The sequence below is a fragment of the Anolis sagrei genome, chromosome 2 (assembly GCF_037176765.1).
Source record: "Anolis sagrei isolate rAnoSag1 chromosome 2, rAnoSag1.mat, whole genome shotgun sequence".
Lineage (NCBI taxonomy): Eukaryota > Metazoa > Chordata > Lepidosauria > Squamata > Dactyloidae > Anolis > Anolis sagrei.
Genome location: NC_090022.1, coordinates 98,437,083 through 98,552,852, shown reverse-complemented (window position 1 = coordinate 98,552,852; position 115,770 = coordinate 98,437,083). Strand labels below are relative to the sequence as shown.

The 115,770-nt window shown below is 39.9% G+C and overlaps 1 protein-coding gene across 3 annotated transcripts; it reads right to left on the bottom strand.

Moving 5' to 3' along the window:
- Positions 1 to 6,386: 6,386 nt before the first annotated feature.
- STK32A (serine/threonine kinase 32A) lies at positions 6,387 to 114,233 on the bottom strand. Of its 3 annotated transcripts, none has more exons than XM_060765136.2 (13): positions 113,931 to 114,231; positions 97,499 to 97,664; positions 68,723 to 68,778; positions 65,903 to 66,054; positions 54,293 to 54,466; positions 37,003 to 37,040; positions 29,509 to 29,598; positions 26,670 to 26,767; positions 22,561 to 22,677; positions 13,864 to 13,989; positions 13,331 to 13,459; positions 11,548 to 11,612; positions 6,387 to 10,740 (listed from the first exon to the last, which is right to left on the bottom strand). In XM_060765136.2, the coding sequence occupies exons 2-13, from the start codon at positions 97,548 to 97,550 to the stop codon at positions 10,647 to 10,649; spliced, it is 1,191 nt and encodes a 396-aa protein (XP_060621119.2). In that variant the 5' UTR covers positions 97,551 to 97,664; positions 113,931 to 114,231; the 3' UTR covers positions 6,387 to 10,646. The 3 variants fall into 3 exon arrangements, with proteins under 3 accessions (XP_060621119.2, XP_060621120.2, XP_067319812.1); XM_060765137.2 differs by lacking the exon at positions 113,931 to 114,231 and adding an exon at positions 105,900 to 105,937; XM_067463711.1 differs by lacking the exon at positions 6,387 to 10,740 and having other exon boundaries at positions 11,544 to 11,612; positions 113,931 to 114,233.
- Between the last annotated feature and the right edge of the window lie 1,537 nt (positions 114,234 to 115,770).

Genomic DNA, 115,770 nt, shown 5'->3' with positions numbered 1-115,770 from the left:
GGCTGTCATAATTGTAAATATTAACTATTTGGATCAGACCAAATGAATGTGAGACCATGTCTTTTCACAGGAGCTCATGATAAAGTTATTCCAGGTGAGAAACAGCTGTAGATGACTATTTGATTTCAACAGACTGAATGTATGTCTCTAGGAGCCAATGGGTGCAAATATCCATCCTTAGCACATTGGCAACAGGGAAATCTGGTCCACCACATAACTTAAGTTGCACTGCCGTAGAGAAATTCCTGAAGCAATTATTTCTTCAAACAGATAATATTGCATCACACTATCTGATAGTAAAGACAAGCAGTTTTAGAAGGGCCCCATTGATACTGATTATCCCTACTGATGAACCATTTGGCATTGGGAATGTGTTCCAGTTCCCAGCCAGGTTCAGTAAGTCTGGCTCTGAACTAAATGTCAGGAAGGGAGCTGCAACCAACCAGAGCCATAACCTGAAATGTCATGTGTTGTAGTGCGTGTTGCTGCAGTCATACAGGGGACTTAATGCATCCCAGACTAATAACGGCCCCCTGTGATCAGTTTTATTTTCATAAGTGTGCTTGTTTTTTAAAACAAGCATACGGTCTTGAATAAGGACATATGAGTAGGGTGGCTTGTGTAGGGTCTGGGGCTCTCCCAGTATGGACTCTTATCAACCTATATACCTATTTTGCAACCTTCCTCCGTCAGTGGGACTCAAGATGGCTCACAAAAAATATCAGCTAAAAACAGATAAATTATGAACACAAAAATACCAAATTAAATCAGTAAGTTGTATATGGGAAGATTCTTAATAAGCTATCCCAACAGTTCTCTACAGCTCATTCCTCAAATGCCTTAGAGTACCATCAAGGCTTTCTTCCACATGATTTTAAATAAATAATTTTGTCCTTTGGAATTTGGCATGCAGTAGGTTGCTGTGGTGGAAATAAAAAAGACCTTTCATTTAAATTGGTCAGTATTTGGCACACGAATAAAAACCTTCCAGGAAAATCTCAAAAAATGTAACTCATGCTTTGTAATTAGTACAGTCACGTTAGAAGAGTGTTATTGAATTTGCTCAGTGATGTATCTAGCTCACTTGGCATGCTAGGTTTCTGGAGGAAAAAGGCATGATGGTATTTCTTTTCATTTCCTGTGGGCTGCTCCGTTTTTTCCAGCCTAACTCAGAATAGCCTCCATTACAGATTGTGCTACTCTAACATCCTGTTGAATAATTAGTTTAAGTAGCTTAATAGGTCTGTGTCGTAAAGGAGAGACTTTTTTTTAAAAAAAGTTAGTTTTTCATATCTCAGAAAGGTAAATGTGCTGATTTGCTTTTTTAACCTTCCTCAGCTTTTATACATTTTCATGTTCCTGCTTCAAAATCTCTTCAGTAGCCTGGAACAGCCTTTCCTTTGAATCAATCACGGGGCCTTTTCATTTCCTCCTGCCTCTCCATTACTTCTCAACAAGCTGGTTTCCCAAGTGACATCTGTGTTGCTTCTTTCAGAGCAAGAGAATGGAGATCTCATTTTGTATTATGGATGTTAATTATATGGTCTCCCAAGATTTAGATTAGTCCTATGAGTTGTGTAGAGAGTAAGTAAAAATACAAAGAGAGACATTGAAATGTTTTCGCCTCTCATTGTGATTTATTTGAATATTAAAGCTTACCTCCTAGAAAAAAAATGTTCTCTTTGAGGGACCTAATTTCTTCTTTCTTTTGTATCTATAGATTTTGTGCCATTCATAGAGCAATCATTTTCCTTTATATTCTATTTATTCCTTTTCTCTTTTGCCACATGGTTTTGCCAATTAATAGATTAAAAACAACCTAATCTGCAATAAATGATGTGTTCAAAATTGAAGAAAAAGGGCCAGTTTGCTTTTTGCTTCTGACTTTAGAAACTAGACAGGTTGGGCTTATCTTAAATTGTTGCATTTTAAAATGAAATCTTTCACTTCTTTGACAAGAGGCAGGATCCAGCTGTTTCTGCCACCTTTTTTCCCCCCTATCACTCACTTTCAAGAGACCCAGAAATAACACCTGGGACCCTAATATCCATTGTGTGCATAAATTGTAGCCTACACACATAAAAAGTGATGCTCACTTTTTTTACAGGTGGATTTCTCATTGCTTCTTGTGTGGTAATATAACTAAAAATAATGAACAATAGGTACCATTTTCATTTCAATAGAAGTAAACTCGCACTAATTGAAAAATAGTACTGTAGAATTATTTAACTGTGCCTGGATTAATGGGACAAATATTGGAACGATTTGTGAAATACTGGGAGAGTGATTCAGTTAGTGCCAGCTGCAGATCTATGAATGGAGTTCTGTTTCACAATTGGCTATAGGCCTTATTTCAAAGGGAATGATGTGGCTCTTTGCTGCCCCCTTCTGTGCCAGGCCAATCAAAGCCGCCTCTACCAGTACAGATTGGTTGTAGCAGGGAAGGGAAGGCTTCATTCACCAGCATAAATTCACCTAGTGAAATGGAATATTATTTTTGGATTGGGTTTTTTTTTGCCATTGTTTTTACATGGAACACTTTTATGGTTGTTCTTGGTAGAAATGTGCCCTGTCCTCTGACCTGCCTATGTAGTGCCATAAGCTAGCAGAATGGATTATGCCACTTGAAATTCCAGATAGAAGGCAAAACTACTATGTGATTCTTGAAAAAAAAATGTGGAAATAAGTTCTAGCCAAGATTTTCCTGCTCCTGTGCCTAGCTATCATCTTATAGGAAGTGCTTGTTCACAATTTGGATTGATTCTTGCATTCTGTTGCATGTGTCAACCCAGCCTTATGTCTCTTTTAGTACTTCAATGCCATTGTCACTGTTGTGTCCCCATTGTGGGGTGATTTGAGGAGGTTTTTAGAATTACCTAGCAGAGAAGTAGATGTATCTCATCAAACTACAAATCCAAGAATGCCATAAGATACAGCCATGGCAGTGAAAGTGGAGCCCCCGGTGGCGCAGTGGGTTAAAGCATTGAGCTGCTGAGCTTGTTGATCGAAAGGTCGCAGGTTCGATTCCGGGGAGCGGCATGAGCTACCGCTGTCAGCCCTAGCTTCTGCCAACCTAGCAGTTCGAAAACATGCAAATGTGAGTAGATCAATAGGTACCGCTCCGGCGGGAAGGTAACGGCGCTCCATGCAGTCATGCCAGCCACATGACCTTGGAGGTGTCTACGGACAACGCTGGCTCTTCGGCCTTAGAAATGAAGATGAGCACCACACCCCAGAGTCAGACATGACTGGACTTAATGTCAGGGGACTACCTTTACCTAGTGAAAGTGGTCTCTAATGTGCTACAATTGTATAGCATGAAAGAAACCTTAGAGAAAGTGGACTAATGTATTTACCTCAATATATAATTAAGACTATGGTAGTTGCAATAGGGATTTCTTATAGCTCTCTAAAGTAAATAAATACTAAATGTAATATACATGCAGTCCCCAGTTATAAACAAGAAATAGCTCTCTAAATAAATACTAAATGAAATATACATGCAGTCCCTAGTTATGAACATGATAGTTTTTGCAGGTTTGTTCTAAAGGTGAGTTTGTATAAGTCAGAACAGATACATTTTTAAGTGTAACTCCAGCCATTATATGTGTGTGTGTGTGTGTAAATTTGTCTTGTTGCAGAAACAAGGAATGATGAAAAGTTTCAATGGAGACACCTTTTCCCCATGATCATTTTTTCAGGAGAGAATTTCACTTCCTATGGGTAGATTTCTCTCACTTCCTGTTGTGTCATCCCCAGTCTTAACTGTGAGTTGTTTGTAAATCAGATGTTTGCAACTCTGCCCCCGCCTTGTACAAGTAGAAGGGTGTTTTGCTTGCGCAAAGGCATGCTTGGATACAAGCTATGTATCTATGTTTCATAGTAGATTATTTGTATCTGCAGCTTTAGTTGCAGCAAAGAGGGAACGGTTTGTCCTTCTATATGAGAGAACCTGAGGTAACACATTCTCTCACCTACTTGAAGGTTAAGTGTTGAGTATTGTTTTCAAGTACATCTCTTTAGGCTAGAATTGAATTGTATTGCCAAAGCTCTCTGCGGCCACAATCTGCATTGTCTTTTCTTTGCCCTGGCAAAATGCATGACGTATATTATGAGTTTCCCCACCGCAGTAAACCGTTGCCAACTAAATGGTTAGTGAACTTGATCATGCATCACGCTTTGAATTAGTCCTGCTGTTTTGGAGGAGGTGCAGTGCTGCACAGTTTCATAGGATGATGAACTTCCTTCTCTGTTCTTTCACAATTAGATTTAGGTGAAATAAAGGGACTGGTGAACAGCAGCTTCTGTTAAGAAGCAGGGTGGGTTATTTTACTGACTGCAAGAGATTAAAAGATAGAAAGAACAGAGGTTAGCGAATGGAATGCAGTGACTAGGAGCAGTTGCAGGTGTCCTCCAAACGTACGCTGATATCACCCAGGACAAATTTCTCCAAGAGACTGATAATTTTTGGACAATTTCAAAGCTACCTTTGTTTAAAGTTGAGGTCAGGATACACAAGCATCAAGTTTCTCTTCATAGAAACGTCCATTTACAAAGACACATCGCAGGAGAATTTTGGCTTAAACCGTTCCTCATTAGCTGGCATGCTTAAATTCACATCCCTCAGGTTGCGCCGTGACTGCAGGAACCTATGCACATACAATAGGCATTCGAAACTGTAGCATTAAAATCAATGCATAGTTGACCATCACCATCATCAACTATATGTCATCTTGGGACCAGGTCATGTATGGATGTGGCTGAATTGATCCACATAAACATCCAGAAAAAAAGCCACATTTTGTTCCAGTTTAACATGCAGCAGTTATCTATTGTTCACATGACAAAGATGGTGACTTCCACAACTTGGAACAGATTGGCTAAAACCGATGCTACATTGACTGATACGAGGTAGTCTTGCTGGGATATAAAAAAAATGGCATCCAGGTTCAAACCAGAAATAAAACTGTTCTTATATGAAGCTAGTTGGAATGTTTGCTAGCAGTGAGATCAAAAATGTGTTTGTGTGTGAAAGAAAATATATGGAACAAGCTTTTTTTTTTCTGGGGGGGGGGGGAGCTAAAAGATGTGCACAAAATTTAGTTGATTTGAGTTTGTAATAAAACAGCTGGACATAAAGACATCAGAATCCACTTTGGCAGCCCAAATGTGGCCTTCAATTTACACCCACGTGCCTGTGCAGAAGACTATTGGGCATAAAATCATAGCTGGAATACTGTTAGCATCCATATGAAGGGTGGGTATTTGTCTGAAGCAAGACTTATGGATAGAGCACCATTAACGGTCCAGTAGCTCATTGGTTTTGTTTTGATTGTGCCTCACTGCAATTCATTACAAAGGTTGTATGGCACTTTTTAATTCCAAAGTAGAATCTCAGCCCTTGGGTGTCTTTTCGGCAAAAGGTGAGGTATTAATGGCAGAAACTTCTATGCCAAGGATGGGCAATTGCATATGAGCTAAGGCCAATTCCAAGTCACAATCCCACCCCACCCCCTATGCTAATCTAACTTTTCCTTCACAGCAAGCCCAAATACCTCCTTTCTTATGTTGCATCACTTCCTGTCACCATTGAGAGGAACGACAGAGGAAAATGGAAACATTTCAGGGTAGAACAAGATTCTGGGATGCTTGCGAGATTTTTTGCCTGATGAAACTATAGTCTGATTAGCAAACTATCTTGTGGGGATGTATTGTTGAAGGCTTTCATGGCCAGAATCACTGGGTTGTTATAGGTCTTTCAGGCTGTATGGCCATGTTCTAGCATATTCTCCTGACGTTTCGCCTGCATCTGTGGCAAGCATTCTCAGTTTGTGAGGTTTGGTGCACTGGTGCAAACCAAGTTCTGCAGCTCAGGAAATGTAACAAAAATCAACCATTTTGTCAAAATATCTGAGACTATAACAGATTTTAGTTCCACCACATTTCAAAGTGCTGCAGTACAAATCACCAAAAGTTCATGGCCCCAATTACAGTGAAGGTAAGAGCTGGTAGATGTCAGCAACTGACCTAAGACAGCAAAAACGCAGGAAGTGCTAAAATGGCCCAGCACAAATGAGGATTACAATTCTCAATGCAACTGGACAGGGCTGCTGCTACCCATACTCTGGTTTCCTTTTCAAGACTGTGGCATGATATTCCTCTGTTGACCCATTTGGTCACACTGCGCCCAGAACAGACTGGCCAAGTGGTAACCGTGGTATTTCAAAAGGCTGGGACATTGGGTTTCTGCATTTCTTCACAGTTCTGCCTTGCCCACAAACCCACCTTTTTGAAATATTGGCATAACAAATCTGTATGCATTAATACAACTAACGTGTGTTTTACAAAACTCAGGAGACGGGGAAAAAAGATTCAATACACATAAGCATCATATAGAAAGTTTAATAGACCAGGTTTATAAAATGGAAGAGAAAAATGCCAATTATTTATTTTTATGACACAATTATCCAGTTTAATATTTGCGATGAATAAACTGCCTTCACCACCTCTCTGTGAAAGAAAATGGTGAAAACAAACCTTGTATGTTTCGTGAGACATGGAAATAGATAGATTTAAATATCTACTATTTGCCATTGTACAGAAAACTACCCTGTGTACATATGTTGTGATTTTATTATAATGTGTTGAACCCACATTCCTCAATCAGAAATTTCTTGGAAAGGCTTTTGTTTGAAAATGATGATCAATCAAAACTGTACAAGAATCCTGAAGTCCCTGTCGTAAGTAGAATTTTAAATAATTATTTTTATAAATACAGCTTACGATTTCTTAAATCCCTCATGTACCAAAATAGTCAGCCATTCCTGCCTACTAGTCTGAACAGTTAAATCCATTGTGACCAGAAGAACTGGTATGCCATGTCTGCACTTTCCCCCTCAATGGCTGCCACACAACTTCTCCACGTTTCCTAGCACTCCAGACTAGATTTTGAGGACTCTGGATCGAAGATCATCCCTTCTTGGTTCCACTGATGGAAACCATCCTCTCAGCAGAATTACACAATTGGGCCTAATTCATAAGCTATCTGTTGGTTCTCACAGGTCTAGGCTCAGTGCTGACAGCACCATTAAGGTTGTGAAGATCTGACTGCTCTAGGCTCCTAGAAGGAGAAGACAGGTACACACTATTGAAGAACACACTTCATTTTTCTCTCCATTCTCAGCTTCTCTATAGTCACCTTTCCAGCCTTCTCTTCTTTACTGGTGAGTGAGCACAGCAGACAACCCCCCAGGATTCAGCAGCTGGCCAAAGGAGGATGAGTAACTGGGCATGAGGAACTACATATTGGTTGCAAATTTGATACCTGTGTCAGCATCATGGGCAAACCTTGACAACTTTCTGGTGTTAAGTTACAGTGCTGTGCTCACACTGACCCCATTGATAAGCAACCCATGCTTTTTAATTAAAATTTCTAGACTTATACTTGAATATATAGGATAGGATAATTATGTGAATAGTTCCAAGACGCACACACACCCTTACAGTGTAATTGCTAATAACATAAACTTTTTTTTCTTTAACATGACTAAAACAAATTGAATGCTACAAACCACTGGCTTGTAGAACAAAACACACTTCTTTACCTTCGTCTCACTGTTGCTTCAGCACCCACAACTGAGGAGGCAGCGCTTGAACCATGACATCTGCATTCCTATAGTAACAGAAGTAACTAAAGAGGCACTTTCACTGCAAAAGGAGATAAGATAATCTCTCTCACATACAATTCGGTTATAGTCGTAATGTGATGAATGCAGTTAAGATGTTTGCAGTTAGTTACAGACAATGTTTATTTATCACTAGATACTTCTAGACTGAACACTGCAGGGATTATCACAATCTTCTATGAGTACTGACATGACAGCATCCATTCAATCACTGATATTGAGATCAATGTGAAGTTGTCAATCACACGGTGTTATTGGTTAGTCAGAGATAGAAGCCATGTATTCTTTGGGATTCAGTAGAAGGTGTCTAAACTATTGGGCAAAAGCTGCATTGAGGGGCCAGATGGATTTTTCTTGATGCTGTACCACAATGAGAAGGACTGATTTCTTCGGATGGGGATGGGCAGGTGAGACGCAGTGCTGTCAACGTTCAGCCTGGTGCAGCAGGCCAGGCCAAAAGTGAGAGGCAGTCAAGCACAACAAGCAAGTTATAGGACTTAGACAGCGAGTGCCTTTTATATAACATGACTGAACATGACTTATTTTTCTCTCAAACTGGATGACTGACGGTTTTTCAAGTGATTCTACAATAAATACATCCTTGCTTAGGCAACAGCAGGTAAGCTTTTATAAACTAAACAGGAATTGGTCTGAGTTACTCCGTAGAAGGCAACGACTTTTTGAGCATAATGGTCACAGCAGGCACTGGAGCCACTTTCCTGATCACAGCTACTTTTCAGTTTCTGAAAATGACAGTTCTGGAACTCCTGCTCCAAAACAGCTTCAATTGCAACCAGTTAATCTCAGAATAAAGCAGCTAGAAGCGCTAGGTCTCAGCCAGCAACCTAGATTTGGTTTGTTTGGTAGAGAAGGCATTCCTGGCATTTTGTTGAAAAAAGCAGTACATATTAGTTTCTGTAGGGGGTATAGATAAAAGTGTGGTATGCAATGTTAGCTAGTAGGATGCCATGAACAACTCCTTGTTTATTTCAATTTTTCCAAGCAACAAGTTGATCTCTAATTTAAGGAACCTGTGTCCTGCTTTAGTGTGGTAATGAAAATGTCAAAGGGTGATGACCAGTTTTCTGTATCCGCAACCTGTCTTGACCCAGCTTCCCACCCCAAAACTGATGGGTTCACCTGTGCTTCATTTGTCAGCAAAGATCTTTGTATGTAGCTGATACCTGATAAAGCCAGGGAGGGTAAGAGTTATGATCATGGCAGTAGTGTCGCAGTTGTCAGCACTCATGAATATGGAACAGCTATGGATGGGTAAATCTAAGTAACTGTTCCTGATACACGATTGCTGATCACAATCCTAACACTATTTTCAGAATCTCAATTCCTACAACCTATTTTACCAGGCACCAACTGCGTGGGTAGTAGAAAGCCCATTCTGTTGGCCATCAAAACATGAATGACATGTCCATCAGGTTTGAATTAGGAAAAATTATTGAGTTAAATATATTTAACTAAGTAGCTTGTGTAGAATACTGGCCGATGGACACCAGCAGGGCAAGTTCAATGCTTCCTTTGAAATCAGTGAGAAGTACTGAACTTACGGTAGCATTGTACTTTCTGTTTGCTAAGAAACCTTTTGTTTTGAAATCAACAAAGAAGCACTTAAAAATGGAAGGCCACCAGAGGGCAGTGGGCCTCAAAGCGGTGAAGCAATCATCCAGCTCATTTTGGCTCCAATTGCAAAGAGCCTCATAAAAATGAAGAAAGTGGAGATTATGGGCTTGATTTTTACATCACTGCTATGGCTTAGTCTTCTAACCAACTCTATTATATCTGAAGAGAGATGAAATATAGGAAGGGATAAAAGGGAACTTGGGACATAAAGCAGGGCAGATAAATGAATTTCCAACACATAAAATACTCTTCCCTTAAAGAACTATTCTTAGTAATCCTCCAAAAGTGAAGCATTGTGTAATTTTAAGGTTTGGTATGCTCCCTTTATCCTAGTTTTCTGTCCTTCAGATGTGTGACAAGTCTTAGCAGATCTGACTGTGTCAAATTGCAGTCTCAGACTACAAAGGATAGAGTAATCACAGTTTATATCAAGCATATGATATTGATCATAGTAATTTCCCAAATATTTAGAATAAGTAGCACTATAACTATTCTTCTTAGATGCAAGCTTTTAAAATGTTTAGCATCATTTCATCCCACTGCCTTCTCCCTACAATAATGGATTGTCTATTGCACTTGCTGGTGAATTCTACTTCTAAGCAGGTCCTAGTAGAAGATCTCAGTATATTTTATTTCAGGTTTGTTCATGCTATCAGTAATTTCTGCTTCATGTAGGAGCTCTAGGGCTTTACATGTGGATTCTCCTGTTTATAAGTATGCTGGGTTAATTTTTTAAAGTTAAAATATACATGCTGCCAACAGTGGAAAAATCTCAAAGCAAAGAACTACAGGTAATTTCCCTTTTCTATAGTGAGCTCATAAATGGAATATAATTTTAGATTGGAAGAGTACTGGTATTGAATATGCTGGTTTTGACATTAGACTATTGCACTGCATTTGCAGTTTTCCCATCTTTTTCCAATGTCCATTAAAATAAGGAACCATCCAACTAGCAAACATATAATAAAAACTTTGTAAGTTTTCCTATTGGCAGTTGACTGACACCAATCCTCAGCAGCCACATAAATAAAACAAGGAATGTCTTTAATCTTCTACTATTGAGGAAAAAATACCAGATTTTTTCCATATGGTCAAACTTTTTCTTAAACATCGGCGAAGGCATAAAAATGAGAGCCGATGCCTTATATACTATTGCAAGAAACTAGGCCCTAACTTCTTATGTTAGGAGGAGACACCCAGGTTTTAGCTCCAAGTGTCTGCCGTTCTTACTAGCAGTGTGAAGTTTTATTTGTCAACCTTCGGGATGTAGCTAAAGTCGAAGCCTAGACCTTCAACAGCAGCACCTGAGCAGAAGCCAAATGGATTTCAGATATTATTATTCTGGTCATCTTCTTCCTGGTTGTCTTTGGTTTGTGTCAACATCAAGTTCTCTTGCATTTCATTATGCTGTTGCCTCATCCTATAGCATGCAGAAGAAAAGATCAAAGTCCATAATCATTCAGCAATGAAGCCCCATTTACTGTTTACATCACATCACATTACAATACAATACTTGCCTCACTTCTAAAATCAGCTCTTCCCTCTATTACAAGCAGTATCTGCTCCCCTATTTGAAACTGACTATTAGAGTTACCTAATTTCCACTGTTAGCAGATCATACTTATGGGCAACTCTATGAGTACCTGAGTTCTTAATCATGGACTAAGAGGCTGCTCATAGCACCTAGGATCTGAAGCTAGAATGCCATTGGATTGGACAATGGAGAGTTGGATTTCCAGTTACTTTCAGATTGCTGAAACATGTTTGGAGCACTCTCGCCTTTACTAGAATAGTAGATATCCCAGTAGATAGAAAAGGATGTTTCACTTTTTCTATGATGGCCTATTAGAAGAAATTATCTACTGTTCCAACATTATCTCTTTTATTGGCCATACCAAGAATTTTTTTTTCCTAACTGTATCACCACATTTTCCCAAAAGAGGAATGGAGTAGTGCAGAAGAGAGACACAAACCCTCTGAAATAATTGTATAAATCGTCCCATGAACAAACCTTCACAACTGGATTTCAGTAGCATTGCTGCAACAGCAGCCCAACACAAAGACCGATGAATAAAGTCTAATTCCCTAGGGCTATCCTATGGATTTTGTGTCAAATTGCCTTCTTAATTATTTGAAGAGCTCTAATCAGACTTCTTTATATATAAAACAGACTGAGTTCATTAGTCGACTTGCCAAGATAAAGTCTCCTTTCCAGGTCAATACTTACTTTTCCCTGTTGAAAATGATGAAGTCTTTTTGGATTGATTCCAGGTGTTTCTGGAGGTTACAAGCCTTCCATTATAAAACAAACAGAAAAGACTGGTCAGGAGAACCCTTTCGTATAACATAAAGCAGCAAAGCTAGAAGTATAAACATTTAATGGGGACACTTAAGGAAAGCGGTCCAGTGGGTTTGGCAGCTGGCCTTCCTCCATGACAGAGTCAATGACTGAATGCGGCAAAAGACAGATGAAGGGAGAACTGCAAATCCCAGGATTCCATAGGGTCTTGTCATGGCAGTTAAAGGGGAATCATAGCACTATAATTTGTACCATGTGAAAGGGCTCACATTAAGAGTCGTCACTGAGCAAACATTAATATTTTCCACCTCATTATTTGCAAACAGTATAGACACTGTGTGAGTGTTTACATTCCCCTTTTCCCTTCTTTCCTATCCCACCTTCCCCCAAAGGACTACTCAAAAACAGAAAGCACAATATATCTGTAGAGAATAGTTTATTATAGAGTGTTTATTATACTGTATTTAAACTGTATTTATGTATTACATTTATTGCCATGGCCTAGCTGTGAGGGATAGGTTGCCATGGTGACAAGACAAAGCCTCAGAGGAGGTGGGCGGAGCTTAAGGAGGAAAAGGTTTGAAAGTGGCAGTTAAGCTCCAGTCCGGTGGAAGAGACCCGGGGAAGAGGATAGCCAGTTAGGGCTCTGTTGTGAAGCTGTGAGAATTCAGTAGTTCCTAGAATTCGTGAATATTTCTTCAGCAAGAGAGCTGAAGGTGTTACCTTGTTAGATTGCTTAGGTTAAAAGAATCTAACAGAGGGGGTCTTCAGGATTGCCAGTAAGGAAAGACTGGTGATCAGTGGTTTGTTCCGAGTATAGGGCAAACAGTGTGGACATTCACAATAGGGAACTCTGAAGTAGTATAAGCACTTCACTAAAGAAGAAGTTTGTAGAATTGTATCATCAGAAACATGTATCTGTTAACAATAAAACTTGTTCTCTTTATATTTCAAACCTGCCTCCTCGATTGCTGTCATGCTTGGTGCATTCCACACTACCAAAGTCACCTCACAACACAACTAAAGATAAACAGAGACCTAAACCAGCGTCTCTAAACATATTGGTGGCAGCTTAATTGATATCTAAAAGAAGGTTCCTCACAGAATATTAGTGGCTATAAAGAAGATTAATACTTCCTCACATAATTTTGTTGACAAGCGGTGGGATTAGTGCTTCTTTACATAATTTATCTATGATCAAAGGTGGTTTGCAATATGGGTTTTGATGTGAGCTTTTGCTAATGGCCTAAAAAAATAATGATATTCAGAAAGGCCTATGAGGTACTGATAATCCCACAAAAAGCCTTCTACATCTTTTGTGCCAAAAATGTGGTATAAACATGGAATCTATCAGCAACACACAGTAGAAATACAGAGAATTAGAAAGTAAAACAATGTCATTATTATCCAAGTGGGCAGAGATAAGCAGCTATAGCTCAAGACTTGCTAGCTTGGGCTCCAGCCTTCTTTCCAAACCACACATCTTGAGCACTGCCAGAAATGTCAATGCAATCAGACTTGAGTAAGCAGTTTGAGAAGCATAATCTTTTGTCTCTTGAGACCAATATTTTACAAAAACATCAAATGAAGATGAAAACTATTAAAATCTTGGCATCGTCAAATAAGAAATATGTCCACTGGCATCTGCAAAGTTGCACTTCCCAAAGTGTAAGATGGGATAAACATGGTGATCAACCTCTCCGTGCCTCACCTGGATGGAATCGTTTTTGCCGCTCTCCTTCTCCTTCTTAGCCAAGCGCTTCTTCTTTTTATGAAGTGGTTTGGATTCCAGGATCATTTCTTCAAGTTCAAAGGTTGGGTCACAATTTAACTTCCCTTTCTAGAAATGGGCAGACAAACAGACAGACAGACAGAAAGAGAGAGAGAGAGAGAGAGAGAGAGAGAGAGAGATCATTCCAGTCATAATGCAATTTGCATGGAATATGTTTTTCTATTGCCACCTACACCTGGGAAATGAGCTCTCCCCTATAATTAGTGATTTAATGCTAGAGATATATTAGAACAGTTAATTTTTTTAAAATCATAATACTCTATACCAGTGGTTCTCAACCTGGGGATCCCCAAATGTTTTGGCGTTCAACTCCCAAAAATCCTAACAGTTGGTAAACTGGGTGTGATTTCTAGGAGTTATAGGCCAAAACACATGGGGACCCACAGGTTGAGAACCACTGATCTATACTATAGTCATGGAGAAGGGGTGCAAAAAACAAACAGCATGCTTACAGTAGGAAGAAATCCAGGTATTATTCTCTTTTGTAGAACAGCATCCCAGTTGATATCAGCCAAATAAGCAAAGTCTTGGATATCACTCAGCTGAGAAAATCGTTCCTCTGCGGTTATCTCCAATAACTAGGAACACAAATTAACCAGCTTGTAAACATAGGGATCACAGTAGAGAGAAAACAAAAGATATTTATTGCAAATTGGATGGATGAAATAAAAATCTACCAGATGTTAATCATGATTAATTTTAATTCAAAGTGATGAAATATACATCTATTTTTGTGTGTGTCAATAGGTATTATTATTATTAATATTCTATTATTTTCTTTTCTCATAACAACCAAGGACATGTGTGAGTGTTTCTCATAACATAAACGTCAAGTTATTAATTTTGCCCCCAGCATGGATTCTTTGGTAACCAGTATATTGTTAAAAGAAATGAAGCACGACATGCAAGGAAGTTTATAATCTTATATCCTATATTAAAAATATGATTGAGTTTTCTGGGAAATAGCAGAAAGAGGGGGGGGGGGGGAGGAGGAGAAAGATCTAGGCCATATAATCATTTTTAAAAAATGATCATTCACTTTTGCAGGCACCAGTGGATATAAATCAAACTCAGATTGTTTGAAGGGTTACACTGAGCATAAACACCCCATCTGCCACTCAGCAACCAAAATGCATGAGTCTAGTTTGATCTGATCAAGGACTATGGATCAATGTCCAAGAAACTTTTTCCCAACCATGTAGGACCTTTCTTTGCAGCTCAGGATCATCAGTTCTCCCTAGGCTCCTCACGTAGTATAAGAAGCCTTGGATCCATGCTGTAGCTTCTTTTCACTACATTCACATTCTAGTTTCTGAGCTGGGTGGTGTTTATGTGGGGGTCAGCAGAGAACTAGGGCTTCCAGCATCACCTTTGCACCACAGACAAGAACTGTCTTGCTCCAGCTCCCTCCCAATGAAAGGAAGATCAGCGGGGCCCTTGCCAAATGGTGAACATGGTTTTCAATTGTTTGAATCTATACAAAAGTAAACCCCTTGAAGTAGTAATGGATGAGTGTTAAAGCCACAATATTTCTCCAGGTAAGGCTTCATCTGATTGGGACTATGCAGAACCTCCATCATTGCTCATTATGCCAGTATTTTCAACCATCACCTCATGTTTTAACATTTTAGCTCCCATCATCCTTTGCAGTCACTATTTTGCCTTTGAACTTGGGAAAATGTGGACTCTTCATCCATGGATTCACTGTGTTGTAGTGTCTAATACCTCTTTTTTGTCTGAGGGGAAGGAAGGCAGGGAGTTAAGCAATATAGTAGCACCTTTAATATTAACTAGTTTTTGTTTTAGCATTATTTTTCATTGATATGAACCTAACACCTAAATACAGCACTGAGAGCTATCTCGGTGATAATTGAAGAAAACACCTAGGCTACAAGATCTTTTGCATTATAACGATTTCTATTAATATTATTAAATAGTTACAGATAGAACATTATCTTAGTGTATCATCCTTCCCTCATGTCTAATAAACTCTCAGAAAGCTGTTGCGTTTTGTGGCTCAATTTGCCCTGGTCAGATGTTTTAGGTATACAATAGTGCAAATTATTTTATTATTTTCAGTTTATTTATCATGTCAGAAGTGAGTTAAGGGTACAGTTAAAATGCATTTAAAATCACAAAGTTTAAAAACTTGGTATTATGGTATATGTCTTTTGACCAGAAGCTGGCCACTTGGAGTGCCTCTGGTGTCGCTGTGAGAAGGTCCTCCATTGTGCATGTGGCAGGGCTCAGGTGGCATTGTAGTAAGTGGTCTGTGTTTTGCTCTTCTCCACACTCGCATGTCATGGGCTCTGCTATGTTGCCCCATTTCTTAAGGTTAGCTCGGTATCTCATGGTGCCAGAGTGCAGCCTGTTCGGCAACTTCCAGTTCGCCTAATTTTCTGTGTGCCCAGGAGGGAATTTCTCATTTGATCTCAGCCACTGTTTTAACCTGCCACTTTTAGATTCTTGCTTGCTGAGGTGTTCCTGCAAGTATCTCTGTTTCTTGATTTAAGCCATTGGCATGCTAGGTGATATATGAACAAAAGACGGGAGACGGGAGGGAAGCCTCCCTGCTGGATCGTAACACATCCGGCCATCTCCTGGGCAACATCTTCGTAGACAATTGATTCTCTCACACCAGAAGCAACTTGCAGCATTATTTTCAGTGGGAGTAGTAAACAAAACAACGATTACAAGCTGTGATGACAATTATGTAGAGAAACGAAGCAGCACAAGGCCTATTTAGGCATTATAAAAGTCTACTCATTTTCTACCAAAGTATTTCTTGGATGGAATGTCTTGAGAAAACTGTAAGCATAATTACTAGAATAGGGTTAAAGTTTTGCTTCAAATCTTTGGTTACACCTCAAGGAGGTTAGAAGACAAGAGGCAAAATACAGCTCCCAGTCTCCTTTCCACATAGAAACTTTTGTATGACACCTGAAACATGGCTATTGTAAAACCAAAAAAAAAAAAATCTTGAAGGCACCTTTTGCCAATGAAAAATGCCTCTACTTTCTACCTTAGCATACGGCTTGGTTTGAGAAAGCAATGAAAGCACAGCTTAAAGTCATGTGTTTCCTTCCTTAAGAGTTTTAATTTGTCCTGGCTGGCAATGGAGAAGCATTCCAGTATTTCTCACACCCTCATCCATCACACTCCCCACAGTTGACTATAGGGTCAGGTTCTCCACACTGCTAACAACTTTTCTAACTAACTGCTTAGTTGGCTGAGCAGCAGCAAGTATTCTACTTCAGCAGTAATTTACTGAACGCTTTCTTACTACAACTGGAGCCAACAGTCCACAGGTGCTTGCTGTGCTAAACCAAGTTATTCGAAGAGCCCTGTTGTGACAGATTTTTCTCATCCTCACAAAGAGATTTTGCAGGAATAGTTTATCGTTATGTCTGCATTACTATACATATAATTCAAACAAACTCCAGCTTGAATCAGCCTCATTGGGCTTATTTTGAGGGTTTGTATGCCACGGGCACCTGCCACCCATATGGTTTCTGATGTATTTGTTCTTGCTCAGGTATTTCATATGAATCAGCAAAACATCTCAAAATGATTGGTGTGAGGCAGGAATACAAATACATTATTTGCTAAACTTGTAAAACGTTCATGGAAATCAAATGTAGACAAGTAAAAATAATGAAGCAAGTGGGGAAATCCTGCTGTCTGTCCAAAGGCAAAGTAGTCCCCAATACACAAGCACAGTCCTCATTATAAAGACCTTGTCACGTATCACTGTGGGATGGATGGCAAAGCTTCTGAAACGCTGCACTCCGATTTGCTTTTAATGAGCAAGAGAGACTGGTTTCAAAACTGGTGTTGGTTGCTGTTGTTTAACAATAAGCTGAATACCACACTAGCTCAACTATAAGGGGAACTAATGAAATGAATTCAGCTTGCTGGTCACAATTAAGTCCCACAGATACCACTGAGTGGGGTCTAAGTAGGACTAAATTTGGTTTTAACCCAGAGATGGGATTTATGATGAAGATGATGAATTCAAGCCATTAACATTACTTAAAATACCAATGTTGGTAAGGACGGATGGGACTTGCAACACAACAATATGTGGAAATGTATTGTCGAAGGCTTTCATGGCCGGAATCACTGGATTGTTGTTGGTTTTTTGGGCCATATGGCCATATTCTAGAAGCATCCTCTCCTGACGTTTCGCCTGCCTCTATGGCAGGCATCCTCAGAGATTGTGAGGTCACCTCACTACATCTAAGGATGCCTGCCATAGAGGCAGGCAAAATGTCAGGAGAGAATGCTTCTAGAACATGGCCATATAGCCTGAAAAACCTAAAATAACCCAATATCTGGAAAGCCCTATGATTTCCAATGTATTCCAACAGCATGGGCCTGCTCCCATATTCTCAGCCTGAACAGAATGTATTGAATACAATTTTGGGATTAAATGTTATAAATATAATGTAAGTGGCATCCATTTAAGAGCCCAAAGAGACACATGCAAGATATTTATGACATCTAGACACATTACTTACATCAAGCATAATACAGTGGTACTCACTACTAAACTCTTCTATGTTGTAACTGACCATTGCTACTCACACTCAATAAGTGGCTTCAAGCCTATTTGCATAAAATGATGCATTCCACCAGTTCAATGTCACTATTACAAGCACTCTGATGTGGGTCAAAATAGATACTCATATCTGCCATGGAGGTGGAAGCCTACTTACCATATATCCACCACATGTGCTGGATGGGATTGCCTGCACTGAACTGCAAGCCTAAGGCAGTGGGACCTTGGTATCCACTCAGATTTAGTTTCAAGACCCTCCAATGAGTACCAAAATCTGTGGATGCTCAATTCCAATTATATACAGTTACATAGAAAAATGATGTCCCTTACATAAAATGGCAAAAATCAAGGATTTTTTTTTGTTTTGTTAATATTTTTAAATCCATATTGTCCTTAAAGCCTACATTTATAACAATATACATTTAGGCTGAAATACCATGCACACCTTGTTGCTCTTGTGTGTTTTCAAGTCATTTCTGATTTATGTCAACCCTAAGGCGAACCTATCATAGGATTTTCTTGGCAAGATTTGTTCAGAAGGATTGCTTTTGCCTTCCTCTGAAGGATAAAGATTGTGATTTGCCCAAGGTCACTCAAAGGGTTTCCATAGCCTGGTGGAGACTTGAATTCTGGTCTCCAGAGTCATAGTCCAACACTCAGACCAAATACCACAATTGTACTGCTAGAAGCAACTGTATTTAACCTCAATAGAACTTAATCCTTAAAAGGCATGCATAGGACTACACTGCTAATTTCTAATTGTTTTCCCTATGTTGTCCTGCACAAACAACATGCACCCATTGCAAACTGGCAACAGAGAGGCTGAAAGGAGGATTTTTTACTTCACATATGGAAATGGTACCTGCATGACCTCCTGCAATTTCTGATGAAATTCAGTGGAGACCTAATAGGACATAATTTGACAACTCCAGTTGGTCTCATCTATAATACATAATGCTGCTAAAACAGATACAAAGAGGGCAAAGTTGGCATTTAAATTATGGTGACATCAGGTATCATCATTAATTCAAGAAGAAGGAAAAGGCTTGTAGGCTTTCCAGAATGCCACAATTTCTTTTTAAAAAAATGCAAAATGACATGTAGAAATACAAAAGAGATGAACATACGTGTTGCAGTATTATTATTTACTCCAGCCAGTTTGAAATTATTCAGTTTTAGAACAGATTAAACATGTTAAGTTTCTGAGTCACATAAAAATGCTGTGATGCGGTGGTTGCTTTAAACATGACCTGATGAGTCTTGGCTAAAACGTTGTAATGGTCACCATTCCACTACTAGTCCCTTTGTGAGAAGTTCTTTAGTGATAATGCCAAAATCATTGTTTATGTTTTAACACTCGAAAGGTGAAAGCTGTGGAAGTTTCCATGGGAGGAAGTACAAAGATATATCACGGGCACTGGAGGGGTAAATCAAATCCTTCTTATGGCTCCTCAGACACTTTAGGGACCATATAATTATGACTCCGGCCCAGCTTACTTATCCGAATGTATCTCTCTCTACGTTCCACCTTGTAATTTAAGATCTACTGGGGAGGCCCTGCTCTTGGTCCCACCAGCGTCTCAAACGCATCTGGTGGGGACAAGGGACAGAGCCTTCTCGGTAGTGACCCCTCGCTTATGGAATTTGTTCCCCAGCGAGATTAGATCGGCGTCCTCCCTCCTTACTTTTAGGAAAAAACTTAAAGACATGGTTTTGGAGCCAGGCCTTTGGCTAGAGGGCACAACAGCACTTTAGGCACTGCTGTTTTATATTGTTGTTTTGATACTGTTGGCATTGAATTGTTGCCTGTGTTAGCCGCCCTGAGTCCCCCCTCGGGGGTGAGAAGGGCAGGGTAGAAATGGTCTAAATAAATAATAAAGTAATACAAATAAAATATAATTCCACTGGCAGCCTGGGATTCCATTGGCATTAACTCCTCATTAATATCAGCATGTGCACCTTTCCGCTTGAAAGAAAGTGCCTCCTTTCTTAATGATCCCCTCTGCACACAGTCTCAGCTAAAGATATCAAACCTTATACTTGCTAGTGGCCTGGAAGAAAATTAGTCTCTGTTAGTCTCTGTATAACCTGTAGCTGGAGGTTAGTTAGGAGTCCCCCTACACAGTGATGTAGCTGGGAAAGGGCAACTCCATGGCTGGAGCTGAGGTTGCACACAGGGCAGGAGGGGAATCCCAGAAAGCTGGAGCTAGTAAGAAAGGCACCAGATCATGTCTGATCTTGGAAAGTAAGGCCTGCCTCATTTAGCAATTGGATGAGAACAGCCAACAAATAGCAGGTGCTGTAGGTTACATGTCATGGGATGGAATGAGATAAAGCACCCCCAAGGATTGCTTACCTTAAAAAAATCATAAAATTAGCGGAGTCACAATATGTCAAAAGACAGCTTGAAGACACATATCCACGCACACACAAACTGGGCAAGGAGCATGATAAGCTTCAGAGTTTACCTCTATGTTTTATCCCCATCAGTTTTTAAGTTATCAGACCAATGTTATTTATCCTTTTAAAAAAATATGAAAAAATTAATTAAACCTGAGGGCTTAATTAGAATTGATCTGGGAGACCTAGAAATGCCCAAAGATAACATATTTTTGGTTATATACAGGGCAGTAGTAGAGACAGCAACAGCAAATAAAGTAATATGTGATCAATCTAATGGTGGAGGCTCCTTCTTTGGAAGCTTTTAAACAGAGGCTGGATTGGCCATCTGTCAGGGGTGCTTTGAATGCAATTTTCCTGCATCTTGGCAGGGGTTTGGACTGGATGGCCCACGAGGTCTCTTCCAACTCTAGGATTCTATGATTCTAATTCAAATGTTTAGCCCATAAACAGGGAGGAGCAACTGTATTTCCTTATGGCAGCTATTATTTTATTTGACAAAGCATTTTCTCCAGTAAATTGCTTGCCAAAATTTTCAGTGTTTTTTTCCTTCCCTACCAGATGGAATAGATAAACTGGGAATAAAAAGTCATAGCTGAAAGCTCTTCCAGGGTCTTCTATGGCAGGAAATTATTAATGGGGGGAAGAGTGCTGTACCACTGCAAGGACTGTCCAGAGCACAACTGACAATCTGAGAGAAATTAATAAAGCCTCCAAGAAATTATCTCATTCCAGCAGGACTGAAGACCAACAGGTTGGAGGTTCGAATCTGGGGAGAGCACAATGAGCTCCCTCTGCCAGCCCCAGCTCCCCTGCAGGGACATGAAAGAAGCCTCCCACAAGGCTGGTAAAATATCAAAAACATTAGGGTGTCCCCTGGGCAATGTCCTTGCAGAGGGCCAATTCTCTCACACCAGAAGCGACTTGCAGTTTCTCAAGTCACTCCTGACACACACACAAAAATCCCATTCCACTAACCTCTATCCTCTCTCCAATGAAGACAGACCGTTGGCATATTACATGGACCAACACACATTGGTGCTTCAAATGTTAGCCCTGCTTCAGGGTATATTTTACCTGCTGATTCCAAAAATTATACCAGGTTTTTTTTCCTATCAGCTCTAGTTTTTGAGATAAAGAACATATGCCACCAACCAGTCATCATCTGCTTGCTCATAGAAAAACATGATAACCATACCAAAGAAATTAGAGCTTCTGTGATCAATCTGCTTTTAATCTCCTTGTGGAGAAAAATGTCAGGTATAAATAAACATAATAACAACAATAACATTAATAACATCTGATGCAATTTTGTGAATCAGCATCCCAAATAACCTCAGGAATAAGCCTAAAAACCATGAGTCCAAGAGAATAGATATTTTTTTATTGGACTGTGTGATCTGTGAATTCATATGTTGGTGAAAGAAGCCATGCTGGCAATGTACCAGAGTACCACCATGTGAAAATATGTGAACAGCTGTTATAAATAAATGATGTAAAAAGATCATCAGTAGAAGCATGACTGACAGTTTGCCACAGGGCAAACTTCCTCACATTGTAAGTTGGCTGACTGATTGGAAGACAAAAGTAGACATTACAGAAGACAAATAACCAAGTCTGAAATGAGTAGCCCTCCATCGCTCTTCCTCTCTAATGTGTAATTTTATTTTATTCAATGGCAGCAGCTAAACACTGATAAAGGCATCAAACTAAAAAGAGAATGTGTGCATGCCGCCAATACTGATCCACTGAATGCGATTTTTAGTTGACTAAAATCTCAACAGAATGCAGAATAATCTTTCCAATTCTTGAAAAGACTTGTGACTTAATCATTCAGTCAAACAACTTAAAAATCAACCAATCATCATCCAGTGCTATAAAATTCATGCTGTGATGCAACGACACTGTGAGTTTTCTCCTCTCCCAAAGAGTGGATGTCAATGACATGCAATGGGTGCAGAGTATGGAAACATAATTATGATGTGTAATCATGCCACACATGCACTTGTAGAGGAAATGTATTTGTGTTTCCAAGAATAAAAGACAATGAAACACAGAGTTTCTATTGTTAGCATCCACATATCTTCTCACTCCAAATATGGTGGATTTCTATCTAGTCTTTAAAGGTTTCTCTCTTTTTCCACATTTACCTCTTTAAACCACACCCACCTTTTAAAACCACACTCACCTTTTTAATTAATGACACCATATCCTTTGACCAAGCAGCAGGATACATTACTGTAGCCGTCTTGAACACATGGGCAACTTCATTTGCAGCTGTACTAGAGCGGATGTGGTATGGCCTCTAAGAAAGAGGAGCAAAGCAAATACTTCATTTTGAAATGAATCCTCAATCAGCAATTATACAGATGAAATAACTTAATCTAAATGTTTTCTTTCAAAGAAACTTTGCTGCCCACATTCCCATTACTAATTCCCTAGAACGGACATGGGCAAACTTTTTAACTTGGGGGCTCGCATGGTGGGCTGGAGTGAGGTGGGCAAGCCAGGAGGGAGGTATTCTCCATAAGTCTCCTCCCTGCCCTTTCCTCGTCTTCCTTTTCTCTTTCGGAGGCAGAAAGGGATGGAAAAGATGGGAAATGTTTGATCCCGAAAGGGTCCACTTTGGTCAGGATGAGATAGTGGACAGGAGAGAAAAAGTGTATTAATTAGACCCCATATTGCCTACTCCTGATATAGCTGGAAGAGACCCCCAAGGGCCACCCAGTCCAACCCCCTGCCATGAAGGAAGGCACAATCAAAGCACTCCCAACACACAACCTCTGTGAAAAAGCCTCCAGAAAAGGAGACTCCACCACACTCAAGAGACAGCTTATGTCACTCTCCAACAGCTCTTACTCTCAGGAAGTTCTTCCTAATCTTTTCAGTCAAATCTCTTTCCCTGGTTTTTGAACCCATTGCTCCCTTCTGCCCTGGTCTCTAGAGCAGCAGAAAGTCAGTTTTCTCCATCCTCCTCCTCCATGGGACACCCCTTTGACATCTTGAAACATAGTTCTCATGTTCCCTCTCTACCTTCTCTTCTCCCAGCTAAACATCCCCCAGGAGGAAAGGGGGGAGGGAAGGAAGGGTGGAAGGGAATGGCGGGAGGGGCAGAAAGAGAGAAGGAAGGAAAGATGAAAGGGAGGGAGGGGAAAGAGAGAAGGAAGGAGGAAGGAAAGAGAGAAGGAAGGAAGGATAGGATGGTGAGAGAGAGGAGGGTCTGAAAAAAGAGCCTAAGGGGCCGCATCCGGCCCCTGGGCCTGAATTTCCCCATACCTGCGCTAGAGCCACTACCTTCCCTATTTGCAGTCCTCATTGTTGTTAATGGAACCACTGAACAGGGAAGACTAGCTTAATTGAAATCAATATGACAATGACAACAGCAGCAGCAGCAGCACAATAACAATGCTAGCAAAATGAAAGGGATACAAGACTTTTCACTATAATCGAATTGTAATCCTGGATTTATTTTTAAAAACCAGTTTACTATTGTGCGTGCACATGCAGGTCTTATGCAAATTTTGTACTGAATAAGTCCTTGTGATGAATCTAACCTTTTGCCAGGAAGGCCAAAGCCTGGAAAGTCAGTAGCTGACATGTTGAGAGATAGGCAGGAGAGCTAAGAGGCAAGAGGGAGGAGTCAGCCGACTCCTGATTGGCTAGAGCAGTCAGGGGAGGAGCAAGCTTTTAGAGGGGAAAAAAGGCTGTGTCTTTTTGACAAGCTGGGGGAAGAGCTTTAAACATTGTAGAGTGAAGAAGTATTTTATGGAGAGGGAGCTGAGAGGAATTTAGACAGGGAGGAAGAACTTTTGAAGTGAGCCTTGTAGTTAGAGCATAGGGAAGGCAAAGGTTCCTGAAACACTGTACTTAGTAGGGTCAGTGTAGGAAAGCCTGGTTTGCTCTGTGAGGCAGTCAGTGGGCTGTTCTCAGGGACACACTGCGTCAGAGTTAGTGAACAGTGTGAAGCAAGAGTCTCACAAGAAACAAAAGTTAAAGTCTTGAGAGAAGACTGTTTGTCTAAACAGCTAAGCCTCAAGTAACCGCATTACGCTTTTGTACCACTCTTTTTAAGAATTGATTGTTCATCAAGTTTTAATAAACCTGTTACTTATTTCATCTTTAAACTGGTGTCTGCCTCGGTCTGTCACAATTATTAGACCTCAGCTAGCCTAGAGAAAACTAAGTTCAGTCCTGTCAGTGAAGAGAATCAGCCATTGAAGAAGAACCAAGGGCTTGAATAAACTTTACCTATTTCACATTCACACTTATGTTTTCCTCAGACATATAATTGAGGTGGTGGCGGCGAATCTACCTAATACATCGGTCATTGACATCGTTAACACAGTTGGTCACTTAACGATATTACTGAGGTGGGATAAGAGAGTCTTTCCCCCTGGTTATAGTCATTTATCTTTGTTATAGTAGTATCCAGCTGAACGTTAACCCTTCACACTGTTGGGCGGTGTTGGGGGTTTGTTTGTCTCCCCCTGCCCAAGGTTATGCTGATCTTTATTACACTGGTGGCAGCGGTGGGATTGCTTTCCCCCCCTGCCTAGGTTGACGTTTATCTTTGTTATAGTCCTCAACTGCAAATAGCCTCCAACACTGTCTGATTTTTCTCTCGCAGCAAAACAAAATTGCTAAAATTACCCATTCAGAAGCTTGGTGAGTTACTAAAACTTGCTGGCCCAGAATTCTAAATACTTCATGAAACTACAAATCCCACAGTTCCACAGAATGGAATTGCAGCAGTCAAAGTGACACCCAAGTACTATAATTCTGTATATTTCACCTCCCAATTTCTTCCCTTTTCAGTTGACAGAGTAAAATGCCTAAAATGTATTTAAGAGTCTATCAGCAAGACAACCTATGCAGGCAAACAGGAGAAGCATTACAGCAACACTGCTGCATTGTGTATGACAGAGCCGCTGCTGGAAGACACAAAGAAACTCAAGCACTTCCTTGAGGTCAAGGCAAATCAACATAAGCCACAGACGCCATGTACAACACAAACTGTGGAGATGTTTGTCACTCCTACATAGTAACAGGAAGGCTCATGGGTCTGGATGCCACACAGAGTCCAACCTGCCCTCCAGTCTGTCTCTTCAGCATTAGTTTGCTTCCTGTTTAGTAGACTGCCAGCAGAACCAGCCAAGCAGAGCATGAAGGGTGATGGAGCACCACAACTGAAGTGCATGGAACAGCTGCTGTATACTTCGGACGTGACTTTAAAGTGTATTTGACAAATGGCCATCATCACTATACCACATTCAGAGGTAATAAGATGAAAAGAAGAGTGTCAGGGAATTGAGATTTTGACATTAACATTTCTGAATGATAACCTCTTTCCCCAAGATTAATGTCTGCATGAAGATTCTTCAGGAAAGGAAGCTGAACAATCAAATCAAAGTGCAACGAGGAGCAATTGACTTTTAAATGTTCTTTTTACGCCCAAACTCTGGAACTTTATCAAGTAGCCCATACATATAAATGACTAGAGTACGGATTCCAGGCTCTTAACCTTTCAACCCTTTCATTTAGGTAACAAGCTTACACAGGGATATTTCATGATAGGAAACACAAGTAAGTGGCGGAACATAAAGTGTCCCTGTCATAATAATAGATCGCCATAGGAAAGTGCAGGGCTGAAGCTCATGTGAAGCCAGAAACATTAAAAATGTTCTCAGCAAAGCTGAACAAAGAAGCAAGCCAAAATCAGATTGTTGATAATTGCTGTGGATCATCTGCATCACAGCCTATGAACACTTCTGTGCACACAGATCATCAGGAAAGTGACAAAATATTCTAGGACTGGATATTAACAATGGTTTTTAAAAAATCACTTACACCCTTTGGGGTGTTTTCATTGCCATAAGGTTCTACTTTTGCCTTCTTATTTGATTGATCTTAAAAGTCCTTGAGACAAAGCACAGCAAACTTTGCAAACATGCTGCAATGCAATCCCCCCCAAAAGGCACGCTGGAACATGAAATGTGCTGGATTGGTAATTCACACAGAGCAGACCTTTTCTTCCTTGAACCACAGGATTGTTCTGCAGTTACAAAATATAAATGGATTTTCTACTGTGCACTAGTACATTTACAACAACTTCTATGATAGGAATTCACATTAATCAGTAAGACAATTTGCTTTTTAGATTGCAATGACCCTCTCGGGAATGTTAACGAGTCATCATAAATGGATGCAGATCTGGGAAGAGATGATTTCTAGATAACTGGAAATGATGGATTAATGGATAGAAAGATCAATACAATAGATAAGTTAACTGTACAGTACCCGGCCTCTAAGAAGTTCATAGGCTGTAATGCCTAATGACCACCAGTCAACAGCATAGGAATAGCCAATAGGTTTCATAGAACTAAACATCTCAGGGGCTGAAAAAGAGATTAATTAGAAGTTTGCATTAGTCTCAACTCTTGCAGCAGTATAGCTGGTTTTGCTTTTTGTGATGCAATATCAGTTTTAACTCTGCACATAAAGTACAATTGGTAGTGGCCTCTGGCCAAGAATCACTGGGACTAGACCTTGGTTTGCAGCGGTTCCTGGAGTTTGGAGCATCTTTCTGGAGTCGGATAGGAAACACATAGCCCTTAGATATTGTCAGCCTGCAACTCTCATCAATTCTAATCACCATAGCCCATGGCAAGATATACAGTAGGCCAGGCAATTACATGACCTTATTGAATGCCGTTTCATTTATATGTGGCCAGTTTTGAATATCACAGAATCACCCTGGAGGACCATATTATGTAATATATCACTTTTGTATCAACTCCTTTAGAGTCTACTCAGAAATATCTTGGATGAGAGAATCCAGGTAGCAAGCTATTTCTTGTTTCTAAATACCTTCAGACCAGGTTCATCACAGAGGCCAACAGAAGCCCTCTTTTCACTATTTCTTCCAATACTTTGGAAAATTATGCAGTTTTAAAGAGAAGGCAGTGGATCATGAGCTCCTTCTTTGGTTTTAATCCAAACATAGTTATTTTTTGTAGGTTGTAAGTAGAAAGTATCTGACTCATGCCATTTCCAGCCTTTTTATTTCACAAGATATTAGACAAACATGATATATGTAAGATTACACTGGCCAACACACATTTTAGTGTCGCAGATGTTAGCCAAGTTTCTGGGTATATTAGACCTGCTGATTCCAAAAATGGCACCAGTTTCCCCCTATCAGACCTAGTTTTTGAGATACAGAATATACAGTATGATATACTCCAGTCATCATCTGCTTGCCCATAGAAAACCATGTTAACCATATCTAAGAAACTGGAGCTGAGGTGGTCTATCCAAAGCAATTTTCTTCATTTCACTTTATTTCTTAATTTTCTGAATCAGCACACCAAACAACTTCAGAAACAGGCCTAAAAACCAAAACATCAAGCATTTTTTTGGTTGGGCTGTATTATCAATGACTACCAGTTACAAAGAATATTGACTACTTCCTGTACTAGGGCAGAATGGCCCTGAATATCCTGAACTGCTAAATAACATGAGGAGAAGGATGCTCCTATGCTCATGTCTCTCCTATGAACCTCCAAGAAACATGTGGCTGACTAACGCAAAAGTCTGGCCTCACCTCTCAAGGACTATTCATTGGTTTTTATGTTGTTCCTCAAATACTTGCAAAATTTGTACAAGAGCTCAGGCATTAATATGCCTCTGAAGACCAGTTGGTATATGTGTGTGGAGGTTCTATTGCACTTACTACTACTGCTTATGGGATTTCCAGGAGCATCTGTTTGACCACTGTGAGAACACAGCATTTTGGTTTCACCTAGCAGGCTATTGAATGTCCTTCCCCTTCCATAGGAGACAGGGAGCAAAATGTCACCTCTGGGTGAAGAGGGAAGGTGAAGACAAATTCAAACCTCCATAGACTACAATGCCCAAACAACTTAAATTAGATGTCATGCTGTTAATTTTGGTTAGAATTTATGGTTCAAGGGAAAACCAAGTCAAAATATATTTCTTCCCAAATAAAAGAGAAAGTGAATGTTAGAATTTGTCCTTCTACTTGGTGTCACAGCGGTAACCTGAACTACAGTCAAGAGAATGAGAACCAGAAGAACTTTTGCTTTGTTCTTGGAAGTTCAGAAGGTCATTGCACAATGTACTGAGCACTAGGGAACTGACTCATCAAATTTACTTTTTCTGGTTCCTTACAAGCTTTCATACTTATGCATCACAATTTCCAGGTCACATGTTGGCTGATTATTTCCATGTACTTCAGTCAGAAATTAATCAATATTAAAAGAAGAAGATGCAAACATGAAATAACTTCTAATTTTTTCTCAGAAACAGAGGCCATGCTAGTATTTGCTTAACAAGTACATACATATACGAAGTCATATAAAGAATCAGGCATCTCCAGATATAAATCAGTCAATAGTCATAGTATAATGGGATGGGAACCACTAGATAAAGACACAAGCTCATATTCTACATAACATAAAATAAATGGCACAATACATAGCAATGTATATTTACTGGAGGGAAACAGCTGATTTTTTTTTTCACCACTGACCTTTGGCAAGCATAGTAAAGAAAAAATCCATAGCCTAAATCCAACTGTTAGTCCCAAACAGAGCAGATCCATTGAAGTAATTACTGAATGGTAAGATAACATCTGTGGTTTGATTCATTTATTCTTCTACAGTAGGAAGCAGCAACTAGATTTAAGCCAATGACCACTTTTTGGAATGCAGAGGCAAGAGACAGGGTTCTAGAAGGATCTATTATATAGTCCAGTTGGATATCTGAAGTGAGGTCTGATCCAGCTCCTATCCAAGTATGTCACTGTATCTTGCTCCTCCTTTTCCCTCTAGGAGGTAGAGTAATTAACCACTTATTCTTCTCTCTGTTTGGAGAAAGTGTACCCTGGCCATAGGCTCTGAATGGAGAGCCACCTGGGTGCTGCAGAAAAATTCAAGAACTGACTGTGCAACCTTAGCTTTCAGGCAGAAACTGAGATGGCATCAATGGTCACCCCTGAACTACACGTATCAGGCCAGATTCACATGGAAATATCATCTGAATGGGCTGTATCTTAACTAAGTTTTTTTTCCAGAAAAAATGGCCATTCCAATAACCTTCATTTCTGATTACTCACCCATGTATGGTTTTGTCCCAGCAATGGTGGTAACCTGCATATCTTTCTTAAGCACGGTAGCAATATTGAAGTCTGTGATGTGCACATGTCCTAAGAGAGAGGCATAGAAACCATATGAAAATTAGCATTGCACTTCATTTCTTAAGAGGCATCTAAAGATCTATCTCTTCAGGCAGGTCCACCAAGTCAATTTTCAACTATGAATTTTAGATTTGTATTCACTTAGTATCATTCTTTAATCTTTATACTACGTATTTTAATGGTACTGTGTTTTATCTCAGTGTTTTAACTTTTCTACCATGACTCAAATCATAAGGAGAGGTAGGGAACAAATGCAATAATTGTCTTTTCACAACTGAACAGTGTTTATAAGGAACTCTCACCATGTTCAGTACTTTATTTAAAGTTGCCATTTGTTTCATCCAACTTTTCCCATAATATAATGGTCCCAATGTAGACAAGTGCTGAATGTGTGCACAAACAAATACCTAGCTTTACCAGCAGCTTTGCAAACTATCCCAGAGAAAATGTCAAAAGTGGACAGGCAGTTGATGGAATAAAACTGTCATTGTCAGTATTAGCTCCACAGTATTAATGATCACAAATCCAAGGTAACATTTTCAGCTTCCTGAAGCACTGTGGTTTCCCAACAGGGGAGAAAAAACTGAAATTAAAAATTAATTATGGTTGAAGACAACAACATCAGTAGGAAGAAATGATTTAAAATACACCGAAAATCCTGAGTGCTTTTGTATTCTGCTACGGCACACAGGAAAATCTACCAGCCATGCTTCACAGAAGTCTTGTGTGTTAAAAACACACATGTAAGCCACTCAAAGGTTTGTGCCAACTTGTTCTGCCAAAATAACATGCACATTGGCCATGTTTCTTCTTCATCCTATGCTGAAAAATCTTGTTAAATGCAGGATCATGCAGGCAACAACAAATGCCCATAGTATATAAAGAAAATGATGTCTCAAATTGCTAATTTGCTCCTTGTTCAATAAAAATTCAGATTTTTTTTCCTCACTGTGAAAAAGATTGTGTTCATGTAGGAAATGCTTATTTGGCAAGAAATATGGTGGAAACAAAAATGCATATAATTTTTGACAAAAATGTTTTTTGCAGAAAATCTACCAAGGAAGAGAGAGATAGAAAAAGTGCTGGCCTTTTTCACTCTTTTCCAAGAAGGAAAAACTCCAGCTGACCCTGAAGACTGCTCGGAAACTTCAATTAGTCCAGCGAGAGGCAGCCAGATTGCTCACCGGAGCGTCATACAGGGAGCATACCACCCCCCTGTTGTGTCAGCTCCACTGGCTGCCGATCCAGTTCCGAGTACAATTCAAGGTGCTGGTTTTGACCTATAAAACCCTACACGGTTCTGGCCCAGTGTATCTGTCCGAACGGATCTCCCTCTATGTCCCACCCCGGAGCCTAAGATCTTCTGGAGAGGTCCTGCTCTCGACCCCGCCTCTATCACAGGTGAGATTAGCGGGGACGAGAAGCAGGGCCTTTTCGGTGGTGGCCCCCCACTTGTGGAACTCACTCCCCGGGGAAATTAGATCTGCAACATCGCTCCTTTCTTTTAGAAAAAAGCTAAAAACATGGATCTGGGACCAGGCATTTGGTCAGGCGGGCAGATAAAGAGAGAACTTTATGGATGGCTAGGAAATGACTAACGGACTGGACACGAGGAACTCTGGAAACGAAACGCTGATTATAAGAATGTTTTTATATGATATTTTATATAATATGTTGGGCACCGGTTGCTGACGTTTTTAACTGTGACGATCGTTTTAATTATATTTCTGTATATTTGTTTTTGTATATTTTTGTATACTATGTGTAATGTATAAAGGCATCGAATTCTGCCTTCTTTGTAAGCCGCCCTGAGTCCCCCTTCGGGGGTTGAGAAGGGCGGGGTAAAAGTACCAGAAATAAATAAATAAATAAATAAATACAAGCCTTTCTGTGGGATTTCTTGATATGTCAAGATAACTTTCCTTATTGAGAAAATCCATCTGTGTACATGTTATAAGTATAGACTTAGTAGTGGGGAAAATTGAATTGTGGTTTTTAAAAGTAGACTTTCCAGCAGAAAGACTTAGGGTCCTTCCACATAGCCCTGTATCCCAGAATATCAAGGCAGAAAATCCCACAATATCTGCTTTGAACTGGGTTATCTGAGTCCACACTCAGAGAATGTGGGATTTTCTGCCTTGATATTCTGGGATATAGGGCTGTGTGGAAGGACTGTAATTTTCTGGTGGCCCTCACCTGCTTTCATCACTTGCCTTGCCTTAGCTATAAACTTGGCCCTACAACTGAAAATACCCACACAATTTAGTTAATAAAGGCCATAAACACTTACTTAAAATCCCACTGACTCTACTTCAGGATCAAAGATTGCACAGAGGCTTCATTACACAACCCACTAAGACCATTTCTTCTTCCCCTAATGCAATACATGTGATTTATTCAACCTGTCAAAGATGTTCTTTACCTCTCAGACCTTTTGGTATTTAAATCTTTAAACCCGCCTGAAGAATATAAAAGACAGCAGCATAGCAGGCAAGTTACTTAGGTGGTAAGATGAGGCAAATGGAAGGAGTCTTGAACTATAACTGCAACAGGCTAAATGATGCCTCAAGCAGAATGTATCAAGAAATGAATGAAGATAGGATGTGGGCTTTCTGCAAGTTGATCATTTTTTATCTCCCATCTGGCAGAGAAAAGCATACCAAGCCTAGCTGCCATGGGGTCCTTTCACACTACACAATTATAACTATGACTCCACATTAATTGCCAACTGCATCCTATGAAACACTGGGATTTGCAGTTTGGTGAAGGTCCAAATGCTCTCCGGCTAAGAATTGCAGATACCATTCACCAAACTTCAAATCTCCAAGATTCCATTTAACAGAACCATGTCAATTAATGTGGAAGCACAGCAACTGTGTAGTATGAAAGGATACCATGGACACAGTACTTACCAAGCAGTTTATTCACCTATTGATGGGCCACTTTCTCAGTCCTTTTTCTACCTCAGCCTTAAGTTCTACTCCAAACTCAGTGTAAGCCTTATGGTTGTAAATCAGATGGCTCTCTGCCAAGCATTCTGGATGAGGCAGATTCTTTGGGAGGTCATTTGCCCATTCTTGCCACTATGTGGTGCTCCCTGGGTATTTTGACTCAGAAGTGGTGAGTAATTTGGGCTGTGAGCATTGCTTAATTCCAGTAAAGGAGTAAAAGTGCTTGAATGATGGTTAATTTTCAAAGTCAGCCACACTTGGCACTGCAAGAACACAAATGATGCCAGGAAACAGGTAAAAATGGCAGGCAGAACATGTATGGATTTATCGGTTGGAAGTGAATAGCATACTTTGATGTTCCAGTCTCGACTCCATGGGTGAGGGAAAAGACGAAGCAAAGAACGAGCAAGGAATTATTCCTTGCTTAAAGGAGATACAGTGAAAGGCCAAGGCCTGCATCCGTTTTCATTTATTTCATACTGCTGTCATCTCCTTGCGGGAAATCGCACTCATAAGATGGTGAATCATAGATGTCATTATTTTATTCAGGCTTTAATAATATTAGCAAAGATTGTGTGTACTGCACTGGGTGTACTGTTTGTCAGAATTTAATTATTTAACTGTAATCCTGACTTTCCTGAAAAACAAATTAACTGGTATACTGAACTATTGAAAGTCCAAGGATGTTTCAGTGGGGTTGTCTATCACATGATGATTAGTTTTCAAGATCACACAGGATCTAATGCCTTCAGGGCATTTAAGCCTTGGTCAATATGATAAAGTCTAACATAAATAATGTATCTTTTTAAATCTTGTTCTGTACATTCAAGTCATTTCCGACTTATGGTAACCTTCAGGCAAACCTATCATTGGATCTTCTCGGCAATTTTTGTTCAGAGCGACTTTGCCTTTGCTCTTCTCTGCAGCTGAGAGAATGTGGTTTTCCCAAAGTTACCCAATGGTTTTCCATGGTCAAGAAAGGATGTGAAACCTGGTCTCCAAAGTCACAATCCAATGTTGAAGCCATAATGGTTCTCTGTGTCTTGTTATGGCAACCCATGATGCTGTTTAATGGCATATCAGATCCTGCCCCATTCCAACCAATGTAGTTCTCTTTCTTTTTTTTTCAGTCATTTTTTTCTACCCTTTTGGATCTCTGTCTCCTATTGAGTTGGTTTGTATATGAATTGAAAAACTTAATAAAGTCACTACAAAAATAAGTGCAGTATTGTTTCTCAGAGCCCCATTGTTTATGCTTATGCTAAATTCTACCAATTCACCTAGGTCTATATACTCTGAAGGCACGAGATCCTCTCTGATTTTGGATGCTAAACAGGATCCAGCATGACTGCTATGTGGGTGAGAGACTGTCAGGGAACACCAGATACTGTAGGCTGTGTTTCAGAGGCTGGCAATGGCACTAACTTCAGACTATTCCTTGTCTAAGATAAATCTATAACATTCATGGATCATCATGAATCAAAAAGCAACTTGACGTACACGTAACTTGGGTTCTCTTTTTTTTTTCCTCCAGGCTGTACCTTCAGAATGTCATAATGGGTTAAGCATGCCTACAAATGAAGCCTTGTTTGCCCCCAATCGCCAACTACAAACAAAAACAAAGGGTGTGTCTACACTGTAGACTTAATATAGTTTGATCACTTTTACTGCTATTGCTTAAACTCTGGAATCATGAGCCACCAGAACTATCTGGCAGAGAAAGCTAAAGACCCTTTAAAACTATGATTTTACACAACTTTCTTCCTGGTCACATGGGCATCTCAGCATGGGTGCCCACAGTGGCCAGGGCTCTCATAGAGTGCTGATGGGTACGGGGGGAAAGAAATACCAGTGGTAGCCTGTGTAGAGAGTGGGCCAGTCTCTATCTGATCTGGTCCTGCTGACCACACTGGGTTGAGGCCATGGGACACTCTGGATTTTCAGCCTCCCTTGACTTTCCTTAATGTGGGATCTAAGCACGCAACGCTGTGTGGATAGTCAGGAATAACTACACGGTGAGTGAAGGCTATCAAGCTCATATAGATAAGCCTTTAATGTCGGAAATCTGTGCACAGATAGATGCTGACAATCCTAACAAACTTTTGTTAATATGTAGAACTTAAATACTGGCCACCAAAATGTGATTATCATCACTTGACCCTACAGAAATTTTTTGTCATCAAACTATTTATGTTACTAGAACTTTGTATTATGAAAATGAATGAAACCATGATAAAGCAAAAGTAAAACTTTGCACCATGCCATTCTACAGAATTGTTAAGTTTAAGCTGTGTCTTGTCTACTGAATTAAGGTTTTAACATAACCTCTTGTGATCTTCTAGCAGTTCAGCATAAACTCAGCAAAAGGGCAACAGATTGAGCTAGTGTTTGAAATACTGTCCCCAAAGAGGGAAAGCCACTGGAAAACAAGTACAGTCTTTGCAGTCTAAATATAGATATTGATGCTACAAAAACAATGGCTCAAGGAAAAAACAAAAAACAAAACTGAACTGTAGGTAAAAGGCTCTTTGCACGCATGAATGGAACCACACACCTCTCCTGCCATGGTTGGACAAACACACACAGAAATTGCAAAAAGGAAAGAGGACATAGTTTCAAGGGCACATAACAAAAAGAGAATACCAAATAAATCTCATTGCCATCCCATACATTGAAGTCTGAATGTTAATCAGAAAAATGATTTCAAATTGAAAAGCCACTGAAGCAGATTTTAGTTTCAACAAAGTCTCCCACATCTCCATGTTTGTGACTAGGACATGGAGCCATATGGTTGTACATGCTCCAACAAGCAACACATTTGGACACTTACCATCAAAGGAAGATGTGGTTTCTCACACCTGCAACCTTTGTGAATGCTATCAGTTCTTCTTCAAATGCACCCAACACAGGGGTATTCTCCAAAGGGGAGAAGCATGCTTATTTGTTACAGACTAAACATTGTAAAAGTAACATTAAACCATTTTTATTTTGTTACATTTCTATCACACCCTTTTTTTCATCCTAAAATTCAAAGTGGTGTGTAAGGGATCGCAGGTAGTTTCCATCTAGCCAATGTCCATGCTCAAACGTGCTGTGCTTGAGCAAGGTACTGCTCAAATTCATTTGGTCCCCCTTTTGTTTTCTAGGAACTTCTATCAAGTCGTGCCACTTGGCCACCTGGACCAGTACAGCCCACTCTGAGTGACAACTGCTCTCCAGGAGTCTGGAGAGGCATCTCCCATTCATCTGCCATCTGCTTTTTTTAAAAAAAACTAAAAAGACCACTTACGAAATCTGGAACCTTCTGGGTACAAACCATGTGCCCAGACACTGACTTGTGCCCTGCTCTCTTTTCTCCTATTCACCCTTTTGTGATGGGAAAATGCATAGTAACAACTTGACTTTCAGTTTTGAATAAACCATAATTAGTTCCTCTTTCCAATAATAAAGCTATCATAGCATTATACCTAGAACTTAATAAGGAATAACATAATTTCCTCTGTAGTGTAACAGATAATAATAATAATAACAACAACAACAACAACAATTGCTACCCATCCTTCCTCATAGCTTAAGACTGGGTACAACATGCAATATGCAATGCCATATCTCTATCTCTGTCTGTCTGTCTGTCTGTCTGTCTGTCTCTCTCTCTCTCTCTCTATATATATAGGGATGTATCATATGTTGGTACCTGTTGCTGATTTGTGCTGTAAAGTGGACAGGCAGTTAATGTGCTTTGTAGCATAGGTTTTTATTGTTGAATACCATTTATTTGTTTTTGCAATGTAATTATTTAAGTTACTTTTGAGAAACAAGAATATAAATAAAGTTCTAAAGGACTTTTGTTGCACCTTTTAGACCTACTGAGAAAAAGACATTTCTGATAAAAGGCTTTCGTGGATTTCAATCCATTTTCACATGCTAGTAATTTCTTTTTCTGAGTTACAAACGTGCAATACAGGATACTTATATATTTTTTATGTTAAAACAGACTTTAAAAAGTTATCACTTGGAGTACAACTAAAAAGGAGAGTAAATAGTTACTTTCACTGAACAGCAGCTTGCTACTTTTTGTGCCTTGAATCTAGAATGGTAACAGCTTGTTTTTAACAACATACTTTCCAAGAGCTTGTTCGGCTAGATTGGGAAACAGGAGTTTAATCAAAACCCCAAATGGCAATTTTCCATCTCCTCGTACATGAAATACAGGACATGTGAGAAATGAACTATTATGTTGATAATTCAAGATGGGTAACAGTTTTAAATGAAAACCACTAATCTTACAACATAAAATTTGTCATTTTTTACGAATTCAGTGGAAACACAGAATTGAAGGTAGATATTTGCCTCAACTTGTTTTCCATCTAACAAGAGTATGGAAGTCTCCCAGCAATGGTGTGTTTTACTGCGTGGTTTCATATATTTCTCATTACTGTCTATGGAAACAATTGGCACTCACCATGCTCATCCAGCAAGATGTTATCAGGCTTTATGTCTCTAAAATTAAAGAAAGAGAAAGAGAAAGAAACCTATCAGTTGAGAACAACGTTAATATTATGACTGTAAAAGCTGTAACTCATGTCTCTCATATATTTTTAATTTGCTGATGTAGTTAAAATTCACTGGTGTAGTGTATCATGACCCCATCTATACTGCCCCATTAGGCTCAGTTTGAGACTGCATTATATGGTAAGTATAGATTCATATAATGCAGTTTAACTTCATTTAACTGCATTATGAGAGTCTACACCAGGGTCTCCAAAACTTTTAAGCAGAGGGCCGGTTCATGGTCCCCCAGAGTGTTGAGGACCCAGACTATAGTTTGAAAAAAAATATGAATGAATTCCTATGCACATGGCACATATTTTATTTGTAATGCACAAAAACATATACAAACAATACAATGTTTAAAATTAAGAACAATTTTAACAGAATTTAAATTTACCAGAATTTCAATGAGAAGTGTGGGCCTGCTTTTAGCTGATGAGATAGTCATGTTAATTACGATTGTTGTTGTGTGCCTTCAAGTCATTTCAGACTTAGGGTAATTCTAAGTCTATAGAATAGGATGGAGGGTGGGTAAATGACCTTGGAGGGCTGCATCCTGGGTCTACATTGACATACAATGCAGTCTCAAACTGCATTATAGTAGAGTCTCATTTATCCAACATAAATGGGCCGGCAGAACGTTGGATAAGCGAAAATGTTGGATAATAAGAAGGGATTAAGGAAAAGCCTCTTAAACATCAAATTACATTAGGATTTTACAAATTAAGCACCAAAACATCATGTTTTACAATACATTGACAGAAAAAGCAGTTCAATACATGGTAACGTTAAGTAGTGATTATTGTATTTATGAATTTCGCACCAAAACATTGCAATGTATTGGAATAGCTGTAGATCTAGGTGGGAGGCAGAATGCGTTGGATAATACAGAACGTTGGATGAGTGAAGGTTGGATAAGTGAGACTAACTGTATATAGCAATGTAGATGGGCCCATAATTTCAGATCCAAATAAATATTCTTAGAGACTATTATGGGACAATCATGTTCTATAAAAGTGAATGGGTTGAATTAAAACTGAGATGCTGGGAAAAATTATGTCACCAAAACGGGAACAACATGGGAGGTATGAGCATGCTTGGAGGTTTTCAAAATCTCCCCTTCACTTTTCAGGTAAGGGACAGTAATCTTTCCTCAATAACTGAGCGAGGTCAGAAAATTGGGAGATGGGTATGTTCAGATCCTTGTTCCAAGAGAAGATGCACCCTGTCCTTTTGTTGCAGGTTCTACTTCTGCAATATTATTGTTGAACGTGATAACATGTATAATAAGTCCCATCCAAAACAAGTTTGAATCTGGAATTGGGGAATATTATCTTTAAAAAAATGTGTACCATACATGAACCCCGATGTTAGAGTGAATTGGAACAACACCCATCAACTGAAAATCTTATGAAAGTTATGACATAATCCTCAGGATAATATAACCCTATACGGCTCCAGTGCAGCTTACTTATCCGAACGTATCTCTCTCTACATTCCACCTCGTAATTTAAGATCTACTGGGGAGGCCCTGCTCTCGGTCCCACCGGAGTCACAAACGTGTCTGGTGGGGACGAGGGATAGGGCCTTCTCAGTGGTGGCCCCCCGCTTGTGGAATTTGCTCCCCAGTGAGATTAGATCGGCGTCCTCTCTCCTCACTTTTAGGAAAAAACTAAAGTCGTGGTTTTGGAGCCAGGCTTTTGGCTAGTGGACATAGCACTTAGACACTGAACAGGACCACAGAATTATGACAACTAGAAATGGATATGTGATTCTGATTAGGTGATTATGTTAGTATATGAGTATGTGATTTTAATTAGTGTTATTGTTAATTTTCTATATATTTGATTTTATGTTGTTGTATTGACATTATGGCATTGAATTGTTGCCCATGTAAGCTGCCCTGAGTCCCCCCTCAGGGGTGAGAAGGGCGGGGTAGAAATGATGTAAATAAATCTTGAAGAAGACCATCAAGATACTACACTTGAGACTTTTCATTTTTAGGGAGCTTTGCTTATTTTTCTAAGTGGATCTAAAATATTAGTGGTGTTCTCACTAGGTTGTGGTTTTCTATTGTTTTAGAATTTTATATAAATAGAAATGGCACAGAGTTCTCTCTTGAAAGAAGCACAGCAGGAAACATAGCTTTCACTGCTTTTGCTGTTTCACCTTCTTTCCTTAATGCATCAAACTCCCCCCCCCCCCCCCCCCGCCCGCCCTCAACACATAGCACCCTTGGTGAGGCATTTAGGACATGCGTAATCCATTGCAAGTACTTTTACTACAATGGATAAAATGTGTTATTGCCGAAAGAATGTAATGCCAAAAAAAGCTCAGTTTATTTTTGAACTTATTGATTGACCTGAAGAAGACATCCTCCACAGCAACTTAACTAAGAAAAGAGGCATCCAGTCTTTCAGATTTACTTTTAGCAATGACGATTTTACACAAGTAACACACTGTTCTTTCTTTCAAAACCTCTCTGCTCTCCATGCTAAGTGCTGCTACTCTCATTGCAAAGATCCACTTCAGAGGCCACGATGATGATGATGATGATATTTATTGTATCAAGAGTGAACTAAGGGTACAGTTGTAATGTATTTAAAAAACACTTTTGCATTATATTAAATATCCTTTGACCAGTAGCTGGCCACTTGGAGTGCTTCTGGTGTTTCTATAAGAAAGTCTTCCAATATGCATGTGGCAGGGCTCAGACTGCATTGTAATAGGTGGTCTGTGGTTTGCTCTTCTCCACACTCGCAAGCCGAGGACCCAACTTTGTGTCTCCATTTCTTAAGGTTGGCTCTGCATCTCGTGATGCCCGAGCGCAGACTGTTCAGTGCCTTCCAAATCACCGAGTTTTTTGTGTGCCCAGGAGGAAGTCTCTCATTCAGCATCAGGCATGGGTTGAGGTTCCGGGTTTTAGGCTACCACTTTTGGACTCTCGCTTGCTTAGGTGTTCCTGCGAGTATCTCTCTAGATCTTAGAAAACTATTTCTTGATTTAAAGTGTTGCTGTGATGGCTGAAATCTGAACAGGGGATGGGCCGGATATTTCACTGCCTTGGTCTTTTCATTACTGACTGCTACTTCCCAGCGGGTGTCACGTGTTACAATAGTGGTGTATGGCACAGACATCCTGTGATAATGTGGCATGTCTCACTAAGAGCCACATCCACTAATCAAACCTAATAATACTATGTTTTTACTTAAATATTGCATTGGAATATGCTTTAGTTGATACAACTTGCTTTTTTCATAAGTTGTTCTTTTTCAAAGCCATAGCAATGCTTATTATCTGTATTTGTTTATTTAAAATGGATATTATCTTCACATCTCTCTGCGAAACCTGGGTTGTCCATTAGGGAGAAATTTTCTCAAACCATAGAAGAAAGCAAACTACTTCATCCTTTTTTGCTAGAGCAAAGCAGCAACTGATATGCCCGCTCTTTGCACCTGACTGACTTTACAAGAAATTACCTGAGCTTAATAGGCTAATTACATTGCTTCCGGGCACCTGCCATGGGAATTAACCAAGTAACTTGTAATTTAATATACTGTACAAAGAGCATGGAAAACACCATTCAAACATGCCGACAGCCATTAGAAAGAAGGGGTCTGGGGCTTTCTAGATCAAGGCTGTACCAGTGAATATACCAGGGAACTCAAAATATATTATTTAGATTTAGGATGCCCAATGATTTCCTCATTATTATGCGTGGTCACAAGTCGGTATCTTTTTAATATCCACAAATTGTTGCTTCTCCAGAGCTTTGCTTCTATAAAGTAAACAGTTGTATGCATATCTCTTGAGTATTTCAACTACAGGTGCTGTACTCTACAGCTAACATGGTACTTTATTGATTTAATGCCACTCCATTTGGGAATAGTGTTAATTATAAGAGTTAGGAAAACCTTCCAGGTGGCCAAAGCTATTTCATCATGTTATAGTTATCTCATTTATATAACCTGTTTTTTCCACCGTCAAAGCTTCCAGAAGGCTGATAGTTCCCATACCTCCCATGGTTTCCTAATAATGTCTACCTTTCATCATGTTAACTAGGCATCTAAGACCTCAATTTAACAAAATGTTGGTAGAATAGGCTCAAACCTTATTTGAGATAATGCCCTATAGGCATAATTCATGTTGTTAGCCAAGCAAAATGACTCCTTTATTAGCTGAAGTTCCTAACATGCCATCACACTATTTAAATAATTACTTTAAAGGATAAAAAGGCTGCAGATCAAGGGAAGAGACAGAAAAGTAATATACATGTCCTGGGAAGTTAATAACCATCAACCAATGAATGAATTTGTTAGTATAAGCTTTCATAGACTTCATCAGACTCATGGAGTGAAGTGCCTAGGAACAGGCCATTTTGAGTAGGCTGCATGTGTGACGAGAAACAGAAATACAAAAACATATGAGTAAGGCAAAAAGGTGGGACCACTTCAGTTTTAACAATAGAGTTTGTGGATATATTCCAATTCTGACATTTCTCTTTCCAATCTTAATCTTAAAGGTAAAAGTTTCCCCTGACATTGAGTCTAGTCGAGTCTGACTCTGTGGGTGGTGCTCATCTCCATTTCTAAGCTGAAGAGCCAGCGTTGTGCGTCGACACCTCCAAGGTCATGTAGCCAGCATGAGTGCATGGAGCACCGTTACCTTCCCACAGAAGCAGTGCCTATTGATCTACTCATATGTTTTGAACGGCTAAATTGGCAGAAGCTGTAGCTAACAGCAGGAGCTTACCCCACTTCTTGGATTCGAACCACCAACCTTTTGGTCAGCAAGTTCAGCAGCTCAGTGGTTTAACCCGCTGCACCACCAGGGGGCCCTTTATATAGGGAGGGCCAAAAGTCACAAAGGGGTTTCAATATTTAATAACTACTTTTTGTTGTTTTTAACTAACAATATCATAGCATCATATACAGTATATACAGGTAATAATTTTATGTTATGTATGAAAAATCAAATTTTGTAATTGGTGTCCAATAATATAGCATCATATATATTCATATGCTATATATATAGGACCCTTTTGTGACTTTTGGTCCATATTGTGGGTTTTGTTGTTCAAGGACATATCTACAAACTCCAGTCCATTGACAGGGGGTTGAGTGTGCTACATATATTATAATACTAGTTGATATCCCATCCTCATGAGCAGTTTGTCAAATCTCCTTTCTGGTTCCCAGAAAGCATCACACCACATTTCAGGAGGTGCCTCCACCATTTATATGATTATCTCCCAACCTCGACTTGGGAGGCACCATCTTTTTACTTGCATTTGTCCCCAAAGTTATTAAATTGACCTGGTCACCACATTACCATACCCACAAGTTTTGCATTGCTATTGTGATTCACACATATAGCCTACTGAAAAAGATTTGTTCTCTAGGTCTTCACTCCATACATCTGATGAAGTAGACTTAAATCTACAAAAGCTTATGTACCAACTTTTTCTATTAATCTGAAAAGTGCTTCAAGATCCCTTTGAGTACTGATTCAGACTGGCACAGGTATACCTTTGATATTTATAAACCAATATTTTATATTTCTGCCTTTCCCACTTAGATCCAAGGTGGCTTACATATAAAAACAAATACAAATAAAACCACATATTGCTAAAACATAAAAGGGATTTAAATTATGTTAAACTGTATGTGAAATTAAAAAATGAAAAGCACAGAATAATAGTATACATGCCTTCTGTTCCAGAACTGAATATAGTTCCAAACTTTCCCAAAAGATTCAGTGCTAAATACTGACACACATAATTACCATGAAATAAGTTTCATTGGTGGTTGGGTTGGTGATGCTTTTCTTGATAGTCTAGTATCCCATTACAGTCAATGGAAGAACTGAGTCCACAAACCAGACTATCTCCAACAGTCAAGCAAATTCTGCCTGGTGGAAGAAGTCCAACTCGCTACAACATCTAAACAATGAACTCTGAAACATCTACTAGAATATAAAGACTTGAACCTACTATGAAAGGCCAGCAAGGAAAGAACTACACAACTTTCTTTATTTTCTATCTTCCCGTTAATAAACACTTCTGCTCAGTACATCAAAGGGAAAACAAATGTGGCTAGGCTTCTGGGAGAGCTACAAAAATAGCCTTTACAAGTTTGAGGCTTGAGATAAGAAGCAATTTATTCATATACTGAAGTTTACAAATGGAATGAAGCCTCTTATTGCTTTGATAATGCTTCAAAACTGTATATCCTAACACTCCATAGACCGTCCTATGTTTACGACAAAAACTGCAGGATACGCAGTTTCCACAGCATTATCAAAGTACACTTTTAAAGGGTATCCCCTAGCCTAAATTTAATTTATTCCGCACTTTCCACTGGCTCCAATCTGGAAGTATTGCACTGAATTGAGCCTGATCCCAGCTTAGACTGTTATCTCAGCCTTATTGTTTTCTGATGCTTCTTTTGTTTGTGTTACGTTTTTAATTGATTGATTTTAATGCTGTTTTATCTGTAACGTGGGCTTGTCCCCTTGTAAGCCGCCCCATGTCCCTTCATGGGAGATGGTGGCAGGGTATAAAAATAAAGTTATTATTATATTATAATAAGAGACTTCATGTCATATGTAAACTACAGCATACTAATATTGTATACCTGACAATTGCACAAATTGTTTCAACTATTAATATAAAAGCTGTAAAACACAGAGGAAGCCAACTACCGGTTTTCTTTTTATGTACTTCTTTGAAATTATGCCCCACTGTTCCTTTTGAAAGCTATGCGGAAAGAGACATACTATCTATATTTACAGATTCTGAAAGTCGTCATCTGCAGACACAGAGGAAAACTGCCTTAAGGCATCATGCAATCATATGCAAATTGCAATTTAAAATGGAGCAGGTGTTTTCTGGATAGCGTATGTCCTGCGGTACCAATGCTAGAAAAACAACTAGAGGAACAAAGAGGCACAAAGCGGAGGGAAAAAGCCCAGGGAGCTTCACAATACCAAGAAGTAAAAATTGCGCGCTCACACAAAGAGCTTACAAAGAAATCACTCCACTGATGTGTGGTGTGGAAAAGATGGGGAGAATCCAAGATATGCACATTTCAGTCTACACTTTTATTTAAGCATATTGAGAAGAAACAGACTAAGTATTTAGATTCTCTCTCTCTCTCTCTCTCTCTCTCTCTCTCTTACACACACACACACATACCCAGGATGAATACTTCAGCCATTTGTCATTACCATCATCAACTGAACTAGGAAAATATTTTTTAAACAGGAATAATTTAGTATTTAATTGGTAAGATGGTCAGCAGTCAAACTGAAATTAATTTGCCTTTGTCTGTTGTTCAAAAGCGATGCAGCATCCAAACTCGCAGAAGAGGAAATATTTTTACATTGTTCAAAGTATCCTTAGTAATGAATCTGAAAGATGTGCCAGCTAAATTTACAAAAGTGCATCCACCAGCCATTTTCTTTGCATATGCATTTAAATAGGCTCACTTTATGACTATAAATGGAGAACAGCAGTTTCTAGTTGAGAACAAACCCTTTATTACTAATGGAAAATTGAAAGTCTTACGATCGGCAGCCGTTGCTTGAATGTGTTTGCCCTTCTGCTGTGACTGTCTAAAGTGAGGAATTATAGGAAATTTAGTCTTAAAACCTCTGAAGGGACACATAATATTTATCCCTAGTCAAAATCTCACACTTTTCTCAGAGTGTTACTGATGTGTGAGATGGATTTTGAAATCCTGGAGATGTCCATCTAGATGCTGTTTTTTAAAAATGATATTTTGTATCCCGTTTAGAACAAAAGGCTGATGCTTTTAACTATCAACTTTTGTATTCTGAAAGAATAGTTTTGGTACACTATCCTAATAAAATCTGCAGAACACTTCATATAAGCCCCTTCTATACTGCAATACAAAATCCAGATTATCTACTTTGAACTGGATTATATGGCAGTGTAGACTTATAATCCAATTGAAAGCAGACAGCAAGTGTTGTTTCTCTGATTCCATCGTATGTGAACTGCACAGCAACGAATTATATCTATAAAGAACAAAGTTCAGCATCTTTTCTCATTTATGATGGATGAAAGCATCTCTGTGCAATTTGTAAAAAAAGTTTATAGAACTAAATTGAACTGACATTTGTTGGAATGTAATTCTAACACAGCCCTATTTTACTTCAATTGTTTTTTTCTTACAACCCTATATTTTAGTCAGTAAATGGATTTGTTCCTAACCAGGATTTGCTGAAAATGCAGAATGGCATACCCCACTGTGCAGTGTGTTTGTAAATCAATATCTGATTTGGGGAACAATATTTATTTATTCATGGTTTGCTCACAGGCATTTAGATTTGGGGTGTCTAAAATGTAAAATCAGAACATAGAGTCGATCACATGAAAATAATGGAGCAAAGCAGTGTCTAATTAAATGTTGTGATAAGGTCAAGTTAGTGGAGATTTTTTTTAAAGAAATCAGTAATAAGCTGCACACGCCTAGCTTCTACTTCTTATACAGAAATACAAAAAATAATAATGATGTCCTTAAAGTATCTTAGTTTTTCAGAACAAATAATGTCACCAATGTTTTCATGGTATATACCATGCATGTATAAAGAACTTAGTAAAAAGCAGCTGCCCATATTGATTATTAAATGAGATTAAGGCCTTCAAAAACATTGAAACCAAAATATTCCAAACAATGTAATTTTTATACGACATCAGCAAAGATCACATTAGTTAACCCTTTTCAAAAGCAATTCCTTCTTCTAAAATATAGCCTACAGCATCTGTTAGTTGTTGGTGTCTCCCATCTAAGTACTAACTAGAGGTAACTCCCCTTAGCTTCCAAGACCAGACGGGGTCTGGTGTCTTTGGGATATTTAGGCCCAGTTATTTTATTTATTTATTTATTTGCTATATTTGTATACCGCTGTTTCTCAGACTAGACGGCGACTCAACGCGGTTTACAACAGAATATAACAATCGACAGTATACAGTTTAAAAGCATAAAAACTTAATACACAATACATATATCAACAACAATCCAATTCATCTCCTGACTAAAATCGTGATCCAGTTTCGTCGTCCATATTGCCAGTCCTTTAATCATTACATTCTTTGCACTAAGTTAACCGAATGCCTGCTCGAACATCCAGGTTTTTAATCTTCTTTGGAATACCATCAATGACGGTTATCTTCTGATATGTTATTTCAGATAATAATAATAATAATAATAATAATAATAATAATAATACTTAATTTGTACCCCACCCTATCTCCCCGGGGGGACTTATCACAGATAGTAAGTGGGATGTTTTGTTTTGTTTTATGCATTTACATAAGACAGAAGATAATGTGGCAATGCTGCATCAACATGGGAAGGTCAACATGCTCCTAAATATATATCAGAGATGTTGGTTCTCCACTTGACTTCGCTAAATTCACTAAATTCAGTTTCTTTGTGCAGTAGGGACATAATTCCATCTTGTTATATACCCTCACTTGTTTTCCCAACCAGATGATCCTAGAGCCTTTGCAAGAGATGGTCATAGAAGAAAGGTAATACGCTAGAAAAGTAAATGATAGGATTGGAATAGAATTATCTTGATGGACACTAGAGTTCTGTTGTCTTGTGTTCAAATGGTCCACTAACTCATTTGAAAAGGAGGCAGAATGCAAATGGCACCCACTTATATCTCCTTACATTTATCATCTCATCATTTGGTCACACTATCCAGCAAACATATCACTCATGATAACTCTGTCTGCAACAAGAGGATCCAACTTAGCGCTTAAAAGTATGAAATTCAAAACAGTGCAAAAATAAAAAAATAAGGATATTCTTCTCTTTCTCATAACCTCAGCCACAATCCTTATACACCACTTTGTCCTTTAAAACCAAGCAATTATATGAATTACATTACTAGCAATCCTCTCTGCCCAACACACTTTCCACACCTCCATAAACCCAAATGCAGAACAACCTTATTTCTTCTCTGTCTCACCAACTGTAATTCATCCTCATTCATTATTCAGTGGCAGCACAAACAGGCGAAGAGCAGAAAAAGTTAACCTGATACCTTCATTACCACACTGTTTTGTTTCAAAGGCTCCTCTGGTAACAAAAGCATGAAACAGGCAGTTGAAACTGACCAAATCGAAACAGGGTTTTTTTTTCAGTATCAGGAACAACTTGAGAAACTGCAAGTTGCTTCTGGTGTGAGAAAATTGGCCGCCTGCAAAGATGTTGCCCAGGGGACAACAGGATGTTTTGATGTTTTACCATCCTTGTGGGAGGCTTCTCTCATGTCCCCACATGGGGAGCTGGAGCTGACAGAGGGAGCTCAACCCACTCTCCCCGCATTCAAACCACCAACCTGTTGTCAGCAGTCCTGCTGGCCCAAGGGTTTAACCCATTGTGCCACTGGGGGTTCCTGTGGAAAGAGTTAAACAAATGACAAAGAAAGCAAAGGTTTACAGAGACACTGGAGAACATATCAAAGATACTGGAAAACAAAAGAGCTGTGGCAAGCTAACTCCAACCTTTTCTTGAAGAATATAGCTAAATGTTGTTATAATTGATGCTGTTATTCCCTTGGTTCTATGCTAAGAGGAACATGGAATATCAAACAAACAAAATACGGTAATTTACAAAATGTTGGCATTTCAAGTTATGTTTCCGTGCTATGTGTTATATATTTGGAAATGTAAGATATGTTAAACTGCAACTGTTCCCAAAGTTAAGCACCATAAAAATCCTACAAGCTTCAGTGTCTATACTATTTATCACATATTTCAAACTCAAGGCCCATAGGCTGACTCCGGACCATCATGTCATTTTATGTGGTCCTCCAGATGCTGTTTAACATTTACATGAAACCGCTGGGAGAGATCATCTGGAGTTTTGGAGTTAGGTGTCAAATTTGTGTGGACAACACCCAACTCTATTAATCCTTTCCACTAAATGCCAAGGATGCCATTCTGGTCCTGAACTGGTGCCTGTCATCAATAATGGACTTGATGAGGGCCAACAAACTGAAACTGGTGCCTTCCCCGATTAGGAAATTTCCAATACCAAGTCCCAGAAGCACTTTATTAGAATTTAAGACTGCCGCACTCTGCACACTGCACTTGCCCTATAATATCACCTGTCACATCAGCACTTTTTAATCCTGTACCCTTTACTCTGGCCTGGCCCAGTTTTATCTTGTTGATGTATTGTTTATTGCTTGTGGTTTTGTTGTTTTAATACTGCTTTAATTGTTTTTAATTTGCTTTGAGTGTATTGTTGTGTTGTGTATTGAGGCCTTGGCCTTTGTAAGCCGCATCGAGTCCTTCGGGAGATGCTAGCGGGGTACAAATAAAGTTTAATAAATAATAATAATAATAATAACTAAATCTAGACAAGACAGAGGTACTCCTGGTCAGTTGTAAGGTGTATCAGGGTGTGGGATTACAACCTGTGTTGGATGGGATCGAACTCCCTCTGAAGACACAAGTCTGCAGTCTGGGGGTGATTCTGGACTCATCGTTGACCCTGGAATCCCAGGTGTTGGTGGTGGCCAGGAATGCCTTCGCACAGCTAAAACTTGTGTTCTAGCTGTGCCTGTACCTTGGACGCCAGACTTGGCCATGGTAGTCCATGCCTTAGTCACATCCCGTTTAGACTACTGCAATGCTCTCTACGTGGGGCTGCCTTTGAAGATAGCTCAGAAGCTGCTATTAGTGCAGAGATCGGCAACTAGATTGCTAACTGGAGTACCATATTGTGAGAGGACGACTCCCATGCTGCAACAGCTCCACTGGTTGCCCGTCTGCTTCCAGGCTAAATACAGAGTGCTGGTCATTACTTATAAAGCCCCAAATGGTTTGGGTCCAGGCTATTTGTCTAATTGCATCTCCCTGTGTAGACCATCATGTACACTGTGGTCTACAGTGAAGGCCCTCTTCTGAGTCCCACTCCCGTCACGAGCTCGGTGGGTGGAAACAAGAGAGGGGGCCTTCTCTGTGATCGTTCTCCATCTCTGGAACTCCCTCCTTAAAGAAATAAAAACCCTCTTCTCCTTTAAGAAACTTATAAAAAGGCACCTATGCACTTTACCGTATAGAGGAGAGGAGTATTAGGAGTGCTGGCTAATCTATGTGTATTAGAAATTGTTATGATACATCTTAAAAGAAACACTGTTGTCAGCCATTTTTAATGTAATATCTCATAATTTGTTTTTAGGGTTTACATTGTAATGTTTATTTATGTTTTCGTTTTTATGTCTTTGTTTTTGATTAATTTTCACACTTAATTCCTTTGTTGTAAGTTTTCTGTTGTTACTCTCCATTATTTTGTATTATTTTGATGTGCCGGTACCTATTTTGAGGCATTGAATGCTTGCCTTTTTATGTGTAAACTGTTCTGAGTCCTTCTGGGGAGAGAGAGCAGTCTAGAAATAAAGTATTATGATGATTATGATTATTGTAAAGTGAACACATGGTACACAATACAGTATTTTTAATAACTGTGCGCATGAAACAAATTTTGTAGACATTGAACTCCAAGAAAGCAGAGACCACTATCTCAGACACTCATGTGGACAATTTTAGAGTTTGAAATATTTCAAAATTTTGGATGAGGGATACTCAATCTGTAATATAGGGCAGACCTAGGAAAATTTTGGTCCTCCATCCAGAATCTTTTAACTACAACTCAACAATTACTGACTACAGTGAATTATTATGCAAATTATAATGCAGCTATATAAGGAAGGGAGGTTTCGGTTGTAGAAAATGGCTGCTCAAGATGTTAATAAAAATTGGTATTTTTGGCCAGCATGACAAATTGGCAGAAGGCATAAAATCAAATTGCTCCTCATTATTCAACTTTCAAAAATATGTGATTTTTTTCAGATTGGATTCATTAAATAAAATTAAATGTTTTCGTGCTGTAATTCATATATTGCATATAACATTTCACTATATATAAATACAGAGAGAGAGAGAGAGATTTATACTAAAACTAGATTTTATTTCTATAGAGAATTAGTTTTTTAAATGAATACAATACAGTTTTAGAAAATGAAAAATTAAAACTTTGCTTATTGACCATCCTGCTTCATGAGGTTACTGGTTCACACACTCCTTTAATCACACCATGTGCATACCCCATGTGTTACATTTGTTTTTTGTCTTTAGTTCTTTACTTGAACAATGTTATAGTCACAACTGAATAATTGAATAATTTTAAATATGCTCAGTATACCAATATTTGTATTCTTCAAACATCATCACTTTTATAACGTCTAAATTTGCATTTCTCATGCAATGATATTTTTAATTCCCAGGACGCGCAAGTATTATGGTTCTTACACTGCATAAAAACAGATGAAGTGGAAAGTAATAAGGTTCTGATGGGATGCAATTATCCACTTACAGCTGAATCCTAGAGTATTTACTCAAGCCAGAATTCTATTAGATGCAGTTTTTACTGAACTTCAAACCTCTAAAATGGTGTCCTTGGAAAAACACAATGCAATCATATATATGGCTCTTAGAGGAAGAAACTATCAATACTGGTAACAAATAAGACAACTTTGCAACCAACTAAACCCAATGTATTTGGGGGGGGGGGGGGGAGCTTGATCTTGTCTTTCCCATTAACCAAGCAGCTGAAGGTCACAACTGAAAGTTAGGAAGGTGGTATTTCCAAGGTACCATCTGAATTGCTGTATAATGCAGTTTGAAGCTGCATTATATGGTCATTGCAGACCCACATGATGCACTTTAACTGCATTATTTGACAATGTAGATGGGGCCCAAGAGAAGGAAAAAAGTCAACTTCTTTTTTAAAAAAACATTTTTTATTAAAATTTCAAAAATGCAATGATAAAATCAGCAGTATTAAATTTGTGAGAATAGAGAAAGAAGAGAAAGAGATAAAAGATAGAAAGGAAAAAAAGGGGAGGAAGTCAAAGTCTTTTGGGGTTATAAAAGCAGTTTTTGGGGTAGTGATTGCTATTATCAGATGAAAAGAAATTATTATTGGAAAATAACATGACTCAGAATTCCTCAGACATTGTCTTCTGTAATAATAATCTGTGAATTAAAGCCATTTCTGCCCTAAGATCTAAACTCATCAAATGTTCTAAGAGAAAGATGCATAGATGACTCATCTATATAAAAGGGTTTTTTTTAATGTATCCTTCAAATCATTTATGACGCATGGCAACCCTATCATTGGGTTTTCTTGGAAACATTTATTCAAAAAGGATTCATCATTGCTCTTCTCTGGGAATGAGAAAATATAACTTCCTTAAGGTCAACGAATGGGATTCTTGGTCTTCTGGGAATTCAACCCCTGGTCTCCAGAAGTTATAGGGACCTTGCAGACTTGATTTAAACACGCTTTGAAGGAGGTTAAAGATACCCACTCCGAAATGGGTTTAATTCTCCATGAGCATCCAAAAGAAGTAGCTTTTCAGGAGATTGTCCCCCTGGGGCCACCTCAACCCCCCTCCATAAAGCCTTAACATGAAATAAAATTTTCCAGGTTGCCATGAGGCTGCTCCAGCAGCCCTCCTGCTGTGTAAAAATGATGTACCAGAAGGCGAGGGGAGGGGGGAGGAGCATTTCCCCCCCCCCCCGCCGCCTTCTGGCGCATTATTTTCAAGTACCAGGAGGGAGGTGCCCTCCTTGGTTCTCTGGGCTTTTGGAAGCCCGAAGAACCGAGGTGGGCTTTGTGGACTGATGCCAGGACTGCGGAAGCAGCCCTGTGGGACAGTTTCCACTGGCCCTATACTCCATCCCGGAACTTTCAGGGAGGCCCAGGTCTAATGGAGTATCAAAGTAATTAGGGACAAAGCGGGATTTAGCTGCTTTATCTTCAATTACTTTGCTTTTACTGGAGAGGTTGTTTGGTCATTTAGTAAACGCGCAACAGGTCCCGCATTTTTGTGCCTTTCTGGAAGGGCCCTTAGGCCCCTTCTACACTGTTCTTAAATCCCAGGATCTGATCCCAGGTTATCAACTTTGAACTGGATTATATGAGTCTCCACTGCCCCCGTTGGTGCAGTGGTTTAAACAGTTGTGCCGGCAGGACTGAAGATTGACAGGTCGGAGTTTCGAATCCAGGGAGAGCATGGATGAGCTCTCTCTGTCAGCTCCAGGTCTCCATGCGGGGATATGAGAGAAACCTCCCACAAGGATGGTAAAACATCAAAACATCTAGGTGTCCCCTTGCAGACGGCCTATTCTCTCACACCAGAAGCAACTTGCAGTTTCTCAAGTTGCTCCTGACACAGAAAAAAACGGCCATATAACCTGCAATGAACTGATAAAACTAGCATCAGATCCTGGGATATAAGGACAGTGTAGAAGGGCCTTAGTCCAATGCTCAAACTATTAAACCACACTTACTTTTTAAAACATGTATATATCAATGAGAATTGCTTCAAGAGAGAGAACCAAAACCCAGAAATATGTACAATACTACCAGGGTAGCTTATATTGTATTGGGTAGCAATACCAGGGAGGTATATTGTAGATTGTCTTATTTCTCTCTGACTTTGTCTTTCTTTCTCTCTCTCTTTCACATACACACACAACCAAATATAACCCACCCCAGTGTTGTTCCTAATTCATATCTATTCCACAAACATGTCTTAAAACACTGAGAAGAAGAAAAGCTGCAGCGGAAAAGAAGAGAAGATAGGATTTAGCACCTCTTTGAAGTCCCATCCCTGGCACAGCAATAACTTTAGCTACAAGAAGCACCTGTGTGAGTATGTGTGAGTATTTATGCACACATAACATGAAATCTAACCTTAATATACAGTATTAGGTTTATCTAAAAATCAAGCAAAATACTATGCATAATTGACAAAAGTACCTTGCAGCATCAGTAAAGAAAAACTCAAAGAAGGCTAATAGGCCAAGAATACACTACCCATTTATACCTAAAAATCCCAAATGCAAATTGAGCTAGTAGACTGCTACACACGTACACGTATATTTTCTTTAAAATCTGCATAAAATATTTTAACTGATATGAGAGGTATTTCCAGTAATCTGGAAATCTACTGGCATCACTAAGAATTCAGTTACATACCAAATTTCTATACAAGCCACCTTGAGTTCCTATACTGGGAGAAAGGCAGGATAAAAATAAAGGAAATAATAAATAAATAAATAATACTTCACCAAAACAAAATTTATATGTATGGCTACTTATATTTATTTATTTATTTTACATACTTATATTCCGCCCTTCTCACCCTGAAGGGGAATTCAGGGCAGGGCACAACATACAAACGGCAAATATTCAATGCTGGGGCATAAATAAATTATATGCATACATAAACATTTGTCTTAACATTAAAATGCACTGTTTAAAAACATCTCAATCATCCGCATCTAGTTGGCATAGTAAGGTTTTCTATCGCTGCTTTATTGTGCTGTTCCGAAAGCTTGGTCCCACAGCCAAGTTTTTACCATCCTTCTGAAGGACAGGAGGGAGGGGCCTGATGTTATCTCACCAGGAAGGGATTTCTATAGCTAAGGGGTAATTACTGAGAAGGCCCTCTCTCTTGGCCCCGCCAATGGCACCTGTGAGAGTGGCAGGACAGAGAGCAGGGCCTCCTCAGAGGATCTTAATCTCCACAATGCTTCATAAACCCCTGCTACAGGAATGGCAGTTTATATTATCGTATATACTCATGTATAAGTGTAAAGAAATATTCAAAAAATCAACCAAAAAAATCTCAGTTAATAAATCCTCAGATCAATCTGAGTATTGTGTCTTAACTCTTATAAAAAGGAACAATCTGCTTCTCTGAGGGCCCTTCTACACTGCCATATAATCCAGAATATCAAGGCAGATAATCCACATTATCTGCTTTGAACCGGATTATCTGAGTCTACCATATAATCCAGTTAAAACCAGATAATCGGGAGTTTATAGTGCTGTGTAGAAGGGCATGAGAAGAATGACAAAAGTTCATCCTAGAGGGACCTTAAAGAAATACCATTCTCCTGAGCTTTCTCCAGCATGGCATCGCTTATGGTCTTTCTGGATGCCTGGATGGGGAAATGGTGGTGGTTGAATATTCATTTGCCAAGGTCAATGACCCAGAAAGTGTTATTCCTAAGTTCCTAAAGAATAATTGAGCTATCAATACCAAATAAGTAAATTTCAAAAAAAGTGTGCTTGACTTACCTGTGAATAATGTTTTTGCTCTGAAGATAGTCCAATGCCAAGGCTAACTCACAGATGAATAGTTTTACAGTATCCTCTTGGAAACGGACATTTTGCTGTAGGTGAAAACGCAAGTCTCCTCCAAGAAGCAGGTCAACCACCATGAACATGTCTTCTTCATCCTGGAATGAATACCTAAAGTGGAATAGGCAGCACAAGAAAATGTCATGCCTTGATTTTTGCTACGGTCAAAGAACAATCGTGAAACTAATGAGACCTGGGCTTTCCAAACCCAAAATTGCACAGCATAGTAAGCCATATAAAGTAGGTCCACAGTATCCACTGGGGTTTGGTTCCAGGACCACTCCACCCATCCCAGATACCAATAATCAATTGATGCTCAAGTCCTATTATATACAATGTTGTAGTATATATGAAACAACAGAATCAAGGTTTGTTTTTTTGCCGATGTGTGTGTGTGGGAGGGGGGTCATATTTTCAAGTCATGTATGATACATGAGCTCATGGTGGTACTAGTAATATGCAAAGGCATTTTGTAGCCTCTTAGAAACTAATTCTAGACTAATACAACTATGGTTTTGAATTCCACTCCCATGATGATATTAATGTTAGGGTAACCCTACACTTAAGGATTTAGGACATTTGTGCATAGCAAACAGAAAATATACTGAGGAATGACCTATCCTATTTAAACTGGTCTACTACTAAAGACATGTGGTCAGAATTTAATAAAATTTAATCTTCTTAGATATATAGCCCCACCCCTTATAGTTTTATGGGCTAAAATTCCATTTTGTAAATTTGGGAGAAATGCATCCCAATTTTTTCTAAGAGTATCCTTGAATGATGTCCGTAACATTATGTGCAAGTTATACTGAATCAGCTTCCCCCCCCCCCCCCCCTAACTTGAAATAAGGAAGTACTGCAGAGAAAGAGAGTGTGACTCTAAAAGTTTACTGCAGGAAAAGAAAGTTAAACTGACAATATATAAGATACAATTCTCTATAAGCATGTGGTCTTAAAAACTGTAATCATTTGAGGCATAATAATTTTAAACGTTTTCCAGAAAATGTTCCATTTCTTTTTTCCCCCTCCTTGACAACAGCACTATTGTTTCATAAATGCTCAAGACCATTTTCATTCTGTATTGTTTTATTTATTTCAAAGTACAGCTCAAAAGGGGGAGGAGCATGTCTACACCTCAAATAAATCATCTCATTCTCGTTTCCACACTCCCTTCATAATTTCCCTCACAAGACCTTTTTGTCCCATTCGTTTTAAATAACAGCAAGTTAAACATGGCTCAAGAAATCAATACATTTTAGACTTGGCACAGTCAATGTTCTTGAATACAGAAAAGAAAATTAGCTGCTTTTCTGCCAAGACAGTCCCCGAGGAGCCAACATAATTAAATACAAGATAAAATCGCATCATCTCTCTGTCAATGGACAAAGCAGGATGCATGGACATAAGCTACAAACACAGAGGGAACAATCGTACAAACCTTTCTCACCCTAAAAGGTACAAGAACACTGAAGATGCCACTTCACCAACAGCAAGAAAGTGCCCAATATACTGTAATCTTATTTCTTTCTCTGGAGAAAGATATAGAAGCGCAATACAGGGTGATTTGTACAATGCTGAGTGTCCCTGGGTATTACTTCTTTAACAGCAAATTTGGTACCACAGACCAAAATAATATGGGAAGACTGGGGACAGGTTCCTATACTATGAAAAAGAACAGCAATTCAGCATGTTTCAGGGAATATTTATTAAAAACTAACAATATGCACATGTGAAATGATACAGCCAGGTTAAGGAAAGCTTGCATAAGTAAACAAAAACGTTTTGAAGCTAAGAGATGCCACTTGAAAGCTTCTTCCAAAATGTATCTAGGATTCGTTTTTTTCCTTTAATACCTCTTCTTAAGATTTCCATTTGGGTGACCAAACTTGCAGATCTTTGCTTTCGAACATGCTGGGAAGAGTTAGTGGTGCAGTCTTATCTTTCCAACTTGCACTTGGCTTTGTTGTTCCTACATCCATAGTAAGATATTCTGGAGTTACCTGTTGTTTAACTTGCCTGTTGTAGGCAAACACACTCAGGAGTGACTAGAAGAAAATCCCTCTTTCCCAGCTCAAGCTTTACTATATATAGCATTTGCTGCAACCCAACCCAACACTGAAAATTCATCTTTCTCCATCTCTTCCTGCATCACTTCATCATCTTTCCAACACCAATGCTGCTATAACAAAAAATCTTCCAGCTAGACATAGACATGGTGCAAGCTTAAATAAATAGACTTTGTGAAAATGAGTTTCTTTGCCAGAGCCTTTGTTATATTTATTTATTTATTTACTTACTTACTTATATACCGCTGTTCTCAGCCCGAAGGCAACTCACAGCAGTTCACAACAAATAAGAACAGCAAAAATCAATGCTACAGTGTAAAAAAGCAGTTAACAACCTAACACATTACACAATTAATAAACAATTACTACAATAACCATTCACTATCGTCAGATCATCAAAAACATAATCCAGATTCGTCATCCATTGTTCCATTCCTATGTTCATATGATATATGCTTGCATTTCCTTTGTACATACATATGGCTGTTGCACGAAAATGACAGACAGAAAGGGTCAGTAAAGGAATAGGTAACTGGATTTGTAACAGAGCAATGCCCTCTAACCATTAAGAATTACCTCACAAAACTAAGTAGACAAGTATTCAGAGTAATACTGTAATACAAGGAGAATTAAAATCTGTGTTAACTATTCAATACTAGATGGCAATTCTGAGACATCTCTATTTGTAGACCAAAACTGTAGCATTAGTACAGTCCATGGAGTCTGGATCAAATTAGATTTGTAGAGAGATTTTTTTAAGCTGCTCAACAGAGAGGGATGTAAAAAAATCAATACAGTGATCAATTGAGCTGTTCCTTGGACTTAATGTTCTCTACAGGGTTCTCCATCATCTTAGAGGACTAGGTGGTCTGTGTTTTAAAAAGGAAAGAAGCAGAGCAAACGGTTCCTCAAAATGTACTCTTTCAGCCCTAAAACAATTTTTTTGACATGAAGGACCAGAAGACTGCTGGGCATCAACAGTGTAAAGTCAGAAAATCAGATAATTCACCAGGGCGCAATCATAGCAGATGATTCTAAAGTAGCTTCTCCCCAGGTTCTCTTTGCCTTCATCAATTATACTCAAAGAGCTAAATTTTAGTCTTACTCTTTTAAATCCTTAAGATATATTTATAAGACTTTAATTTTAAACAAGGCATGGATTACTTTAGTTCTTCCTGTGACCACAAACCAAGCTAGACAGGCCTATAACTATAGGACGGTGTACTTGTGAATAGTTCCTTTCCATAGTCAGTCTAATTGTATTATAGGGGATAAAATGGCTTCCTTTCTCAGAAGCAGTATGTGAATATGTTCATGTAGAATTCACATAGTGGTGCTGGGAAATACAGTGTTTTTGTTTTCTTTTAGGAAATAATCAGAGCCTGAGGCTACTGGCAGAGTCTAAACTGTCCCATGCAGTTTCTATAGATCATGATGAGAATGCAGAGGCAATTCATCCTGTGGAACACTGTACATTAAAAGGTCAGTCGTAAAGGAACAAGAAACACTCTCATATACTTTAAAAATAAACACTGAGCTAATTAGACCAGATGCGCTGATTTATCACTGGCTGTAAATTAGCTCAGCTATTTCATTGTGGCAAACAACTACCACATTTTCAACATTCCCACTGTGAATTTATCTGATATGTTTGGCTTTGTGGATTTCTGAACATCAGGGTAAGTTGGGTTATTTTTTCTGGCGACTCCTTTTTCAGCTCTGGATCATGATCAGAACTGCTTTCCATATTTGAATCTTGAGCCTAAGACAATGCTTCTGCTTCTACTAAACCAGATGCATAGTCCTGTGTATAATCTGGGACTGACTTTGTCTTTCCACCATCTCTTCCAATGGATTTTAAGCATGCTATTTGGGTACTTTCCAGCATTAAACAGGACAAAAGGCGGGGTGGCAACAATGATATAATGCCAAGTTCAGAGAGCACAAAGCTGTCATTTTTAGCCTGCTCTTAATTTAAAGGGCTCCATCAGCCAGCTGGGCTATGGCTATTCCATTTCTGATACGGAAAATGGCCTAAAATGACATGTTTGGAAGGGTGTCCACACTGTAGGAAAAGAGGAAGATCGCACTCCAGATGCACAGACTAAGTCAAGGAAGACATGTGCAAAGCCATAACAGGTTGGTTAAAGAAAGGGTAACTTGAAGGCTTCTTTTCACAGGATTGCCATAAGTCAAAGCTGACTTGAAGGCACCTAACAACAACATCAAAGTAGTTCCGGAATGCAAAATTTTAAAATTATTCTAAAGAAATAGTTATCATTCCAAAGAAACCATACAGCCCACACCTATAGATCTGCAAATACAATTCAGATTCAACCTCAAAACCTTTTCTTGGTATGCTTATTATCTTACTCAAACTGTCTTTTCAATATTCTCAGGCACTAAAGTGACTACTACAGTTGATCATTCATCAACCTGTTTGCACTGAGACATTTGGAGAATGTGTGTGTGTGAAGAGAAGATGCAGATATGAATTGGATTATGAATGTTGTGTATAACAAGGCTTTTAAAAATGCTAGCCCCAATAGGGGTTGAAGGAGGCAGGATCCATTTGAGCTTCACCTTCAACAATAACATATAAAATTCCTAAAAAGCTTGTTTTGATACATCAGACATCAAAGCTGCAGGAAGAACAAGTGATGGAACAATTAATGGCTTCTCCAGTTCCACTTATTGGAGATACTATGTTTTGCTTATTTCATGGCACATAATGTTTTCAACAACTATTGCTATGCTTCCACTAGTATCAAGGGAAGTGCAGCTCTGACTATGAGGCACTGAGAAACATGGGAAACATTCTTCTGGGTAAACAGAATTATGGACCTGGCAGGCCTTAAGTCTTGTCTTGCAGAATAATAATTCTGTTATAACATATTATTGTAGCATAGCAATTCTTTGCAATTCTATTGTGGGCACCACAATTCAAGAAGGATACTGATAAGCTGGAACTTGTCCAGAAAAGGGGGGGGGGGATGATCAAAGGTTTGGAAATCAAGCCCTATGAGGAATGGCTTAAGGAACTGGGTATGTTTAGCTTGGAGAAAAGAGGGCTGAGAGGGGCCATGATAGCCATGTTTAAGATGTCACACTAAGGAGAAGGCAAGTTTGCTTTTTGCTGCTCTGGAGACTAGGACATGGAGGAATTGATTCAAATTGCAGGAAAAGAGATTCCACCTAAATATTAGGAAAAACTCTGTGGTGGTAAGAGTGGTTTGGCAGTGGGATATGCTGCCTCAGAGTGTAGTGGAGGTTTCTTCTCTGGAGATTTTAAAGCAGAAGCTGGATAGCAATCTGTTAAGAGTAGTTGATTGTATTTTTCTGCATGGAAGGGGGTTGGTCTGGATCGTTCCTGTGGTTTCTTTGAACGTCATGATTCTATGTATCAATATTGATATCCAAAACGCAATTCTTGGCCTTGTAGCACCATTTTCCAATTGTACGGCTGTGTACAGATTTGTGCCTTCAAGTCAGTTGTTGATTTATAATAGATTCGTGAATTTCAGAGGATTTTCTTAGGCAAGAAATACTCAGTGATAGTTTGCTATTGCCATCCTCTAAAATATAGCCTATGGCATCTGGTATCCTTTGGCAGTCCCCCATCTAAGCAATAACCAGCATATAGTTTCCAGGATCTAGTGCCTTTAGAATATTTATATTTAGAGTATCTGCTATAAATTAATTCTCATCAGAGTACAAACCTAGCTGGCAAATACACAGCTAGAGTACTTTCAACAGATAGAACAGAAATATCCATCTGAGCAAAGGCTTAACAATGTTTTGACTTTGGTTCTGGCCCTACACTGCTGAAAATTCTAGGTAAACCTCGTAAAACAATATTTCACTAGTAAGCCTGCACGGATTTCATAATGTGCTTCCACTTTCCCCAAGACCTACTGCTTTTGAGAAGGAATTAAAAATTTAAGGTGATATGTACAGATGCACTCAAAATCACAATTAACCTTCTTGCATTTGAGACTGCAGTATTTACTCAGGGAAAATTAATTCACTCTTTTAGTGTTGACTGCCAAAAGCATATTATTAATAGTCTAGACCCAAAGGCTCAGAGAGACAAGGATTTTAGATGTTATTTATTTCTCCAGCTTAAGAAGGTATAAGATGCCCTCATTTATCATGCAGTCTGTTTCCCAAGCATCCTTCACTAAATGCCGAACAACCACTTGTAGATGGTACTCTTGTATGATAGACTTACTGTTTTTCCTTGTCTGTTTTTTCTTGGAGCATGTTGGATTTCTTTAAAAAAAATGTAACTATGAAAATGTGAAAACAAGAACCTTTCCAGTGAGTACATAAATGTTTAGAAACAAGAATTAGAAGACAAAACTGCCACACAGTCTAAAATAAATATAATTTATTTACCCATATATACTCGAGTATAACTCAACCCGAATTTAAGCCACAAAATACTAAGAAAACTATTGACTCAAGTATAAGTCTAGGGTAGGAAATTGAGCAGCTACTGGTAAAATTCAAATTAAAAATAGATACCCTTAAAATTATACTAATTGATGCATACAGCTTCTCCTTTGCTCTCAGCACAGCAACCCAGCTGGGTTGCTATGCCGAGAGGAAAGGCCGTGCATCTTCCTCTCCTCCTGTCTAAGCACAGAGATCCAGCTGGGTTGCTGTGCCAAAACAGGAAGAGGCACATCACTGGTAGAAACCCTGCAAAGGGCTCCTTTCAGCCCCATGCCTTCCTGCCAAGATCCCCACTCGAGTATAAGCCGAGGGGGCCTTTTCAGCATAAAACATGTGCTGGATAATAATAATAATAATAATAATAATAATAATAAACAACTTTATTTATAGCCCGCCACCATCTCCCCCAACGGGGACTCGGGGCAGCTTACATGAGGCCAAGCCCAAACAGCAAATTACAATTCAGTAAAATACAATAAAATAAAAACCGAAACGCAAGCAACAATACAGTAAAATACAAAAACATGATGAATACAATAACCAATGAACACAAAACATAAGACTGCAACGAACAAGCACAATAACAGTGAGCAAACTGCATGTACAATAAAATGATTAAAAACTCAGGGTGAGATAAAAGGAGCAGATTATTTGCAAGGGAGAGCCATTGGGAAACAGAGTAGTAAACAGGCCTTCGTACAAGGGGAAGGTGTACTCCAAGGACAAAAGCGTTGAGGGGAGCAATAGTATAAGGTTGTATGGCTACTCTCCAAAAGTGCAACGGCAGAGCCAGGTCTTGAGATTCTTTTTAAAGAGGAGAAGGCTCTCTCCTTGTACCCACAAGATGAGCCTGTGAAACTGGCAGGGGCAAAAGGAGGGCCTCCCCCAAAGATCGAAGAGCTTGGGCTGGTTCATGGAGAGAGAGAGGGTCATGAAGGTAGGTGGGTCCCAAACCGTTTAGGGCTTTATAGGTGAGAACCTGTACCTTGAATTGGGACCGGAAAATGAATGGCAGCCAATTAAGCTCCTTAAACAGGGGGGTTGACCGCTCCCTATAAGTCAACCCAGTTATTAATCTGGCTGCCAAGCATTGGACGAGTTGTAATTTCTGGACCGTCTTCAAAGGTAGCCCCACGTAGAGTGCATTGCAGTAGTCCAGTCTAGAGGTACCTAAGGCATGGACCACCATGGTCAAGTCAGACTTCACGAGGTATGGTTGCAGTTCGCGCATGAGTTTTAAATGTGTGAAGGCTCTCCCAGCCACCGCCGACACCTGTGCATCAAGCATCAGCGCTGAATCCAGGAGGACTCCCAAACTGCGGACCTGCAACTTCAGGGGGAGTGCAACCCCGTCCAGCACAGGTTGCCACCCAATCCCCTGGTCAGATGGACGACTGACCTGGAGGACCTCTGTCTTGTCAGGATTGACCCTCAGCTTGTTTGTCCTCATCCAGATCATCACAGCGGCCAGGCACTGGTCCAGTATCTGCGGGGCTTCCTCGGAATCTGGTAGAAATGAGTAGTGGAGTTGGGTGTCATCTGCGTAGAGATGGTACCATACTCCAAAACTCTGGATGACCTCTCCCAGTGGTTTCATGTAGATGTTAAATAGCATGGGGGACAGAATAGACCCTTGCAGAACCCCACAGGTCAATGGTCAGGGGTCCTAGCAGGAGTCCCCCAGCTTCACTGACTGGGAACGACCCTCCAGGAAGGACCAGAGCCATAGTAAAACCGTGCCCCCGAATCCCATCCCAGCGAGTCTCCCCAGAAGGATACAATGGTTGATGGTATCCAAGAGAACGAGCAGGGTCACACTCACCCTGTCCAGTTCCCTGCGGAGGTCATCCACCAAGGCGACCAAAGTATAAACTAGGTTTATATTGAGTATATACAGTATTATTTATTTACCATATTTGTACTCCACCCTTCTCAACCCCGAGGGTTGGATTATGGTTACCTTGATGGGTTTTCCTGAAATCTTATTGATATATTTCTGTCAGACTTTGCATTATATAACAAAAGCTTCAATTGCTTTTGTTATATCTCTCATTATTCATGCCACTCCATTTCTTTCTGGATTTTCATGTCCTGAGTAAAATACTGTATAATTATGTGACTCAAAATGCCCCTTTTCTTATTTTGTTAACCCCAATTCCTGCAATGTATATACATTTCAATTCTTGTTTTATTATTCATGCATCTCACATTCCATGTTCCTTTAACACATGTTGTGCAGTTTCTAACTTTTCTTTCAGCTCAGAGAACATCAACAATGCAATATGCATGTAATGGTTTAAATATTCTAAGGCTTCACATTTGCTAGAAGAGCAGTGTAATGTTTTGCTAAATAAATAGGTACATTAATATTCTATAGAAATGCTATATAAAGGCTTAGTCTTCATGTTTATTGATAAAAAATGCAATCCTAAAAGTTTAAACCACAAAACAGACCTCTCATTGTCAGCTAGGCCCACTCCCTATAATTATGGACTGACCAGAAACCCAGAAAGGGCTAAAGGCTGTTTCTTGATTCATCTGTGAAACCCAGAATGATATCCTCTGTTCTAGATGACCTTGAGATTCAGAACAAGTATGGAAAGAGATACTCTTAAAAAGCAATGACAAGGAGGCAATAGGAGGCATGGTGTATGGCACAGCTTACAAAAGGCGTCAACATAACTCATAAACACGCACATGAATCGGCTAGAAGAAACAACTGTTTGTTTTAGGTGGGACAACCTTTGCTATGCAGAAGGCTCCAGGTTCAGTTCCTCTGATGTCTCCAGATAATGCCAAGAAATAATCTGCCTAAAGCTCTAAAGAACTACTGCCCTTCACTGCCAATACTACTTGACTGTATGGGCCAACTTGACATATGGTAGACGTCAATGCTCTTATGCAACTATTGCTAGTGAGGATGGTTTCCCCTTTCTTCTCTTCTTGTCGTGTCCTCCAAAGTCCTGCCATCTGCCCAGCTCTTCTACAACTCATTACTTTTAAGCATCAAGCAATATGCAGAAGAACTGTTTGAGGATCTGCATTCGATTCTCTTTCATGGTTCCTTTCTGCTTCATAAATATTGGAGCTGTTCTGGTATTCAGAAAAGGGTGCATATTAGATGACTACCTGCAGGGGTGCAGCATGAAATCAATACCATTCAAGTAGTAGGAACTAGATTTTAAGGTTAACTAGACAGCACAGAGAGCACTAAGAAACAGGGACAGTGGACTGCAGTTAGAGCAGGCAAAGGAAAACAATCTGTTTACAGAAGACTGCAGGAGAGCTAGCACAGTTAAGAAGATGACTGGTTTCCTAGGACATTCAGTAGGGTGAACATTATTTCTCTCTTTCTATTATTGACATTCTAAGACTCTGCTGTGAAACAGAATGAGTGTGGATCATAGTTATCAGTAGCATGAAAATGCGAGTGTTAATATCTTTAAGCGACAACAATACTTGGGCAGGTAAGAAGTTCAATCAAAGATCTTGTCAATCACATCCCAAAACATTGGTATAGAATCATGTGCAACATGCTGTGCCTGTAACATTTCAGCAGGGCCAGTCCTACCATTAGATGGACTGAGGCCACGGCCTTAGGAGGCAGATGCAAGGAGCAGCTTCCTCAATGTTCCTCAGTTTTCCAACCATTTCCCTATGTAATTGGAAGGCAGAACTGGAAGTACCACAAAACCTGCCCCAGGCCTATAAATGAGCATATTAAAGTAAAAGTCTCCAATGTAGAAATATGGATAAGTTGCCAGCCTGGTCAGTTTCTGTGCATGGACTGGGATGGATGACTCTCTTGTCCTTTGCTTCAGGCAGCAAATGTATTGGGCTGAGCCTGCATTTCAGACTACAGGTGGGAGTTGTATGCTTGAATATTTCCCCCTCCCTCTCTATCTCTGAGAGTGCCTTAGACTACGAGAAGATCCGACCAGTCCATACTTCCGGAAATAAAGCCCAACTGCTTGCTAGAGGGAAGGATATTAGAGGCAAAGATGAAGTAATTTGGCCACATCATGAGAAGACAGGAAAGCATAGAGAAGACAATGGTGCTGGGGAAAATGGAAGGAAAAAGGAAGATGGATCAACCAAGGGCAAGATGGATAGATGGAATTCTTGAAGAGACTGGCTTGCCTCTGAAGGAGCTGGGGGTGGTGATGGCTGGCAGGGAGCTCTGGCGTGGGCTGGTCCATGAGGTCACAAAGAGTCGGAAGTGACTGAACGAATAAACAACAACAACCCTCTCTATATCACATGGAAACTATGGTTAGACAGAGGGATCTAACCTAGCCTAATATCTAAAAAGAACATTTTACTAATCTGTAACTGTAGTTCTTCCACTGATGATCTGTGAAATCACACAACAAGCTAACATCACATTTGTGTAATTCACAAAGATCATGAAGAAGAAGGACATATTGCTTGTCTGTAACTGTAATTCTTTGAGTAGTCATCAGTTAAATCACACAAACAGGAGACTAGCTTGTTGTATGATTCACCGAGACCAAGAAGAAAATGGCTAGTTTTCTACATGCAAGAAGTGCCTTTGCATAGGGAACCATTCCTTTAGCCAAGGCTTTTTGCAACCAAAGTTTATTTCCCAAACAAGGTAATCTTATCTCTAGATCTAGCACATCTGCTATTTGGCCAAAAATATTACAATTTCTACTGTGAAAGAAATAAAGTCAAAACAGCATGACGCATGGAGATAGCAGGAGTTATGGCAGGAACTGAACAGGGGGTTCTATTACCAAGGCAAGTGCCTTGCTTTAGAAATGCATCTGAATTGCAGGTTGCCCTGAAGCCTGCTGTTTCTCTTAATGGGCACTCAAAGAAAATTGGGTTACACCAGCTGTAAAAGTAAGCCAACAAACATTGTAGAGATAAATCAATCATTGCGACACAGTTAAAATGGAAATATCAAGCAGAACCAAGCATTCAGAGAGGACCAGGCCACATTATCTCAGGGAAATCATGGAAAAATGTGCTTCACTGGCAAGCCCATGCTTCTTACCACAAATTCACAAGGAAAGGATGCTCCAGCCCCTGCATGATCTGTAGTTCTTTGAAGACATTTCTCACTTCATTCCGCTCTACACACTTCTGCTTGTTCATATATTTCATGGCATACATTTTCTTGGTGTCATTCTTCTGAACAATGCATACCTACAGGAACAAATCGCAGCAACACGTTCTATAAAGCGAATCATAGAATCATAGAGGGGCCATCTAATCTGGTGGGCCATCTAATCCAACCCCCTGCCAAGAAAAAGGAAAATCGCATTCAAAGCACCCCCAAAAGATGGCCACCCATTCTCTGTTTAAAAGCCTTCTCCCTCTTCCCTATGACTTCCCCTGACATATTTATACATGGCCATCATGTCTTCTCTCAGCCTTCTCTTCTTCAGGCAAAACATGCCCAGCTTTTTAAGCCACTCCTCATAGGGCTTGTTCTCCAGACCCTTGATCATTTTAGTTGCTCTCTTCTGGGCACATTCCAGCTTGTTGACATCTCCCTTCAATTGCGGTGCCCTGAATTGGACACAGTATTCCAGGTGTGGTCTGACCAAGGCAGAATAGAGGGATAGCATGACTTCCCTGGATCTAAACACTAGACTCCTATTGATACAGGCCAAAATCCCATTGGCTATTTTTGCCGCCACATGACATTGTTGGCTCATGTTTAACTTGTTGTCCACAAGGAGTACAAGATCTTTTTCACATGCATTGCTGTCGAGCCAGGCGGACCCCATTCTGTATCTTTGTATTTCATTTTTTCTGCCTAAGTGGAGTGTCTTGCAGTTGAACTTCGTGTTGTTAGTTTTGGCCCATCTCTCTAATCTGTCAAGATCATTTTGAATCTCCTGTCTTCTGGGGTATTCGCTATCCCTCCCAATTTGGTGTTGTCTGCAAACTTGAGAAGGCATGATCAACATGAGGATGAAGAATCTGGAGGACAATACTCTTGAGATCCTGTCTAATCTTGAATGCTAAGCATCCCTGGTTAGGACTAGGACTTGGTTAGGAAACTGTCAATGAATACCACATGCTGTAGGCTATATTTCAGAGGAATAAAGTGGCAATATTCCTAACCTAAGAAATTCCTGGGGTCACTATAAATCAGAAAGATACTCTAAGGCACAAATATATTCACAGAGGAAGGCACGTGGATTCCTATGATTTTCTACTTATGAAAGAACGACTGCCATTGTGTTACTTTATTTATTAAACTCTGTTTTTATCTGGTGTAATCTAACCTCACAGCCAACGTAGCCTGCTGTGATGGCAAAATAGACTGATACGTTGTTGCTATTATGCGAAAAGTAATAAGGTGAAAGATTTTAGTTTTTCAATGGAGTTTATTCAGTCTGCCTGCTTCACTGATTTGATTGCCAGCTGATTTATCTAGTCTTGCTCAGATGTTTTCTCCAATTTACCAGTGTTCCCTAACCCTCACTATGTACAGCAGCCACCTTTCCTTATTACAACATATTGGGCTTCCTTGCTGTTTTGAGCAATGTTGTCATGACAGTTTCCAGGATCAAATTTTAATCAAAAAATGGAGAACTCATCCAAATGCACCTGTCTTACAATCAAAGTGGGATCTTTCATTGCACCCTGTTCTGTTCTGCTAAAAATGCAGGGGAGTGGAAGGGTGGAGGAATGTATTTCCCCTCAAGGCTTGCATTCCCTTGAGATTCATCTGTCCATGACTTGCATGGGGAGCAGTCAATGCTACAGCAGCAGTAGATGGGCCAGAACCTTTCTCCCTTCTTTTCAATCCTCCTCTCTCTCATCCTTTCTTTTCCATCATGTCCATAAACACATTCCCACTCCCTCCTCCCTCTTGCTCTTAAAAGAGGCCACACAAGACTTCTGAACAATGTGCCCCATAACAAGGGAGGTCATTCACATTATACAATTATAGCAGTATGATGCCACTTTGACAGCCATGTTTCTGGACCATGAAATTCTAGGATTGTTAGTTAAGAGGAAGGGATGATCAGTCAGGGAACTCCTCTGATGTTTCTGAACAAACCACAAATTCTAGGATGCAGTCAAGGCAGGTTTTGTTTGTGTCAGGAGTGACTTGAGAAACTGCAAGTTGCTTATGGTGTGAGATAATCTGCAAGGACGTTGCCTAGGGGACGCCCGGATATTTTGATATTTTACCATCCTTGTGGGAGGCTTTCTTCCCTCATATCCCCACATGGGGAGCTGGAACTGACAGAAGGAGCTCATCCGTGCTCTACCTGGATTTGAACCTCCAGCCTGTTGGTCTTCAGTCCTGCCAGCTCAAGGATTTGACCCACTACACCACCGGGGGCTCTGTCAAGGGAGTTAAAGTGGGATCATAACACCATAACTGTATAATGCGAATGGACCCCAAGGCAAGATTTATCTCCCCCCAGAATGCAGAGACTGAACACCACTTCTTCTTAAACATCAAATAATTTCCCCCTACATGCCTTTCAAAAAAGCAAAAGGCTGGTGGCAGAGGAAAAGAAGGCAAAATGCCAGAATGACTTGATTTACTCCTGCGCAATATCACTCTTCGCCGGATGTTTACACATAAATGCAGCAGCTCTGGTTTATCAATAAGAATGGTTTAATATCCTGTAATATAATTTTAAGATTCTGGACATACAAGGCTCTGGTTCTTCTCAGTATTTAAGGAGATAAGGCAATGCAATATTCTCTAAAGCCTGCTTATTTTTGTCTGCCTTGTTATTTTCAGTAGGAGGTTTCTCTCTCTTTCTTTCTTTCTTTCTTTCTTTCTTTCTTTCTTTCTTTCTTTCTTTTGGACCCAGCATGCTATTTGCAACAAACATACCTTTCCAAAACTGCCTTTCCCAATGGCTCGCAAAATTTCAAAGTGGTCAAAGGTAACTGCAAAGAGGAACAAAATGTGTTTTTAAAATAAAAGCTTCAGCCATTCAATATTAATATAACTTTCAAAATCATTACACAGTAAAAGAAAATTGCTGCTTCATCATCAATACAAAACCTTACCTGTTTACTCCAAAAAGAGCTAATGTTGCTCAACAAATTGCCCTATTGTTTGTTAAATTAATATTCCTCCTCCACATTCTTTCCTATAAATAGATTTCTTATTATGGAAAATGTATCCACTTTTTAAAAATGGAATTCAATTTTATTAGAATTTAATGTATGGGGATAACGAGTGCAAAGAGTTGACTTTTCAGATATTCTCTCCTTATATTATAACAATTGTAACAAAATTATAACAATATAATTATTTTTTTCTGAACCAAGTTCTGAATCTAATTCAGTTCTTTCAAACTAGGGTTACACTATGTAACAAAATTTGAAAATGTCCTATTCCTGCTTTGAAAGTGATATTTCCTGTTTAATTGTGCAGTACTTACTTTGAAAGAAGTTGTTATATTCCAAGGACTTTGTTTTTGTGGCTGCCACAATCTGTGTTGAATTGGTCAAGACTCTATGAGATATTCATTGAAAAGCTATAGCAATATGTGCTGTAGGGTGTACCACAAAAACAAAAAGTTTTTGCAGTTTAGTAAACCTTTTCCCTGTTTTTATGAGAGAACCAATTAGCAAATGACATTTATAACCCAGGAACAAAAATTGTGTTGCATAGTGTAAAATCAACTCTTTTGAGAGAAAATAGAACAACAAATGTTTGGCTTAATATAATTTGCAGGAAAAAAAATGTAATCTATTTGACAGAAAGTGTGCTGTAAATATTTCTAATACGTAAATATTTAGAATACAACTTTTTGATCTGAACCCTTGAAAGATTTGATTTCATAGCTGTAAAAGGTAGCCATTATAGCTACTGTTATACGAAAGATGGCTCCAGAATCGTATTTTGACATCAATTTTCCTGCAAAATCATGTGTCACCTAAAATCGTACGGTTAGGCTAAAAATGAGAGGTAAGAGAAATATATACCGGAGCAAAGTAGACACTGTCTTTAAAGACTACACATTTTTCACCAATAGTTTTGACTGCAATTGTGATGTGATGTTTTCCACATGGTCAGTGTCACATTTTTTTTTGTTTTGTTTGTTTTTGTGTGTGTCAGGAGCAACTTGAGAAACTGCAAGTCACTTCTGGTGTGAGATAATTGGTTGTCTACAAGGATGTTGCCCAGGGGACACCTGGATGTTTTTGATGTTTTTACAATCCTTGTAGGAGGCTTCTCTCATGTCCCCACAAGGGGAGCTGGAGCTGACAGAGGGAACTCATCCATGCTCTCCCTGGAGTTGAACCTCTGACCTGTTGGTATTCAATCCTGTCGGCACAAGGGTTTAACCCATTGTGCCACCGGAGGCTCCATTTTGGTTATGGGAGGGGAAGCTGTGTTAATCTGTTGCAGCAAAAACAACTGTGTCTTGTGGCACCTTAAACACTTGTCATAATCATTTGTGGATTTTGGATATATGGACTTGGCACATATTTGCACATGTGCCCAGGAGAACAGTGGAAATACGATATTATCCTGAGCTTAGATCAAGTTTACTTTCCAGACACCACTTGAAAACAACACAATGGAAAAAGATAGCACCATGTCACACTAGAACTAAGCATATTTACATCCTCCCAGCTTCCAGTTAAGAACATACTACAAAATGTATCTACAGTAGAGTTTCACAAACAGGATTCCATTAAATCCGAGGGCTGCATAGGAGGTCAATAAGAGTCCCACAAAAAATTGTGATGGGAATTAACACAACTTTCCACAGAAAGTTTAGGATTGGGCAATTTGATATTACCTGGAAACATACATTTTGGAACCTCAGGAAGAGGTATAGACAGGCAGGATGGCTGATGATTCTAAATTAATAGCTTTGAATTTTGATCATAATAACTCAAATTCTTTGAGACAAGTAAAGATAAGACAGCACTAAACTTATAGCCATTAGCTGAGAAATGGTCATAATGAGAACAGCCTGATCTTCATACCAGTGACAAACATAACAGCACTTAAATCTCATTAGGGGGCTGATTTGAGGCACCGAATCAAGGTTGCAGATTACCAACAACGTATTGACCTTAATTACTGTGACCCTGGAACTGTCACGTACTGCCAAAGTGACAGAGCCTGAAATTACAGAGTTAATTTGCCACATCCGTCTGTTCATTGCCAACCAATTAAGATGTGGAATAGAAGAGACCATGTGTTTGACCGGCTTTTGCCCCCAAACCACTACAGCAGCTAAGGATAATACAACCCAATGAAGAGCTAGATGTGATGGATTTAAAACAACAATGGTCTAGAGACATTTAAAAGTATATAGAGTTTGTGCCATAACTACTCAGGTGGTGCAATGTATTTAAAATTGTTTGTAGACTGAAGAAAAAGTAAGAGTTGGATGATTTTAATATTAACTGTATGCAGCATTTGAGGAACAATGTTGGTCTGAAAACCTTGAAGGCTAATGGCCACGCTGCAGATCCCAGTGTCCCATGGAGAACCCATTCTCCTTGCCACAACCACCAGCAAAACCTCTGACCTAAGACTCTGAACCTGAGTCAGAGATAACATTCTCCAATGATCAGGAAGAAGGCAGCTCTTGGGAGGCAGTTTGGCCTAAGGTGACCTACCACCCAAACAAGCAACTGTCCAAGCAATAGCTCTGTTCAGAGTATTCCAGGTGATTTCACGTGCCTAACTCACCCTCACATATCTGTCATTGTTGATTATTGTTAGGTCAGGATATCTAGGGTCTAAGAAAAGAGAGCAGCATCCAGTTTCACCAACTGAATGTTTTATATGTCACACTATTTTGATCATCCATTGTCTACTCCAACACACATATTGTTGCTTAAACAATTTATTGTCGAAGGTTTTCATGGATGGAATCACTGGGTTCCACTTCATAGAAAAAATCAACGATCTCAAGCTAAATACCAACGACAAACTGATCAGCTTCGATGTGGTGTCCCTATTTACCATGGTCCTGGTAGTAGACACCATTGCACTAATCAACCAGAGGTTCCTAGAAGACATCACAGCTCTGTTTCACCATTGCCTCACCACCAGCTACTTTAGTGGGACAATGAATTCTATGAACGGAAAGATGGAGTAGCTATGGGGAGCCCTCTCAGCCCAGTCATAGCTAATTTCTACATGGAACACTTTGAAAAACAAGCCCTGGAAACAGCAACAAAAAAGCCCACTATATGGTTCAGATATTTAGATGACACTTTCACCATTTGGAGCCATGGGGAAGAAGAACTCAACAGGTTCCTGGACCATCTTAACAGCATCCACCCAAACATCCAGTTCACCATGGAAAAAGAAAATGAAGGAAGACTGCCTTTTCTAGATGTCCTAGTCATCCGCAAACCAGATCAACAATTGGGTCACACCGTTTACAGAAAACCCACACATAGAGATAGATATCTACATAAAAACTCCAACCATCACCCAAGTCAAAAAAGAAGCACCATTAAAGCCTTGGCAGACCGTGCAAAAAGAATCTGCGAACCCCACGTCCTTCAAGATGAACTGAACCACCTCAACTGGGCTCTACAGGCCAATGGATACTCCACCTCAGACATCAGAAGAGCTGGAAGACCAAGAACAAGCCACAAGAATAAAGATGAAGATCCACCCAGAGGAAAAGTGTTCTTGCCATACATCAAAGGAACCACTGACCGCATAGGGAAGCTGATGAGGAAACACAACATACAAACTATCTACAGACCCACCAAGAAAATCCAACAAATGCTACATTCAGCAAAGGACAAGAGGGATTCTCTCACTTCTGCAGGAGTCTACCATGTACCATGCAGCTGTGGACAAGTCTACATAGGGACCACCAAATGCAGCATTGCCCAAACACGATTCAAGGAACATGAAAAGCACTGCAGACTACTTCAACCAGAGAAGTCAGCCATAGCAGAGCACCTGATGAACCAACCTGGACACAGTATTTTATTTGAGAACACAGAAATGCTGGACCACTCTCACAACCACCATGTCAGACTACACAGAGAAGCCATTGAAATACACAAGCATGTGGACAATTTCAACAGAAAGGAGGAAACCATGAAAATGAACAAAATCTGGGTACCAGTATTAAAAGAACCCTCTAAATTACAACAGCACAACAACAGAGAGGAAACAAACAAGGACATCTAATCACCTCTCAATAAAAGTTTGCTCCAGGCACTGTCAGGCCATTATATGCTAATCTAGGTGAACCGACTTGGATACAACGTATTATTTGAGAACACAGAAATGCTGGACCACTCTAACAACTACCATGTCAGGCTACACAGAGAAGCCACTGAAATCCACAAGCATGTGGACAGTTTCAAAAGAAAGGAAGAAACCATGAAAATGAACCAAATCTGGCTACCAATATTAAAAAAACTCTAAAATCAGAACAGTAAATAAAAAACAACACTCAAAAACAAGGGGATTCCAGACAAGAAACAATCTGGACCAGCTAATCACCTCTCAACAAAGGATTCCCCCAGGCAGTAAGAAGCCAGACCTTGAAACTGCTAGGCCGTTAAATGCTAATCAAGGTGGCCAATTGAAACATTCACACCTAATTCCAAGAGACAAGAGTTCTTTCTCCCACTCTGGACATTCCACGGATATATAAACCTAATTTTCCTAGTTTCCAACAGACCTCCCAGCCTCTGAAGATGCCTGTCATAGATGTAGGTGAAACGTCAGGAGATAATGCTTCTGGAACATGGCCATACAGCCTGGAAAACAACAATCAAGCTTCAACACTTCTTGTCAACTATTGAACTTCGGGGAAAAATAGTTTAACTATATTACTATACTTCATTCAAAGTACTGCTTATTCTGGCAGTGGACATTTTATTCATTGCCTATGAAGACAATTGAAGTGACATTCCATTCAAGATGAACAAATAGTTTGGAACATCTAACACTTTCCCCTTGCTGAAGAACACAACTAAGTCTTCCCATTTTTTAGAAAAAGACATCCAGCCATTAAGGTGGCGCAGTGGGTTAAATTCCTGTGCCGGCAGGACTGAAGACCGACAGGTCGCAGGTTCGAATATGGGAAGAGGCAGATGAGCTCCCTCTATCAGCTCCAACTCCTCATGTGGGGACATGAGAGAAGCCTCTCACAAGGATGTTGAAAACATCAAAATCATCCGGGCGTCCCCTGGGCAACATCCTTGCAGACAGCCAATTCTCTCACACCAGAAGTGACTTGCAGTTTCTCAAGTCACTCCTGACACGACAAAAAAAAATAGCTGGCAACCATCAAGGTATTATCCACCATCAAAAATTATTATGCACATTTAGCATTCCATACATTTAATAATCCAACTGTGTGGGAACATTAAAATTGGTCTATCAACAATCAACAAAAACTGTCCCAGTTTAATACACAGCCAAACAAATTGAAATTTGGGTGGTTTTTAGCAAACTTTGTTAGAAAATTCCTTTGATGAAATCAGGTATTTTTCAGATCAGACATCTGGTCAGCTACACACAAATGTGCTTCTCTCCTAGCTAAACTGAAAAGTGAAAACCTATAATTACTTCTATCCAAGTAAACCGAACTTCTAAAGCTTCTGACAACATTCAGATTCTTTCACGGTTTCTGCTGTTCACCAGCACAGTTCAAATGGCCTGAACATAGTGAATGACACGGAAGTTCTCAGTAAGTTCTCAGGCACTGTGCCTAGGCTGTATCACTGTGATAACAACAACAACAACAACAACAACAACAACTTTATTTGTAGACTGCCCTATCTCCCCAAAAGGACTCAGGGTGGTTTCCAATACGTATGGCAAATATTCAGTGACTACAAAGAACAAATAAGTAAAGTACATCAAAACAAAATACATCAAACAATATACAAACAACCTAACTGTAAACTTAATACCAAACAAATTAACCAAAAATACAACTTAAATAAACCATAACCAACATAATCATATAGTATAAATTAAAAGGATAAAATATTTTTAACCTTTTAAAAGCTAAGATCTTATTAAAACCTTGCTAAGTACATCTTCAAGTCCGCACCAAAAACAACAAGAAAAATGGGACTATCTTTCAATATACATAAACTAGCCTATCTGGAGAATGGTTTCTAGGTAGGTTTTCTCCCTTTGTAGTTTGTAGGATTCTTTTTCTCTCTCGGTCTTTCTGTGTGAGGGAATGTTCCTTTATGTCACACACATTTTCAGCAGTTTAAAATGGAACAGGTAATACATCATACTGAGAACTCTGTTTCAAAGGCAAATGAAGGTCAAACCTGTAATACCATGCAATAAACAGGACGTACTATGGAACGTAATGCTACACATGGTAGTTTTACATGGGCAAAATGTAGCATCTACACTGACAATTGTAGGCTACTATGACTGATCTAAACAACTTTTTGCAATATATTAAAACACATTACATGTTTTTAACTTTTCTGTAATCAGCAGCTGTGCCTTAAGTATATTCTATGGGAAAAAACAATGGCATCATTGTTTTTCTCCATGTAACAACCAAAGCCCCTAGAGATGCCTGATTAAAAGAACACAATTATCTTTTTCAACAGTCATGGCTCTGAAAATCCCGGAAAGTGTTCTAGATGAATAACTGATGTCTAAGCCGGCCTCTGCATAAATCTAGCCAGAACTATTAGACAAATCCATCACCCAAACACCCTATTCAACTAATAGGAAAATGCACTTGAACAACAAACACATTGCTTATTCAAAACACATGTATTTGACATCTCAATGAACATTCTATTTCATTTAAGCTTCGCATTTTGTTTTAAAGCAAATAAAAATTTTCCAAATTTTACAGGTAGTAATACCAAACAAAATTTCCTTAACAATCATTTTTTTTAGGTTAGATCTACCCGAATAGATCAAGCTTTTAATGCAATTTTTCTGCTTCTTGGCAGGGGGTTGGACTCCATGGCCCATGAGGTCTCTTCCAACTTTATGATTCTATACTGATATTCTGGATCACACAACCATCACCAGTCAGCCACTGCAGAAGTGAGAGGGAGCCCCACTACCCAATAGTGCCAAATGCAGTTAGGCTGCTGGGTGGCCACGCTTTCTGTCCGTTCCCCCCCCCCCCCCCCTGCTCACACACACATTGGTTTAGTGGCGTCCTATCTGTTTGCCATCACAAGCAGTGACATTGGCTGGGGTGCTAGGGCATCGGGGGGGGGGGGTTGAATTCCCATTTTCCTCTCCCTCTCCCTTCTCAGTGTGCCCCACAATGGACAGGTAGGACCCATGTCACATCTGGAGACCACTGCAACACAGATGGGGAGGAGAGGGGTGCCGTCCCATGTACCTGGGATGGCAGTGGAGGCAGTAGAGGCCAGTTTTGTTTCAGAACCACTCTAACTGTTCCCACAGACCCAAAGTCAGAGGATAATTCAAATTATATGCCAGAATTGAGACTTTCCCTTGACTATGCATTATGGTCATGATCCAAGTAACTCCAGCTTAGCCTTGTGAAGTGTTTGGTTGTCACGGAGCTCCACTAGCCTGTGGCCTTAGTCATGCTTCCAGATAAATATGCATCAAGTCATGAATGTTGGGAGCTTTGTGTCAGCTGAGTGACACCTAGACCCTTATTAAAATTGAACTTAAGAAAGATATGAAAGTGTGGCCAGGACTCTAGTTTCACACTTTTTGAGAGAGTTGAGGAGTTGCATATAAACACTTTGGAAAATTTGGCTTCAAAGAGTAATATGACACACTGACTTCCATACGACAGGATCCCAAGATAGTCTTTACCTTGAACCCACCCAACAGAAGTTTGTGGCTGGTGCCACCTTAAGTCACAAAAACTATAATGCAAGTTTTCTCAACAAAATTTCTATGGAAACACTATCACTGAGCTAATTAAGTTAAAAGAATAAGTGGGCCATATAGATAACTACATATTTTGAAGTCCATCCAGAAAGAATAAGAGAAGAGGGTGCAGTCATTATCCAGTAATTGCAATCATCATCCAAACCAGGACAGGGCTATAGATTTATATGCCACGATTATGATAAGGCTTGATTGGCACTTTACAAAGATTGTCCAGCTGAGTAGCAAAACAGAGGAGATTAGAGTCTTCAGCTTCCACAATCATACCCCACCACTCGTTGGGAAAGCAGCCGAGCAACCAGGGAATAGCAAAGTGACTCAGAGCTCCATTGTTAAGATGAAGACAGAGAATGAAATCATGTTCTCCCTCCACTGCCAAACTCTTGCTGCATTCTTGGATGGTCACTGAGAATATATGCATTTGCTTAAATGTCGCATGCATGGACATACTGATATGTGAAGAGAGAGTTTTGTAGATTGATAGATGGGTGTGAATCAGGTGTGGACGTCTGAGATTTGCTTTGTCCCACATATCACAGGCAAGTGGTCTCTGGAAGCATCCTTCAGTTTCTGAGCCCTGTCCTTAACAATCTACATTGTGGTGCTGAAGAACAGCAGACCAATGCCATGCCCTCCAATTGTCCTGATTTGGCATGGGCAGACCCGATAAATCCTGTCAGACTACCTGTCAGCTGCTTAAAAAATTTCCCAGTTTATTCCACTTGTCCTCTTTAGCACTCTTATGTCAATTGTTGCCTAGTCATTTCCAACTACCCTTGGTGGTACAATGGGTTAAAACCTGGTGATGCCAGGACTGAAGACTGACATGTCAGAGGTTTGAATCCGGGGAGAGCGCAGATGAGCTCCCTCTGTCAGCTCCAGCTCCCCATGCAGGGACATGAGAGAAGCCTCCTATAAGGATCAAAACATCCAGGCGTCCCCTGGGCAATGTCCTTGCAGACGGCCAATTCTCTCACACCAGAAGCAATTTGCAGTTTCTCAAGTCGCTGCTGACATGAAAAAAAAAAAACCTTTCAGGAGCAAATTTCTCTTCTGAGAAGTAGATTTCTCTTACTTCCTGTTGTCTCACCCCTGTTCTGAACTATGAATCATTTGTAAATCAGATGTCTGTAACTCCAGGACTACCTGTATTGTTGAATACAAAAATGCACAATTGAACACAAGGAATTCATTTACTTAAAGGGGCTTTACAGACCCATAAAGCATTATATGCAGTTCCTCAAGTCACTCCTGACACGAAAAAAAACAAACTACCCCATTCTACCCAACTGCACTTAGACTCCCCATCACACCTCATTCTGTGGATAATGGTTCCATTTACAGATGAGTTTCAACTTGCTCCCAACAGCACTTACTGGCTTTTAGAACTGGGAACTCAGAATTAACTTTCTTAATGGGAACTCAGAATTAACTTTCTAACTTAGAGCTGGGAACTCAGAATTAACTTTCCACAGAAAACCTTGACCCCTTCCTCAGGTGTGTGCCCATTCCCAAAGGCCAAGCAGGCACCTGGCAATGAGACAAACGTAACAACATCCTGGAGGTGTTCAATATTTTGCAGAAGTGGAGTTTAATTGACTCCGGGAACTCAGTAATTGCCTCTTCAAATGTATTTTCACACTAATTATTTCCAAGTTCAATTAATGAGAAAACAAAAATATTTAAACCGGGGGGGGGGATCTAACTTGTCAATAGTGAGATAAATTACTTTTGGCAAGTAATTAGAATCAGAGGTTTTTCTATAAATTGCTTCCCCTTGGTTATGCATGCCAGAAATGGATAGGGAGAGTGTGTGTCACAGCTATATTGACAGCAGGTTGTGTGTGTGTCAATAATAAACCTTTGTTGTTTTTCACACCCTGAAAACTGACAGTGCAATCACTATTTTCTATGGACAGGGACATCCAATGTATTTTGAAAAGACTACTGCTTAAGCAAGATGTGTCTGCTCTTATCAAATGGAAGTTGGCGCCAACATGCTTTATGCTAGACCTTCTCATTGTTTTCACATTTATGGCAGTTGTGTCTGTGTGGAAATATCTAGAGATAAGCATTTGGGATGAAATCAGTATTTTTTGGTGTTTACTAAAGTTTTTGGACAGTTTTACATCTAGAGATGAGCTGAAATTGTTCACTTTTATTCAAGCTGCATTTCACCTGGAAGGGAAACAATGCTTCTCTTTCAAGTGGTTTTTCACATTCTTCTTGAGCACTTCAACTGTTATGAATAGCACAACATAGAGCATTAGGTGGCTACATAAAGTATCTCTCAGATCTTAACCTTACATGGTTATAGTAGGAATAAAACTGCATGTATATTGGAAGAATGGGGAAAATTGCAAAAGTAGCATTTATTCAGCCTTCCACATCCATGGATTTTGGATCCAAAGATTTCACCAGCCACAGTATCTGATTTTTTTTAAAAATTCAAAAAGCAAACCTTAATTTTGTTTTTTTTTTAATATGAGGCATGATTTTACTATAGTATTGTATATAATGTTACCTGGGTATCCATGGGTTTTGGTATCAGAGGAATCAGTATGCAAAAAAATTTCATTCAATCATACCTTTCTTCTAGAGAGCTCAGGCTACAAGAGATAATCCAGATGTTTCCAGGAAAGAGATCAGATGCTCTAGTGAGTCTAACACAGCATTTCTCAAACCAGGATTTGAGACCCCTGGGGGGATCGCAAGGGGGTTTCAGAGGGGTCACCAAAGACCTTCAGATACATATATTTTTGATGGTCTTAGGAATCCCTTTGGCAGGGAAGGCTGAAGATTTCTCCACTGGATCTTCACTTCCTTTTTGGAAACAATTGCCAAATCCTCACACCAAAAGCCCTTCTCTGTTGTGACTGGCTGGTCTCTCAGCCAAGGGGAGGGCTGTTTCTGAGATTCCAAGCAGGGAGGGGAGAGCAGGTATTCTTAGCGCATGGCAGCATGCTGCGTATGTGTGGACGAGGGAGAGAGTGTGAGGCTGGAGGGAGGCTCACGCCTGTGAGTCCCTTCAAGGCATGGGGATTCTGTGTGGGAAGTTTGGTCCAATTCTATTTTTGGTGGGGTTCAGAATGCTCTTTGATTGCAGGTAAACTATAAATCCCAGCAACTACAACTCCCAAATGACAAGGTCTATTTTCCCCAAACTCCACCTGTGTTCACATCTAAATATATTGAGTACACATGCCAAGTTTGGTCCAGATCTATCAATGTTTGAGACCACAGTGCTCTCTGGATGTAGGTGAACTACAGCTTCAAAAGTTAAGTTCAATGCCTACCAAACTTTTCCAGTATTTTCTGTTGGTCGTGGGAGTTCTCTGTGCCAAGTTTGGTTCAATTCCATCATTGGTGGAATTCAGAATACCCTTTGATTGTAGATAAAGTATAAATCCCAGCAACTACAAAATAATTTTATGGTTGGGGGTCACCACAACATGAGGAACTGTGTTAAGGGGTTGCGGCATTAGGAAGGTCGAGAATCACTGATCTAACCCATTAGCCAAGCCAAGAAAGTGATTCATTTGTTTTGGATAAACAAACAAAAGATTATTATGGGGAAATTGCATTAATTGCCATTTACAATGACATATACAATGATTCATCTTATAGAAATGGGAAATAAAGACAGTTCTGTGATTATTTTCTGTACACATCCCAAATCTGTACTGGCCATAGCAGCCCCTTCTGATGAATCCTGAAATGACTGGAAATTCACTTCCAGTTTTCAGGAAATGATTTTGAAATTTAAGGTGATATGGAGGAGAGCGACAACTGCTCATAAGACAACTGCTCACCCTGAAGGCTTCTGGAGGCACCATCCTACAGTTTCAGCCCCTCAGGATTTTAATGATGTAGCAGTTCAGAAGGACACACGGACTCTAGAAACAGCCTCAGGGGCAATCTGTGGGATGCAGCAATCCCACCCCTGCCATATTTCAACAACCCTGTAAATCCCGCTACACCAAGAGATGACAAAAAGTTCAAATTACAAAATAAATTTCATGGCTAAGCAGGTATCTCAACTCAAGTCCTCCAGCTACTAGTGAATTCCTTTCCATGCAACTCATAGTGTAAATACAGGCAGAATTTTTTAAAAGTTGCTTGTTAAATTTTGTTGGGAATAAAATCATATGTCTCAAGATGGTCAGGTTCAGAGAGAATTATAAAGAGGGTTCATTAAATTCTAGACTCTGTCAGAATCATATTCCATTGTTAGGGTTCATCTCCTCCTGAAGAGGTGTATGTTAAATCCTCTGGTCTAAACAACATGAATAATGAATTTGTTGATGTTGTAGACTATACATCAGCACTGACACAAGTGATAAATGCTTACTGATAATGACCTGCCATACCAAGGTACAGAGAGGGGGGAAAACCGGGGACTTTGTATACGCAAGAGTACATTTGAATGACAGCATCCTTTATTTTGATTTTTCCCCTCCCTCCCTTCCCTTTCTGTATACTCTTACAGGTCACAGGGCCTATGTTAGCTAAGCTAACACTGAAATAGAAGAAACAGAATTCAGAAAATCAATGTTGCAGCGAAAATGCTGACAGGGAATGTGCCATTCAGTGCCCCACTTTCTATGCTGTTGCCTCCCTGACTAGAAAAGGGTACAAAAAACAATTATTACATGAAATGAAATGGCGTTTGAAAAATGAACCTTTCACCAACATGGCACAAGGTAGCAGAATCAGAGAGCACCCCAAATGAATTAGTTTTACATTTCCTCAATAACTGATGGGCAGGCTGTAGCACAGGTACCTGTGGCACAAATTGAGTTTCTGGCTCGAAGGACTAGATGTGACCTATAGTAAGACCAATGCTCCCCAGAGTATGCTGTGGCCTATTTAAGATCCAGTAGCTCAGAGACTGAGACATACTGTGCATACTGGGGTGCTTCACTCTAATACTGAGGGATGATAACCCAAAGAGATGTCAGGAGATCACCAACTATCTCTCTTGAGATGAAATCTCTAGGTTGAAATTTGCTGAGCACATTGAGATTGCAATCTCATGGTTATACATAAACTCAAACTCTGCTGCCAAGGGTGCATTCAATAGGATGCCAGTGGCACAAAAGCACAATCTTCCAGGTGTTGTTTTAGATACTTTAATCCCATTCTGGGGATGATGGGTCACACTAACGACACAAGTGATGTGACAGAATGGGACAAAGAGCCAATGCACAATGACATCTCATTCATTAGAGAATATTTTCCGATGTTAAAGCCCGGTTTAGTTATCTGTTCAGAGGAACTCTGACCCAATGCCACATTTCTTGACATTCACATTAATTGTAAAGAAGACCTCTCCTACAAGATCAAGGCGAGCGGGCTCCCTTGTAAATCTTCAAACCTCAGGATAAAACAAGAACAAGGATAAGAGAGAAAAGTTGTATTCACATATGCAGGCGAACAGTCAAGCCCAGACAGGTGGCCTGTAACATAAAGATACTTTGCCCGATGAAGAAACCAGTGGAGGTTCAAAAGCTTGTGTGCTGTATTTTGGGCATTTTTGGTTAGTCCAATAAAGGTATTTTTATGTGGATTTTGGATGTTGTATTTTGCTGTATTGCCAACTCAACTACCCTTGGATATGATCAAGAAAAATGTGTTTACAGGAAGCATAAAAGCACTGTTTATCAGAAGAGCTGCTAACCTGGGTCCGCTTTATGACTCCTTGAAGAACACTAAAGCCAGTCACATGGCATAAAAAGCTAGGTCTTTTCATGGGGAAAAGGACCTGTCCTGTAAGATTAATGGCATCTAGATAGGAGATTAATCTTGGATATGGATGCTGTATAGGTCACAACCCACGTAAGGTATAAAGTAGTTACTTATAAATGAAATGTTTTTGAAAGACTATCAGTCTTTTCTCCACATGATGGCTGCTTGATCTCACATTATGGATTCTCCTCATTCACCCCTACCATATAATAGATTCCTTTTAAAGTACTAGTGTCCTGATTTTGAACATTTCCATCTTGGGAATACTAGTCTCTATTGCTGAGGTGAACATTTTCTTATCTTATTAAAACTTTGATTTCAGCAAGAGGAACCATGTGCCCAAAGAAGAAATCTTGAAACTTTGAAAAGCCTTCAACTGAGATCTGTGAAATGGCATGGAGGTAGAGCAGGTTATGCCAAGGCATCAACATAGTGCTTGGTGATAAGAATATGAAAGAGATAAGAATATGAAAGACTATATATATGGACTATTAAGAAATAATTTGCAATGTAGAGATAAAGAATGGAAGCAACAAATTCTCCCTTTCCCCTTTTCTCTCTTATTCCTTTTCTATCTTCCCTATATTTGACCGTCCCCATACTTTTCCTATAACCTTCCCCTACAAAAATGGACCCTATCTCCCTTAAGACCAATCCTACCACTTAATCCTTATACTTATCCTTCCCCTTTCTCTACCTTTTCTTTTAAACATTGTAACCCGAAACCTAATAAAAAATATCTTATTTAAAAAAAACATAGTGCTTGGTGCACAGCAAAATCACGGTTTGCTTTTGGAATTTTTCCCAAATATTTTTGAGCCACAATTGGTTGAATCAGTAGGTGCAGATTTTATTTATTTATTTGTTTACAACATTTATATGCCGCCCTTCTCACCCTGAAGGGGACTCAGAGTGGCTTACAAGATATATACACAAACAATATATCATATTATCAGCATAGTACAATATCAGTATTATATATTACTGTATTGTACTATACCATTATATTGTAATATTATTAGCATTATTATTATTACTAGTAGTAATATTATTAGAACCCACAGATAGAGAGCAAGCCATATATGTATACCTGCTATCCTCCCTTATACTGCTTGCTAAAAAAAAAACCTGTTTGCTTCCAGGCCACCATTCCTAAAACTCTATTTGGGGGGACAGACAATGGCAAGAGGACTTGTTTCCCCTCAAGAGAGATGTTGACAAGCTGGGTGACTAAAATGATCAAAGATTTGGAAACCAAACCACCTGAGGAAGCTGGGTGTATTTAGCTTGGAGAAAAGAAGGCTGAGAAGAGATAAGATAGCCATGTTCAAATATGTAAAATAATGTTTTATGCTGATTAGGAGATTAGGACTCAAAATGCAGGAAAAAGGATTTCACCTGAACATTAGGAAGAACGTTGTGATAGCAAGAACTGTTCGGCAGAGAACTATGCTTCCTTGCAGGATGGCAGAGTCTCCTTCTCTGGAGGTTTTTAAGCAGAGGCTGGATGGCCATCTGTCAGAAGTGTTTTGATTGTGTGTTCCTACATGGGAGGGGGCTGGATTGGACAGCCTTTGTGGTCTCTTCCAACTCTATGATTCTATGATACTTAATAAAGAACCTTGCTCTCTGGTGCCAAAGGTGTTCTCAAAGATAGGAGATGCTCACTGTGATTATACCAATTTCATATTTAACTCAGTCACACAAGTTTTACAGAGGCCATGGGGATCATATTGTTTCAATAACCTGCTACAATTATATGACCAGTGAGAGAAAACAAATTTGTTTATATACCATGAGGTATCTCCCAAACCACTAGAATATTTTTTTAAATATTGAAGTCCCTTGCCAGCATTGATTTCAGCAATGGAGTGTTCCTCACTTATTGGTCTCCAGTGTGCTTCCAGTGTTTATATAGATAAAGCCCTTTGAATGTACAGTAACATATGTGTGGGGCACACAGAGCACACCAGATACCTATACATTTCTTCTCTGAGTCCCTCAATCTAGAAAAACAGGGGGGAGGGGAGGGTAGAAAGTACAGCTAGCAATCCTGCTGAGACAGCCTCAGCAAGTCTTTTATGACTAATGCCAACACAAAATGCTTGCGTGCACAGGAACATAATTTGTAGTCTCCAGGAAAATTTCAGGGTGGCATTGTACCATCATGTTTTTCAATTACTTTAATGCATACACAAACACAAAAAAATCGCCCCAACAAAAGCATTATTAATTTTGAAAAAAGGCCAACAGCCATTCATGCCAAGTATGGAGGTAACCATTGCCCATGCACTTAACTCAGCATTTATCACAGGGTCCACCACCATGGCATGCAGTAATGGAAATTATGACTTTTAGAGGGCATCACTACAAATCTTCTAAGTACACAATCAACCTAATCATCAAAGAATTTGAGCCAGCAGCTGCACTCTGGAGGAAAACAGCTTGAAGAGGCCACTGAAGATTTATTCCCTAATGAGTGAAATTTGGTACTAGGTACATTGTGTTGCAATTGGCAGCAAAGATTGTTACAGAATAGAAATAGGATGATTTGGAGGTAGGGCTAAAGGTGGACAGAGAAATACACTCCTAGAATAAATTGTTGTATTTTTGGAAGAAACATTGTTAAATGCACTTCAGGATGCATTCTTATGGATACAGCCTTACAGGTTCTCTTTGTATTTAATAGCTAATTGGTGGGGCTCTCTTCATTTTACCAGCATTGTCTGTCCCAATTCAACTCGTACATATACGTACATATCCATTGTCTGAATATCCACAGTTTCACTGACCCAAGAATTTTCCTCTTAGAAATGCTCTCTATGGCATGCAACTCTATGGCATGCTTCCAGTCCAATACAGACAAAATACAGGGTTTGTTATTATCCACAGTTTTAGGTATCCATGGGAGTTTGGGGACATATTCGCCTGGATATAGGGGTCATACTGTATATAATTCTAAGCAAAGCACTACTAAATGAATATCTCAGGTTACTTTACTGTACATTTGCTGGAGTTAAAATTGCTGGAAGAAACATTAACAACCTTAGATATGCAGATGATACCACTCTGATGGCCAAAAGCAAGGAGAAGCTGAGGAACCTTCTAACCAAGGTGAAAGAAGAAAATGCAAAAGGTGGGGTGCAGTTAAACATTAAAAAAACCAAGTGTATGGCAACCAGACTAATTGATGATTGGCAAACAGAGGGAGAAAACATGGAGGCAGTGACAGACTTTGTATTTCTAGCTGTGAAAATTACTGCAGACGCAGACTGCTGCTAGGAAATCAGAAGATGTTTATTTCTTGGGAGGAGAGCAATGACCAATCTCAATAAAATAGTGAAGAGTAGAGACTTCACACTGGCAATGAAAATCGGCATAATTACAGCAATGGTATTCCCCATAGTAACCCATGAATGTGAGAGCTGGACCATAAGGAAGGCTGAGCAAAGGAAGATAGACGCTTTTGAACTGTGGTGTTGGAGGAAAATTCTGAGAGTGTCATGGACCACAAAAAGATCCAACCAGTTCATACTCCAGGAAATAAAGCTTGACTGCTCACTTAAGGGAAGCATATTAGAGGCAAAGATCAAGTACTCTGGGCACATAATGAGAAGACAGGAAAGCTTAAGAGAAGGCAATGATGCTGGAGACAATGGAAGGAAAAAGGAAGAGGGGCCGACCAAGGACAAGATGGATGGATGGTATCCTTAAAGTGACTGGCTTGACTTTGAAGAAACTAAAGGTGGCCACAGCTGACGGGGAGTTTTGGCGTGGGCTGATCCATGAGGTCATGAAGAGTCGGGAGTGACTGAACGAATAAGCAACAACAACAACATTTGGAGATGTGAGTAGCATAGGTACTACAGTCTGGCAGTTAAGTTCTGTACTAGAACTTAGTATTAAAACTTTTGTTTGCAACCTTACATTCCCATTCTTTTTTAAAAACAGATGCAAATGCAATATAGAAATTCCACTATAAAACTGGCCCTTTGTTTCCTTTCAAATACATAACTGAAAACCACATTACCTTATTCAATGTGAAAAGTCCTGCTTCTTAGCCATGAGACAGCAGTTCTAGCTCTCCCTTTCTGAACTCTACTAGTGAATACTGGGTCCAAACAAAAACTGACTCACCTTTTCACGACTGATTCAATGGGACTGCTCTAAATGGGACTCACTAACAGGATCACAGTCAGTTAAATACCTTTTCACATATAAACAAGTACGCTGTGCTTCATGAATACTGTGGGAGCTGATCCCTGCTGAGGAGAAAGTTGGATGCCTTTTCTTTAAACAGAAGTTAAATTTCCCATTATCCTTGATACTCTCACCCAGATTGTTGTTGTTGTATGCCTTCAAGTTTTCTTTTCCTAAGGCCCCTTCCACACAGCTGAATGAAGTCCTGCATTATCTGCTCTGAACTGGGATATATGGCAGTGTGGACTCAGATATTCCAGTTCAAAGCAGATATTGTGCATTATTCTACCTTGATATTCTGGGTTATATGACTGAGTGGAAGGACTCTAAGTCCCCTTTCACACAGCTGAATAAAATCCCACATTATCTGCTTTGAACTGGGATATATGGTAGTGTGGATTCAGATAACCCAGTTCAAAGTAGATATTGTGAGATATTATGCCTTGATATTCCAGGTTATAAGGCTGTGTGGAAGAGCCATAAGACAAACCTATCCCAGGGTTTTCTTGACAAGATTGCTTCTGAGATGGGGTTTGTTTGTCCCTTTCTTTGAAACTGAGAGGGGGTCTCGTCCAATTGGTTTTCCAGGCATTTGAACTCTGGTTTTACAGAGTCCTAATGCAACACTCAAGCCACTACATTTTTGGTCCAATTATCCAATGCAGTGAAGAAGCAGAGAAGTCATAGAATCATACATTTAGAAGAAACCACAATGATTATTTGATCCAAGAGTGAACAAAGTGTACCCTGTGGACTACATGCATTCAGTGGAGCCATTACTTGGCCTGCAGTGTTCCCAGGAGTCAACAATATACATATTGGGAACTGGGGGAAGTAAAAACAAAAATCTAGCTCTGGAATTTCCTCAAATGTACTCCAGGGATTCATGTAGGCCCCTTTCACCATGTATGGAGAACTCATGTCATTTGTTGTTGTTGTTTTTTTTTTGTTTTTTTTTCTTTTGTCCCGAAATGACCATTAGAAAGACATGGGGTGCTTTCTCCACCACATTTTGCTCCTCTTCTCAGGGCCAATTGAAACCCATGGAAGCCTAAGTAAGAAATTGACTTATATCACAATTGGCTATGAAATTAAATTAAATTGATGGACTTTTGCTTTGAAAATCAATACTATAATTGATAATAGATGTAATTAGAATAAAGATTTTTGGGAAATAAGAGGCAATTGGGAAATGACAACTCCAGGTAAAGCAGAGTCAAGAAGAGGATCATTGGATATAAATCCTAAAATGGATAATCTTTTAAAAGAGATTAAAAAGATATCAGAGAAACAAGATGCGTTGAAAACAGAATTGAAGGAGGAAATGAAGACTAAACATGAGGAGTACTATAAGAAACAAGAAGGAATAATTACTAAAATGACAGAAGAATTTAAAGTAATGAAAACAGAAATAAAAGAGGAATTTGGACAGATAAGGAAAGATATAACACAGCTGGATGGAGAAGTAAAGGAATTGAAAGCCTCTAAAGAGAAAATAGAAGGAACGCAAAAGGAGATGACACAAAAAATAAAAGGATTAGACAGACAAAGGGAAAAAATAGAACTAGAACAAGAAAGACTACTGCAAATGCAAATGGATTTTCAATTGAGACTCAGAAATATAATGGAAGACGACAAAGAAGATATAAGATTATTGATAATCAAAATTCTGGCAGATTGTTTGGAATGTGAGGGAGATGAATTAGAACAGGAAGTGGACCAAGTCTACAGGATATCATCATTTTATTCTAGAAGAAATAAGACAGATAGGGACGTGATAGTGAAATTTACAAGAAAGAAGGTACGAGATGATGTGCTTTATAATAATAATAAAAAACCAATCTTTTACAAAGGAAAGAAAATAGCGGTTCTGAAAGAATTCCCACAGGCAACCTTAGCAAGAAGAAGAAAATACTTTTTCTTAACAGAAGAATTGAAGAAAAGAATGATAAGGTTCAGGTGGGAAAGAAAAGAAGGGATAATGGTGACATATAAGGAAGAAAGATATTGGTTGACAACAGAACACAAGGCCAAGATTTTTTATGAAAAACTTATGAAAGAGAAGGAAGGAGATGAAGAGCAAGGAGAAGAGGAAGAAGAAGAAGAATTAGGAGAAGAAGAAGAGGAAGAGGAAGCAGAGGTAGAGGAAGGTGAAGAAAGAAGATTATCTACACCAAGGAAAGGAGTAAAGGCAAAAAAGGCAAGATATAAATCACCAAAGGATTATGGCTTTTTAGGAAAAGAACCAAAACCACAGAGAATGACACCACGGAAAAAGGAAGAAAAAGGAGGTCAGAGTTCGGAGCAAGCGGCAACTGAAACAATGGAATTGGCTTTTGGCGACACAGGATTGGGACCAGATAAAGATAAATAAAATGATGGAGAGACAAATAAAATGTTTTTCGAATAATATTAACGGTATGAATTCCCCCCAAAAACGGAAGAGAGTATGGAGGAGTCTGAAGACACAGAATTTTGATGTAATAATGTTACAGGAAACGCATATCTGTGATAAACATGTGGCACACCTTCCGAATAAAAAATTAGGAAAGGAATATTATTCGGCCTATGAAAAAAAGAAAAGAGGAGTGGTTACGTATGTAAAGGACTCAATAGATTCAGAATTGGCATTTAGAGACACAGAAGGAAGATGTGTGGCAGTGAAAATAATAATTGGAGATTCCAAAATATTGGTTTGTAATATATATGCTCCCAATGGACCGAAGAAGAAATTTGCTGAATTCTTAAATACTAAGTTAAAGGAAACAGAATTTGATGAACTGATTTTGGCAGGAGACTTTAATGGGGTCGTCGATTGTCAGATAGATAAAAGTTTGAAGAAAAAGAAGTTTAAGGGAGGGAAACTTCCCCAGAAATTCATGGACTTACAAAAAGACTTCGATCTTGAAGATGCATGGAGAATTAGAAATAAAGATAAAAGAGACTTTACCTTCTTCTCGAATAGACATCAATCCTGGTCAAGAATTGATATGGTTTGGATTACTAAGAATCTCTCTACTAAAGTGAAAGAGATTAATATTCTGCCACGAGACTTATCAGATCACTGCCCTCTGGAACTTGTCGTAAATCAAAAAAATTATCATAGAAAATGGAGATTAAATGAGAACTTAATAAAAATGGAAGATGACAAAGAATATTTCAAGAAGTTAATACAGGACTACCTACAAACAAATAGACTAGATTCAATGGAGCCACGAGTGGTCTGGGATGCCTTTAAGGCAGTCATGAGAGGACACTTTATTCAACAAGGAGCAAGAAGGAATAGAGAGAGAAATAAAAGAATAAACGAGTTGAGGGCAGAAATAGCAGTAAAAGAAATGGAGTTAAAGAAAAACCCATCTAAACGAACAGAGAAACAATTGGTGACACTGAAACAGGAAAAAAATTACGTGGAGCTGGAATTCCAATCAAGACAGATGAAATTTCTAAAGCAACAGGCTTTTGAAAATGCTAATAAACCGGGTAAATGGTTGGCAAACCAGGTCAGAAAAAAGAGGCAAATCAACCATATTGCTAAAATAAGTACCAAGGACAAGGACTTGAAAACGGATAAAGAAATTCTGGAGGAGTTTCGGACTTTTTATACACAACTATACACAAAGGAGGATATAAAGAAAGAAGATATTATGGAATATATTGGACAAATGAAACTGGATAAAATAACAGATGAAGATAGAGAAGAACTGAACAAAGAAATAACAGAAGAGGAAATCGAGAAAGCCATTAGTAAAATGAATGCAGATAAAGCTCCGGGACCGGATGGGTTTACGGCAGGATTTTACAAAACGTTTAAACAGCAGTTGATACCTATTTTCAAAGTTATAGCGAATGAAGCTTTAAAATCTCGAAAGGTTCCAGACTCCTGGAAGGAGGCAGAAATAACTGTGATACACAAAGAAGGATCACCGGAGAATGATATTAAAAATTATAGGCCGATCTCCTTGTTAAATACGGATTATAAACTGTTTGCAAATATCATGGCCACAAGATTAAATTTTTTTTTAAGTAAGTGGATTGGAGAAGAACAAACAGGTTTTCTCCCAAATAGACATATGAAAGAAAATATACGCAACGTTCTAGATCTTTTGGAATATTATGAGACCAATCATCAAAAAGAATTTGCCCTTTTGTCAATAGACGCCGAGAAAGCATTTGATAATTTGAATTGGGATTTCTTCAAGATTTTGATACAAGAGTTGGATATGGGAGAGAAATTTAATAATGCAATTAATGCTATTTATGAATTTCAAAAAGCTAAGGTAAAAGTAAATGGGCAAGTGACTCAAGAATTTGAAATTACGAAAGGCACGAGACAAGGTTGTCCACTCTCCCCATTAATTTTTGTTATGGCAGTGGAGATCCTGATGAAGAAAATCAGAGAAGATGAAAAGATCAAAGGAACAAAAATTGGTAAATTTGAATATAAAATACGAGCGTTTGCAGATGATTTAATAGGTACAATTGAAAACCCGGAGAAAAATTTACAAAGTTGGATAAATAAAATAGAAGATTTTGGAAAGGTGGCAGGTTTTAAGATGAATATGAAAAAAACTAAACTTTTATTTAAGAATGTGAATAAGGAGAAACAAATAAAGATTCAACAACAGGCTGGAATTGAAGGTGTCAAGAAAATTAGATATCTAGGAGTCTGGATCACAGCTAGAAATGGACAACTTTTAAAGAATAACTATGAATTAGTTTGGAAGAAGGTCCAAAGGGATCTGCAGAACTGGGACCGGCTGAAACTATCCCTCCTGGGTAGAATATCCTTGATAAAAATGAATGTATTACCAAAACTTATGTTCTTGTTCCAGAATATACCGATAATAAGAAGTCAAACTCTGTTCAAACAGTGGAAGAAAGATTTAATGAAATTCGTCTGGAAAGGAAAAAGACCAAGAATTAACTATATGAATTTAATAGATAAGAAAACAAGAGGAGGATTGGGATTTCCCGATCTGAAGACCTACCATGAGGCCTGCGCACTGTCCTGGATTAGGGATTGGATGACTTTAGACAAAGAGAAGTGCCTAAATCTAGAAGGTTATGATTTAAGAGTGGGATGGCACGCGTATATATGGTATAACAGAGAGATGAAGGAGAAAAACTTCGGTAATCATTTCGTGCGAGCCTCCCTACTACGGACATGGATGAGGTACAAAGCTCTTTTCTATAAAACAACACCATTATGGATTTCAGCAATGGAAGCGCATCAAAGAAGACTACTAGGATGGAGGACATGGCCAAGATACAAGGATATATTGGTGAAGGGGACAATAGAGATGAAATCATTTGAACAATTAAAGACTTTATTTAGCAATATAACTTGGTTAAATTACCTACAAATTAAAGACTATTTTAAACAAGATCAAAAAACAGGTTTTGATTGGAACGAGAATATATGGGATAGAATACTAAAAACACAAAGGAAAACGGTTACAATATTATACAATAAATTGCTCCAGTGGATGACAGAAACAGAACAGGTGAAAACCTCTATGATTAAATGGGCGGAAAATATAAGAAGGCCCATCCACTTTGGGGAATGGGAAAGGATGTGGAATAAAAAATTGAAATACACATATGCTATGGACTTAAAAGAAAATTGGTATAAAATGTTTTATAGGTGGTATTTGACTCCGAGTAGACTGAGCCATATGTATCAAAATGTATCAGATAAGTGCTGGAAATGTAGTGAGCAAGTAGGCACCTTTTACCACATGTGGTGGACATGTAAAGAAACAACAAAGTTCTGGTCTATTATTCATGAGGAGTTACAAAAAATATTAAAGAAAAGCTTTAAGAAGAAACCTGAATATTATCTTCTGGGATTTACAGATGATGACTGTAAACTGGATGAGAATGAAGATAAATTATTTACCTATTGCACAACGGCGACTAGGATGGTTTTTGCCAAATACTGGAAGAATGGTGAGGTTCCGAGTATTGAAGACTGGTGGAAGAAAATTAAAGAAATAAGAGACATGGACGAACTAACTTTTTTGTTGAGAAGAAATGAAGGAAGAGTTTTGAGGAGGACAGATTGGTCCCTGATATATGATTATGAAAAGAAAGCTGAAAAAACAATGGGATGAGAATAGATATTAAGGTGAAGAAATATCTTGAAAAGATCCTGAGGTTGGAGTGGAAGTCATTTTAGAATAGTTTGAGTAGTTGTATTGTATGTATTAGATGGTAGTTAGATATGGTGGGTTTCTGTGTTTTTTTTTTTTTTGTGTGTGTACCTCTCCCTTTCCTACTGTTCTATCTTCTTGTTTTTTGTTCCCCCTCTTTCCATGTGTGGATTGTGAAAAACTTAATAAAAATCATTTCAAAAAAAAAAAGAAACCCATGGAAGCCTTATTTGCAACCCAAAGCATTGTGGATGTTTAGCAGCAATATTTGGAGGACAAGAACTAATATGGCCCCTTTGCCTTCCACAATTCCCTACCCCCAATCTAGTATGTACATGAATATTTAAATAGATCCCCCACCACAAAAAAAATGAGAGCGCATCATGCTCTGAGGAAGTATATGAACTCTTTACAGTAATGAAGTTCTTCCAAAGCTCTGGAGTAGGGCACATGGAAGGGCGTTTGGTGCTGCTTCACAGGATTCAGAACCAAATTGGATACAGATCATTGCTATGACCTTTCAGTCACAGCACACTTTGAGACCAGTGAAGAAAGCCGTGATCAAGACTCTAAGTGAGCCCCATGTGAGCTCCCCCCTGAAGCCTTGCTCCTTTTCAATTAGACTGAGACAAAAACTGCAGCGTCAGCTGTGCCTTTGTTGTACACAGTGGCTCGCTCTTCACTGTTGGCACAAAGAGGGGTCCAGCAGAGCCAGACCTTGTACCGAAAAAAAGCATCACTCAATAGAAACACTTAAAAAGCCTCTTTTCAAAGGTACTGGAACTGCTGCTCGGCACAAAGCGGGGGGAGCAAGAAAGAAAAACTTCCACAAACAGTGCATGACCTGCAAATTCAATGCATAACCCATCATTGAAGTCCTGCAAATCTATCATTTCTAGATTATTCTCACACTCCCAGTTGTACTGCATAGAATTGGAGGAAGTACAGAAAACATGCAAAATTAGGACGTCATGGGGAAGGGAAATGCCAGAGAAATGAATGCTATGTAGAGAAGCTTTTGCGGTGCTGCAGGGTTCAGTCCTGGGCCCAGTACTGTTCAACTTCTTTATTAATGACTGGGATGAAGGTTTAGAGGCCATACTTATGAATCCCCTTCGGGGTTGAGAGGGGCAGTATACAAATACCACAAATAAATAAATAAATAAATAATGAAGTTTGCAGATGACACCAAATTGGGAGAGATAGCTAATACTCCAGAAGACAGGAACAGATTTCAAAATGACCTTAACAGATTAGAGAGCTGGGCCAAAACTTTAAAAAAATGAATTTAATCAAGGACAAATGTAAGATACTACAGTTAGGCAGAAGAAATGACATGCAAAGATACAGAATGGGGGATGCTTGGCTTGACAACAGTCCATGTGAAAAAGATCTTGGAGTCTCCAAGAACAACAAGTTGAACATGAGCCAACAGTGTGATGCAGCAGCTAAAAAAGCCAATTGCATCAAAAGGAGTATAGTTTCTAGATTGAGAGAAGTCATGGTGCCTCTCTATTCTGCTTTGATCAAACCTCACCTGGAATACTGTGTCCAATTCTGGGTACCACAGTTCAAAAGAGATATTTATTAGCTGGAAGGTGTCTAGAGGAGGGCAACTAAAATAGTCAAAGATCTGGAGACCATGCCCTATGAGGAGCGTCCTAAAGAACTGCGTATGTTTATCCTGCAGAAGAGAAGGTTGAGAGGAAACATGATCACCATGTATAAATATGTGAAAGGATGTCATAAGGAGGAGGGAGCAAGCTTCTTTTCTGCTGCCCTGGAAATTAGGACTCGGAACAATAGGTTCATATTACAGGAAAGGAGATTCCACCTGAACATTAGCAAGAACTTCCTGACTATAAAAGCTGTTCAGCAGTGGAACTCTGCCTCAGAGTATGGTGAAAGCTCCTTCCTTGGACGCTTTTAAACAGAGGTTGGGTGGCCATCTGCCAAGGATACTTTGATTGTGCTTTTCCTGCATGGCAGGAGGTTGGACTAGATGGCCCATGTGTTTCTTCCAACTCTATTATTCTATGATTCTATGATTCTAGACGTGTGCTAAGAGATACTACTGGGTATATAGTATTTTAAACATTGTTGGTACTTGAATGCTAAGGGCTAGAAAATCTAATCCATACCCATCATGAATAGCAATGTCAGCAACTTCAGAGTAAACTTTAGGTTAAGCTGATCTCAAAATGGAGACAAAGTTAGCAAGCCCTCTAATGCTTCCCCAATTGTCTATCCTTCTTGGCTGGATGGAAGAATCTCTAATGAACTTCAGAGCTTTCCACCACACAAATGAAAGCAAATAAGAGTGAAGCTACTCCAATAATTTGCATTATACCAACTGGTTATGAAACAAGGTGGTGAGGAAAGGAGTCCAATGTCTGCGAAGAACAAGCCTCCTTTCACCCCTGCACAATTCCCCATGACTCTCCCAATGCACCTTAAACATGTTTCTGGGGATCCTATGGAGACAGGGAAAGGAGTCTGGGGAGAAAAGCTGGATAGGGGGCCCAAAACATACAGTTGGCCCTCAGCATCTGCGGGCTCTCTATTTGTGGATGTATCCAACTATGGATTCAAAAGACATTGCACAATACACAGCACAAGTAGTGAATTAACTAGACTCAAGGCTGGAAAGAGGCTGAGGATCTGTGAAATAGCAGGAATCCAAACATAGTATTCAGCACTAATCCATTCCTCTTGCCATTTCATAGATCCTCAAACTATCTCCAGCTTCATATCTTGTTAGGCATTCTATATAATAGGACTTGATCATCCTCAGAGTCCTGGAACGTATCTACCACAGATACAGTGGATCCAATGTATACCCATAGATAAGATGGCTATTTCACTTTACAACATTTTTCTTCAGTCCAAACAGAATGCTAGAACCATTTATTCCAAAGTGGGCATGAATGGGCACAATTTTCCTGAGCTTTCATGTTGGCTAAAAAATATCACCCCCCAAATATTTCCGCAAGAGTAGCTTTGGGAAGTTTGCTCATCTTCATCATATTTTATGCATTTAAAGAGCTAAATGAAGTAAGATTTATGTAATGGGTCTTGATACTAGATGGACATGACCCATGCTCTACATGGCTGTGAATTTGCCAACAGCTATTTATTTATCTGAATCATTTCTGCCCCATCTTTCATTCAAATGTAGGCAACCCACAAGAATTGAAAAAAAGCAATGATATCATATGTGCAATGAAATCAAACAATAGACAGAAATGCATCACAAGCCCATCAAATAAAAATGAAATAAGGTATAATCAAAGTGATATAATGGTACTAGTGAAGAGTTCTGTAATTCTTTGTGTATACATATGTATGCACATTTCTATCTGTAAATAAATTGGCTTAAAAAGACATCACCTTATCTTTTCAAGTAGTCTTTGCTTTCTATTTAAGTTTTATCTATACGTTCTCTATCATCATCTCAGGAACCACTGTCTTTAACTTGCACAAGATTCATGAGAAAATCCTTCTTCAGTTTTACTATAACATTCTTTTTGCCATTATTGTCATTTTCTCTCTCTTTCTTTCTCTCTCTCTCTCATACACACACACAAGCACAAATACAAATATTGGTCTAGATCATGCTAAGAGTGGACCCACTGAAGCTATAACTATTCAAACATCTAATTTGAGTACCCTGACTAAATTCAGATCCATCATTTTGGAAACATCAAGGAAGGAAACTAGGAATATGGATGTACACCATGAACTCTGCTCTTGTGAACACAGCCATCTAGCACTACAAAACACTTTAAGACAGTGGTTCTCAACCTGTTGGTCCCTAGGTGTTTTGGTCTACAGCTCCCAGAAAGCCCAGTCAGATTACCAGGTGTTAGGATTTCTGGGAGTTGAAGGCCAAAACATCTGGGAACACGCAGGTTGAGAACCACTGCTTTAAAATAAGCCACACCGCTCAAGATAGTGTGAGAAGGACTTCATGGACAGGACAGAAACAACCAAATACAAAGCTGTTCCCATCATCTTACCCAATGAGCTACTTTATCACAGAATGTTATGTTTTACACATCTCCAACTGTGAATTTGTTCTGAGATGAAAGCTGTGTTTCTTTAAAAAGAAAAGAAAAGAATTCTACATAACTCCAAAAGCAGGATCTCAATTAACTGATTAATTGAATTCCCTCCCCATTAAATGTTTTCATGTATCAAGAGTCGACAACATATCCTTCAAGGAAAACAGAATTTGCTGCCATTAGCAGTGTTGTAACCCTGCACCTTAGTCACAACCCAAAGCTTCAAAGAAAGATAACCCAAAAGCATTGGATTGCAAATCAAATTACCACACACAAAATCTGTCCAGATAGTTCCCAAACGAAGGATTAACAACAACAAAGAGACATCCCAAATAAATAAAATGAAATCAATACCAATATTTGACTTTTGACTGGGTATCAGTTCTGCAATGAGACCTGCACCATAGAATTGTAATTCCCTTCCCATGACTAGTTGAGAGATGTGAATCATGCCACTGTCCAGATGATATTGAATGAATTATATTATTGCTTTCCATTTGCCTTGGTTAGAAAGGGCTGCTATGACCTGTAGTCCAGTAATATTTGGAGGGATGCATGATTTCCTCCCTTAGCACAACTAGGAAAAGGGACTCAGGACACAACTGCATCCTTACCATCATCATTCTCATTAAATGCTGGTGCCTTGCTCGAGGTGTTTGCGCCCATGTTGGATCTCGCTGGAAGATCTGCACTTACACCATCCTTTATTGTAGCCAGTTATGGGCTAATGTATTAACTCACTCAGACTTCAAAGATCGTGAACACTCCTGCCCATGGACCCTGGAGAATTAAAGAAAGGTAGTTCAGTTCAATGGCAGCCAACAGATAAGAGAAGCTCACAAATATATCACATCTTGACAACTGTTAATATGATATAGGAGGTAGAAAAGAGCCACTTATGGATACATAGAAGTAATGCTAACACACATTTCTGCCAATGTGGCTGCCTTCTTATTACAGCAGTATATTTTACTCTTTGGCTTGGCTTGCAGCTGTTTATGAAATCTTCCCTCTGTTTGGTACCAAACATAAGGAACAGAGAACATCCCACATTGTATTGTCGAAGGCTTTCATGGCTGGAATCACTAGGTTCTTGTGGGTTTTTTCGGGCTATATACATGGCTCTATAGCCCAAAAAAAATCCCACATTACTATTATTACCAACATCATCACTGTCAACAGAACTGTTTTATCTACTCTTTGCTGCTTTCAGCTAGGAGCCCAGTGGCACAATGGGTTAAACTCTTGCGCCAGAAGGATTGAAGACCGACAGGTTGCAGGTTCAAATCCAGGGAGGCCATAGATGAGCTCCTTCTGTCAGCTCCAACTCCCCATGCAGGGACATGAGAGAAGCCTCCCACAAGGATGGTAAAACATCAAAACATCCCCTGGGCAACATCCTTGCAGACAGCCAATTCTCTCAAACCAGAAGCAACCTGCAGTTTCTCAAATCGCTTCTGACACGAAAAATAGCTAGGAGTGACCCTGTAGAGAATTAAATAACTTTAAAACTTCATTGTAGTAATAGCATGCAAAAACATGCATTTTATACACAAAGATGCCTCCCCATCTAAACAGTCATCTAAACAATCACTAACTATTTTATGAGATGCTTATGCACAAGCAATGCATAATTAAGATAGATATTTCTCCTATAACAGCTTAATTCACTGGATCTTCTGCAGTCTGCTGTGTAGATTTGTCTGTTAAGGCTTTTGGAAGCAATAACTTCAAGCACCTATGTGTAAACATAATTAATATGGTATCGACCTTGCATATATTGAATGCAAATGAAATGCTTGCTTTAAAATAATATTTTTTTTCTGGCCTATATATTTCAGTTATGTAAAAGAAATTGCTGAGCCACTCTTGAGGACAGGTTTGACCTCTCCTACTGCCACTTTTATTAAGGAAAAAGGAAAAAAGGAATGACATGATCCCACATTCAATTACAGCTATAATGTGATGTTTCCAACTGAAAGGAAAATGAAAACAACTGGAAGTAACCAGTATAAATCTGAAAGCAATATAATATGCAACTAGTTATTTCCAAGCTCTGGTCTCCTCTAGATCACACTTCCACTTGAAAGGTTGATCATGCTGTTTTTTCTGGCAGCCATAACTTAACTCTATTAAGGAAAGATAGAAAAGAAACATGCATGGAATGTAATGTGGTGGATAGCAACATGGGTTTCCTATTACTAACCGCCAGATGCAGCATTAAATTAAACCAGTGGTTCTTAACCTGTGGGCCGCAGACTACCAGTGGGCCACAAAACAAAAATCTGGTCTGTGAGCTTCCTTCCTCTTTATTTATTTTAGTTCCACTCCTTTCGTGCTACCTGTCGCCCCTTCCCTGTCACTGACCAGCCTCACTCCCTTCGATAGACCACATCAGCTCTAGATGATTAAATATGGTTGTCTGTGGGCAAGCAGAGGGCGACTACTGGATGGTATATGTTCTGTATCAGAAACTAGAGCTGATGTGGTCTATCCAATGCAATTTTCTGAATCAGCACCCTAAATAACCAAACCAAATCTAAAGTTGACTGATCTGTAACCCTTTTGGTAGTGATGTTGGAGAATGGTCCCTGGTCAAGTGGTCCCTGGTCAAAAAAAGGTTGGGAACCACTGAATTAAACTGTGAAGACACAAGGCTTGTATAGCAAGAAATGTGCAAAACTATATCCTGCAAAGTATAATAAAATGGATATATAACTGTAAACACAACCAATATCCATATTGGAGCCAACCATCTCTAAAAGTTCTTGAAGTGACTGGTTTTCTCCATCAGACTGAAGCAGTGATTGACATCAATAAGATTCAAATAAAAAGATAACACTGTTATTATTATGTGTCTTCAAGTAAACTCAAACATACAATGACCTTGTTATAGGATATTCTTAGCAAGATTCAGAAGATGTTTGCCATTGCCTTCCATTGCCTTCCTCTTAGGTTTTCACCCAGTGGGTCCCCGTGGCTGAGTGGTGCTCCAAGAATTCCAGTTCAGCACTCAAGTATGGTTTCACAGTACACACAAATACATTTTAATTTTACACTTAAACTTTAAAGGCCCCTCATTCAGATGAGATGCAGATAAAATATTACAAAACTCTCTCCACATGTATAAAATATCTAGGCCCAAATTCTCTGGCCCAGATTTAACACTTACTTTATTTATTGGCTTTAGACATTTAATACTAACAGTAGTTAACAGCACGGGGAGTTCCCACTGCAACCATGATTTGAAAGCAAGGTTTGAAATAGATTTATAATACTGTACATCATCTAAAGGTAAACCTAGTTAACATGGGAGATGGTCACAGCACAGATAAGATCTACTGCAGCAGTTTCAATGTCTTAACCATGATTTAGAGATTTGCAGCTGTGTCAAATATTATCAGATATATCTTCGTAGAAAGGAACACATTAATTTCTTCCTGGTTCAATATTAGGGGAAAACTGTTAACAGGAGAAACAGCAGATGCAACAAAATACTATTATAGCATTTGTCCCTGCCTTTAAAACAATATTTCTAGCCTCATGATTTGAAATTCAATTTGTAGGAGGGTAGCTGTCTGATTCAGCCCCAAGAAAAACCAGACAGTCTGGTGGCACTTTTAAGATTAACCATAATCAAGGTAATTTGGCATAAGATTTGAAGGACTACGGCCTATGCATTTTACCGGTGCCAGGTTTTGTGGTCTTGTGGCTCACTTCATCACCAGTAAAAACCTGGCACCCAGAAAAATGTGTTAGCCTTTAAAATGACACAAGACTCTTTATTGTGTCCAGTCATCTTCATTTGCAGTCAATAAAGTATAAAATCCTCAAATTAAAATACACATTTGATTTTAAAGAAAGCATACAATGCACAGTAAAATGTCTAAAGAGAGGCAGGGCCTTCTCAGTGATGGCCCTCCTGAGCGACATTAGATCAGCCTCTTCCTTCCTAACCTTCAGAAGGAGAGTAAAGACTTGGCTCTGGGAGCAGGCTTTTGGGAAGTAATATAGTGCAATTACTCTTGAGAACTAATGAAGTACAATAACTTTGAAGTGGAATAACGTGCAATTGACTACGGAATGGCCTTAGACTCTGATCCATGGGTGGCGTGTTTTAGCATTGGAATGTATTTTTCATGTTGAATTTCTATAAATTTTAATTCAAAATATTTTATGTCAACATTGTATGTTTCTAGGCACTATGTTAGTGCCACTTGTAAGCTGCCATGAGTCCCCCTCGGGGTAGAGAAAGGCGGAATATAAATAAGGTAAATAAATAAATATTGAAAGTAAACAATACAGCTATACTATTATAAGTGCTCTAGTAAAATTGCCAAATTTAAAGTTTAACTAGCTGCTCTGTAAACAATATTTGATCCTTAAAGGAGATTCTGGGTCTGAGAAAGTCTGAATAGTTGGGAATATTAGTTCTTTTTTGGTGTCTTGATAGTGCTCACAATCAAAGCAAATAAGGTAGATTCAACTTCAATATTTTTGAAGGGCCACCACTGATTGTTTTGTGGGATCTTATTGAATCTTTCATCTAATAAATTTGAAGGGCACTGAACCTTGTCACGGTGAGAGGCTTCCCGTATTTGAGAATCGTTAACCCACATAAATTAGGCATTCCTTCTTTACAAGCAAGACATGGTAGGACCAGTAAATGAAGGGAAGAAGATCTGCATGATCGTTTTTTATGTATTTGAGATGCAATTCTAAAATGCTTTTAGTAAAATTAAAAGATTCAAGTCAAGAGTTTCAGAATAAAAAGGGAAGATCTGATCATGCAACAGAAAGAAAGGGGTTTGGTTATAGGTGTCATGATTTGAGAAGGGTGCTGAAACACTATCCAGGAGGGACAACAATTTTAAAAAAGATCTTCCTGCTTCCTCAGAACATCTAATTTTTTTGCTTTCAGTGGTTCCCAGTGTTGCCTGAGCAGGTCACTTCTCCCTGATGCAAGGTAGCCAGGCTGGCTCTGATAGAATAGGTGGCAAGGAAAGATGGAAGACACTGTGATAAGGAGGAGCACAGTTCACTTCTTACCTTCATTATATGTAAGACATGTTTTGGAGTGAGGGAGGCCCCAGATTCTCATACAGCAACTTTCAAACTTTGGAAATAATTTAGAAAACTGCTTTGCATGCTATCAATTTGTTCTCTGTGGCTGTTAAAGAGATGCAGTATCTTCGGGTATAGTATTATATCAGTTTGAGAACATTTTAACCACCATGGCTCAATGCTATAGAATTCTGGAATTTGCCATAGAAAATTGCACACAGCACCTCAGCTGAGGAAGAGTAAAAGTGGTATTAAATCTGCTATAATTCTGCAGTGTATCTACACCTTTCATCAAATGGAGCCACTGAGTTTTGTTTTTTTGTCGTGCCAGGAGCAAGTCGCTTCTGGTGTGAGAGAATTGGCCGTCTGCAAGGACGTTGCCCAGGGGACGCCCAGATGATTTGATGTTTTTATCATCCTTGTGGGAGGCTTCTCTCATGTCCCCGCATGAAGAGCTGGAGCTGATAGAGGGAGCTCATCCGCCTCTACCCGGATTCAAACCTGCGACTTGTCGGTCTTCAGTCCTGCCGGTACAGGGGTTTAACCCACTGCTCCGAGCCCCTGGTGGTAAAGTGGGTTAAACCCTTGTGCCTGCAGGTCAGCAGTTTGAATCCGGGGAGACTGGGTTGAGCTCCCTCTGTCAGCTCCAGCTCCCCATGCGGGGACATGAGAGAAGCCTCCCATAAGGATGATGAAATCTCAAACAGCCAGGCATCCTTGCAGACAGCCAATTCTCTCATACCAGAAGTAACTTGCAGTTTCGCAAGTCACTCCTGACACGGGGGGAAAAATCAAACAAAAACAAATCAGAGGGACCATCAAATATTCAGAAAGAACCGCAAACAGGATTGTATTTATGGTTAGGAAGCCCACTTAAAATTCTTATAGGACTCCAGCTGGGGTGAAAATTGCCAAGTCACTTCATAAGCAGTTAAGACTTTGCAGACCTTGGTCTCCTTTAGTTGACTGAAAATCATTACAAAGTCAGGGTGGGGGCAATGAAAAGAGTTTTAAGTCTATCCAAAGAAAATGGGAAGGAAAGCAGGAGGGTAGTTGGAGAAATTGGCTGGAAGCACTACTAAAGATAAGGGAGATTTATTCACCTGTTACAGAAGCATATGAAACCAAAAGGTAATAGGAATCCTATTCTGAGACTATTGTCTGAGCCGGCTTTTTTTCTCAGCTCAGGAAGGATTATGGTTTAGGAATCAACATGAATCGTTCATATACAAGATCAAAGCTCTATTTCAATTCTGTTTCTATTGGCTTGGCAATGGCTTTAGCTTAGCTTGCTCTGTCTGGACATTAAGCCTGGGTTTTATGTGTTTTAAAGTGCTGCATACTTTTTCCTAAATGCTAGAGAAGTGACAGCCCTGCAACTTTGTTATCCCTACATAGCAGACTAATAGGTATCTTTCTGTTAAAGAGCTCTTTCTAACCAAAACACTTTCATATGATTACATATGCTTTCACAAGAAGAAGCTGGTTCATAAAAAGAGGGAATTACTCTTCATCACTTTTAATCTCTTAACTTCAAAATGTTATTTATTCATTTAATAAAGGCTGACAGACCTTATTTTACGGCTGACGGTTGCACCATTTTTATGGATTCTGGTACATAGATCATTTGCATCTTCCATTTATGATTATGTTTTGGTTTTTTATTTTATCTTATGTATTGTTTGATTTTGTGACTTTAATTATTTATTCATTCTGTACATCGGCTCAAATGCCATTAATCCAAGAATACAATTATACATTTCCAAATAAAAAACAAATTCCACTTCTGATCCCAGCTTCTCCCATTCATTTGATCAAATTTCATCTTTTTATTACAAACACTTCACTCTTACAAACTTCTGTTCTTTGCAGCCACCAAAATGTCCCAGCTGTCTTCTAGCTATGTTGTGGTACTACCTGTGACGTAATATAAAATAAACCACGTGGTTTATTTCACTTCTGATTAGCCCACGCACTGCCTTGCCAGAGAAAGAAACTATGCCACGTAGGTGAATAATAAAGAACAAGTAGTTTACTCTTCCTAGTTCAGAACAACATATGTACAATGTGATCAGTTGCAACAACTCACATAATGTATTTTTATGAGATTTAAAATGGTCCTTCTTTGTCAATGTGGATAAAGCCCTTCAGCAGCTCATGAAGCATGAGCACACTCCAAACTCTCTCTCTCTCTCTCTCTCTTTGCGCTTCACTCTTCTCACTCTGCATGTGCATAGCTCAAGCCTGAACAAAAATATAACGGTAACCAAAAGTCCCAGGCTCAGCCCTCTCCCTGAGCATTGCCTGACCAGTCAGCTTCATGCATTTTATTTTACAGTTGACACACACACACTCACTGATTCCTTGCATGCTCCAACATCAACCACAAAGAAAAGCTGTATGCTCTAATTCAAGAACACTAGACAAGACCTTAAAATAACATACACTTAGGTCCCAATTCATATTCTTTATAACACAACAGTATAAAATTACATCTAAGCAGTATTGCTTTCAGTAGGATTTAAATACACACAGGTCCTCACTGGACTAAAAACACGGAAAGTAATACAAACCAGTGAAGTATGACTTCATGGAGTGTCATTCAAGAAGAAGTTACAACTTTTGCCTTACTTGCTTAGCATATTTGGGAATGAAAGTTGTGAACATGGGTGCTCTTAGCTTACACCTGTGGCTTTCCCCAGGAGAGGCTTAAGAAAGCAGCGAGAAGTGGGGCAGATGATGGGAACATTCAGATGTTATAAAAGAGGGTTTGAAAATATTTTGGGATTTTTGAGTTATGAACTTTTCAGAACCTACAGAAGGAACTGCCAGGCCCATAGGTTTTTTTCAAAGACCTCCATAATTAATTTTCAAATTAATCAATAATCTGTATACTGGTACTTCGGATGTATCAAGGACCAATAGTGCTATCCAGAACTCTATTACACAGATAACTTTTTCCAACAAAATATTATTCATCTTTTATGCTCAGAACACTTTTTTCAACCTCTGGAAACTATAATTCACGCAAGCTGAAGTTTCAACATAGTAACAGAACCAAACGTTCCCAGAATGGTCATCAGCATAATGTTTATCTTCACCTATATGACCTGAAACATTTTAGACTAGGAGGTATTAACATAGCTTATCAATGACAGCATGCCCCCCCTCCCTCTTTTTTAGTTACTAGCTGTGTCTATTCTCTGACATTTCAGTTCCCATATACTGTACAAATGTATAGCCACTTGTTCACATGTAGAAAAAAAAAACATAGGGTTGAATTCTCCAGATGCTTAAGTCACTAGTGACTTATCTCTCATTCTCTCTCATGTATGTATAAATCTCAAGAAAAGAAACTCATCTCAAGAAAAGAAACTCATCAAATCTCCATTTTGGCTACCATAATGAAACTCTCTATTTTAAAAGTTCAAACAAGATGATAGTTTGATTTAGCACAGTGGCTAAAACAGCCAAAATCGTTAATACAGACTTTTGTAACCTTTTTACTCTAGAGCAGGCATGTCCAAAATCCAGCCCAGGGGCCAATTGCAGCCGATTTCCACTGGGCCTCGTTCTCCTGCCCCCCCTTCCTTTACTTCCTCCCTCCCTTTCTTGACTTCCTGCCTTCCTTCTTGGGGATCAGGGTCCTGGAGAAGGTGGGCTCCTCGGGAGGAAAGAGAGAAAAATGATGGCTTCTTGCATCCCTTCCTCCTGATTATGCATCACCTTCTCCTCAGGTGGCTCTGTCTCAGTGGCCCCTTGTCTCTCCCTCTCTTCCCCTTAAACTTTTTCTTTATTTTTTTAAAAAATAATGTTTATTATCAGAATATACGGTTAACCATTTTTCCAAAAATGCAACAATGAAGAACCAATATCTATGACAGGAAAGGACGTGGTATTTTGAAAAACACATATGCATATATTTAACATCTTAATACAATGTATACATACCACCATTAAGCATATTAGCATTTCATTTTCTTTATTTCTTTGCAAATGAAGGCTCCCCAATTGCCCTGCTTGCCCCAGGCACTCGCTGCTGCAGCTGCTTAGCCAGGAAGGGCCGGCCACACCTGCTTGACTTATCTCTTGACTTCCTTCACCACTCTACCTTCATCCCGAGTTGCCACCCCACATTTTCCAAAAAGGCAACCCTTCACTGCAGCCCCTCCCTTGGGAAGTAAAAGGGAGAAACAGGTGGTAACTATAAGCCCCCCTGCCACAATCAAAGCCCTCCTGACAGATGGCCATGCCACCTTTGCTGAAAAACCTCCAGAGAAAGATACAACGCCAGACTCTGAGGCAGCATATGCCACTGTCTGAAACGACTTGAAAGCACACAACAACAATCCTAATTAACTTGACTCTCACCAGCCAAAAGCAGGTCCACGCTTCCCATTGAAAGGATGGGACATTTATGTTGGTTAAAATTGTTCTTCGTGTTATATATTGTATTGTTCGCACTTTAGACGCACTTTAAACACATACAGGAGAACCATAGGCTCTTGGACGAATCTCAATGGATTGTCCTTGACGAATGCACCGGGGATGTCAAGGAGGAGGACAACACTTTTCACCTACACAATTCACACCAACAGGATCACTTTTCTGGAGACCTACACACTACATTGCACAAAAGGGGCCCTGTCATTCCTGAAAGTAAACAGGTCTTGGTAGTAGGCGACTCCCTCCTTAGAGGAACAGAAGCTGTCATTTCCAGACCAGATGGGATGGCTCGAGAAATATGCTGCCTACCGGGGGCAAAAATACACCATATCACTCAGAGGCTCACCAGGCTCCTCAAGCCCTATCACCGTCCTCCCCTCATGTTGATTCATGTAGGAACCAATGATACTGCAAGGCATACGTTTCAAAAGATCACAAATGATTTTCGAGCTCTAGGAGCAAAGCTAAAAGAATGTAATGTACAGGTGGTCTTTTCATCCCTCCTCCCTGTTGTAAGACACGGACCCACAAGAGCCAGAAAAATAGTACATGTCAATGACTGGCTTAGAAAATGGTGTCAGGAGGAACGCTTTGGCTTCCTCGACCATGGCCTGCTTTTCCAGGAGGATGGCCTACTGGCAAGGGATGGGGTGCATCTCACACAAGTAGGAAAACACCTTTTTGCTCACAGACTCGCAAACCTCATTAGACGCACTTTAAACTAGGTCCACCGGGGGAGGGGGAACACTCCTCCCGAACACTACTTTACCCATAATGTCTGGGAATCGCCAGAAGGCTAAACGGAGGGCTGCACAAACACAACAAGGACCAAGTACCAAAAGCACAATAATCCCAATTAAACAGCTCAAGGGAAGATCCCAGGGGCTCACATGTCTTTACACTAATGCACAGAGCATGGGAAATAAACAAGATGAACTCCAACTTTTAGCACAACACCACAAATATGATATCATAGCCATCACTGAAACCTGGTGGGATGACTCCTATCGCTGGAATGTAGATATTGAGGGGTATAACCTCTTTCACAGAAACCGAACAAAGGGGAGAGGAGGCGCAGTAGCCTTATATGTCAAAAACTCTTATGCTGCAGAAGAGATTCAAGACAGCAATCTGGGAAACCTGCTTGAAATCATCTGGATAAGAATCAAGGGAACTGGGACTCAAAAAGATGTCGTTGTAGGCGTCTACTACAGACCCCCAAGCCAGGAGGAAGAACTTGATGAAGTCTTCTGCCAACAGTTGACCAAACAGGCACAGAAAAGAGATGTAGTAGTCATGGGCGATTTCAACTATCCCGATATTTGCTGGAAAACAAAATCGGCCAAGAGTACAAGGTCCAACAAATTCCTCGCTTGCCTTGCAGACAATTTCATGGTCCAGAAGGTAGAAGAGGCAACAAGGGGATTGGCTACTCTTGATCTCATCCTAACAAATGCGGAGGACCTGATCGATGCGGTCGAAGTGGTAGGAACCTTAGGGGCAAGTGACCATGTGCTCCTGCAATTTGAGGTACAAAGGAAGGCCGAAACTAAGACAGGTCAAACCCGCATTTTGGACTTTAGGAGAGCTGATTTCCAAAAAATGAAGGAAACGCTGAGCAGCATTCCGTGGACACAGATACTAAAAGACAAGGGAGTTATGGATGGATGGGAATTTCTCAAGAGTGAAATACTCAAGGCGCAATTGCAAACCGTGCCAACAAAGAGAAAAAATAGGACAAGTGCAAAGAAGCCAGAATGGATGTCCAAAGAACTTCTAACTGTGCTAAGACACAAAAGAGACATGCACAAGAAGTGGAAAAAGGGAGAAATCACCAAAGAAGAATTCAAACAAATAGCCAACACCTGTAGGGAAAAGGTCCGCAAGGCTAAAGCAAAAAACGAGCTCAGACTTGCCAGGGACATTAAAAACAATAAAAAGGGCTTCTATTCTTATGTCAGTAGAAAAAGGAAAAACAAGGAGGCGATAGGACCTCTTCGAGGAGAAGATGGGGCAATGCTGACAGGGGATAGGGAAAAGGCAGAACTACTTAATGCCTTCTTTGCCTCGGTCTTCTCACAAAAAGAGAGTCTTCAACCTCAGCAAGATGGAGTTGATGAGGGATTGGAGGACATCCAATTCCAAATTGGGAAAGAAGTCGTCCAGGAATACCTGGCCGCTCTTAATGAGTTCAAGTCCCCAGGGCCAGATCAACTACACCCCAGAGTATTGAAGGAACTAGCGGAAGTCATTTCGGAACCATTGGCAACCATCTTTGAGAGTTCTTGGAGAACGGGAGAAGTTCCAGCAGATTGGAGGAGGGCCAATGTAGTCCCAATCTTCAAGAAGGGAAAAAAGGATGACCCAAACAACTACCGTCCGGTCAGCCTCACGTCGATACCGGGCAAGATTCTGGAAAAGATTGTTAAGGAAGCGGTCTGCAAACACTTAGAAACAAATGCAGTCATCGCTAAAAGTCAACATGGATTTATCAAAAACAAGTCATGCCAGACTAATCTGATCTCTTTCTTCGATAGAGCTACAAGCTGGGTAGATGCGGGGAATGCCGTGGATGTAGCGTACCTGGATTTCAGTAAGGCCTTCGACAAGGACCCCCATGACCTTCTGGCAAGGAAACTAGTCCAATGTGGGCTAGGCAAAACTACGGTGAGGTGGATCTGTAATTGGTTAAGTGGACGAACACAGAGAGTGCTCACTAATGCTTCCTCTTCATCTTGGAAAGAAGTGACAAGTGGAGTGCCGCAGGGTTCCGTCCTGGGCCCGGTCCTGTTCAACATCTTTATTAATGACTTAGATGAAGGGCTAGAAGGCATGATCATCAAGTTTGCAGACGACACCAAATTGGGAGGGATAGCCAATAGTCCAGAGGACAGGAGCAGAATTCAAAACGATCTTGACAGATTAGAGAGATGGGCCAAAACTAACAAAATGAAGTTCAACAGTGACAAATGCAAGATACTCCACTTTGGCAGAAAAAAATGAAATGCAAAGATACAGAATGGGGGATGCCTGGCTCGAGAGCAGTACGTGTGAAAAAGATCTTGGAGTCCTCATGGACAACAAGTTAAACATGAGCCAACAATGTGATGTGGCGGCAAAAAAAGCCAATGGGATTTTGGCCTGCATCAATAGGAGCATAGTGTCTAGATCTAAGGAAGTAATGCTACCCCTCTATTCTGCTTTGGTTAGACCACATCTGGAATATTGTGTCCAATTCTGGGCACTACAATTCAAGAGAGATATTGACAAGCTGGAATGTGTCCAGAGGAGAGCGACTAAAATGATCAAGGGTCTGGAGAACAAGCCCTATGAGGAGCGGCTTAGGGAACTGGGCATTTTTAGCCTGAAGAAGAGAAGGCTGAGAGGAGATATGATAGCCATGTATAAATATGTGAGAGGAAGCCACAGGGAGGAGGGAGCAAGCTTGTTTTCTGCTTCCCTGGAGACTAGGACGCGGAACAATGGCTTCAAACTACAAGAGAGGAGATTCCATCTGAACATTAGGAAGAACTTCCTGACTGTGAGAGCCGTTCAGCAGTGGAACTCTCTGCCCCGGAGTGTGGTGGAGGCTCCTTCTTTGGAAGCTTTTAAGCAGAGGCTGGGTGGCCATTTGTCAGGGGTGATTTGAATGCAATATTCCTGCTTCTTGGCAGGGGGTTGGACTGGATGGCCCATGAAGTCTCTTCCAACTCTTTGATTCTATGATTCTTTTTGCACTACAAATAAGACATATGCAGTGTGCATAGGAATGTGTTTGTATTTTTTTCAAACTATAGTCTGGCCTTCCAAGAGTCTGAAGAACCATGAACTGGCCCTCGACTTAAAAAGTTTGGACACCCCTGCGCTATAGGAAGCACTAAAATATTGTTTGGGTATCAGGGAAGCTCTGCATACAAATTCTTAAATCGACAACTCAAAGAGAATGGGTATCATTGGGGTTTTTTGGGAAGGGGGTAATTTCATTCACTATCTCTGGTGGATCTTCTAGCTGCCTCTCGCAGAACCCTAGATTACAATTAACTCTGGCTGAGAAGCACTGCATGAATAGATTAAGTATACAATGTAAAATCCTTTTCCCCTTTCTCTTTTGTTTGCAGCTAACTAGGAAAGGGAGAAATACCTTGGAAAAAGCCAAAGGAGTATTTGTTTTAAGAACAATAACATTAAAAAATTGTTTTGCAAAATCAGTGGGAAAAACATGTTATTTCTTTGGGTACTTCTGTTTTGGTGATAAGAAAAAACACAGAATAGTACATGACACTATGCAGTGATAACATCTGTCAACCTGGATGCTAACATTATGTCTCATTATAAGCAGCTATAAAACTCAGTTGCCATATCCTTTATATTCACTTGTTATATAGGAGCATGCATATTTTCACTGGTATTCATTTCCCTGCTGGCACATTACTGACACATGAAAATCTCAGGAGAGTCATGTCTTGTCTTTTTGAAAATTGTGAGTGGTTTCTATCTGCCAAGTTTGAGGACTTTCAAAGATACTGTGTGACTTTCATGTATTAGATGCTTTGCATCTCCTTGTGGGGAGAAAAAGTGGTGTATAAATAAACATCATCATACAAATACCTATTAAATCCCTCTCTTATGTCTCACCCCAGTTTGCTATTCAGTTCATCACAAATCTGAATGTTGATTATCAGAGAAATCATAACTACGTTTACTCAAAAATATGTCCCACTGTGTTCAACAAGACCTATCACCTCACAAGCTTGTTTTAGGATTACAGCCTCTATCTTTTAAATAAGAACTATGTGCTACAGTTTTGGTTTGTACCATAACATGTTTTTTTTTTCATGTCAGGAGCAACTTGAGAAACTTCAAGTTGCTTCTGGTGTGAGAGAATTGGCCATATGAAAGGACATTGCCCAGGGGACATCCGGATGTTTTACCATCTTGTGGGAGGCTTCTCTCATATCCCCGCATGGAAAGCTGGAGCTGACAGATGGGAGCTCACCCGCTTCCCAGATTTGAAGTGCTAACCTTTTGGTCAGCAGTCCTGCCAGCACAAGGGTTTAATCCATCGCACCATGGAGGCTCCTTATAACATATGATGATATTCAGGAAACAAATTCTCCATTCAATATCCAGAGGGTTTGGAAAGGACAAATGTGTTGAACAATGTATTTTTTGTCATTTATTGGTTTAGCCCATTTTTATGGATTAAAGAAAAAAACACTGTTAGCCAATGGGTAAAGATCAGCAGTTTGAAAACATCATATTGATTTTAATTCCACATAAATATACATGTTAATTAGTTAGATAACTGAAAAGCAAGAAATCTGTCAGCCCTTGTCTTCCTCTTCTGTCTCTTATTACATTTCAAAACATTGGTGAACTTTATTAATTGGTTACTGCATCGCTCCATAGAGTTCCAGCTTTGTAATGCTCAGATGTTATCTCTTTATTGATCACAATATTCATGGCTCCATTAATGGAATAGCAGACTAATAACTGGAAGAGGGAAAAAGGGCAGGAGGGAGCATAGCATGGGGGTAAATCAAAACTATTGATTCAAACGGCATGTGTTTTAGAGACTGTGCCCTTACTCAGGCCACATGCATGCCAAGTTATCGAAATGAAAAACATACTTAAAGGGAATGAGCACACACAAGCTTAAGGCAAAAAAAAACAAAAACCCAAGACAGAAAAATGGGATTACAAAAGCAACATTTGCAGATTGCATTATCTCAGATGAGAATACAGGAGCTAAACCAGACATGGGCAAACTTTCTAACTTGGGGGCCACTTGGTGAGCCAAAGCAGAGTGGGTGAGCCAGGAGGGGGTTCTCCCCAAGTCCCCTGCCTGCCCTTTCCTCCCCTTCCTCTTCTCTTGGAGGAAGAAAGTGTGGATCCCAAAAAGGTCAGCTTTCATCAGGATGAGATGGTGGACGGGAGAGGGAAAGTGTATCCATTTGACCCTGTATTGCCTACTCCTGGTATAGAATCTTAGAATCCTAGAGCTGGAAGAGACCTCCAAGGGCCATCCAGTCCAACCCCCTGACATGCAAGAAGGCTCGATCAAAGCACCCCAGACAGACAGCCTCTATGGAAAAGCCTCCAGAGAAGGAAACTCCACCACACTTTGAGGCTGCCTATGATGCTCTCCAGGAAGTTCTTCCTAATCTTTTCAGTCAAATCTCTTTCCCTGCCATTTGCAGTCATTGCTCTCTTGTGCCCTGGTCTCTAGAGTAGCACAAAGACAGCCCCCCCCCCTCCTCCTCCTCCTCCACAGGACACCCTTGGACATCTTGAAACATGGCTCTCATGTTCCCTCTCTACTTTTTCTTCTTCAAACTAAACATGCCCTGAGAGGAAAGGAGGAAGGAAAAAGAGAAGGAAGGAAGGTAAAGGATGGATGGATGGAAGGAAGGAAGGAAGGAAGGAAGGGAATGGTGAGAGGGACAAAGAGGGAGGGAAAGGAAGGAAGGAAGGAAGGAAGGAAGGAAGGAAGGAGAAAGAGAAAGGAAGGAGGGAGGGGGGAGGAAAGAGGGAAGGAAGGGTGGAAGAGAATGAAGGAGGGAGAAGGAAGAAAAGACAAAAGGGATGGAAGGGAAGGAGAAAGATGGAGGTAAGGAAGGGAGGAATGGAAAAAGGAAGGAATGAGAGAAGGAAGGATGGAAAGGATGATGTGAGATAGGAGGGTCTCAGAAAAGAGGCCAAGGGGCCACTACCTCCCCCCCCCCCCCCCGCACCTGGATTTGCCCATGCCTGAGGTAAACCAGTCTGAATAAATGCAATCTATTTGATAAAAGGGGGACTGCAATTATAGTATCCCAAGTTTGGGGGAAGACTTATTTTATTTTAAAAGTTTGAGAGGATGCTGCAGTTAAGCAAGAAACTGGTCACTCATGGAGAGAGAGAAAAGAGAGATAATATCTGTATTCTAAATTCTGGGCACTACTCAAAATGCAAAACTGAATGAGCCAATGTATTTCAGCGCACACTGGAATTCCATGCCTGTCTTTAAACCGTTCTGATCCCTCAATATAAATATATAACTATTAAGAAGGAACTTGGATAGTTAAAGCCTTTGGTTAACTTGGGGCCCTTCCATACAGCCCTATATCCCAGAATATCAAGGCAGGAAATCCCAAAATATCTGCTTTGAACTGAAATATTTGGCAGTGTGGACTCGGATAACCCAGTTCAAAGCAGATATTGTGGGATTTCATGCCTTGATATTCTGGGATATAGGGCTCTGTGGAAGGGCCTGGGATAATAGAACCAAAGTAACTAAAGCTTGTTCCGATTCTATGGCCATTGTGGCTTGAGATGCGTACACACTGCGATTCATTACTGAAGATGTCCCCATCACACTAGAGAATGATTCCACTTTAAAAGCGAGAGAGGAAAGAAAAAGTTAACTCCTGCCCAAGCTAGCACTCCCAAACTACCGGCAAATCGGTGAAAGCAAGAGAGGTCGCGCTCCTTGGCTGGTTGGAAACCTTGGAGGGCAAAAGCAAAAAGCAAAGACCGACCTGGGTTTCTTCTTACCTTGTTTGAGGAAGGGCAGAGAAGAGAGAAGCAAGGGAGGCAGGCAGGCAGGCAGGCAGGAGCACCAACAACCTGCAGCTGCGGCGCCGGGCAGGAGACGGGTGGCGGGGGGAAAGAAGGCGCGCGCAGGGCAGGAGGCGGGAGCCTTGCGCGTGCCGCCCTCGCGAGCCAGGGTCCCTCCTGAAGGCAAGGCAAGGCAAGGCAAGGGCAGGTTGGGCGCAGGAGGCAGAGCCCCGAGCCTCCCCCTCTCCCTCTCCCTCTTGCGGGGAAGCTCTCCTTTGGCAGATTGCAGGAGGAGCCTGCAGTAGTCACAGTCTCAAGGCTTGGGGGGGGGGGGGGACCAGACCCCAGGCAGGGATGGCGCCCAGAGGACGGGGAGTCAAGGCGGGGGGAGAGCGCGAGGCCTGAGGGGGCGGGGAGGAGGAGGAGGAGGAGGCCTCCCCCGGCGCACACTCGCAGCCCCTGCTTCTTCTCCGCCTTGGCAGGCTCTCTCCAACTGCAGGCGAGTCGCAAAGGCGAGCAGCGGATGGGACGTTGTTGGGCTGCCTTTCCCTTTTCTCTTTCCCAAATCCTCACTTTGTTTCAGGCTCATCACGTCCCGGGACGAGGGCGATCCTTTGGTGACCCGTTCGTTTCCTCTCTGCGCGGGACCCACACCTCCTCCGCCGGATTGCCACCAAGTCCTGCAAAGAATGCTGCAACGACTGCGTGACCGGCTTTTGAGTTTTTGGGAGACGGCGAGGGGGAGTCCACCTCCACGCACCCCCCCCCCCCCCAAGAAATATCTGCATTAAACCCATGCATCGCATGCAGCACGCCTTTTCTGTCTCATTCAGGGCGGCTTTGATCCGGAACGGAGCTGAGTCCGCTCCTTGGCCTCAATCCAGCGGTGCCTTGATCGTGCTGGGTGGTTCGGGAGTCTGCCTCAAGGCTTAAGCGAGGGAAAGCAAGGGGCACATGGCGAGAAGGGCTGCCCAGGGACAGGTCCCATTCCCCCAAGCCCAGCAAGGTCTCCTGCAGGAACCATCTCTGAGGGCCCTTCCGCACAGCCATATAACCCTGAATATCAAGGCAGCCCATCCACAATATCTGCTTTGAACTGGATTATCAGAGTCCACACTGCCATATAATCCAGCTCAATGTGGATTTTATAAAGCTGCATGGCCTAAGTTGCAAGACAAGGTGTTTTTTTCTTCAGTAGCCTTTGTGGAGCCTTTGGCTCTTGAGATATTTTGGACCACACCTTCTGCAAGTCAGGGCCACTAGAAAGGGAAGCATTTGGATTGGCCATAGGGTCTACATCAGGCATGGGCAAACTTTGGTCCTCCAGGTGTTTTGGATTTCAACTCCAGTAGGCTTTTAGGAGTTGAAGTCCAAAACACCTGGTCTACATCGCTTGATTGAAATTATATATCAGTATATCATTTTGAAGTGACTGGCTTGACCTTGAAGGAGCTCTGGCATGGGCTGGCCCATGAGGTCACAAAGATCCGGAAGCAACTGAATGAATAAACAGCATCATCATTTTCAGAGAGGCCAGCATGGGATATACTTTGAGAGTCACACTTGCTCAGCCTCAGAGGGAGGCAAAAGCAAATCTTTGAACAAACCTTGTGCAGAAACTACCATCACTACCTCTAAGGATGCTTGCCATAGATGCAGGCGAAATGTCAGGAGAGAATGCCTCTAGACCATGGCCATATAGCCCGAAAAAACCTACAACAACCCTTGTGCAGAAAATGCCTCGAAGGCGCACAACAATATCATTCTCACTCTTCAGTATTGGTTGAGAAGAGTTGTAAGCTGAGGGATAGTTTAGCCCAGTGGCTCTCAACCTTTT

Bases quoted from the DNA above. Each gene is read 5' to 3' on its own strand.
- STK32A (XM_060765136.2), bottom strand. From the start codon at position 97,550: ATGGGCGCAAACACCTCGAGCAAGGCACCAGCATTTAATGAGAATGAT. The intron at 68,779-97,498 runs GTAAGGATGCAG...TCCTCTTTGCAG, and splicing joins ATTTAATGAGAATGATGATG to TTACCTTTGACCACTTTGAA. The intron at 13,460-13,863 runs GTAAGCATGCTG...GCCCATTTCTAG, and splicing joins TACCTGGATTTCTTCCTACT to AAAGGGAAGTTAAATTGTGA.